Genomic DNA, 144,179 nt, shown 5'->3' on the forward strand with positions numbered 1-144,179 from the left:
ATTGTTCGACCGTTTCTTAATTTTTGTCATTTCCCCCCGCCCGCCCGCCCACCTCTCCTCTCCTCTCCTCCTGCCGCGAACCTGAGAGGGAAACGGGGGGGGGGGACCGGTCCGTCGGAATGTCCAGGATGGAATTCCTTGGCTGAATGGCCATTTGACCTGACTCGCCACTTAGTGGACATATTCAGTGATTAGCTAGTGGAGCATGGTGACCACCGCGCACTAGAATGGCTGTCGTGACCCGGGCCTTATGACTGGCGTGGCCACTTATGGGAACCGGCAGGGGAAGGTCTCAGGGTTTCCAGGTTCTTGGCCATTAGCATTGACCTCTGCACCGCAGCCACGGAGCAGAGAGTGGTTGGGTGGTATTCAGGGGTGTCGCGCCAACTTCTGGGCCCTGGGTACAAGGATTCACTGCGGGGCCCACCATGAATGTTCTTCATAGGGGGAGGGGGTTTAAGCCATTTAGACTGGGAATGCATTATTACGCATTATTTAATGCTTTAACTATTGAAAAATAGCGAGCTTGTTGATCTGCTATTTTTTGGAAAATCGTGAAAATTAAGATTTTTATGTCAGTGGTGCCCAGACTTTTACATGTGAAGGACCCCCAAAATTATATGCATTTGGCCACGGACACCCATCTCAAAATATTTAGTTCCAGGGACCCCCCAGAAGCAAAACTTTAGTTACAAATGTTCGCTTAAAAAAGCAAACATATTTTCACGACTTTTCAAAATTAGCAGCTCTACAAGCTCGCAGCGCGGCACTCTGTGTCGTGCTTGTATATCTGCTATTATATCGTGCTTGTATATCTGCTATTATAGCTGGCTAAATTATAACATAATTAAGGCCCCTCCACCTTGGGCCCCAGTAACTCAGTCCCACTTTTCCCCCCCTTGTGACGCCCCTGGTGGTATTTCTCTCTCTCTCTCGGCTGGCAGATTCATATAAGCCTGTGAGATATAACCATGGAAATAAGCTGTTGAGTGGTTTCTGGTGGCCATTTTGCGGAGGGGGGAGGGGAGGGGAGGGGGGAGGCTCAGACAGAGCACACAAATCTTGAAGATTCCATTATTCTCTCAGAGATTTATTTGTATTCTTTTTTTCTCAGAGGAAATTGCTCTGTGCGATTGGTATGTGTCCTCTTGAAAGATGCCATCATTCAGGTTTGTTTTGGAAAAAACTGCTCAGTTTAATTGGTGTGCGTCCTCTTTTAATATACGCCACAAAAACTCATTCATTTGCCGTCGTGACATTTGTTTTATATCAACTTGATGACTGTGTGTACAGTCGTGTTATTCAAGCTCTTCTCCTCACCACTGCTTTTTTTTTTTTTTATCGTTTATCACTTTCAGGTTCCAGATAGTTTTACTCCATTAAGTTGTCGTTTGTCTCTCATTGTGATGAAAGATGCATCTAAAAAGTCACCCGCAAGTACTTGCTGTATCGGGAGAATGGAAATAAAGCAGAGCTGTAGCAACAAAGTCAACAACAACAACAAACTTTCCAATATAGGCTAAAAATGGAGAAGAAAAAAAAAGAAAAAGAAAAGAAGAAGAAAAACATCCTGGTACGATGGCTTTGATCACTGGTAGCCCCTGGTAACAAATTACAAGTGTTTATTCAGTGTCTAATTACATTGACCACTAAAAGCATTCCACAGGCGGCAAGCCGTATGTCCTAATGTAAATTGCATGACTGGACAATCTTCAGTTGAATAGTTGTGTTGTGACATTTGTGATACTTAATCAGACGATTCCAGTTGGCCTGCACGTACGGGGCCAACGCTGCATGTGAGCTCTGCTCAAAGGTAGAGCTATAGTGCCATGTCATCCTCCCTATACACTCACTTCCTGCTTCCCGCACCACTGTCATACAGTGACAGGCCAATCCTGGTAGTTATGCCCATTAACTAGGCTACTTAAACCAGTGGTTCCCAACCTTTTTAGGCTCTGACCCCCCAAATAATCATATTTTAACTGGGGACCCCCACCCACCTTGACGAGCACTAAGAGTTGAGGCATTACATTTTGTATAACATGGTTCTTTTGTGAAAATAGCAGATCTACATGCTCACAACGCTTCGCGTGAGCATGTAGATTGGCTATTTTCACAATGCCTGCCTCTAATGTTTGACAATTTGGCCAATGTTTAATCTGTCATTTTAGAGGTATTAAATTGTCACTTTAGAAATGTGCAGATACCCTCTATTCACTTAAACTTTACATTGGTTTGTTTACTTTCGAGGGAGAAAACAATGTTGCACATTAAGTTAATCATCTGGGGACCCCTCAAAATAATTTGGGGAACCACTGACTTAAACCAGTGGTCTGGGGACCACGTGTGGTCCTTGAGGGGGTTCCAGGTGCATCCCAAGTACATGATGGAGAGTTGGTAACCAAATGGACCCTTTTGAGGGAGAAAACAATGTTGCACATTAAGTTAATCATCTGGGGACCCCTCAAAATAATTTGGGGACCCCCCTGGGGGAACCACTGACTTAAACCAGTGGTCTGGGGACCACGTGTGGTCCTTGAGGGGGTTCCAGGTGCACCTCAAGTACAGGATGGAGAGTTGGTAACCAAATGGACCCTAATATACATGGGTGTCGCTCTCCATTCTGACATGTCGCCACTCCGAAATTGACCTCTTATTGTCAGAGTGGCGACACTTCCATAGAGGTTAAGTTTAGGGTTAGAGATAGGGTTAGTGTCGGAATGACATGTCGGAGTGGCGGAGTGTTAACTCTTGAGAGTGTTAAAATGAATCCAAATCCATTTCATTTCACTTTTATACTATCAAGAGGTCGATTAATTGTTAAACATCTGCATTACTTAATTTACAAGAAATCTACACATTTAGAGAATGTAGAAGAATTGTTTACAAAATATTCTCCAAGTGGGAGAATATTACATCCCCAAGTCTCATTGTGGGTTCATGCGGTTCGAAGCGTGCCGAACCAAAGAAGAATTGCACTCTTGTGTATTTGTGTGAATGAATAGAACTATTGAATCTTGAATCTCTTGAAGCAGCGCTTTCAACATTGCAACAAATCATAATGCGCTTGCGGATAAACATACACAGCCTACTTTCTGTTGGATTTCAAAAGGGAAATGATCTACTCCCATGCCGAAAGAGAGACACTTCTATTGTCTCCCCCAAAGAGTCATTCCAATGTGTTGATAATGTGTAGAGACAGACAAAGAAATTTGTTAAGGCTAAAAAAAAACAAGCAAACGATGGTGGAAACCGAATCCGGTAGGAGTGCAGCACACGTGCTGTCGGAAGGCAAAAGCGACCGCCGCTGCCAACAATCTGAGGCCTGTATCCCCCCTCATCATCACCACCGCCACCACACATGACTCTCTCTCTCTCTCTCCCTCTCTCTCTCTCTCTCTCTCTCTCTCTCTCTCTCTCTCTCTGTGTCTCTCTGAGTCTCTCTAGCCTCTGGCACGGGCCCATCATCGCTCTACTGCGCGGCTATATCAGTTCTTAACTTCTTCATAATCACGCGCAGGGATGTCGCACCAAATTTCTGGGCCCTGGGTAAAGGATTCACTCACATTTTATGCTTTAACTATTGAAAAATAGCAGATATACAAGCTCGTAGAAGTTTCTATGTCAGTGGTGCTCAAACCTTTTCATGTGAAGGACCCCCAAAATGATATGTATTTGGCCACGGACCCCCGTCTTAAAATATTTAGTTCCAGGGACCCTCCCCCACCAGGAGCCAAATTTGAGTCACAAATGTTCGCTTAAGAAATACATATTCAAAGATTTGCACACATTTTCACGACTTTTCAAAAATAGCAGATCTACAAGCTCGCAGCGCGGCTGTGAGCTTGTATATCTGCTATTTTTCAATAGTTAATATATTACAATTATTTAGGCCCCTCCACCTTGGGCCCTAGTAACTCAGTCCCACTTCCCCCCCCCCTTGTGACGCCCCTGATCATGCGTTTCCATGCCCAGCCACCCCCACCACCACCACCATCCACAAGGGGCTTTATGTGGATTGGGATTGATAGCGGGTTTTTAGTCGTAGACACGAGATTCTTTCCATGAGGGGGCTGCTGCTGCACCTGCTTATCCCAAAGCCCCCCGAGAAGCTGTCAGAGCTGTGGCAGCTTGTGGAAGACGACCATGATGATGATGATGTTGCTCCGTCTTCTTCTCCCCCCTGAGTCACATCGAGTGTCTGCGAGGCTCTGGGACGTCTCATTTGTTGGCCTCGCCAAAATTGCAGAGTGGCGTTCTTTTTTTTGCTCTCCGCACGCAACAACACGCCACGATGGTTTAATTTGATATGCGATCACAGATTATGTTCCCCCTCACACCCCCGCTCGTAATTGGGGAAGTATCTCTTTCGTCGTTTTAGTGCCAGCTATCGTTGAATTATGGTCGGAGGAAACCATCACTGCGATGCTGAAGAAAATATGTCATTTTTGAAAGATTTGACAGGGATTCAGTTTTCAGGGTTCATGTGACAGCGTCAATTAGAAAGAAGCATTCCTTGAGAACTCTTAAGCAGTAACTGTTAAAGGGGCACTTCACCCGTTTTCAGCTGATCTCTTCTACGCGGCCTGTGTTGCAGACAGTTCAGAAACCTGCTAGTGACATCACTGATGGGGAATACAGGCTAATAGAGACACACACAAAAAAGGAAATCTTCTTTGAAATGATCAAACCTGCCTACCAGGTTTCTGAACTGTCCACAGCCCTACTCTGAGACATAGGCCCCTATTTTCTGCCACCCTATAGCCTATCCTAAATCCTCACCCTATACGTGAAATGCGGGCAACTTGTAGATCGGCTATTTTCAAATAGCCAAAGTTTAAATATTTACAGATTCTTCATCTTACCTTTTTGTTTGTTTTCAGTTTAGTTATAATCCACAGGTTATTCTCCCACATTTGTAACGTCCAAACCACACCTAAGTCTCCTCCCAGGCTACCAGTTCCTTGTGTATAGTAATTTGTATTATTCACAATGTTGTATTTTTGCACTGTATCATCATTTTCTTATTATTTTCTTTTTGTGGTCTTTATTCATTCTTTCTATTCTGCTCCGGTAGTTATTCGTTTTAGGCTATACTTATACGTGATTATATTCTGAATTGATAGAGTTCACTGGCTTTAAGGGCTGCAGCCCCCAATTTGGATCCACTTGCAGTGCACACTCTCAAGAGTTACAGAGTTACATTTGGACCCCTTGGTGGTCCCTGGACCCTGCACTGAGAAGCGGTGTGTGTCTCAGGGGTGGAGGTGGGGGTGGTGGGGGGGTGTGAAAGGGCCTGCCAACAGGGGAGAAAGGAGCCTCTCTGGGGCTATTGTGTGAGAGTGCTCGGTTCTCTCTTGGACCTGTCCCTCTGACTCTGGCTCGCAGACTGTCTCCTGCAGCCGTTGTTGTTTGGACGGACAGACACGCCCGTTCTTTCTCACCCCGTCTACCGTCCAGGCAAGGAATGTTTGTGCTTGTTTGCTGTGGCCCCACAGTGTGGCTCTGCTGCTGCTGCACCTCCATTTGTTACGGCCGCGTTCCAATCAGGACAATAGCCGACACCTTCCCACAGGACTGCGTCTTTCTTTAAGGAAAGACCCTCTCTCCACACGCACGCACGCACACACGCACGCACGCACGCACGCACGCACGCACGCACGCACGCACGCACGCACGCACACACACACACACACACACACACACACACACACACACACACACACACACATCTTAATAAGCCATAGAGAGAGCGGGGGTCCTCGACGTTTTTCCAGGCCAAAGACCCCTTCGATGAGAGAGACGAAGCAGGGATCCCCACTAAATATGGTGTAAGCTTGTGTTGCAGATTAAATGTTTTCATAGATTTCACAGAAATAGCTTCATAGACAGCATTAGCGTAAGTGTTTTGTACCTTAAATGTATACTAGTAAGACGTCCTAAGGGCGAGAAGCGCTGAGACCACACGAGACTGACACAAATATGTCCATGGGCTTAATATTGATGACATCAGGGATCTCCATCCATACAGTATATGGGAATAAAAGAGACAAATTACCGTATTGTACCCTCAATATTTAATCAACTTGACCTTTGACTCTGCTCGTGATCTACAAGTTCACAGTGCAGATCGGCTTTTTTCTGCTCCCACCAGAATAGGAATGCTAGCGTTCAAGAGGTAAATGTAAAACAAAAAAGAAAGAACAACATTCTTATCTCACAAAGATTTAGCGAAATTACTCACCAGGTCATCATCGCATCAGTTGCCTGCATGTTCCATGCAGGCAACTGATTTTTTACAGGGCCACCCTTAGTCAAAAAGGTTTGAATATCCCTGCTTTAGTGGACGAAATCAACACTGGTTGCCTGCATGTTCCAAGCAGCCCTCATGTTGAACTCCATGCAGACTCAGCAGGACTGTGCTGGTTAGAGCCTCCGCGATGCCATGTCCTCATATTATGGCCGCCCCCCCTGCTGCCATCGTTGGGCCTTTTAAAGCACCAAGTGTTCGAGCTCACAGTTTGTTTTGCTTACACATCCAGCCTCTAATCGCCGAGATTTATACCTCGTCCTGCCCCTGTAATTAACGGACTTCCTAATAACTCAAACTCGTACATATATAACATTTACTGCCCTCACATATATCGGCACGACTGGGGACCTGTTGGGACGTCAACTTCAGAACGTAAAACACAAGGTCGTTGCCATAGTGACAGTCATCACTCATACGTCTCTCCAATGTTTCAAGCTGTGTAGGCCGTTTCCGCGAGCCAAAAAATAACTGCACATCTTTGCCTGCAGGAAAAACTCAGAGCCCTCAAGGAGAATATTTTAGGAACGAGGAGAAGCCTGGGGCCTCGCAAATCATAGCTTGTTTACAATAGCTGCTCGGGCCAACTAATACCAGATTAATCAAAGAAAGATTAATAAACGTGTGCGAGAGAGAAAATCCCCCCACCCCCCAAAATGCTTCCCGTCAAGGATTATTCACACATACTGCTGAGAGGCGAGCCGAGCACACCCAGGGAGCGCCGACGCGCTCCTCGTCCACGTCCGCCCCGCTCTCCCTGACCGCTGCTGCATGCGCGTCAGTCACAGGGACGTGCAGAGAATTTTAGAGGGGCAGGGGCTCATATTTCTAAAAGGGCCTTTTGGTGAAAATATTGAAAATAGCAGACCTCCAAGCTCCAAGCGACCTCCAAGCTCACAATGCGTTGCGCTGCGACGCGTTGTGAGCTTGGAGGCCTGCTATTGTCAGTGCTTGATACCAGACTCAACTGAGTATAATCAAGGCCGACGTCAGCAAGGGGGAGAAGACGACTGCCACCTCATGGCCTCCCCTAAATAACAAGAAATCTTGTGAAATAAAATGTCGCCAACCAATCATCAAGGACTATGATACACGAAAGAAGACCGGAGATGTGGCGTACAGCATGGATTTCTACACAGAGAGGGCAATTCTTTCAACATATTGGATGCTGCATTCAAGTTCATGAGATTTTGGACAAGGCAATTCTCTTGAATGCTAGCCTTCAGGTATGGCATGGAAAGAGGGCATTTGCATTTCTTTCACCAAGAGTAAAAACAGCATGCATGGTCTGGAGAGGGCACTTTTTACAGGCGGATAAAGGGGCAGGGGCTCAAGCCCCCTTTGATGTCTATGTGTGCACGTGCCTGGTCAGTCAGTCAGCTGCTGAGACTGCAGAGAAGATGGGGCTTGGGATGGGGCCGCCGGGGTCAGCTCTGTTCCCCCCACGCGGACGCGGCCAGGCGAGTGTCTGGTCGCGAAAAAAAAACCCCCACTGGTCAGGGCACCACGCCCTGCCTCACGACCGCCGTCTGACAGCTGTTGTTGCCTCACCATGCAACCAGCTCGACCCTGGTCGGGCTGCATGGGAAAGAATTAGTGCGGAGAGCCAAGCAGACAGTGGGGACCGACATGGGGTTAGACATGGAGGGAGGGCCGCGTCTGCCCGCCCGCCCGCCCGCCCCCATCACTCTGCCTCCACGTGGGGGCACGACGGTAGTCTTTAATGGCCCGGGTGATGAGAGGTGTAGCAGTAGGTCGCGGGCCAGCAAGCCGGGCCAGCGGCGGCGGACTTAAAAATGGATCTTTTACTGCCACTCGCGGAGAGAGACCCAATGGCACTTCCCTGCAACGAGGCCTAATGCGTTTATGTATTTGTGGATTACGTTTTATTGCAATATGGGCTCAATAAAACAGAGAAATGTAAGGGCTGAAGTTTTCTTTGGAAAGATGATACACACATGCAGAAACCATAGAGTTGTACTCAAAATTAGAAACGTATTAATTTTTCCTCTGCCCTCGGCCCAAGCCCCGGCCGCGCTAATTGATAGAACATATCGTCGCTGTCATCGAAGCAGAAAACCTTGTATTTCCACATTTCAAATCCTAAATGAAATGCCCGGTCTTCGCTGTGCAAGAGTGCCGCTCCAAAAATAGCCAATCTACAAGCTCATAACTAGTCAGGATGTGACACGTTTTGTTATGAGTTTTTGATACGAGCTATTTTCGCAGACACGCGGCGTAATGTGTCCGTGTGGGTTTGATAAATATTGAACCAACAAAAAGTACTGACAAAGAGATAATTATTCTTCCATGTCAAATGGCAAAGTTATGCCTTTTGGACATACAAGGTTTCCACCTGATGGAGACGATATCCGACTACATGGTGAGGTGATGGAGCTGCTGCACCGCTCTTCTGTTAAAGTCATGTTGGGTTTCACATCCATCCAGCGCACATGGCTTTTGAATGCACTCATAGGGCCATCGTGCTCAAAGTCAAAATGATTTTATATTTTTTTATTTTGCTAATGGTCCAACACATATAAAATTGATTTGTCGTGTTTACAGAACTCAAAGCTAAGGGGGCAGATTAACACCATTTAATGATAAATTACACCCTTTTATTTCTCCGGATAGATTTACAACACATGTGGCACTTTATAGTCATGTTCTAATCTCACAACCACACAAGTTAATTGGTTAAACAAACCAATGAGTCATTTTAAGAACGGCAGAGGAGCTTTTTTTTCATTCATTTGAACTATGATGAATTTTTAAACGTAAACCTGTCTGACTTCGGTTGGTTTCCATTTATATTGATTAAATGGTCTTATGCGGTGGAATATCCCTCTTTGTGCAACAGATTAAGATCTTCTGTTGTCCCTAGTTTTTGGTTATATATGGTGAGTAACAGGCACGTGCACACATAGACATCAAAGGGGGCTTGAGCCCATGCCCTTTTACCCGTCTGTAAAAAGTGCTCTCTCTAGAGAGTCCAGACCGTGAATGCAGTTTTTACTATGGTGAAAGAAATGCAAATGCCCCCATTTCCATGCCATACCTGAAGGCAGCATTCAAAAGAATTGCCTTGTCCAAACTCTCCTGAACTTGAATGCAGCATCTTATGTTGAAAGAATTGCCCTCTCCATGCTGTAGTGTGTACACCATATTGTCTTTTTTATGCTTAGTTCAGTGTGGTATCAAGTACTGAAAATAGCCGACCTCCAAGCTCACAACGTGCCGCAGTGCGCCGCGTTGTGAGCTTGGAGGTCAGCTATTTTCAATATTTTCACCAAAAGGCCCTTTTAGATATTTCAGCCCCTGCCCCCCCTAACATTCTCTGCTCCTCCATGGTGAGTAACAGGTTGACTTGTGTGGTATAACAATTATTACAATTATTACATATATAACAATTATTCCATAGTATTATTCCATATTATGGAATAATCATTTACAACTTATGACAGAAACTGTCTGAGTTATTTTAATATGAGCTGCTGTAGCAATTATCTATGGTAGTTATACTACATGCTCCCTTGTGCTTTATGTATTCTTAAGTGAAATAAACGATATATAACTGATGTTACTGCAGTCAGACTTTTTTGGCTACAGAATAGGAAAACAGAATAATTTCACTTGCCTACAACTTTTGGAAGAAAGTGTGCAACCTCGGCAAGCTTCTACCAAGGCCATGTGAACATTAACATTTCTGTGACAGCTCAAAGTCCTTTGAAAAATCGTGTAAAGAAATCGACTTTTGTCAAGAAGTCCAACCTGGTCCAAATAATATAATATGAAACCACAATATCGTGAGGACGAGATGGACAACATGGTTGTCGCTGAGGTTGTCATGGTAACCTGCCGTGTCATCACAGAGTAAACACGCATGGAGCCAATAACTGACCCGGAATTGTGTGACACCACCACTCGTATAAATCTATGGCGCCGCCATTTTGTTTTGTGTGTGCCTGAGATCTCCTTCAATGGTGATTTAAGACTAGTTTGTTGAAGTGGTGGATCAGATGTCAGGAAACAGATATTAAACAGGATTATTATTATTTTTTAATTTGTATGTCATCTGTATGGTATAGCTGTCACCACAGACATAAAAAGGTAGACGCCTCTTCCGGCTCTCTGGTACCTGTCTCACATTGATAGGCATTTTTGATTGACAGGCATGGAATTCTTCCGTGTGCGTAACAGACACGGAAGGTCGGTAGGCAAATCAGAGGCAGGTGGGGGCGGGTCTTTTCGTACGCAGCTCTTAAAAACCGCTGCGTCGTACAACAGCTGGGACTGGATTAAACTGGAACTGCCCTCGACACTTCCGCTTTTCTGCCTATCAAGTTGGACGGGTCGCTCCAATCAACTGCAGTGGTGGACGAGGTATCTAGCTTTTATATCTGTGGCTGTCACTGCTTAACACGTTGATTCACGGAACGCACCTCTGTCAGCTGGGGCGCTCCTGTCGCAGTTGGTTAACACGCAGTTCAACGGACCCATGTGTGTCTGTGTGTGTCTGTGTGCGTTGCCACTCGTCTTCTTCTTTCGGGGGAATTGTTGTGTATAACACCCAGTTCAGCACGACCTGGCAGTAGCTTCTCACCCTTACAACTTGTGTTAATACATATAACTAGTCGGCCTACATGTGCAGTGGCTGCAGGTGGCAGTGGTGGAAAATAACTAAGTACATTTACTCAAGTACTGTACTTTACTACAGTTTTGAGAGATCTTTACATGAGTATGTCTGTACTTTTACTTCTACTCCACTACATTTCAGAGGCAAATATTGTACTTTTACTCCACTACAATGATTCGACAACTTACTTGTTACTAGTTATTTTGTTAACGTACATTAACCACTTCAGCCCTATACATTTCGGCCATTTGAAAATAGACGAACTTCACAATGCAAAAGATTTTTATACATTTGATATAATTGAGTATGTACTGTAAGCCAGAGAGGAAAAGAGAGGAGCTTGGCAGAGGGCTGTCGGTACCAGGATTTGCCTTTTAAACAAAGACATGTGTTGCCAAGCCAAGGAGGCCCATGAGACTGCCTGCTCCTCATCACCCCCTCCCCCCTAGTTTCTTGAGAGTAAAGGGTTAAATAAAGCTGATCAAAGGTTTGGTGACAGACCATAAGGATTGTCAGTGTGACCCCTCGGTGCATCCATCAGCCAGCAAGACATCAGGGATGTGGAGGCGAGGAGAGGAGAGTAGAAGAGCAGTATATGGGTCTGTTTGGGCACTGGATGGATGGAAAGGGTGGCTCGTGGGAGGTTTGGATGTCTTGGGCTACTACTGGAGGGCTTCAGTGGCAGCAATGCCTGAGCTATACATGCGCCGGTGTCATGCAACGACAAGCTCACAATGCGCTGTGCAGCTTGTATATCGGCTATTTTTGTTGCATGACACCTCGTGTGCAAAAAGCATACAACTCTGGTATTAATGGTGAAACTGGGGTCTGGTAATTGGGGGAAAATAGGACCCGGCTATATAATAGGGGGGAAAACTGTAGGGGTGTGGGAGGTGGGGGATTATAGCCCCAACCATCCTTTAATTTCTCCCCAAAACCACACTGAGCTGGTGGTGTCCAATGCCCTACATATTCAGAGACGTGTACGGGAGCCCAGTTCTACGCAGTGACACAGATGGAGACAGAAATATACAAGTGTTGGGCAACCGGCGCTCTGTGATGTTGCTTTCCATGCGGTGCGCGCTGCTGACAACACCAGTTAGCCGTCAACCCCTGGGAGGCGGAGATGGACAAGTTTTGCTCGGTTAAAAAAAAAAAACACCTTCTCGTCACAACGCACCACAGCAGGCACAGCTAGATTTGAGAGACGTCTCTGTTATTGGCGAGTCTTTTTAGGTTTAAAACGACTGCGACGGCGGAAATAGGTCAGACTTCTACCTGAAAGAGATCGGAGGTGAAAGGCTAATTGTGTTTGAACAAACAGACCTCAGTGTTTCTCCAAGCGCCCGAAGCGAAGGGGAGCGAGCGAGCCACGTGTTGCTGGCTGGAACGGTCTGCGCGTTGGGCTGGTGTGACCCCACTCTCTCTCCCCAGTCCCCCCCACATGGAAACAGGGGTGTCGCACCCTGGGTACCTGGGTACAAGGATTCACTGCGGGCCCCCCATGAATGTTCTTCATAGGGCGAGGGGGTTTAACCCATTTAGACGCATTATTACGCATTATTTTGTGCTTTAAATATTGAAAAACAGCAGATATACAAGTTCACAGCGCGGCACCGAGTGCTACGTGCGCTGCAAGCTTGAATATCTGCTATTTTTTGGAAAATCATGAAAAAGTCTTGAAAAACCTATGTTTCTATGTCAGTGGTGTTCAAACTTTTTCATGTGAAGGACCCCCAAAATGATATGTATTTGGCCACGGACCCCTATCTCAAAATATTTAGTTCCAGGGACACCCCCCAGAAGCAACATTTGAGTTACAAATGTTTGCTTAAAAAATACATGTATTCAAAGATTTGCCCACATTTTCACGACTTTTCAAAAATAGCAGATCTACAAGCTTGCAGCGCGGCACTCGGTGAGCACTCTGTGTGCTGTGTATTGCTTTGGCAATGTAAACGTATGTTTTCTCATGCCAATAAAGCTCCTTTGAATTGAATTGTGTGCACTCTGTGAGCTTGTATATCTGCTATTTTTCAACAGCTAAATTATTAAGTAGTTAAGGCCCCCTCCACCTTGGGCCCTAGTAACTCAGTCCCACTTTCCCCCCACTTGTGACGCGCTATGCATGGAAAAGCAGAGGGTTTTTGCTGCTAGAACTTTCCGTGTGGAGGGACCCACATCTAGGAGCCCCGATCGTCGCCTCCACCGCCGCTCTGTCCACAGACCAGACCAGACAGGGAGGGATGGTGATGATGCACTGGCTGCTGTCTGTGCACCGGTGCTGTCTATTCCTGGTCCACTCCATGGAATCTGCTCCCTTAAAGGAGCATTTCATAGCAGGAGAGCAGAGAGCGTCGCAGCACAGCTGTTTCATTGTGAACATAATAATATTGCAGTCATCTCCACTCAGTCCATAACCGCTTACAAGAGGAGCACTTTATTGGTCTGGTTGCCACTGCAGGACAACCAGACTATAGTACTGGTCCGGTTTTATTCCATCTTTCCCCTCCTAGATAAACGTTATTTTGCCGCGCGCTACTCCTCCCACAGTTTTGGTGGCACGCACTTGTGCCATATGTCAAATCGACCGGCTTCATCAGGAATCGATTCCTTGCAATTTGCTAAGAGATACCTTATATAGTTTAATTTATCTAAATGTATTCATGAATTCATTTTATCCTTTGACTTTAATGCTTAATCGGGAATCGATTTCTTGCATTTTGCTGAGACAGATATCTCCATTTATGGGCATAAATGGACAGATAAACAGATGGTGAAAACGGATCCTATGACAAAAGGTATAATGGGGTTTGCATTAAAGGGTGGGGCATTCACTCCCTATTTACATCGTTCCCGAGTTGGCCAGGTTGCCAACTAGACGCTGGGCGGCCGAGCTTCTAGTGTAGTTTAATGTATCTAAATGTATTCATGAATTCATTTTCTCCATTGACTTTAATTAAAAATGTAACTTTTCCCAATATGGAGATGGCTGACATAGATGTCTGACATCATAGACCACATGAGACTGACACAGTATTTGTCCATATACTGTATGGGCATTCCAAGATATGGGCTTAATATTGATGACATCAGCTCCATATGGGATGGGAAAGGACAAGGATTTTTAATTCACATCGACTTTGTTAAAGAATGATTACAAAATATCCTTGTATTCATGACATCAATCAAAATGTTAATCATTCTTCAACACATCGACTGGCAGGAGAATTCTGGGCTGACGTCATTTCTGCTGGCATTCTGGGAATTGTAGTCCTTGGATCACTCCTGGGTATATAGGGTAAACCAGCGGAAAAGCTGTTTGACGACCATGGCAGTGATAGGTTAATAGGATTAAATAGGATTAAACCTGACTTAAACCTGAAAATGCCTATTTTGGTCTAAGTCAGTGAATAATTTGGCCCAAGTCAGTGACTTAGGCCAAAGAAATGCCTATTTTGTCACACTAGTATAATGGCTCCATAAAAGGAATAGGAGATTTTACCAGAGGTGGCCAGTGTCATGAAGAGCTGATGTAGGCAAAAATATAATTTTCCTAAAAAAATGACTTAGGCCATTATAGTTTAATATAAGGTGACGAAATGCCAAGCAGACAAGTCCCGATGACTCGGTCGATTTTACATATGGCCCAAGTGCATACCACCAAAACTGTGTGTTTGTGCGTGTAAAGTATTAACAAATTAATGTTAAAAGACAATCGATAACTGCCAAGTGGCGGCAGTCACTTTGAACAACCAGAATGAGTTCAGCTGCAAGTTGTAAAAGGGTAGCATTGTTATTCATAAATACCCATCAATGTTTAATGAAGACAGAATGCACTTGCCCGTCGGGCAATCTAAGCAAACAAAACTTCCCCGAACGTTTTAATTACTTGCCACAGGCAGTCAGGCAACCGCTAGTGTCAAACCCCTGCCAACTGCTCCCCGGGTGCTGTTCAATAGTTGGCCACTGCTCCTAATAGTTAGGATGGGTTAAATAACACATTCCAGGTTTGTGCAAATGCACTTGACGAAACACAGTATTATTCGTTTTTGATTACTTTAACACTTGATATATTACAGTTCAATAGGCTACAGTACAATGCAGCACTTATAGGTGTTGAAAGAACAGAAACATAATCTGCCTTTTCGGTTTTAGCCTGATGCGGATCTCACTTATTTTCCCATGGATCCTCCGTCATGGAATCCCTTGTGAAGCTCAAAAAGCTCTCGTTCAAACACCAGTTGCAATGTTATAAATATCGACTCTTCGGCTCTCTCTGAAACACTTTCAACAATTTTCTTGAAGTTGTTGACAACGTCTCGCGTGCTGCACGACCTAACCAAAACATTTAAAATGCAAATATTTCCCAAATGTCAGCTGTGGAGTATCAAGTTCTGTGGTCTCAGCTGTGGAGCATATTGATGTTTGGTTTATCAATTCACAACAGATCACTCAGAAGTACGGCAGCAGTTGGTTCCTCTCAAAATGTCAATGGTTTGGACGCCGTCAATGTTTTTACTCAGTTCAACTTTTAATGCTGTCATCGAGATGAAACTCAGAATGCACCTGCAATGGAGGGCAGTGGTGGAAAAAGTACTCAAGTTTTTAAGTAAAAAAAAAAGTATCCATAGGCCACTGCGGTAGCACTTTAAACGAAGGTGCTGTTAATAAACATTTATTAACATATAATAAACATTTATTAACAATTAATAAAATCATTTATTAATGTTAATAATTGTATCTATAAGACAGTTATTAATGTTTATAAGGAATTTAATAAACATTTATTAACAGTTAAGAGGATGTTAATAAGACAATTTATAACTGTTAATAAGTGCTTTATAAGACACTTATTATTTCTTTATAAACATTTGTAAGGCATACAATAAAGTTAATAGTAGGTTTATTAGACATTTATTAACTTTTAATTGCTTATTTCTAAGACACTTGAAAAAACGTTTTCATTTTTCTAAAACGTTTTTAAGGAATTAATAAACATTCATAAACTGTTAATAACCTTTAATAAAAGTTATTAAGATATTTACACAGCATTAAGTAACAGTTTAATAGATGTTAATAATATATGTACATAGCATTAATTAACCGTTATGCGTTTACTGAACCGTTGGTAAGGGAACTAATAAACCTTAATAAATTGATAATATATTAAGGTTACTAAAAAAGGGTCTTATAAACGGTAACAAATCCTTATTAGACGCTTGAAAACCAAATTTATTCTTAATAAATGTTTATAAGAACTGTAAAAATCATTAATAATATTTATTAAATGTTAACACATGTTAATAAGATGTTTATAAAGCTTTACTTAACCGTTAACAGGTTACCCTAACCTAACCGTTGGGAAGGGATCTAATGAAAATTAATAAACTGTTTATAATATATTATAAAACTGTTAATGGGGTATGAAATAGTCTTATGCACTTGGGGGGTAAAGAGGAACGGTCATTTACTATAATTAAACAAACCTTTATAATGTGTTTTATTAACTAGAAAAAAGACTTATAAACATCAACAACTTGTTAACAATGTCTTTATTAACACTTAAATAGGCAGGAACAGTCATCTATAAACATTTATAAACAGCTAGTTCGTTTAAAGTGGGAACAGTCATCTATAAACATTTATAAACCTCTTACAACAAATAAACAGTGTCTTATTAACAATAACAAATACTTAACAATGCACTTATTAAAGTGTGAACAGTCATCTATAAACATTTATAAACAGCTAGTTCGTTTAAAGTGGGAACAGTCATCTATAAACATTTATAAACCTCTTACAACAAATAACGGTGTCTTATTAACAATAACAAATACTTAACAATGCACTTATTAAAGTGTGAACAGTCATCTATAAACATTTATAAACAGCTAGTTCGTTTAAAGTGGGAACAGTCATCTATAAACATTTATAAACCTCTTACAACAAATAAACGGTGTCTTATTAACAATAACAAATAAATAACAATGCACTTATTAAAGTGTGAACAGTCATCTATAAACATTTATAAACAGCTAGTTCGTTTAAAGTGGGAACAGTCATCTATAAACATTTATAAACCTCTTACAACAAATAAACAGTGTCTTATTAACAATAACAAATACTTAACAATGCACTTATTAAAGTGTGAACAGTCATCTATAAACATTTATAAACAGGTAGTTCGTTTAAAGTGGGAACAGTCATCTATAAACATTCATAAACCCTTTAACAACAACTAAACAGTGTCTTATTAACATCAACAAATTGTTAACAATGCACTTATTAACGATTAGACATTTCACATCTAACATTGCCAGAATACATTGTTACACAAGTTGATTTACCAATTATCTTACCAGGGAAGGATTATGTGGGGAAACAACAATCAAATGTGAAAGAATGATGGCATATAAAAACAATGTTTTAACCAAGGAAGCACTTACATTATTTGTTTTCCCTATAGAACCTGCCTTACTTTTGTGCAAGTTCTCTACTATAGAATAAACACTACAATATTAAAGGACCACTTCACCGATTTACACCCTTTTTTGTTCATATACTTGGTCCTAACTAATGCTCATTATGTTTTGCTATCATTGGCTGTGAACAGTTCAGACACCGGCCTACTAGTGACATCCTATTCCACGGACAGGACCCTAACGAAGCAATTATGGTCCTAAGGGTCAAATTCGTTCTCCTGCTATACCACTAAAATGTGGAACACCCTACTGAAGGCCTTAAAGGAGTGCAAATCCCTAACGTGCTTTAAAACGGCCCTGAAAAACCACTTACAGGCGGCAGCTGCTCCAAACTGGTAACAACTATCCTGTCCTAACCTTACCCCCCCCCCACCCCCAGACCCTCCTATTGTAAATAACTTTTGCACTGTTTTTGTTTCTTTTGTTTACAAGTGCTTTTCTGATATAGATCTACTGCACAGTACTGTGTTCTATCTGTCTGTCATTCAATGTTATGAGTTAAAGAGAAGGATCTCAACGGAAATAAGCATCGCCTTACCAGAGTTTCCTTTTTGTTGACCTTGTATCAGTGTTATGAAACTGTACCTTTTCCTATGCAAAATTTCTAATACATAACTCAATCAATCAATCATCGATGGGAAAGTTATTGTGGGCATTCTATTCCTGGAAAGATCGCATGATGAAAAAGTAGACATTGTGTTTTAAAAACTATGACAACAATGATGTCACTGGTAGGCAGGTGTCCACAGACATTGACAGAGTAGATAATTTTTTTTTTTTTTTTTTCATTTTGAGCATTTGTGTGTTCCAATTAGGCTATATGAACATGGAGAAAATGTTGCCAGTTGACTAAAAGGTTGTGGGTATTAAAATAAATGCCAATGCATTCCTCCTACTGATGTTCTATCCTACTGGCTCATCTGCCAGTGCAGAGCCTCCATCAGAAGGACATCCTCAAATTCAAGTGGAAATTGAATCATATCATATTTGCTAGTAGTATGAGACAAAACATCAAGATGACCGGAGCTTGGCGTGCAGAAAGTCACTTTCACCATTTATCTTACTTTTTACTGGCACAAACAGAAGTAGTAATATTTTTGGTCTAGTGACTTCCTTTGCAACTAATATAATATCAGTCCAGTTTGTGTACAACTATCGCCGTACACTTCTTCCTCCTGCCATCGCTTGAAGGCGAGGAGCTTGAGGAATTTGAGGCGAAGGTGGCAGAGGTCAAGTAGCTGGACTCGGACGGTGACTTGAAAGAGGTTGGAGACTCATTTCTTGGTGCTTCTAGATGCTGCGACAACAAAATACAAAATGTACATTAATAGAAGGTTCGGAGTCTTTCAGCATTTTAGACATGTTTTGTTCATAAATATGTTACAGTTCAGTATTTCTTTCTTTTCTTTTTTTTTCACCGCCACCATGAAGCTGATTTGAACATTTTAAACTGGCATTTCTTCCTCTGCCTAGGGAATGTGTGTGCAATATTTCACTTGCATTGCACTCTGTGTTCATGATTTGAGGCATTTTGTTCAAAAGGGAGCACACTTGCAAACTTTGGAAGCCAATCTTAGCCAAACAGGATGGAATTTGAAAAATCTGAAAGACCTGTTTCGTTTAATAACACCGATTGGCGTGATTTTTGGACAAAATCGGTAGAAGTACTGTCCAAAAATTTGTTTTGCACACATTAGCCTCCTGGTGGCGCCATAACAGGCCCATGCCGAAAATTGTGCAGAGGTTCTGCTCTGGCACCCAAGGAGTGTGAGTGCTCAGTTTCGGCCTGGCAGAGAAAATGGGTTTGTAAAAATCTGCCTCCTGGTGGCGCTATAACAGCAGAGGTTCAAATAATTCTTTTTATCTTCACCTATTACAGAGGGGACGGAAGTGCAGCAGGACCATTTTAGTAATACATTTATACTGAAAATGTAAATAATGAATAAATAAATATATATATTTTTTGAATCCAGCAAAAATGTCATGGACCCCCTGCAGTACCTCCGGGCACCCTAGGGGTGGTGGACCCCCTGTTGAGGAACTCTGATTTAAGTCTTGAGAGTATAAAATGAAAACAAATTGGCTTGCTCTTGCTCTCAAGGTCCATTGGGTTACCAACTCTCCTTCATTTAGCTGGGGACCACCTGGAACCCCCTCAAGGACCACTGTTGGTCCCCGGACCGCTGGTTGAAAACCACTGCCCTATTAGATGCAATATTATCCTTTTTAATACTGTATTAATTCCCATTATAACGTATGTATTCCCCTTTAAAGGTGATACACTATGAAATTTCACTTTTCCTATTTTAAAACCTTTTTTTGGGGTCCCACTAGCACCTTCTATCCTCACAAAGTCCCATTTCTAACCGTTGTGTCTTGCTCTGGTTTTGAGAAGGCGAAGGTTAAAAGTATCCCACGGGTTCTCAAAACAGGCTATTTTTTTGGGTGGGGGGGGGGGGGGGGGGGGGCGCAGTTCAGGCCAAAGGTGGTACTGCAGCTGAAATGCTCTGAGAGCCATTCAAAAATGAGAGAGGCTCTCTCTTCAGGAGTGGTAATTTAGCCTCAAACCTTTTGAAAAACGTTTTTGGGACATAAAAAATATGACATAAATACTTAAATGCATGGTGTATCACCTTTAACTATGAATTGAACTAGTAATACTTACTCAATAGCAATGTAGTTGTAGCTACTACAGAGCATCACAGTGACTTAATCCATTCAAACCGAGTGGTTTTGATTTAGGGATGTCACCGAATAATCGATTTTCGAATAATCGATCGATTAATCAATAATTGATTTTAATATTTCATAATCGAAAATCGAAAAAATATTAATATTTTTTTCCCCTTTTTTTTAATACTATTTTTTGGCTTAGTTAGTTAGTTTCAACCAAAATATAGGCTAATAATAGTATTAATGATAATAGTAAATGGCCATTGATTTATTATTCACACCAGCACCAACTGTAAACTGTGTAGACTGTAGAGTGAAGGAGCAGAGCAGAGTGGCAGCTGACTGCTACACTCTCCCCTCCCCCCTGTCTCAGACACAGGTGTGATTGATTCAGGCTTGATTGTTTGGTACTTGGTAGCCATCATCAAAGAAAAGGGAAAACAGCGTTCTCTGTATCGTAAGCATCACTGAATCTGTTCTTGAGAGATTACACTGACACACTAAAAAGAAAGATGAAGAGTAGTAGTTAGGCTACCAATTACCTGAAGAGCCATGTTGTACATATGTAAATGTGCATTGAAATCCAGTAAAAAAAAACGAAAAACAGAAGAAAGAAAAACGTTTTTTTTATTTATTTTTTATTTTATTTTTTTATTAAAAAATCATAATAATTAATCATCGATTTTCGATTAATAATCGATTATTGCTATAGAATAATCGATTTTGATAAAGGTCCATTTTTGACATCCCTAGTTTTGATGTAGACACATTATGTAAACTAAACAATAAGTGCTTGGCTAGCCTGCTGCAACACCACATTTGATACAGTTAGCTAGATTTAATAGCTTAAATAGCTTCTCATACATTACCACAATGATACAGAGTGCACCAAAGCATGTTTCAACAATAGACACAAAGGTCTCAAACCCCTCATTGTTTTTAAGAAAGATATCTGGGCATAAATTGGAAGCAAATGAGCTAGCAGCAGGGATAGCAACAGGCCTGAGGCCTGTATGCTAGCTATGTGTTATCAACACAATTACTTTTCCCTTCAGGTTCACAAACTCAAATGAGAAAAGTTCTTGTTAGCTTACCAAGGGAGATGCATCAAAGACCAATGCTGTGCTGCTCTTGCAGTGAATAAAGGTGAAGAAGAAGAAAAAAAAAACGTTTTCACTGAGGTAGTGTGCTAACCAAATAATTAGCAAAAACGATTTTGCTTCTTTCTCTCTAAAAGTATCTTTCTTCATAAACCTTCTAGTTCTGTTCAATCAAAGTCACTTCTCAATCAAACATCTTCACTTCAGAATGAATTGTGTTCACTCAGAAAACCATCTCATGTCCTCTCTCATGCATGCAGCAGAAAAACAAGGAAGCATGTCTACACTTCCTGGTCCAGAAAGTAAAAAACAGGGCGGTCCTTAGCACCTGATTGGCCAACTCAGCCAACTCACAGCAAGCAATGTTCTTATTGGCTCCCCCTGTTAGATTGACTGCTGCTCTCACCAATCACACTCCATGTCATTTTAGCACCAAACATTTAACCCCTGAAATGCCAGTTCAGTTATTGTGCTGAGATGACCTGGTTTTAGATTATTTGTTGGTTTATTTCATCACATACTTAGGTGACTATTAAATATGTTGATGGCCTATTTATTGCGACCGTTAGGTCGCAGTTACTTGCACTCCTATATACTATCCAAACCTCCACCGGCTGTCAGTCCGTCCCTCTGTCAGTCAGTCTGTCAGTCTGTCAGTCACACGTCACACGTCACACTTTTCCCCTGCTCATATCTCCGCAACCGTTGCCCCGATCCATGCCACATTTTGCACACACACTCCTTGCCTGCCAAACCACAACCTCCACCCATCAAATCTCACATGGCCCTCTTCTAGCGCCACCATGAGGCAGATTCTTGCAACACACATTTTTGGACACTGCTCCTACAATTTTTGCCCTAAAATCACGCAAATCGGTACACAGTATATCTACACTCATGTCATCAACATGGATCTTTCCCATGTAGCGCCACCTTCAGGCCGATTTTTTAAAACACATTTTTGGACACTGCTCCTACAGATTTTGCCCTAAAATCACGCAAATCGCTACACAGTATGTCTACACTCATGTCATCAACATGGATCTGTCCCATATAGCGCCACCTTCAGGCCGATTTTTTAAAACACATTTTTGGACACGACTCCTACAGATTTCTCCCTAGAATCACGCAAATCGCTACACAGTATGTCTACACTCATGTCATCAACATGGATCTGTCCCATATAGCGCCACCATCAGGCCGATTTTTTCAAACACATTTTTGGACACTGCTCCTACAATTTTTGCCCTAAAATCACGCAAATCGGTACACAGTATGTTTACACTCCTGTCATCAACATGGATCTGTCCCATTTAGCGCCACCTTCAGGCCGATTTTTTAAAACACATTTTTGGACACTGCTCCTACAGATTTTGGCCTAAAATCACGCAAATCGGTACACGGTATGTCTACACTCATCTCATCAACATGGATCTGTCCCATATAGCACCACCATCAGGCCGATTTTTTCAAACACATTTTTGGACACTGCTTGTAGCCTACAGATTTTGCCCTAAAATCACGCGAATCGGTACACAGTATGTCTACACTCATGTCATCAACATGGATCTGTCCCATCTAGCGCCACCATCAGTACGATTTTGGAAAAACACATTTTTTGCCTATTTGACCAACGGTCGCTTATCTCCCGATTAGGGAGTCTTACTGGTTTGTTACAGAGTAGGAAAATCAGGTCGCAGTTACTATGAAAACCTCCACCGGCTGTCTATCTGTCTGCCTGTCAGTCACGTCACACTTTTCTCCTCTACACTCATGCCATCAACATGTATCTGTCCTATCTAGCACCACCATTAGGCCGATCTTTGCAAAACACATTTTTGGACACTGCTCCTACAGAATTTGCCCTACTTAAAGTCACACAAAGCGGTACACAGTATCTCTACAGTCATGCCCACAACCTCCACCCCTCATTTCTCAAATGACCCTCTTCTAGCGCCATGTGAGGCCCATACTTGCAAAACACTTTTTTTTGGACACTGCTCCTACAGATTTTGCCCTAAAATCACGCAAAGCGGTACACAGTATCTCTACACTCATGCCATCAACACGCATCTGTCCTATCTAGCGCCACCATCAGGCTGATCTTTGAAAAACACATTTTTGGACACTGCTCCTACAGATTCTGCCCTAAAATCACACAAAGCGGTACATGTGATCTGACGGTCGCTTATCTCCCCATTATTCATATGTCATTTAATCCTGGCTTAGCCTACACCGTGGTTTAAGTAAATTAACTAAGTACATTTACCTAAATACTGTAGGCTAAGTACAATGTTGAGATGTGTGTACTTTACAAGAGTATTTCCAACTTCCAACACTTTTATTTTTACTCCACTACTACATCTCGGATTCAAATATAGTACTTTTACTTACATCTATTTGAACACTTTAGTTACTAGTTACTTTGTAGATTTAGATTAGTATTACAAAACTTACATTATGCACTTCAGCTAGGCTGTATATCGGTTTTGGCCATTTGAAAATAGCTGATCTACATGCTTGCGATGCGACCCATTACGAGCTTGTAGATCAGCTATTTTCAAAAGATGTCGAAAGATGAAAACTTGAAATGGGACATTCTGCATAATGAGTACTTTTACCTTTTGTACAATATAGAAATACTGGTACACAGAAATTCACAACCTACTTAGACTAAGCAGGATTTCAGAAAATGTTCTTATTTAAAGTGCTGAAGGCAAATCATGTTAATGGCATAAATGATTAGGGCGTATTAAAGGAGTGGTTCCTATTGATTACTCTTGCTATGGAGACTTGAGTTCAATAAAAAATGTTTGAGTTTTTGTTGCATTCCTAAGACAATAATTTGATAACAATAAATGTACTCCCATTGATTTGGGTCCCCATCCGGAAACTTGACTAAAATTGTTTATTTTTTTTATTTCTTTTGCCATAGCAATGTGCATGTAGATTGCATGACAGTAGAGATACTGTGTACCGCTTTGTGTGATTTTAGGGCAAAATCTGTAGGAGCAGTGTCCAAAAATGTGTTTAAAAAAATCGGCCTGAAGGTGGCGCTATATGGGACAGATCCATGTTGATGACATGAGTGTAGATATACTGTGTACCGATTTGCGTGATTTTAGGGCAAAAATTGTAGGAGCAGTGTCCAAAAATGTGTTTGAAAAAATCGGCCTGATGGTGGCGCAATATGGGACAGATCCATGTTGATGACATGAGTGTAGACATACTGTGTAGCGATTTGCGTGATTTTAGGGCAAAATCTGTAGGAGTCGTGTCCAAAAATGTGTTTTAAAAAATCGGCCTGAAGGTGGCGCTATATGGGACAGATCCATGTTGATGACATGAGTGTAGACATACTGTGTAGCGATTTGCGTGATTTTAGGGCAAAATCTGTAGGAGCAGTGTCCAAAAATGTGTTTTAAAAAATCGGCCTGAAGGTGGCGCTACATGGGAAAGATCCATGTTGATGACATGAGTGTAGATATACTGTGTACCGATTTGCGTGATTTTAGGGCAAAAATTGTAGGAGCAGTGTCCAAAAATGTGTTTTGCAAGAATCTGCCTCATGGTGGCGCTAGAAGAGGGCCATGTGAGATTTGATGGGTGGAGGTTGTGGTTTGGCAGGCAAGGAGTGTGTGTGCAAAATGTGGCATGGATCGGGGCAACGGTTGCGGAGATATGAGCAGGGGAAAAGTGTGACGTGTGACGTGTGACTGACAGACTGACAGACTGACTGACAGAGGGACGGACTGACAGCCGGTGGAGGTTTGGATAGTATATAGGAGTGCAAGTAACTGCGACCTAACGGTCGCAATAAATAGGCCATCAACATATTTAATAGTCACCTAAGTATGTGATGAAATAAACCAACAAATAATCTAAAACCAGGTCATCTCAGCACAATAACTGAACTGGCATTTCAGGGGTTAAATGTTTGGTGCTAAAATGACATGGAGTGTGATTGGTGAGAGCAGCAGTCAATCTAACAGGGGGAGCCAATAAGAACATTGCTTGCTGTGAGTTGGCTGAGTTGGCCAATCAGGTGCTAAGGACCGCCCTGTTTTTTACTTTCTGGACCAGGAAGTGTAGACATGCTTCCTTGTTTTTCTGCTGCATGCATGAGAGAGGACATGAGATGGTTTTCTGAGTGAACACAATTCATTCTGAAGTGAAGATGTTTGATTGAGAAGTGACTTTGATTGAACAGAACTAGAAGGTTTATGAAGAAAGATACTTTTAGAGAGAAAGAAGCAAAATCGTTTTTGCTAATTATTTGGTTAGCACACTACCTCAGTGAAAACGTTTTTTTTTTTTCTTCTTCACCTTTATTCACTGCAAGAGCAGCACAGCATTGGTCTTTGATGCATCTCCCTTGGTAAGCTAACAAGAACTTTTCTCATTTGAGTTTGTGAACCTGAAGGGAAAAGTAATTGTGTTGATAACACATAGCTAGCATACAGGCCTCAGGCCTGTTGCTATCCCTGCTGCTAGCTCATTTGCTTCCTATTTATGCCCAGATATCTTTCTTAAAAACAATGAGGGGTTTGAGACCTTTGTGTCTATTGTTGAAACATGCTTTGGTGCACTCTGTATCATTGTGGTAATGTATGAGAAGCTATTTAAGCTATTAAATCTAGCTAACTGTATCAAATGTGGTGTTGCAGCAGGCTAGCCAAGCACTTATTGTTTAGTTTACATAATGTGTCTACATCAAAACTAGGGATGTCAAAAATGGACCTTTATCAAAATCGATTATTCTATAGCAATAATCGATTATTAATCGAAAATCGATTATTAATTATTATGATTTTTTAATAAAAAAATAAAATAAAAAATAAATAAATAAAACGTTTTTCTTTCTTCTGTTTTTCGTTTTTTTTTTACTGGATTTCAATGCACATTTACATATGTACAACATGGCTCTTCAGGTAATTGGTAGCCTAACTACTACTCTTCATCTTTCTTTTTAGTGTGTCAGTGTAATCTCTCAAGAACAGATTCAGTGATGCTTACGATACAGAGAACGCTGTTTTCCCTTTTCTTTGATGATGGCTACCAAGTACCAAACAATCAAGCCTGAATCAATCACACCTGTGTCTGAGACAGGGGGGAGGGGAGAGTGTAGCAGTCAGCTGCCACTCTGCTCTGCTCCTTCACTCTACAGTCTACACAGTTTACAGTTGGTGCTGGTGTGAATAATAAATCAATGGCCATTTACTATTATCATTAATACTATTATTAGCCTATATTTTGGTTGAAACTAACTAACTAAGCCAAAAAATAGTATTAAAAAAAAAGGGGAAAAAAATATTAATATTTTTTCGATTTTCGATTATGAAATATTAAAATCAATTATTGATTAATCGATCGATTATTCGAAAATCGATTATTCGGTGACATCCCTAAATCAAAACCACTCGGTTTGAATGGATTAAGTCACTGTGATGCTCTGTAGTAGCTACAACTACATTGCTATTGAGTAAGTATTACTAGTTCAATTCATAGTTAAAGGTGATACACCATGCATTTAAGTATTTATGTCATATTTTTTATGTCCCAAAAACGTTTTTCAAAAGGTTTGAGGCTAAATTACCACTCCTGAAGAGAGAGCCTCTCTCATTTTTGAATGGCTCTCAGAGCATTTCAGCTGCAGTACCACCTTTGGCCTGAACTGCGCCCCCCCCCCCCCCCCCCACCCAAAAAAATAGCCTGTTTTGAGAACCCGTGGGATACTTTTAACCTTCGCCTTCTCAAAACCAGAGCAAGACACAACGGTTAGAAATGGGACTTTGTGAGGATAGAAGGTGCTAGTGGGACCCCAAAAAAAGGTTTTAAAATAGGAAAAGTGAAATTTCATAGTGTATCACCTTTAAAGGGGAATACATACGTTATAATGGGAATTAATACAGTATTAAAAAGGATAATATTGCATCTAATAGGGCAGTGGTTTTCAACCAGCGGTCCGGGGACCAACAGTGGTCCTTGAGGGGGTTCCAGGTGGTCCCCAGCTAAATGAAGGAGAGTTGGTAACCCAATGGACCTTGAGAGCAAGAGCAAGCCAATTTGTTTTCATTTTATACTCTCAAGACTTAAATCAGAGTTCCTCAACAGGGGGTCCACCACCCCTAGGGTGCCCGGAGGTACTGCAGGGGGTCCATGACATTTTTGCTGGATTCAAAAAATATATATATTTATTTATTCATTATTTACATTTTCAGTATAAATGTATTACTAAAATGGTCCTGCTGCACTTCCGTCCCCTCTGTAATAGGTGAAGATAAAAAGAATTATTTGAACCTCTGCTGTTATAGCGCCACCAGGAGGCAGATTTTTACAAACCCATTTTCTCTGCCAGGCCGAAACTGAGCACTCACACTCCTTGGGTGCCAGAGCAGAACCTCTGCACAATTTTCGGCATGGGCCTGTTATGGCGCCACCAGGAGGCTAATGTGTGCAAAACAAATTTTTGGACAGTACTTCTACCGATTTTGTCCAAAAATCACGCCAATCGGTGTTATTAAACGAAACAGGTCTTTCAGATTTTTCAAATTCCATCCTGTTTGGCTAAGATTGGCTTCCAAAGTTTGCAAGTGTGCTCCCTTTTGAACAAAATGCCTCAAATCATGAACACAGAGTGCAATGCAAGTGAAATATTGCACACACATTCCCTAGGCAGAGGAAGAAATGCCAGTTTAAAATGTTCAAATCAGCTTCATGGTGGCGGTGAAAAAAAAAGAAAAGAAAGAAATACTGAACTGTAACATATTTATGAACAAAACATGTCTAAAATGCTGAAAGACTCCGAACCTTCTATTAATGTACATTTTGTATTTTGTTGTCGCAGCATCTAGAAGCACCAAGAAATGAGTCTCCAACCTCTTTCAAGTCACCGTCCGAGTCCAGCTACTTGACCTCTGCCACCTTCGCCTCAAATTCCTCAAGCTCCTCGCCTTCAAGCGATGGCAGGAGGAAGAAGTGTACGGCGATAGTTGTACACAAACTGGACTGATATTATATTAGTTGCAAAGGAAGTCACTAGACCAAAAATATTACTACTTCTGTTTGTGCCAGTAAAAAGTAAGATAAATGGTGAAAGTGACTTTCTGCACGCCAAGCTCCGGTCATCTTGATGTTTTGTCTCATACTACTAGCAAATATGATATGATTCAATTTCCACTTGAATTTGAGGATGTCCTTCTGATGGAGGCTCTGCACTGGCAGATGAGCCAGTAGGATAGAACATCAGTAGGAGGAATGCATTGGCATTTATTTTAATACCCAAATTGGACACAACCTTTTAGTCAACTGGCAACATTTTCTCCATGTTCATATAGCCTAATTGGAACACACAAATGCTCAAAATGAAGAAAAAAAAACATTATCTACTCTGTCAATGTCTGTGGACACCTGCCTACCAGTGACATCATTGTTGTCATAGTTTTTAAAACACAATGTCTACTTTTTCATCATGCGATCTTTCCAGGAATAGAATGCCCACAATAACTTTCCCATCGATGATTGATTGATTGAGTTATGTATTAGAAATTTTGCATAGGAAAAGGTACAGTTTCATAACACTGATACAAGGTCAACAAAAAGGAAACTCTGGTAAGGCGATGCTTATTTCCGTTGAGATCCTTCTCTTTAACTCATAACATTGAATGACAGACAGATAGAACACAGTACTGTGCAGTAGATCTATATCAGAAAAGCACTTGTAAACAAAAGAAACAAAAACAGTGCAAAAGTTATTTACAATAGGAGGGTCTGGGGGTGGGGGGGGGGGGTAAGGTTAGGACAGGATAGTTGTTACCAGTTTGGAGCAGCTGCCGCCTGTAAGTGGTTTTTCAGGGCCGTTTTAAAGCACGTTAGGGATTTGCACTCCTTTAAGGCCTTCAGTAGGGTGTTCCACATTTTAGTGGTATAGCAGGAGAACGAATTTGACCCTTAGGACCATAATTGCTTCGTTAGGGTCCTGTCCGTGGAATAGGATGTCACTAGTAGGCCGGTGTCTGAACTGTTCACAGCCAATGATAGCAAAACATAATGAGCATTAGTTAGGACCAAGTATATGAACAAAAAAGGGTGTAAATCGGTGAAGTGGTCCTTTAATATTGTAGTGTTTATTCTATAGTAGAGAACTTGCACAAAAGTAAGGCAGGTTCTATAGGGAAAACAAATAATGTAAGTGCTTCCTTGGTTAAAACATTGTTTTTATATGCCATCATTCTTTCACATTTGATTGTTGTTTCCCCACATAATCCTTCCCTGGTAAGATAATTGGTAAATCAACTTGTGTAACAATGTATTCTGGCAATGTTAGATGTGAAATGTCTAATCGTTAATAAGTGCATTGTTAACAATTTGTTGATGTTAATAAGACACTGTTTAGTTGTTGTTAAAGGGTTTATGAATGTTTATAGATGACTGTTCCCACTTTAAACGAACTACCTGTTTATAAATGTTTATAGATGACTGTTCACACTTTAATAAGTGCATTGTTAAGTATTTGTTATTGTTAATAAGACACTGTTTATTTGTTGTAAGAGGTTTATAAATGTTTATAGATGACTGTTCCCACTTTAAACGAACTAGCTGTTTATAAATGTTTATAGATGACTGTTCACACTTTAATAAGTGCATTGTTATTTATTTGTTATTGTTAATAAGACACCGTTTATTTGTTGTAAGAGGTTTATAAATGTTTATAGATGACTGTTCCCACTTTAAACGAACTAGCTGTTTATAAATGTTTATAGATGACTGTTCACACTTTAATAAGTGCATTGTTAAGTATTTGTTATTGTTAATAAGACACCGTTATTTGTTGTAAGAGGTTTATAAATGTTTATAGATGACTGTTCCCACTTTAAACGAACTAGCTGTTTATAAATGTTTATAGATGACTGTTCACACTTTAATAAGTGCATTGTTAAGTATTTGTTATTGTTAATAAGACACTGTTTATTTGTTGTAAGAGGTTTATAAATGTTTATAGATGACTGTTCCCACTTTAAACGAACTAGCTGTTTATAAATGTTTATAGATGACTGTTCCTGCCTATTTAAGTGTTAATAAAGACATTGTTAACAAGTTGTTGATGTTTATAAGTCTTTTTTCTAGTTAATAAAACACATTATAAAGGTTTGTTTAATTATAGTAAATGACCGTTCCTCTTTACCCCCCAAGTGCATAAGACTATTTCATACCCCATTAACAGTTTTATAATATATTATAAACAGTTTATTAATTTTCATTAGATCCCTTCCCAACGGTTAGGTTAACTTAGGGTAACCTGTTAACGGTTAAGTAAAGCTTTATAAACATCTTATTAACATGTGTTAACATTTAATAAATATTATTAATGATTTTTACAGTTCTTATAAACATTTATTAAGAATAAATTTAGTTTTCAAGCGTCTAATAAGGATTTGTTACCGTTTATAAGACCCTTTTTTAGTAACCTTAATATATTATCAATTTATTAAGGTTTATTAGTTCCCTTACCAACGGTTCAGTAAACTCATAACGGTTAATTAATGCTATGTACATATATTATTAACATCTATTAAACTGTTACTTAATGCTGTGTAAATATCTTAATAACTTTTATTAAAGGTTATTAACAGTTTATGAATGTTTATTAATTCCTTAAAACGTTTTAGAAAAATGAAAACGTTTTTTTCAAGTGTCTTAGAAATAAGCAATTAAAAGTTAATAAATGTCTAATAAACCTACTATTAACTTTATTGAATGCCTTACAAATGTTTATAAAGAAATAATAAGTGTCTTATAAAGCACTTATTAACAGTTATAAATTGTCTTATTAACTCATACCCTGCCAAGCCCGAGGAACCCGAGAATTTTGGGATGTCCCTCCCTGCCACGCCCGAGGAACCCGAGAATGGCCGCCATTTTGAAAAGAAAAAAAAAAAAAAAAAATCTTTTTTTTTTTTTTTTTTTTGGACCCCAAAAACGTTAGTAGGCATGATAGTGATCGCGAAATTGCTTGTTTAACCCCCATACAACCCCCATACAACTCAGGTAGCAGACCTCCAAGCTCACAACAGTGTAAAACATAGTGGCTGCTATCTCATGAATGCCTGAACGGATTTCCATTCGGATTCTTTTGTTTGAAAGCTGTGAGCAATGTGGACACACGTGGTGCATTATCTAGGCATGGGTGTGCATGATCCGTGCACTATGAATTACATGGAAGTCTATGGAGACAGTTTGGCAGGATTGGAGTACGAAGGTATTGTTAAATGGCAGCAAATGAGTTAACATCCTCTTAACTGTTAATAAATGTTTATTAAATTCCTTATAAAAATTAATAACTGTCTTATAGATACAATTATTAACATTAATAAATGATTTTATTAATTGTTAATAAATGTTTATTATATGTTAATAAATGTTTATTAACAGCACCTTCGTTTAAAGTGCTACCAAAGTACCAAATGTAAAAGTACAAATTGTTTGAAAATACAGTAGCCTGTGGCTTGTAAAAGAAAGAGGTTGGGTGACTGCTCGGCCTGAAGGGTCCTTTGTGGGTCGGGGTCCCCTCATGATATTGGGGGGTCCCTACTCCCCACACCCCAGATGACAGTAAAGTGACAATTTAAGGACTTTTAAGACCTTTTGAATACCTCCAAAAAGAAAGAAAAGAAAAAGACAGTTACTGCGTCAAAAGTAATCAACAAACTATGTATAAAAACTGGTCAAACATTGGCCAAACTGTCAACTAATATGAGAAAGAGGCAACAATTGTTATCTGCGAGATCTGCTATTTTCACAATAACTTACATTCCGCAAGTGCTTATCAGGGTGGGGGGTCCCCAGTTCAAAATATGATTATTTCCGGAAGGGGGGGCGGGGGGGAACCACTACCATAGTCCCTCCCTAAATAGGTGGAGTCTGCTTTTAGAACCCTCCAACAACCTGGCTGCTTCTTCTTCGTGCAAACAGGACGTGAGGAGAGAAAATAACCTCAAGGATACGCCGTGGCCTGGGCCCACCACCACCACCACCACCACGAGCAAGAGCGAGCAAGTGGCCTGCCCGGCCCACCGTGCGCTGGACACTGAGTGTGGGCCGCCGTCCTCGAACTCTACCCCACCGAAAAAACCTCTCCGCGAGGAGAGAGAGAGAGAGAGAGAAACCCACTTCCCTAAAGGATCCCTCTGTCTGTCTGCGTAGGCGGGCTAGCGACGTGCAGACGCACACAATCACACAGCATCTGTATGTAAAGCAATAGACCAACACGCGCGCGTGCACACACGCGCGCACGCGCGCGCACAATACGATAATATGGTCTCTGACGGGTGGAAACCTCACGTGTGTTCCAAAAGACTTCAGGATTCAAAGCGGCAAAGAGTATAGCAGATTTACAAGCTCGAAACGCATACACGCACACAGAAAACAATCATATTGCCGTTGTCGGGTGGAAACCTTGTACGTCCAAAACCTTGCTTTTGTGTTATTATTTTGAAAACAATTTAACATAGTGGAAATATTTTCACTACATTTGTGCGTCACTTTTGTATGATGAAATTGAATGAAACTGGGGGCCCTCCTGGCCCCCAAACTGTGGAATAAACTCCCTGTCACACTTAGAACTACAGACTCACTCCTTAGCTTCTGCCGTGGACTGAAGACTCACCTCTTCAGACTCCACCTAAACCCATAGCACTACTGTAACACTCCCCCTTCCCTCAATGACCATACATGAAGCTAGATAGCATTTTTTAGGTTTTAGGGTTAGGGTTAGGGTTTTTACCAATTAGGTGCGTGGTCTACCTTTGTTATTGTTTTTCTAGATTGATATTCCTATGCATTTGTTATATTGTTATATTGTTGTTAATGTACTGACAGATTATCTTGCTTATTATAGTGATGTGTATTACCTGCTTATTGTAAATCGCTTTGGATTAAAAGCGTCTGCTAAATGCCTAAACTGTAAACTGTAAACTCGGAGATACAAGGTTTCGGCCTGACAGTGAGGGGAGTTGAACAGACAAATACAAAATATTGGACAGCAGAATTAAACAAACAGACACACGCACACACGAACACACAGAAGTGCATGGGGTTAGAGCAGAGCCATCCCGTGGCCTGCAGCAGACTGCTGATGCTGTCCTTACTGCTAGCGCGCTGCGCGGTGCGGTGGGCCTGCTATATGCGCGGTGGGCCTTCCTAAACGCGAGGGCGTCACCGCATGAGCATTAACCTCGCTGGTGTTTTACGAGCAGCGCTTTGCCGGCCCGCTCCAACATAAACAGGTGTGAGGGCCAAATTGGGCGTCATTACTTTTACTCCCCAGGCTAATGTCTCGTCTGCCTGCCGTTGTAGCCAGAACTCTCACTTCTGCTATCTCTGAATCAGCACTAATTTACAGTCCTTGTCCTTCGAATGGACTTTTCTTTTTTTTTTTTTTTTTTTTCTTTTCTTTTTTCTTTTACATCCTAATCACAGTCAGAATTAAAAGTGTGCATTACTTGTATCGTGCTGGTTCTTAAACGTTTTTATGTCAAGGACCCCCATGTTGATGTTGATTTTTTTTTAACGGTTCTAGCCTCTCATGAGTGTCTGTATGAGTTTCCGTATGAGCACAAAACTTCATGTATAGAGATAACTAACATCACGGACAGAACGGCCCAAATATTGCGTATCTCCTTGTATATGTGTCGTGTTTGATAACATGCGAAGGGAACACTGCTCACTTTGCACAGGTGCGATTTTAAGTTGCGGACCCCTTTGAGAAGAACATTTTTGTGCATAAGAGTTTTTTCTAAATGTTTTTTTTTAAATAATATATATATATAATATCTGGAAAAGAAAATCTGATAATGCAATGATGCATTGTGAGCCTGTAGACTGGCAATTTCCCCCCTGTACCCCACTTTGAGAACACTGACTTATATCCATACACTGTAGTTTAGTTAGGGAGTTTAACTTGCAGCTCCTGAAGCTGTGTTTGGACTTGGTCAGTGTAAAGAGGCCTTCACTGCAGTGTTTCTTCGTCCTCTGGAGACCACTGAGGGTCCAAATGGACCCTTTTTTAAGGCTCTGTAACTCTCAAGCTGGGTTCAAACCTGGACAGTTCGAGCGGCGCGATTACATACAAAGTGAATGCAAAGACGAGACAACGCACGACCGAGCGCTGTGCGAACGGGCGGCGTGAACGGCGCGAACGGTCGCCTTGTATCAACGCCCCACTTCTCTCTCTAGGTCGTCCTCAGGCGAGCCTTCCATCGTCGCTTCCAGTCATCCCAGTTCTCCATACATCCAGCCTGCTCGTTGGTGCTTTGCGCTCCTGCGTCTTTCTTGAGTACATCCACATATGTTAGTGTGGGACGTCCTCGTGACCGGTGCCCATGTGTTGGTTCCCACAGCACCAGTTTGCTGGCTGGCAGCTCTTGGTGTCTTTGGCAGTGTCCTGCAAGTCTCATTCTCCTGGCTGCTATTTTATCGCTCACCCTTAATATTCCAGCATACAGATTCTTGTTGGTAACATGTGTACCCTTGCTGATGTTGAGCACTACACGTAACATTCTGGTGTAGCACCCATCTAGAGACTTCTGCAGAGTTGGCTTCAGGGTCCAGCATTCACTGCCATATAGGAGAACAGACTCTACCGTCGCATATAAGAAGCTGAGGTTGGTTTGTCGGGGGAGGTTGGAGTTCCATACACTAGCCATGCCATTCAGGGCCCTCCATGCAAGTGCCTTCCTCACTTTAAGATCTTGAAAAAATCCAACTGAAGCGACCTTCGCTTCACCCCCACTCCACCCATCGCGTCCTGACAGCCAATCAGTGTTGATGTTGTCCGGAGACACGGACATGTTTTTGGTGTTTGGAGTTGGGACTCCCTTTTTTCCGTGTGTTTCGCCTTGATTCCAACGGGACATGATTTTTTACCAACGCGAACCTGCGCGACCAAAGTGAAGTGATAGAAGTGACTAGAATAGAAGAAATAGCTTCAGGTTTGGACGCTGCTTTAGAGTTAAACAAACGCTGAGGATATTACAGAATGGCGTCCATGTTTTCACTGGTTTCAAATGGGGGTCTGTGGTTTAATGCATATCAAACTAGGGGTCCCTGAAATAAAATTGAGATTCACTGCATTAGAAACAGTAAAACAATGTAAAAAAAAACCCACTGAGTTCATCTCAGATTCAAACAATTGTCACATTTCACTTTACATGAAACAGGGCCCCGGTCGTTGAAAGGCAAGTGTCAGAGAGGCAGTGATCCAGGTTTGGCTGTGGGTTTTTATCCGGCATGAAGGAACAATGCGACAAGGAGAAGTGGAAGAGAAGAGAAGGCTCTGAGTTCAGGTACAGTGTTTAAGGAGTGGGAAGGCCTCGGGGGCTCGGAGGGGTCTCTGCTTGACGATCCACACTCTCTGCCTTGTGGTCCATGATGTCACACAGGGCCCTGCCTTTGAATGGCCATGTGTTCCCCACCACTAATATCAAACAGATGATGAGAAAAACCTCCAAATGATGGTCTTTCACTGAGACAAGCAGTCAAAACAAAGTCAGAGAGAACACAAGAAACACCACTCCAGCCCATCGTCAGGGAAGAACACAGAGGGACTATACGTTGGTAATTGCTGCAGGCTGTGTTGCGGCCGGTGCTTTAACTGCGTGGTATGCTCTGTTGCTTTGTTTAGAGGGGGGAGGGGGAGGGGGGGGGATGGGACGATTTGAAAATGTCATATCACGATTACTGTGACAAAAGAAATCGCGATTTACGATATTATCACGATAATCAAAAGCCATTAACCTGGGGTGGAACATTTTCCCAAAAACAGCCGATCTACAAGCTCACAACGCATCGCAACGCGTTGTGAGCTTGTAGATCTGCTATTTTTTGGAAAAGACATTTGATAGTGAAAAAAAAGCCTGTATCAAGTGTATATATTATAAGTTCCTTTTACCAATTATAGTGGGTTTAAGTGGTACCGGGCGGATATGCAGCTCGGCAAATAAAAGGTAAATTTATCCCAGTGCATGACAGAGGACGATATCACGATAAATTAAATCTCTACGATACACGATTATCATGAGTGTTTTTTATCACGATAAACGATAATATCACGTATCGTCCCATCCCTAGTGGGGGGGGGGTGTATATAAGGGTTGATACTTTTTTAATCGAACGACATTACCATAGGGAAACTGTTATCGTATACTGTAGGAGCGATTACGGCACGAATTAACACCAAAGGGATTTCGTTTTTTGTTTTGTTTTGTGTTAGCACAGTAGTAGCAGCAGCAGCGCTGCTTCCGTATTTTCGTGTCACCTTTACGAAAGCCGTAATAATAACAACAAACAACGACTTGGATAAGGATAAAAACGGGTCCCCGTGAATAATAATAATGATGCATCAGTCCTTCCGGGGGCCGTTCTCTCACACATGCTCTTGTTTGTGGGTTTTAGCAAGGAGTCTGTTATTGATAAAAGCATGATGTCTGGAGCACACACACATACACACACACACACACACACACACACACACACACACACACACACACACACACACACACAAACAGTCCTCTTCTCCTCACTCTGTGTCTGGCTAAAGTCAACCGTCAGCTCGGAAGACCTCTGACTCCATGATTTTTAATTTCATCCCTCCTTTTTTTTGGTGCGTAATTTATTATTTCTCAGTGCTCTCGCCCTCTCTCTCTCTCTCTCTCTCTCCCCCCCCCCCCCCCCCCCCCCCCCCCCTTGCAGCTGTTGCCTTATCTCTAGCGGAGGGCAGGCCTCCCGCTCAGAAGGTTTCTTGTCTCACTTTGCCAAAGTTACAAATGGCTGTCAGGACGGGGAGTCGCAGCCTCGGAGGCCATGAAGTCAGAGCAATCTGCAGAGCCTTACCAGTCATACCATTATAAATTGGTTAGTTTTGTTTTTGTTATTTGTTTTTCCGTGTCCACCACCAGTGGTGTAAAGTAACTATAAGTAGAGTTTTTAGGTATTTGTACTCTACTTGAGTACCGGTATTTCCAATTTCAAACACTTTTACTTCTACTCCACTATACATCTCGGATCCAAATATTGTACTTTTACTCCACTACATTTATTTGAAAACTTTAGTTACTAGTTACTTTGCAGATATAAATTATAATATTATGAAACATAAACCACTTTAGCCCTATTTTATACCTTGGCTGTTTGAAAATAGACGATCTACAAGCTCACTGATGGAAAGATTATTATATTCCATATGAATAGACAGTTTTCCCCAAAATATTAAAGTACTCGCACACAAGAAATGAGTCCACACAGTGTAAGTCCGTTTTCTGTTAGTTGTAATGAAAGAATAGTTTCTCTGCCCATACAAAACATAACTTCACAGATATATGGAGTTACAGAATACATTAGTCGCATTCTGATTGGACAATTATAACATAACAATGGACATCAGATGTTTTCGTGTCGTTGGGCCCAGTAGTAAGAAGGACAAATGCCAGATATGTCTTTGGCGTTATCCAATGTCCTGGGCAGTCTGACATTTATTGAGATATCATTTCCCTGGTCAACATCTTTGTACAGACCTGGAGTGGAGACATCTCGTCACGTGTAATTAGTTATTAGATCAAAACAAAATAACCTTGACACTTTTAAAACTGAAAGTGTTGTCTAACACTAAAATGTAATTTTATATTGATATCAATCAATCCTTATCCAACACTCACAATGCGTCGTGATTTTTAAAACATTTTGTACCTTCAGTACATTTTTGATGCCAACACTTTCTTACTTTTAATCAAGGACATTTTGAATTCTGGACTTTTACTTGTAACGGAGTACCGGTATTTCTACATTGCAGTATTGATACTTTTACTAAGTAAATAAATGTAACCACTGTCCACCACCAACGTGGTTCTTTATCTCTCTCTCTGCTGGTGACATCAAGGTCTCGCTTGGCTGAGCAAATATTAGCTCAAGAGTCGCATAATTCTTTTGCTGGGTCTTAGAACGACGGTTCTCAAGCATTTTCAGCATGTCGCGGACCCCCCAAATTGACTGGTATTTGGCCCTTGGACGGACCACCCTTCTGAAAAGCTTCTTTTTTTTGCCAGGGATGTGCCATTACAAGATTACTGTTGTTGCAATACGCTTGTAGTTTGATGCATATGGTTAAAGTGGTGAAACAGATTTTTATGCTATAAACACACAAGATCGGCTGTTTTCACTACTTGTGTGCAACGGCCTTGTGCGATGAAGCAGTGCTTTACTTGGTGAAAAGAATTACAAATTTGAAACTTGGAGATACAAGGTTTCTGCCCGACAGTGATGATAAGAACTGTTACTGTAGCTTGAGACCCCCTCGAACCCCCTCAAGGACCCCTGGGGGTTCCCGGACCACACTTTGACAAACACTGCCTTTGGAGTGTCACAGAGATGAGGTGTAAACGTTGACAGTTCAAGAATAACACATAATAATACTGTAGGCAACCATATCGGCCTGCGGAAGGATTTCATTATAGGTCTGACATTATCACTTTTTCAGAGGACAATTACAATTTGCAGAAACTTGTTTAATTTCCTGTCCTTTGTGGTCTGTCACTCTGTGTGTGGGTTTCTAGTTTGAATTTGTCACTCTTTTAAATCACTCATATCCTCTCCGGACTCGAAAATTAAAAGCCTCCGTTAAGTTTAGGGTGGAAAAATAAAATAAAAACGCTGTTGTTTTGTCTGTCTTCCCCCGTGGCCTCCGAATAGCCTGGGATGATACTATACATTTGAAGCTGTTGAGGGGTGTCGCACCAAATTCTGGGCCCTGGGTACAAGGATTCACTGTAGGCGTAGGGCCCTCGTGCTTTAACTATTGAAAAATAGCAGATATACAAGCTCACAGCGCGGCACCGAGTGCCGCCCTGCGGTTTGAATATTTCAAATCCTTCTAAATCCTTCTGTTTCTATGTCAGTGGTGCACACACCTTTTCATGTGAAAAACCCCCAAAATTATGTATTTGGCCACGGAGCCCCATGTCAAAATATTTAGTTCCAGGGACCCCCCAGAAGCAACATCTTAGTTACAAATGTTCGCTTAAAAAATACATATATTCAAAGGTTTGCACACATTTTCACGACTTCAAAAATAGCAGACCTACAAGCTCGCAGCGTGGCACTCGGTGCCTCGCTGTGAGCTTGTATATCTGCTATTTTTCAATAGCTAAAGTATAACATAACGAAGGCCCCTCCACCTTGGGGCTCTAGTAACTCAGTCCCACTCCCCCCCCCCCCCCCCCTCCCACTCCCCCCCCCCTTGTGACGCCCATGGATACTGTACATTTGAAGCTGTTGATGTATGGCACTGGGATGTAGCTCTACTGTAAGCACTGTCCCCTCCCCACTAATGTTGGTTTACATTATTCCGCCCGCAAAACTGGACAGGGGTTGATTTGGATAAAGTGGCGGTTGTCATTGTCGCTCCCATGCGGGGGGGGGGGGGGGGGGGATTAGACCAGAAGCATTAGCTTGCAGAATAAATCCCGACTAACAAACCGTCCTGTCCTGTCTGTCACCCCTAACAAAGGCCAACACAGCTTTGGAAAGAAGGCACACACACACACACATACTGGGCAGTCACGATTATGACATTTTACATGACGATTAATTGTCACTCAAATAATTGCGATTATTGTTATTGTTTTTGTCGTTGACAATTACATTTCTGTCTGGCTTTTAGGCTTTGAAGTTGCATATGGCAGTTATGACACATAACCTAAATATACAAAGAAATTAAAGACATATTTGATAACTTTACGCTTTAAAAAGAACATTGATAGTGGAAATATCTGATCTACAATCTCACAATGTTGTGAGCTTGTAGATCTGCTATTGCTTTTTTTTATGTTTGAAGTTGAACATATATGAACATTTTTCAACATGTAAACGATTATGACGATTATCACAAAATAATTGCGATTATGTCAAATAATTGCGATTAGACGATTATGTAATAATTGTGACAGCCCTACACACACACACACACACACACACACACACACACACATGGGCGGGCTCTGTTTTTTCTATGTCATATTTTTTAATGACAAAATGTTTGTCAGAAACAAATGGATGTATTTGTCTCCATCCAGGGTATAGTAGGGGAGAGCTTATGTTATGTTCCGCTTCCCCAGGGCTTCAGACGGCTAACAAAACACGCCTTACTTCCGCTCCGCCGCCCGCCCGCAATGCTTTTCACACGCAGGCTGGACGAGTGGGGAACGGACGGTCAAGCCAAACGATTGAATGAAAGCTAGAACAGCCCTCATGCTGCGGCCCTCGTTTCACAGCAGCAGTGCCTCTTCTTCACACAGAGAGACAGAGAGAAAACTTTGCGTTCGAAATGCTGTTAGTTTCGTCACCAGTGTTGGACAAACTGCCTCCCCCCCCCCCCCCCCCCCCCCCCCGTATACCTGAGTCAACGCGTGCAAATGTCAGATTTGTGCTTGAGTTAAAGTAGGATATCGTCGTTGTCGGGTGAAAACCTTGTACTGGTATGTCCAATCTACAAGCACACAACGCCTCGCACCGCCTTGTCTGATGAAGCAGGGCTTTACTTAGCGAAAAAAATACGTACAAATTTGAAACTTGGATATACGAGGTTTCTGCCCGACAGTGACCCTATACTAGAGGTTTAAAAAAAAGTTTTCAAAAGAATAGTTTTTAACGCAGATGTATGAAAATGTAGACATTTTCCAAAAAACTTTCCATACATTTTAAGAAAATATCAATAATAGTAAAAAAAACAAAAAAACATGATGATCAGATATTAAGATTATACCAGAAGATATTTTCCAAAAAAACGTGTACAGAAAGTGTTAAAATTCTGTTTTTATCAGGCCACAGCCACCAGTTCATTAAGTATGCCTTTTTGCCAGGTGGGTGGTGACCCAGCTGAAGTTAGCCACACCCACAGTTTTGGGCATATGATGTCATTAAATCAGTGTTTTTCGATCGGGCCTTTTGACTCAAAAGGAAACCAAAAATACAAGGAGGAAGACATATTTGCATATTATAACCACACCTGGGGGTCTATTAGAGTAAATGTTAACTCCATAGACACATACAAAAAAGTACAACACAATGGCACCATCTCTTTAATATTATAAAATGTATTCTAATGGTGCTCCGCAGCCAAATACAAATCGATTTGGGGGTCCTTGCCAAGATTTATTTTAATGTATATTTGGAGGACCACTAACGTCTGAGAACTTGTTGTAACTAGCATTTAAAAGAACGTTAATGATCTTGAGAAGCATCCAAGGACCAGTCAAACCCAGTTCTGTTCTTGGCATGGTTTACCATCCTCTTATAGTGAACCGACTCTCTCACACACAACGGCCCGTCTCAATTAGCTCCTCTCTCCTCAATAAGCACTCTTTCACTGGTGGAAAGTAGCTAAGGACATTTTGAGGTACTTTTACTTTACTTGAGTAATTCCATTTTTCCCACTCCACTCTCTCCATCTCGGAGGCAAATTATTATACTTTGTACTTCATGTGTGTACTTATTTCACAGCTTTAGTTACTACAGATTTGGATGAAATTTTGTCGTGCTATTTTTGAAAGATTTTCAAAACATAAAAACTTTACTTTACTTTACTTTAGGTAGCCTACTTTAAATATCGTCGTTGTCGGGTGGAAACCTTCTAAGTGAAAACTAAACTAGTGAAAACAGCCGATCTACAAGCACACAACGCCTCGCACCGCGAGGCGTTGTGTGCTTGTTGATCTGCTGTTTTCACTACTTTTGTGCAACGGCCTTGTCTGATGAAGCAAGGCTTTACTTCGCGAAAAAACTATTTTGAAACTTGGAGGTTTCTGCCCGACAATAACAATATATTTTGATGGAAATTCTTTTGTACTTTTTGGGAGGGGGGGCGTCATTTTGAATACACAGGGCATTATCTATAACAAGAGTATCTCTAACGTTGTGGTATTGCTATACTTTTACTCAAGTATACACTTCTTCCAGCTCCCTTTTCGCTCTCAATTAGCTCTTCTCCTAAATAACGTCTCTTTTCACTGGCTGCTTCCGGGCTGAACATGTACCTAGTTAGTTGTTTTGGCACCGGGTTTCGCTCGTCCATCTCGAAAACACTCTTCACAAAAGAAACCACACTCTTGTTTGTGTGTCCCAAAGAAAACACAAGAGGCCACACTGAGCCACTTCCTATTCACACCGTGGGGAGCCATTTGCATAAAGGTCCAACTTCCCCTTCTGCTGCTGGTGACTGTCCTCCCCATGCCAAAAACCTGGGGAGAGGATTGAGTGTCGAGGCCATTAACCGTTTCCCAATATAGCAAGACCATTATTATCTGTGGCCTCGGTCCCCCATTCAACCGCTTTCAACCGGGTGGTCCCAGTCAGAGATAAAAGAAAATGGTATCAAATGGTGGCCTAATGAGTGTCAAACTGAGGGGGTCGTTGAAAATGAAAAATCAGTGCCTTGAAAATGAAAAACCAGTGGGTGCCATGACACAAGTAGGGATGGGACGATACGCGATATTATCGTTTATCGTGATAAAAAAATACTTTATCGTGATATCGTCCTCCATGATGCATTAGGATCAATTCACCTTTTATTTGCTGAGCTGCATATCCGGTACCACTTAAACCCTCTATTGGTAAAAGGTACTTAATAATAATATTCGTACTTGATAGTCTTTTTTCACTCTCTATCAAATGTCTTGCCAAAAAAGAGCCCATCTACAAGCTCACAACGCTTTGTGAGCTTGTAGATACATCAATATCAAACATATAATTTTCCAAATGTCTGAGTGTCTGTCTGTCTGAGTGTCTGTCACAGCGTTTCTCCTCAGTGGCTGGAGCAATTGATCTGAAATCGCATCACCATTAGCATATGAACACACCTGACATAACTGTGGAGCCCGGCCCTGTTACAGATGTTGTCCAAAAATCATGCAGATCGGTACACAGTATCTCTGTAGCCATTAAACGAAACGGGTATTTCTTACATTGGTGCTCCTACATATTATCATGCAAGCACCAGTTAAAGTTACTTTCCATCCCTCATATATTGTGTGCACAGTGCACACCCCATAACCCACACACTGGACATCAATTCGGAGCTCATATCTTTGAACGGGTAAGGACTAGTCACTTCAGATTAACCACTTAGAGACCCTTAGTAAAACACACCTGAGTTGCACTGTACTTATTTTTCCATCTACACCAACTCTTTGCTATTTTAAGTGAATGTTCCCCCCAGAATATGGATGCTGGGGTTCAAGTGGTCAAGTATAAAGTTCATTTTCAGTCTGTCCTATAATGGAAACTGTTATTCTCTCAAGGTTTCCTCCGAGGCATACTGTATCTTTGGGGGAAATATTTGCGTGTTTAAGTACCTTAAAATGACATAAGATTACAAATATTATAACAGTGTAATTCAGGGGTGCCGTGGATGAAAAGGTTATTTACAGGGGTGACCTGAATCAAAATAGTAATAGATCCATAGTAGAGGGTAGCAGGGTCTTCCAGGACCTGATTACCCGAGACCCAAACCGAGAACTGAGCCAGTTCGGGTCTAAATATTGACTTGTTCCTCAGGTCAGGTAAGGTCTAATTGCCACGTGTCCGTTCGGGTATCGGATCTCATATTCCCAATAATAGGCGCGTCCATTCGGTTCTGGGTATATTTCTCACGGGTTTCTCACGGGTCCATTTGGGTTCGGGTAGGTCAAATTGGACCCGTGCTTCCCTCTAATCCATAGCCCTAGACGGCTTCTATTGGTTTTGAGCTGGGGGGGGACTCATGTTTTCTTGTTGTCCGTGTTGACCTCCTTGCACCGATCACATCGGAGCATCATGCAGACATGAGAACTCGGGGCTCATCTTTTTCTCCCTAGGAGAGATAATTGACTTCTGTTCTTCGTGCGTGCCACAATCAAGGCAGAAGACCACAGCATATTATGAACATGTGCTGTGTACCAAGAGAATAATGTCAAAGTCAGCACAGCCCGCTTGATTTATTTATTTTTGATTTTTAATGATTTATGCTTTCCCGGCCGGTTGCGTTGTTTGCCAATTGCTACATTTAAGGGGTGGTCGGAACGTTTGAATAAGAAGAGACTTTTCTTCAACATAGATTTTTTTTTCTGGCTTAAAACACTGGACACCACCCACACACGCACGCACGCACGCACGCACGCACGCACGCACGCACGCACGCACGCACGCACGCACACACACACACACACACACAAATAACACACACACACACACACACACACACACACACACACACACACACACAATGACCAGACGTAATATGCATTTTTAGTTTTTTTAGTTTTTTCCATTGAAAGGAATTTATGAAAATAATAGCTTTGGATATTTGCTGGAACAGTTTGACATGTGCATCCAGGGGTGTCACAAGGGGGGCAAAGTGGGACTGGGTTACTAAGGCCCAAGGTGGAGGGGCCCTAGTAACTTTAGCTATTGCAAAATAGCAGATATACAATCTCACAGCGCGGCACAGAGTGCCACGCTGCGAGCTTGTAGATCTGCTATTTTTTAAAAGTCGTGAAAATGTGTGCAAATCTTTGAATATATATTTTTAAGCAAACATTTGTAACTCACATTTTGCTTCTGGGGGGGTCCCTGGAACTAAATATTTTGAGATGGGGGTCCGTGGCCAAATGCATATCATTTTGGGGGTCCTTAACATGAAAAAGTTTGAGCACCACTGACATGGAAACATAGGTTTCTTGCACACATTTTCAAAAATATTCAAAAATAGCAGAGCTTGTATGTCTGCTATTTTTCAATAGTTAACATTCATGGGGGGCCCGCAGCGAATCCTTGTACCCAGGGCCCAGAATTTGGTGTGACGCCCCTGTGTGCATCTGAAGGAGTAACAATGAAACATTCTTGTACCAACACGCGTCGGGCAATAACAGGAAGAATGTGGAATCCATAATACCCAGAAGAGCTCAAGGATAAATGTTCCTGTTTGCTGAGGTTAATACAAATCAACATTAAAACTAAAGACAGATATGCCTTAGCAGCACACATGTGGAAATGTATTTTCTTTTCTTTTTTCTCTCCAATCCATGTGAGAGAGAAAATGTGTGTGTGTGTGCGTGTGTGCGTGTGCGTGCGTGTGTGTGTGCGTGCGTGCGTGCGTGCATGCGTGCGTGTGTGTGTGTGTGTGTTTTTAAGTGCATTTATACATCTCTGGTAGAAGTTGATTGAATGCATACGAGAAATAACATGTCAGATGTATGCTATATGCTGGATATGTTATATTAATAAGTTACCTTTGTTCTATTTCTTTACTGCACAGATAAGTATGTAAAACTATTTACATGTAACTGTTGTATTAGAGCACCGAAGTCTAACGTAATTTACACATCCTACCTGGGTTGCATATTTTTTCCCTCATCCAGAATTCCCATAGACTACTTTTTTTTAATATACAGTAATATCGTCGCTGTCGGGTGGAAACCTTGTACTGTATGTCATTTTTATCATTTAAAAAAACGCCTCGCGAGGCGTTGTGTGCTTGTAGATCTGCTGTTTTCACTACTTTTGTGCGACGGCCTTGTCTGATGAAGCAAGGTTTTACTTCGCGAAACAACGACAAATTTGAAACTTGGAGATACGAGGTTTCTGCCCGACAGACAGTGACGATATATTTGCGTCAAATGAGAAACAGACTATTGTAAACTATATATATACTGTAGCCACTCAATATCGCAGAAGATCTTTGACCACAATGCTTACCGTAAATGCTCTAATAATATCCTATATTTAATAAAGAACCGGACCTGCTTTAATTTCCGGGTGCGCAATTGAATTAAGTAATTAAGAGCCGACGCTCCAATAAGAGCCTCCTTTTTCCTCTTTTTTTTACGTTACGTATCATTCAGGAGTACCTTTCTCCACTCTGTCTGACTGTCACTCACATCCCAAGCCAGCTGTTACGGTGATTTACCGTACACTGTCTACAAACTGCGCAGCGATATTTGGACGCCGCTCATTTCACGTTCCGTTTGGCAAAGACGGATGACTTTGGCAACTTACCGGGGCGCGTGCGTGTGCGTAGTCCTCGCGAACATCGGCGTGGATGACGGCCGCACATGAGATCTTTAGCGTGGAAGTTTAATCCAAACAGTAAATGAAGCTCAATGAAGCTAATGCGGCTATACTAGTATCCATGCTAGTATCCTGTGGTTCCTGTTTACCAGGGAGAGTCGCATCTGAATGACGAAACGAGCCGCTGAGCTTGATGGGAAATGTAGTGTTTTTTATTCCCCAGCAGTATGCTGTGTGGACTGTATTCTATTCTGATACACATTATGAGGAGCTGATTTTCAGTATGAATTGGTTAATGCAATACAATACAGCAGAATGTTATCTCTGTATGAGCCTTTCTAATGATGATTTTCCAATAAAAACGCTTTTCTTTATAAATAACCTAATATATAATATATAATATTTATATTTTTTTCCAAAAATACGGTATCTAATAAAAAAATCTGATCTGAATCATTCTGATATTTTTGAGAAATAGGAATAAAAGCCTTGTCTCTTATACTGTCCTGCTTCCAACAAGAGCCTGGTGCCCGCTACTCTTGAGACGAATAATAGCCCGGGTTCCTATAAGAGAATTTACGGTATATGAGACGATTTCAAGATGACCCAACGTTATTCTCCATAGAGAAAAATCGTTCTGCAACCCATGCAGGGGATGAACAGGTGACGTCAGTACTCTATTGCAGTGCTTCTCAAAATCTTTACATTTCAAGGTCTCCCCTCAACTCTGACAGTGTACAAATGGAACCGGTTCCATTTGTACACTGTCAGAGTTATAGACTTGTATGGGTCAATTTAGACCCCCCTAAAGGAACCCACAGAGTCCCTGGAATCCACTTTTTTGAGAACCATTTCTCTATTGGACTACTGCGTCTGGATCATAGCACCACTACTAAAACTATTGAATCTGTAGCTGTACACAGGGTTGCATTTGCTGGGGGAGGGGTTCCATAAACTTCTGCTTTTGACATCCTCCGCTCTTCTGGTCATTCATTTGTATGTGACGGTGGGGATATTTTTTTGCCTGCTTCTGTCCCGACCAAATTATATACGTACACCTGCATTTAATTCATATCTGACATTTGATATTTATCTTTGCTTATACAGTATGTATTTAATGAAAAACATGTATGTTAACCACGTTAATCATAGTGTTCCTGTTTGGGGCAAATTGTCAACAATTAAAAAATAAAAGATAGCAAAGGGTTTGCATCAGATCTAGAAGCTTATAATGCATTGCTTCACAACGTGTTGTGAGCTTGCATATCGGTATATTGGCCATTTTCACTATATGTCATTGGAAGAAGTATACAGGCTTAAGACAATGCCCCCCCCCCCCCCCTTCTGTTTCTAATACAAATATAACCCTGTGTGTAAAGTTATGGAGTTAACTGACATGCAGACTAATTAGCACCTCAGAGTTAATTCATACCAAGTGCAATCTACAGTAGGTTACAACGGTATTTATCCAAAAAAATAAAAAACATGAGTGGTTATCGTTCGTTGTGCACACACACAACTTATATGAGTACATAATACAAATCTATTCATGAAAATGTTAACCCAAGAAAGAGAAAATAAACTGGCCTCTGCAATGTGTAAAGCTCACCTCGTTTTGTGGAACATAATGGATATCAGAGGCTAAAGCTTTACTGGTCAGAATGGCACAAATCGTCACTGTCAGGTAGAAACCTTGTATCTCAAGTTTCAAAATGTGTATGTTCTTTTTTTTCCGTAAATTAAAGTTATACCATGTAACTTTTTTTATAAAACAAATCTTAAAATTGTCCTAACTGTTAAATCGCTAAAGTTTTAGAACCCCCACTCCGTTATTTTCAGCTTCTAAAGCCTTCTCTTTATATGTTACTAGAAGCTGGGCCGCCCGAGCGTCTAGTCGGCGACCTGGCCAACTCGGAACAATGTAAATAGGGAATGAATGCCCCGCCCTTTAATGCAAACACCATTATACCTGTTTTCATAGGACCCGTTTTGACCATCTGTCTGCCTGTGTCCATTTATGCCCATATATGGAGATATCTGTATCTGTCTGTCTGTCTGTCGGCGTCCATTTTATGTCCATATATGGAGATCACTGCAGTTATAGTTCTGGGTCCATTTTATGCCCATATATGGAGATATCTGTCTATCTGCGTCCATTTTATGCCCATATATGGAGTATCTGTCTGTGCCTCCAACTGTGTTGCAGACACAGTGCCGGTTCCCCCTTTAATGCAAACCTCATTATACCTGTTGTCATAGGACCCGTTTTGAACATCTGTTTGCCTGTGTCCATTTATGCCCATATATGGAGATATCTGTATCTGTCTGTCTGCGTCCATTTTATGCCCATATATGGAGATCTTTGACCATCTGTTTGCCTCTGTCCATTTATGTCCATATATGGAGATATCTGTATCTGTCTGTCTGCAATCCATTTTATGCCCATATATGGGGGCATTCATTTTATGCCCATATATGGAGAACGCGCGTGCCCGTGGGACGAACGGTTCTCGAGATACGCGGATTACATACATACATACACAATCACAGAGATTTTTTGTTGACTCATGTGGCGTACGTGATGTCAGAGCCTTTTATGAAATGATGTCACAATGAGTCAGAGCTTGCGCCGATTTCCTCCGGAACAGCCTGATGTCAACAATCAGCTCCGCATAAGGAGATTCCGAACGTTTTGCGCCGGTTCGGAAAAAACGCGCGTCGGGTCGGGTCGAGGCCGGGCACTGCACTCCGCGCCGCGGCGGAGAACGCGCGTGCCGAATCTGAAGCCGGTGGGACGAACGGTTCTCGAGATACGCGGATTACATACACGCAGACAGACACGCAGAGACTTCTCGCATTTATAGATAGATGATCCCTACCGGGGACCGGTTTTCGCGGCAAAATTGCGTCATCACACTACCGGCCAATCACAGCGAGGGTTATACACTGCCGGCCAATCACAGCGCATCTTGGAGTGGGGTCGCTAGGGCGGCCATATTTGTAGTCTCCCGTGTGTCTCTATACTCGGGTGCACGGTGAAGCATGGGTGAAGGAGTGTATCTCCGGAATGGCTGAACGCACAGCAACCAGGGACCCCTCAAAAGATAGATAAGATAGAAGATAGATAGATAGAAAAACGGCCGAAAGATGCGGATGCGACCGAGGTTTGCTATAGAGCTGCTGACCACAAGTTGAGCAACTTACACAGTATAGCTTTAAAGCCCTGCTTCATCATGCAAGAGTGTTGCACAAAAGTAGTGAAAATAGCAGATCTACAAGCTCGAAATCCTGAAAAGTAACAGTTTTGGTAACACAATGAGGTTTCCACCCGACAAAGACGATAAAGTGCCACCGTTGTAGGTGCATTTATTTATTTATCTTTTGCACCACACATTCTTCGCCCATATGCAGCGTCACTGTGGCCCAGGGTGGCTGTATAAGAGCCACGGCCCGGGGTTTATTTTGCTAATTTTCACATGTCATCACGCTGTCACTTGAATGTTAGTGTTACACCTGAAAGGACCATGGTTTATGTGGTACCACAGCAGAACGCTGCTAGCGCTGCGGGAAATGTCAATTATTAGACCCCTTAAAGCAGGGGTCTTCAACGTTTTTTATTATAGGGATGCTATAGGGTTCAAGTGGTTAATGTAAAAAAATAACAAAAATAACAAAGAATTGGCAGCCCCCCTGTAGTAACTCTGAATACCCCTTATGGGTCCGTACCACCGTTGAAGACCCCTTGACTTAAATGGTAAACTTTGCTGATTTTGAACCAAAGTCCATTATTCTGATGCTAGATGATAATGGGCTAGTGTTTGGGGCGGAGAAAATACCCCCTATTTTCCTCTGCGTGTTTCTCCCGCCAAAAGCAGAAGTGTACATCCGTGACATGTTTATTATGTTCGTGTTCATTAAAGGATCGCCCTTATAGACACACACACATGAATGAGCCTCTAGTCTTTCTGGGGTTCCCTGAACAAAGCAAATACAATGCAGACGTGCAATTAAAAAAGCACAAACTAAAGTCTAATTAAAGCATCAAATGTTTGTCCTTTGATTGCAACCAATAGCGCTCTAACGACTTCCTTTGTGATGTCATGGGTGTACAGTCAGTCGTGGGAGAAATGGTAAAGGGTATTTATTTTCCCACACTATACGATCTCCTCTCTCATCAGAACAACGGGATTTTGGTGCAAAATCGGTTAGGTTTGAGAATGTGCCAGTGTGGAATATTAATAAACAGGGAATAAGGCTGTGTATCCACCAGTGTTTCTTTTCCCTCCCGGTCCCAGCTGAAAATAAGAGGCGTAAAATGTAATTCTCGTCCAAGCAACCATGAAGTTCAACATTTGTCAGCTCACGATGACCAGTTAAAAACTTGAGACGTATCACAGCTCAACGCAAAATAGACCCAGTTCAGGGTTGAAAAGATTATTTTTAGAGCTGCTTTTCTTTTTTGCAAGTTCTTGACAGTGTCTCTTCTTTGTCTGTTCTTTGATTTTATTATCAGAGATCCTTTTTTGAGAGCTGGGGTGCAGAAACAATTAAAAAGAAAAGCGTGTTGCCATATTAAAGGTAAGGTAAGTGATTTCCTTTGGTTAAATTAAGTGCTCTATATTCTGATGGTTCTCATTGCTGTAGAGTGTTTGTTCACTAACAGTAATAACTAGCTCTATATTCTGATAGTTCTCATTGCTATAGAGTGTTTGTTCAGTAACAGGAGTCTCCAAGCATTTTCCGGTCAGGATACCAATTCTAATCCAATCAGGATGGAGAACTCAGTCAGGATACAGAATAACTCAAGTGAAATTGGAAGTTATGACACAAATACATGAGCAGACACAATTGGAACTGGAAAACTATGAAAATGAAGCTGATAAATGGGTACTCTCTCCTGATTGGCTGATATGTTGCCACCCACCGGAACATTTATTTTTTGTTTATTAAAGAGCTGGAGAGAAGACATATGTGGAGAGGATGGGACGATAAGCGATATTATCGTTTATCGTGATAAAAAACACTCATGATAATCGTATCGTGGAGATTTAATTTATCGTGATATCATCCTCCATCATGCGTGGGATCAATTCACCTCTTATTTGCCAAGCTGCATATCCGGTACCACTTAAACCCTCTATAATTGGTAAAAGGTACTTATAATATAGGTACTTGATACCGTTTTTTTTTTTTTCACTCTCTATCAAATGTCTTTGCCAAAAAATAGCCGATCTACAAGCTCACAACGCGTCGCGATGCCACGCGTTGTGAGCTTGTAGATCTGCTTTTTTTTGGCAAATGTTCCACCCCAAATATCGCGATAATATTGTAAATCGTGATTTCTTTTGTCACAATAATCGTGATATGACATTTTCATATCGTCCCATCCCTAGTGGAGACTATATGTGACTGAACAAACGCTCTATAGCAATGACTACTATCAGAATATAGTACTTTAACCTTTTAACAAAACCAAATATCACTTACCTACCTTACCCTACCTTTTAATAAGCATACTATGACTCTTTTTGTGGGATGGTTGGTGGGCCGTATTTCAGTGTGAACGTTTAACATTCAAATGACGTTCCAGCACATGGACATATAATACAATGACAGGCTGTAAAAGGCTTTGCAGTTATTACTGACACATTTAATTTAACCTCTTAGTCCAACTTCCACAAGTCGAATGTCTGGGGGCTATTTTTTAGTTTTTATTTCATGATACAAATCTAGACCTAAAATGAACTGAATCAAATGTGGATTTTTGCATATTTTCCTCAGTGGAAATATGCCTTTTATCCCTTACCATTGGGTGTCACATTACGGCTGTGTGTATATGCAAGTACAGTATGTGTGTGTGTAGTTGTTATTGGCGGGCCGTATCCATTCACTTGTGGGAAAGCGCAGTTTTGCAGATGTTTAAAGAAATAAAATAAAAAAAATTGAATGAATCAATAAAACCAATGGTGGTGGATTCGACTTGAGCAGGGCATTTTAGCACACGGATTTCAGTGAGTCAAATGGGAGTTTTTTATTTCATTTTAATTCTCATACTGTAAGTTGTGTCTGAATAGAAAAAGAAAAAAGAATCAGTGCAGCACTCGACAACACGTCCAGCAACATATCGCTGTTGTCGGGTGGAAACCTTGTATGTCCAAAACCGTTCGTTTTGTATTTTATCATTTTAAAAACGATTTAGGATAGTGAAAATAGCCGATCTACAAGCACACAATGCCTCGCGATGCGAGGCGTTGTGTGCTTGTGGATCTGCTATTTTCACTAGTTTTGCGCGACAGTCTTGTGTGATGAAGCAGGGCTTTACTTTACGAAAAAAAAAGTACACATTTGAAACTTATAGATACGAGGTTTCTGCCCGACAGTGACGATATCAATTTTCAAGGGAGAACCACTTTTCATCCTTGCATCCTTGTTTTGGGGTAAGAAAAAGAAAAAAAGAAATTTTTAATTTTAATTTTCAAATACAATTTCATAAACAAGAAAAATAGCATTCTACGTTCCGGTGTTGTGATGCAACAATAAACTTTCATTTATTATTATTATTATTATTTTATAGGGCTTTAAGTGGATAATGAATAGAGCACTGAAGTCTGACATCATTTACACATCCTACCTGGGTGGCGTTCTTTTCCCCACCCATTCTGAATTCCCATAGACATTCTTTTTTTTAATATCGCCTCAAATAAGAACTGTGCTCCAAAAAGAAACAAATGATCCGGTTTGACTCATATGGATATGAAGAATCAACTGACGGTGAGAATAATGTTACTGCCAGCAAATTACTTACATTTTTGCCCGACAATATCGCCGGGACGGTGATGTGTTTATTTTTTGGACCACGATGCTTATGAGGCGATTTTAAGACCACCCAACGTTATTCTCCATAGAGACCCATGAGGAATGAACAAGTGACGTCATGACTTCGGTACTCTATTGCAGTGTTTCTCAACCACTGTGCCTGGGGACCTTTGGTGTGCCCCTGAGAAGGGTCAAGTGTGCCCATTGAAACTGCTTGAAAGCCATTATTGTATTTATCATTTTAAAAATGATTTAAACTAGTGAAAACAGCCGATCGGTGCGAGGCGTTGTGTGCTTGTAGATCTGCTGTTTTCACTACTGTTGTGCAACAGCCTTGTATGATGAAGCAGGGCTTTACTTTGCAAAGAAACGTACAAATTTGAAACTTGGAGATACAAGGTTTCTTCCCGACAGTGACGATATTTACACCCCCGTATTATGTTGGCGTGTCCATGGATTCTTGGGACATGAAAAGTGTGCCCATGCAGAAAAAAGGTTGAGAAACACTGCTCTATTGAGGAAGGAACCTCTGGTTAAAATGGGAATCCTTGCTACCGTCTTCTATTTACTGAAAATGCCAAATGTGTCCAAACAGATGTGTCTGTTTGGGGGCGTAAAGGACCGCAAACAAAATGCTACCGCTACAGTAAGGCTGAACCAAGATGGTTGAACGTTGAAGTTCATTGTAATGATGATGACTTGACGTCAACACACCAGTAGCAATGAAACCACTACAATGTCTTCTCTATTTTTCTTTCTTTTTCTTTTTTCTAGAAAAGGGGAATTGTTTTGGGGGGCAGCATTTTCTATAACACACACATCTTCAGTCAGTTTCTAAAAAGTATTTTTTAGTTGTTGTTTTTTCTTTACACTTAGTACAAAAAAAAGACATCTCTACCCGTTAGTGCTTTGTTTTTTTTTAAGATACTATAACATAAATAAACAATTTATTTTCAGTGTTCAAACAGACAGTTCCAGTGTGACTGGAAAGCTAACATGCTCCACCATTATTCCAGTTGGCAGCAGAGGGCCTATATAGCGAACAGAACTCTCCACTCAGCTTTTGGTGTGCCCCCCCTCGAGGAGGGACACCGTACAAAGTGTTCTTCATTTCTAACAGACTTCCAAACATATACGAGGGGGGGTCAAACACTCACTGCCATCTCCCGCCCCCTCCCCCCTCCCTCACCATCACCACTTTAGTGGAAATAAGACAAAGCTCTTTAAAGTTTTCACTCTCTCTCTCTCACTCTCTCTCTCCATCGGCCTCTCAACAGTCTGTCATATTGACCACCTCACAGGTCGATGTCTTTTCTTTTTCCAATGCAAAGTCTCTTGCAAACACAAAGAACTACAATTCCCAGAGTGCAAAGCACAGTTCCCCCGTCGAGGGCACCATACGATTTCCTTGTAGTCCCAACTTCCACCACCACGGATGCGTCAGTACGTTGCGAGAGCCGCGCGCCTCTGTGAAGTCCGTAAAGTTCTGGGGTATTCATCTGCTGATATTTAGCCTTTTCTTTTTCTTTTTCTCGTACTTTATCAAAAGAAAATATAGATTCTGCTGTGCAAAACAATGCCACGAAGAGCTGATAGTGTAAATTCCATTCCGTTTGCTTCTCAAAAAAACCCTCTCAACCGTTCCAGGAGGAAGGACTTTTGATCGGCTCTGTCTCGGGGGGTCGTTTGTTCCTCGTTTACTGTCTCGTCCCCTTGGTCCCGCATCCCAAAAGGGTTCCAAGTAGTCAACCTCGCTTTCTGTTTTTTTTTATTTGCAGGTAAACACCTCCGTCCGCTCGCTGCACGTGTTGCACTTGACGAAGCAGCACCACTGGAACTTACAGTTGCACTGCCACACCTTGGTGTACTGGTGCGTGTTGTAGCCGCGGCCGCAGCACATGAGGTCGCAGCCGTCCGTGTGCAGCGAGGTGCGGTTGCACAGGCGCCCCTGGGTGCCCACGCTGCCCGTGGAGGTGTCCTCCTCGCAGTAGTTGGGCGACTTCTCGATGTAGACCAGGTCCGTGTCCATGGGCTTGCGGTAGGTCTGCTTCACCTTGAGGTGGGTGGGCTGCCGCAGGCGGCTGGCGCGCACCACCTCCACGTGCACGGCCTCGTTGTACTTGTCCTTCAGCACGTAGCCGATCTCGCGGAACTTGGGCAGCGTCGTCCAGCAGGTCTTGGTGGTGCAGGAGCCCGAGACGCCGTGGCACTTGCATTCCAGTTTCATCCTCTCCTCCAGGACCTGGGGGAGGAAGAGGAGGACAGAGAGAGAGAGAGAGAGAGAGAGAGAGAGAGAGACGGCATGGCTTTAGAGACGGAACAAATCCACAGACGATAGCTGAGCACTATAACTATACAACAGGGGTCTTCAACGTTTTCAGGCCAAGGACCCCTTAGTTGAGAGCGAGATGAAGCAGGGACCCCCACAACCTTTTCATAGATTCCATATAGTTTCATTGTTTGACAGCACAATCGTCAGTGTATTTTGGATTCATGTCAATTTGTGTTTTCAGATATTTAACCACTTGAGCCGTCATTACTTAATAAAACTTGACGTTTCACTCTGTACTCTGTACTACACCAAACCTCTTTGCCGAAAATAGACAATCTACAAGCTCACAACGCCTCGCAGCGCGAGGCCTTGTGAGCTTGTAGATCGGCTATTTTTGGTTCTTATATGATGCAAACAAGATTTCTCTATGGGGATTTTCAAACCAAAAAATACTTCCGCCCAGGGTTAGCGGGAGTGACGTCAGGACCTCGGTACTCTATGACAATGCCAGTGATGGCAGGTATCGTTGAGGTCACTTTCAGATTCAGATTAACAAAACACTTTAGTTTCTTAGAATTGAATCTATCCAAATTTACAGGACATGTTCAACATGTTTACAGAGGGTTTGTGGACAGTGGACACTCACATCACTATCATTATATAGTAGTAATTGCGGTTATATTTGTCATTCTAGGCGTGTCTAGGCCCTTAAGACAAACTAAAAGAATAAATGGTGACAAGATAACAGTCGTCAACAGAAGGTTGATTAACTGGGGCCCTGCAAATCAAACCACAAGTCAGAAACCACACTGTTTCACCATGTGTGTCATGTCGTTGACATGTTCCTTGAGGGAACAGATGTTGGCATGAGGCTCTGAAGAGCCTTGTGTTCTTTAGAAAGGGTTTAAGGTCAGCATCACACACCAACGCACCCCTGGTTTGTTTTCACTTCAGTACTCCAATATACATGGGCGATGACTATTATTATTATTTATTTTCTGAGCGAAGAGGACATATTTATTTGAATTGAACGTTCGGTTTATTAATGTCTTAACAGCGTTTTCGAGCGCATGGTGACTGAATACCGCCTTTGTTTTTGGGGGGGTTAATATTAAGTGGAAACGGATGTGTAGTAAGTATCACAGGAGACCTTTTTTTTCTTGTTTGAATTCTTTGAGTGCCACGTTAATATTGTGTTAATGGAACGACGTGCACATGCAGTCCGCGTCCAACACTTCTAGGAAGCGATGTTTCCTAAGCCACACCGAGAGCCCTTGTTAGTTCAGCACATTTTTATGCCGCAAATGGCAGCATTTACATTTTGAGGGTCAAACACTCGCAGAGTGCAGAGTGACAGACTTCAGTGAGGTGGACCAAGGCGTGCATACATGAAATTCTAACAGGGTGGCCGATGCCAGCGGCTGTACGTCGGGGGACATGCTATAGGCCAGTGGTTTTCAACCCTTTTCACATCAAGGTCCATTATTTATTCGGCATTTTGAGCCACGGACCACCGTTTGATGACATTTAGCCTCTCAGACCCAAAGAATATTTTGTTATCGTTGGATACGATTTTGTCCACAATTCCATGCTGTATGGATGAGATAACAGACAAGCAAAATAACAATTCTTCTACACATTCCCTAATTCTGTAGACTTCTTGTAAATTAAGTAATGCAGATGTTTAACAGTAATTTGACCAAATGAAGGGTCCACTTGGTTTCATTTTATGTTCTCAAGAGTTAGAGATCTATAAGGGTCCAATTGGTTACCAACTCTCCATCATTTAGCTGGGGACAACCTGGAAAATCTTATTCTGTGATTTTACTCTACAGTACCTTCCAAAAATACACATCAGTGTAAGAGGAAATAATGTGTATCCGTCTCGTATTCAGTAACCATTTACCCAAAACAGTTGATCTGAATGCTGACCATTCTGGTGTACCCTACACCAGTGGTTCTCAGCAGGGACTCCGCAGACCCCCAGGGGGTCGTTGTCGTTGATGGGGTTCCAGGGGGTCCCCAGATTGACAGTTAGGAACCAAAAGGACCCTTAGGGGTCTGTGACTCAGAGAAGAGTGGCATCTCAGACTTAAATTAACACTGGGGGATTCATAGCATAATGCAGTGATACTCAAACTCCGGCCCGCCTGCGCTAAGCCCTAAGCGTCACATCCTGAGCTTGTAGATCTGCTACTTTTGCTAGTTTTGAATTTGAATGAATGCTGAAAAGTAACAGTTTTGGACATACGGTACAGTATGAGGTTTCCACCCGACAGAGACGAACTCAAACTACACTTCATTAAGTCCACCATTAACTATTTACATTTGGACCAGGAGTCTACAAGCAGGGCTTAAAGTTCTCCGTCCTGGGGACGGATTTCCGTCTTGAGGAGTCCCTAGGGGCTATTTAAGAGATCAGAGCAGATTCGCAAAAAAATTAAAAAGTCGAGCCGTCTGCGCTAATTATTTTTATAGCATCAGTTCCACTGTGGTGCGTTACAGAGTGCTGGTGTGTCATGTACTTCTAATTCAGTTCAGTCCAACTACTTCCTGTAAGTAGACTTAAAAATAAAACCAGTAGACGTGACTTGACTGTTGACTTGATCAGATTACGGTAGCTCTTATTTTGAAATCCGCTCGCTGTACTGGGAGGAAATGGATCTGTTTGTTAGCAAGGTTGTTGCAGCTGTACAGGGATTCGGGAAGCTAGTAGCTACGACGATGCACAACAAAACATCACGTGGATTACTCGCAATAGTTAGACTAAAGTTCATATTTATCATAAGAATAGAAAATCATGCTCCTATGGCTTAAACGATGTACACCGTGTGTTAAACCTTTGGGACCTCCGCTCCGCTGCACTGGTGTTATTATGTCATGCTGCAAAGTAATGGCCGATTTGAGACGTCGCTCTCTCTGTATGGATAGCAGTGTCCAAAAGAAATCACAGGAATAATGGAAGTCACTGGAGTTTTACGCCATGTAAACAGCAGGTAGGCTATATTATCTAAAAGTGTGTTTACAGAGAAGGCCGCCGTAATTGACAATACATGTTTGCTTACGTTATCTTGCATTAAAATAGGCAACGGAACACTTGTTATGTTTGCAAATCAGAAATTCGAGGGTATTTATTTGTCACTAACAAAAGTTATCCATACAGATGCTAATGCAATACTTCGGGCCGGGGTGGTGTTTCATTTGGGAACGACGCGACGTCATATCATGATTGGTGTTCATGGCAGTAGGCGGAGGTTTCTCCACTGCGTCGCATTGTTTCTCTCATAACATTACCCACGTGTGGTATTGGTTCAGTCAGCGACAATATGGAGCGGTTAGTTTCGTTGTGAAGGAACTCAAGGAAGGCTGCTCAGCACGGGATGAAAAGGTTGACACGGGCTAGCCATTCGCCATTCAGGTCCTGGTGTCAGAAATCTGTTATAGCCTATGGCATCAACGTTAAAATGACGTTTTTCAAGCGGGAGGGGGGGGAGGGGGGGTTGCAAAATACATTTCCGTCTCGGGATTTTTTTTTTTGCTTTAAGCCCTGGTCTACAAGACTGAAGAGACCTGTTTGATGAATGCCATCATAGCATTTAAAGGACAACTTTGTTTTCTTACAGCAAGGGTTCATAATTTTAGATTGTAATAAGAGAAAAGAATGTTCAAATGTTTTCATTTACTGCTTTCTACCGTTTTAGCGATTTTAATGATTTAGATTTCAGTGGGTGGAGGGCATGCGTGGCATGGCTAAATATGTCTTTTTAGACCCAAGACACACTGCAATCGTTCATGACTTACTGTATGGGGGTTAGTAGGGTTACTGTAAATAGTAATAAAGAAATTGCCGGCTTATTGTGTCTAAAAAGCCATATTTAGCCACTTGTACGCATGCCCCCACCCACTGAAATCAAAATCCCTAAAATCACAAAAACAATAGAAAGCAGTGAATTAAAACATTTTAACACTGGTCTTTTCTTTTCTCTAATTACAAAACCTTCACAACATCCCATAATGAATTCAGGCCTACTGTATAGGCAAGGCACTCATTACGTACACATTTAACTTTCTAAAGAGAGTCCAATCTTATAGTCCAATTAGCTCGTGTGGGTCGTTATTTTTGAACTTTGCGTCTTCCATCTCTCTCCAGTCGCATAGGGCAAACCTCTGCCCTGAGCCGGGCTAAATCCCCCGTGGGGGCATCTGGGAAATATTGCCACAGCGTCCGCAAACATTAAAGTGTCAAGACTTGAGGCTAAATCCTTGTACCGTGGGAGGAAAAACTAGAAAACCTCAAAAAAACTACAACCAGCGATATCCTCCATTTGATGTGTTTTAACTATTTTGGTGGGCAGAGGAACAGAGGAGAGTGGGGGATGGGGCTTTGAATGGGGTACATTAACACCTCTCTTAACCCTCAAATACCGGTAACGCGCCCGAGACGCGTTAGATTTGTACCACCCATTCAGGCCGGGAACACATTTTGCTGTTTGGGAGGGGCTTACAGTACATGTACAGTATGTAGCAACATATTTGTTTTGTAGGCTAATTTCTGATTTAGCCCTATTCTATAGGTTAGGCCTAAATGGGTTAACCATTATTTTATACTTTAGCTATTGAAAAATAGCAGATATACAAGCTCACAGCGTGGCACCGAGTGCCGCGCTGCGAGCTTGTACATCTGCTATTTTTGAAAAAAAACTTGAAAATGTGTGCAAGTCTTTGAATATCTTTGACCCGATCTTTGACCCGACTTCTAAATCCTTCCTCTAAATCAGTGGTTCTCAAACCTTTTCACGTCAAGGACCCCCAAAATTACATGTATTACATATGGCATATGAAATATGGCGTTCCAGGGACCCCTCAGAAGCAGAGATTTGAGTTTCAAAAGTCTGCTTTGAAAAATATATATTGAAAAATGTGCACACATTTTCACGATCTCTTTTTTTTTGCATTAAATAATTCTAGGTCTAAACGGCTTAATGGCCCTGTACATGACTCCTTTAACCCAATTAAAGGAAGCTGGCAGACATGGCTGTGTACTTGTTGCATGATGAAATGTACAGTTTGGTTGGCAGTAACAGGGCATTTTTCCAGTGAAGCTTTCTTTCCTGGCAGCTCGCCTCGTGGTGCAGAGCTTATGCTGCTAGTCATCATTTCTATCAGACAGGAATATACCAAATAAATAAAAATTAAAAAAAAAAAACAATACAAAGTTGCTCATTAGCTGGGTTGGATTCATGTTTTCAGATACGTATTTAACCACTTGAAACGCCAATACTTTAACTTGACATTTCACTGTACTTAGTCTGCTCTTATTCCCCTCTACACCAACCGTCTTCGCTAAAAATAACCGCCTCGCACTGCGAGGCGTTGAGCTTTTAGATATGCTATTTTTGGATAAAGTTCTCAGGATATGGACACTAGGATTCAAGTGGTTGATAAAAAAAAGGAGAACGGTTTTGGAGTACCCGCTGTAGTAACTCTGATGACACCCTAGGGGACCCGGACCCCCTGTTGAAGACCCCTGTAATAAGAAATAGATCTAAACGCTTAGATCTAAAGGCTATTTTCACCATTTGTCTTGGTAAGACCTTAAGTGGTTGAGAAAAATGTTGTACAAAAAGGAACCTTGCATCCATGCATTCTGTGGTCAGGAGGGGTCCTCCATTTGGGGACATTTGATTGAAAAAACATGAGCCCCCCCCCCCCCCCCTCCCTCCTCTAAGTAACATAAAGGCCAGGGTCAACTGACAATCTTACGTCTCGGATGTTGACTCAAAAAGGAAGAACACCCCCCAACCCCCTCAAAAAAAGGAATATGGAGCAAAAAACCGCAACGAATGCCTGGGCAAAGGAACCCGGGCCCGTCTGACGGACGCATGGAAACATTTACTTAAAGCGTGTCCGTCAAAAAGTCTCCGCTCTGTTACCAATTAGTCGGATGTGACCGGATTCCCCTCTTAAAGATCACTTGTCAAGACGCAGGGCCTTCCTCAGATGAAAGGGGGATAAAATGATTCACTGGGTGTTCCTGTTACGCGCACCCCCCCACCCCGCACCCCCCACCCCCCTGAGTTCAGTCACGGAATCCATTTGTGACCGTGTAAGTTAGTGTCTCCCTGTTGTTACTTATTATCAGTGATCTGCAAGTGGGGGTCCGGGCTGGGGACCCCTGTACAGCAGGGGTTCCCAAACCTTTTGGGCTCAAGGCACCCCTATAAATCTATCTTTCATCCGAGGCACCCCTACATTATATTCATAATTTTCACTCCCAACACCTGGGAGTAACATATTTTAGCGATTATGTTGCAAGGAAATCGTTGAGATAATAGACATTTTGGTTAGAACTGATTGAAAATAATGGTGTATTACAAGTCTAAAATGATACTACATATATTTTGTAAGTGTCCAAATAAATTCCAACTATTATCAAATTATCTCGCGGCACCCCTGGGCTGCTGTCACGGCACCCCAGGGTAGAGGACTAGAGGTCTGCGCGGGACTGATTTTTTAATCCCATTACCGCCCGCTCCCGCTTGATTTCTGACCACTCCTACCCGCCGCCGCAATGATTTCATTTTTGACCGCCCGCGCGGCCCCGCAGACAATTCTTGTCCACCCGCTCCCGCCCGCAACAAGCAAATTATGCGCATCCAACAGCCTCCCTCCCATAGAAGACACATTGAGATCCAAAACCATTACCAAACAGAATAAGTGCTGCAGACCTCTACCCCAGGGTGCCCCGTCACCCACTTTGAAAACCCCTGCTGTACAGGGAGGGTTCCAGGGGAGTTACCCAGCAAAAATGATAAACATATTCATTATTTCACAGATTACGATTTACAATTTAGGCCTTTAGCAGACGCTCAGATCATAAACTTCAGATTGTTTGCATTAAAGGAGTAGTTCACCCCAAAAATATAATTATTTTCTATCATTCACCCCGTGAAGCCTTGAATTCAGGGGCGTCACAAGGGAGGGGGGGGGTCGCTGTGAGCCTGTAGATCTGCTATTTTTCAATAGTTAAAGCACACAATAATCCGTAATAATGCGTTCCCAGTCAAAATGGTAATCCCCCTATGATTTTTTGTTTAGAAAATAAGACATTTTCTGGGTGAACTGCTCCATGAATAAATGGCATGGTGCAACAGGGCTACGGAACAGTAACTACACAGTACAAGGGGGAAAGAAACATGGAACTTCTCAATGTTCTCAACGGAGGCTCAAATGCAGTGTCTTCCGTACAAACAACATCCGATCGGCTCAAAAGGAAAACAGATTCAACACTCCTAACATAAGACGTCCGGCTGTCAAACCAGATGTTCTGTACCTCGGTACGGTAACATCATCTCTGACAGGTGGAAACCTGTGTCCAAAAATGTGACTTTTTGGGATTCAAATTCAAAAGCATCAAAAGCAGTGACAAGTTTAAAGCTTGTAGATCTGCTACTTTTGAGTGACGCTGAAGTTATGATCAAGTAGGGCATGAATTAACGAAATAATTAGAATATGAGGATAAAAGGTTTCTGTCCAGACAGCAACAATATATTTTTTTCACGTCTCGAGATGATACTGTCACATCGAATCGATTCGATTCAAAGGAGCTTTATTGGCATGAGAGAATATACGTTTACGTTGCCAAGTGTCAAAATATATTAAAAACAGTTGAAAAAAGGGGAACATGTATACAGTTGGAGGGGGTGTCAGACCTTTGAAAACCTCCTAATCCTCCAGAAAGCGGTGCCAGTTCTGGCTTATTTGGAGCAGGACAACATGGCATGCCAGGCAGCGTTGGCATACAGGCCCCCCCTATCAGCCTGCCTATTGTGGTTCCGCTTTCACACTTTGAATGGACGCAGTCAGATGGCAGCGACGTGTTTTGGTACGGCGGCGCGGGGAGAACTGCAATAATATCCTGTTCCTGGCTTGACACCCTTCATAATAAGTCCATGAAAAGAACCAGAGGGGTCGGGGGTCAGGGTGGGCGGGGGTGGCAAAACGTCCCGTTCGCTGGCAAAAGGCCCCGTTTTCTCCCAGCGCACCATGGGTTATTAAAACCCATTTAGGCCTAGAATTATTGAATGCTTTAACCAGTGAAAAATAGCAGATATACAAGCTCACAGCGCGGCACCGAGTGCCGCGCTGCGAGCTTGTAGATCTACTATTTTGGAAAAAGTTGTAAAAATGTGTGAAAATCTTTGAACATATGTATTTTCAAAGCGAACGTTTGTAACTCAAATTTTGCTTCTGGGGGGGGGGGGGGGGTCCCTGGAACGAAATATTTTGAGATAGGGGTCCGTGGCCAAGTACATATCATTTTGGGGGTCCTTCACATGAAAATGTTTGAGAACCACTGACAAATTAGTCTCTTGAGAACAGACTAACTGAGCTCCAGTTATGTGAAAAGGACCTTTTCTTTGATGATGGCGAGCCAGATTGCTGACACAGAAACATAGGGTTTTTCCAAAAACCTTAGAAGGATTCAAAAGACACTTATAGAATCGGGTCAAAATTCAAATTTTCATGATTTTTCAAAAATAGCAGATCTACAAGCTTGCAGCGCGGCACTCGGTGCCGCGCTGTGAGCTTGTATATCTGCTATTTTTCAATAGTTAAAGCATACAATAATGATACACAATGTGTACCCGTTCTAAATGGGTTTAATTAGATCCATTTGTCACCAAAGGTTCGTCTCTTCTCTTCTCTCGCCTCCCTTATCCTTCGTTGTCAACGGTCATGACATTTCAGCTGACAAGTAATTGTCATGGACTAGTTATTACAGATTAATGATATGACTGTGTTTTTGGGCGTTGAAACAGTGCAACGCATAAATAAAAAAATCACATATTTGCCTTTGGCTTTAGGCTTTGTAAACAAAAAGTGCAGACATGATAATAAATAACTGCCTTTTACAAGGCCTTACTGGAAATATACAAAGAAATGACCGGCAATGACTCGTACCAATAATCGAAATAAATAATGTACTATCACAGGCCATATTTAACAATGTAGAACTTTCAAAATAATACAGGAACATAGTGGAAATAGCCGATCTACACGCTCACACAACACGTAGCATTGCGACACATTGTATGTGTCGTAAAAAATCGACGTTTTCTTTTTTCCTCCCTCTTTGCTGGTCTGCCGACATGCTCACTCAACCCGGTTCTACTGACCCAGAATGCACCTGGTCATCAACCTCCCTAAAGGTTCCTGTCTCCCTCTTCTGCGCTGACGTCACTGGCTTTCGGTTGCTGCCTTTGTTCAATTCAAAAACACTGGTGATGTACAAGACAAACAAGGTCACGAAACCTCCCTTAACCTTCAGGATGTGATCTACAGTAGGACTCACCTTCGCCTGCTCATTATGCTAGGGACGGCACAGCAATTGCAATTTTCCAGATACTCAAGGTACCTGTCAAACTACTTCACTAGAGTGAGAAACGCCCACGGACACAACACCAGAGGGAGCTCCACCGATCTCGTTGCCCCCGAATTTGGCACAAACATGGGGAATGCCCTACCACCAGCCATCAAAAAAGTGTGAGTCCCTACCCTCCTTCAAAACCGCCATAACTGTTTGCAATTTTCAACTGGACCTACTGTACCGTAGATACAAGCCACCAGAAATTCAATCAAGCCCTACAGTAATTCCAAGAGTATTAGTATCAAACTATTAGAGTCAAACTAGCAATAGAACAATAACAATTGCGATTGGTTGTATTTTGTCGATCTGCTCTTCTATTGAGACATTTAGATCGTGTTCAAGTCTCATTCTGAGATGAATTTTGACCTGATGGTCAAGATTCAATTTAGCCCCCGAGCAAGCAGGCAGGCTCTATTTAGCTCAATGGTAAAATATTTCTGAAACCGGGTTCACATCTGGGGTAGAGAAGAGGAAAGTTACAGTCCTATCCTTTCACGCCGTTTCAAAAATAACAGATCGGGAACTGCATGGCCTGCAGAACCCTTTCAGTCATGAGATTTATATTTCGCTCCTAATCGCGGCAGAGATCATCTAACGCAGGGTGCGAGTCCCCTCCAGTACATCATGACACCCTGGCCAACGCTCCCAAGGCGTCTGTTTTTTTTCTTTTCATGTTTGGTGTTTTGTTGACTAGGCTCCATCGCAATTTGCTCTGATGTTAGACATTGTAAGTCACTCTTAGATAAGCGTGTCTGATAAATGTCTACAATGTCTTCTGTCACTAGCATTAATCTTAGGCTCTGGGATTACGAAGAGCAGACAAACACGTCCGCGGTGACGTTGCCAACGCACGCCTTTCAAATAAAAAGGACACCCCGCTAGGATGGAAATAAAATCTGCTCACGCTGTGATCAATCAGGCAGTGATCAAGCCATTAGGACCCTCGGGAGGCCACGTGCTTTCCAGCGCTCATGAAGACAATAGCGTTGCACGTCTTTAATGTCCCCCACAACGGCGAAACACACACACACATGCGCAAGCATGCGCACGCGCACGCACACACGCGCATACACACTAAAGCCCCTATCATAGCTAGGCACCGCGGTGATAAGCTATCCACCACGGTGTAGTCTTTTTAAGTCATAAAACTACAACATTGCGTCATTACTCGCGGTGAAGAGCTATCCACCGCGAACCCCGACACATCTCACTGTTTTTACTATCAGACAGATCAACCCATCACCCTGTTCACTGATTGGTCAATCTAGACCAGTCAGTCACAGTGATAGGACTTCACCGTGACTGACTATGATGGCCTCCACTTATTTTCTCACTTTAGGTGGATAGCTTATCACCTAAAGTTTGCGGTGATAGGCTCTTCACCGCAGACTCTGATAAGGGCTTTAGTGTGACATAGTTGTCACAATACTGGTTATCACAAATGGACTCTGTCGGGGGGGAAACCTCCAAAGCGGTTCTCAGGATCAAATTCCAAAGAATTAGCAGATCGGCAAGCTCGAGAGATGATTAACTTAACTCAATTAGCGCCGATCCCGAGAATACTCGTGAAAAATACTCGAGTAGCACATGCTGCCGATCCCGAGTATACTTGTGAAAAGTACTCTATTACTGTAACGGCGGTACTCTATTACCTGTTGGTGCGCGGAAGGTCCTGACACGATCGCCCTCGCCGATTCATCATCATCACGGATCCACGAGCACAAAATAGTAATCCCATAACATTGAGGCAGACGGGGAATCTCATCTTTAATGTCCATTATCTCAAAACAACACTTTTAAAGGGAAGATGGCAGTAGATTCTCGCTTATATAACACATGTTGAAAAGTACCGATCCGCCATTACACAACCAAATGTTGACGATGAACGCTTCCTGTGAATGACGCGATGACGTCAAACCGGAAGTGTTTACGCTATGGACTTCTGGCCTTCAAAATAAGACAACGGTCGTGGATGCAGCCTGCGGGAGGCACGCTGGACATTTTAATCCGTTAATTTCAGGAGCACTAAATGAGTTAATGTGCAACATTGTTTTCTCACTCAACAGTAAACAAACCAACATAATGTTTAAGTTTATCGAGAGTATCTGCACATTTCTAAAGTTACAATTTAAGGACTCTTTAATACCTCTAAAATGACCAGGAGTGGGGTAGTTGCTTTTTTTTAAATTTTATTAGAATTTCTTTCTCTCTACGCTCATTTGGCTGGCCTTGAGGCTTATGTATCGGGATGTTGTTGTGATGTATGTGCTCTTTGTTTCATGATTGTTCTGTGTTATACGGGTGTTTTGTTTTTTGTGTTTTTTGTTGTTGTTTGTTTTGTCTGAACTTTGATTTTATTGTATTGTATATTATGTTTTTTTGTATGTCTATAAAAAAGAAAATAAAGATATTGTTTAAAAAAAAATGACAAATCAAATATTAGAGGCAGAAATTGTGAAAATAGCCGATCTACATGCTCACAACGCCCGAGGCGTTGTGTAGATCTGCTATTTTCACAATAGAACCGTGTTATACAAAATGTAATGCCTCAACGCTTAGTGTTCGTAGGTCGGGGGGTCCAGAGTTAAAATATGATTATTTTGGGGGTCGCGGCCTGAAAAGGTTGAGAACCACTGCTATACAGAACAGAACCCTGAGGGACACCACCGGTCAAGCGTTATCGGGGTCGTGTGCGTTTGTTTACCTTCCTCCCCGCCTCGTTGTTGTGCAGGTTCATCAGGCGCCGCGGCGTCTTCTTGATCTCGCGGGCGTCCACGAAGCGGCGGGAGAACTCGATGCCGTACTTGATGTCGGCCGAGCAGCCGCCCCACTTCCAGCCCTCCTCCTGGTTGTAGTAGCCCTGCTTCTCGCGGTCGCAGCCGCACTGCGACAGGTTGCCCTGGCTGCACGCCGCCGTGATGGCGTGGGCCACGCCCGCCGCCGTGATGGCATAGGTGAACGCCGCTTCCCGGCTGCCTGGAAGAGAGGGCACAGAGAGGAGGGTTCAGGAACACCGCAGTGTGAGACAAGCAACAGTTCAGAGTTCGTAAGAGTAAAGGGCTTTGTACACAGGAGCGATTTTCAACAATTGCGTTTTTTTTCGTTTGCTGCATGATTAAAACGCATTGGATTTGGTGTGCAAGGCTTTGCGGAATCCACACTACAAAATACGAAATACGAAAAGGAGTCATAAAAGGGTTCAATTAGTTTTTACCGCATGTTGCACAAATCGAACTGTGTTCGATCTGGAAAAGAAACGCACTGCCGCAGCCACCTGCTGCATGGCAAATTCAGAGCTGGTGTGCATGAGGTCATAGAGAATCATTGTTTTCTTTAAAACAAAAAAAAAACTTTTTTTTTTTCGTACAAAAAACATTATTGTCCAAAATGACATCAGTACACAGTAAACAGTATCTTCACTGGGAATGTAATTATTATTTACTTTACTCACATTCACACGTGGCCTGGGAGCTGAACAGTACAACCACAGTCTACCACTGCGCATCAGCTCCACTGGAGCAGATGTATTTAATATTTCATAATTATAAATACATATAAAATAAAACAAAATTGAACTATTTGTGAAGCATCTTTTTACTGCGTTATGTTCTGCAAACAAATGTTTTCATATCGCTGCACATCGGACAAATACAGTACAGTACATGCCAATACTGATATCTTTGACAGAAACGCACGCACACACGCAAACGCATCAAATGCAGTGAGACAGTGCAGGGCTGCATCACTGGGCCCATACGACCACCACACAGTGCAGTGCTGCATCACTGGGCCCTTACGACCACCACACAGTGCAGTGCTGCATCACTGGGCCCTTACGACCACCACACAGTGCAGTGCTGCATCACTGGGCCCTTACGACCACCACACAGTGCAGTGCTGCATCACTGGGCCCTTACGACCACCACACAGTGCAGTGCTGCATCACTGGGCCCTTACGACCACCACACAGTGCGGTGCTGCATCACTGGGCCCATACGGCCACCACACAGTGCGGTGCTGCATCACTGGGCCCATACGGCCACCACACAGTGCGGTGCTGCATCACTGGGCCCATACGGCCACCACACAGTGCGGTGCTGCATCACTGGGCCCATACGACCACCACACAGTGCAGGGCTGCATCACTGGGCCCATACGGCCACCACACAGTGCAGGGCTGCATCACTGGGCCCATACGGCCACCACACAGTGTGGTGCTGCATCACTGGGCCCATACGACCACCACACAGTGCAGGGCTGGGGTTACAGAGCGGGGAGGAGAGCCTGCAAGGTGCTCTGTCCAAAGTGCTGAATTCCTTCACAGGAGCACCTTGGTGCAGCTGGCCATGATCAAAACACAGCTGGGGTCTCTCTCTCTCTCTCTCTCTCTCTCTCTCTCAGTGGGTCTCAAACGTTTACATTTCACGGGTCCATTTGATTCCATTTATATGCTCTCAGAGTGAGTTATAGACCCGTAAGGGTCCATTTGGAACCCCCTCCTCAAGGAACCCTTGGACCCTCACTTAGAGAACAACTGCTGCTCTACTAGGTCTCCTCTGCCTTTAATCATTCTGCTGCAAACACTGCAAAATCCAGACTCACTGAGAGTATAAAAATATACCTGAAAATGGTAGTGATAATTCAGATAATTGTAGTGTAGTATGCCTTTGAGATGTAGTGGAGTAAAGTAAAAATACTTAAAACTGGAAATACCTCAAAATTGTCTGGTCTGGTCTAATCCTATCTGTACCTCCCCTGACCTTTCTATTGTAAATACCATTTATTTTAGCTTTATTTTACGACTGTTTCTCTGATATCTTCTGCATAGTACTGTATCTGTCTGTCATCCAATGTTATATGAGTTAAATATCTATCATAGTACTGTGTTCTATCTGTCTGTCATCCAATGTTATATGAGTTTAAAAAAAAAAGGGATCTCAATTTAAATAAGCCATGTGCTTTCTTGGGCCTATCCTTTTAGTTGACCTTGTACCAGTGAACTGTACTGTCATGAAACTGTATCTTTTCCTGTGCAATCTCTAATAAATTCTTCAATCAATCAATCAATCAATGAAACAGGGAAACCAGCAGAGAGACACAATGCTAATGGCTAAACCGCTGAAGTGTTCTCATGTGCCGTCGAGCTTAGGGGATGGGGGAGACGTTTTGGAACTCAATACTTTAAAGGAATCAGTCTCTTACAGCGTATTAAACAGTTTAAAAGACTTCATACAAGACAAAAAAATATATAGACATTTTGGGAACTCCCTTTGAAGTATTGTACAGTATACTACTAACACTCCCCACGAGCAACTCACAGCTGTGGTTGTTTGAAACAATGTACCCACATTTCAGACGGGTGTCTCTCGCCCACTTGAAGAGCAGCGTTTTACAGAAAATGGTTTCGTCTGACTTGACGTCACGCTGATCTTTGATGCTGTGTTCAAAGCTGTCATCGTCGGCATGTCTTCAGTATGATGCAACGACGACAGCCTGGGAACAATGTTCTCAGGCTGTCGTTGCATGAACTGAAGACAATATGGATGACAGCAGGAAGCTGGTAGATGAAGTCTTCTACACTATGTTCCATATAGCTTACTGCTGGAGTATTATAACGCTGAGCTGTATTGGCAGCCACATGCTGTGTTGTGTTACCTCAGTTTGCATTGGATGTTATAGAGCAGTGTTTCTCAAACTTTCAAATTTCAAGGTCTCCCCTAACTCTGACAGCGTACAGTACACTGTCAGAGTTATAGACTTGTATGGGTCAATTTAGACCCCCATAAAGGAACCCACAGAGTCCCTGGAATCCACTTTGAGAACCACTGTTATAGAGGGTATGCACATGCATGAAGTGAATGGCAAATCGAGTGGCAAAGTCAGTTTAACGTTGTTTAATGCAATCAAGATACAGTAGGACTTTTCTGTTTGGCTGTATGTGCAAATGTCTAGGCAGAAAGTATTTTTTGCCACTCAGTAGGCGTTCGCGCATAACTTCCGGGTATGATGAGGACGCACATACCCTCTATTGTTTTTCTTTTTAATTAGGACAGGATTCAAATACGTTGGCTCAGTGGTTTAATTTCAATGACCCACAGTTTGATTAAGGTCACGGACCCCTGTTTATCTCTCTCTCTCTCTCTCTCTCTCTCTCTCTCTCTCTCTCTCTCTCTCTCTCTCTCTCTCTGTTAGTTTCAGACCCGTAAGTGTCCATTTGGATCCTCCTAACTATGATTTAGCTGGGGACCCCCTGGAATCACCTCATGGACCCCTGGTGATCCATGCACCCCATATTGAGAACAGGTCTCGGTGATAAACGCTATCAGCAATCCCATGGTGAGTCCTTTGTTAAAGGTCTTGTAACTTTGTAGTAAATATAAAAAGATGTAGGCTATATATTACACAGTTTACACCCAAAAACAATTGTTAATCCATGTACCTATCAATCCGGTCACATCATTTTACTTGTCTCGCGCCGACACAAAACCAAGAATAATAATCCCAAAACGAGCAAATTGGAGGAGACTGTTTACTTTTTTTTGTTTCTTCCCCGCAGCAAATTACGACAAATTCAGTGGAAATTATAGGGGAAACAAAAACACTGAACGCCTCAAGACATGGGAGAAGGTATATAGTATAAACCATGTCATTTTGCCCGACCAAACAAACTTTTAACTTTAATTTTCAAAAGTTACTAGACGTAAAATCACTGCTTATTTTACCTTGTTTAACAGGCACCAGCACTGTGGTCAGATAGAGCGAAGGCTGCTGGTTGCGAGCTGGAGCGCCGCCTGGCCATCGCTGCTGTGCTCTAGGCTAGGAAAGTCACTTTTGGTGCGTTTTTATTTTTTCTTCGCCTTCCTTAACCCGTTTAGGCCTAGAATTATTGAATGCTTTAACCAGTGAAAAATAGCAGATATACAAGCTCACAGCGCGGCACTCGGTAGATCTGCTATTTTTTTTAAAAGTCGTGAAAATGGGTTGAATCTTTGAATATATGTATTTTCAAAGCGAACGTTTGTAACTCAAATTTTGCTTCTGGGTGGTCCCTGGAACTAAATATTTTGAGATGGGGGTCCGTGGCCAAATACATATCTTTTTGGGGGTCCTTCACATGAAAAAGTTTGAGAACCACAGACATAGTAGTCTCTCAAGAACAGACTAACTGAGCTCCAGTTAAGTGAAAAGGACCTTTTCTTTGACGATGGCTGGCCAGATTGCTAACATAGAAAGGTTTTTCAAAAATATCTTAGAAGGATTCAAAAGACACTTATAGAATCGGGTCAACATTCTAATTTTCACGATTTAAAAAAAATAGCAGATCTACAAGCTCGCAGCGCGGCACCGAGTGCCGCGCTGTGAGCTTGTATATCTGCTATTTTTCAATAGTTAAAGCATAAAATAATGATATACTATAATGTGTACCCGTTCTGAATGGGTTTAAACTGATTTAGTGGTGTATTTTTCAACATTTACGAGGCAATTTACATTAATGCGATAATTGTGGCTTTCAGCCCGACTCGCAGTAATTTGCGTTTTGTATCCCGGTCGTTCCCCTCTTTTCCAGGCATCTTTTTCTTTTCTTTTTTTTACATGTGTATATATATAAATATCCATAATTTAAATTTCGGGAGAGATTTTTATTAACTTCCACGGGCATTCTTTCTGCCCAGAGAAAGACCCACTTAATTTCCTATCCTGGCAGCGCAGTGGAGCATAGCGTGCGCTTGTCGGATGGAAACCTTGTAGGATTCAAATTCAAAAGCCTTACTTTTCAGGAAATTTTCAATAAAAAAGTAATAAAACACATGTGTTCCAATGGACCCAATGACGATATTATTTAGTCACCTTGCTCTTCTTAATACTTTGCATTGGTTCAATATTGTATAAATAAAAAAAGCACAAACACGCTTAATTTACAAAAGAAAAACTCAAAAAGTTGTGTAAAAATATGGAGATAAGAGGTTTCTGCCCGACAGCGACGGTGACAAAGTAGGGCATTAATTTACTTAAAGAATTATAATATAATAACAAACGAACAAGAGAATACATGTGAAAAGTTTAAATGTGGAGATAGGAGGTTTTGTGTGTGACGACGTCGACGTCACCGTAATGCTCCCTGGCCACGGCGCTCTGCAGCAGGGACTGACTCACCACCGCTCTGGCAGGGGTGTCACACCAAACTGTGCCCTGGGTACAAGGACTCACTCACATTTTGTGCTTTAAACTATTGAAAAAATTGCAGATATACAAGAACACAGCGTGGCACCGAGTGCAGCGCTGCGAGCTTGTAGATCTGCCATTTTTGAAATTTGTGCACCTGGATATTTCAAATCCTTCTGTTTTTTTTTTTGTTTTTTTTAACCTATGTTTCTACATATGTCAGTGGTGCTCAAATATTTTCTTGTGAAGGATCCCCAAAATTATATGTATTTGGCCCCATCTCAAAATATTTAGTTCCAGGGACCCCACAGAAGCTAAATTTTATTTACAAATGTTCGCTTAAAAAGTACATAATTATATTCAAAGATTTGCACACATTTTCACAACTTTTCAAAAAGCTCGCAGCCGCACTGTTAGCTTGTATATCTGCTATTTTTCAATAGCTATAAAGTATAAATAATTAAGGCCCCTCCACCTTGGGCCCTAGTAATTAACTCAGTCCCACTTTTCCCCTCCTTGTGACGCCCCTGCTCTCTGGTTTAGCAACACAGAACCAACCCAGCCCCACCAGCCTGTGGTAGCACTGCAACCACCCACCCCCACCCACCCACTGCATGCACACTTATGAGCACACACATACACACACACACAAACATGTGTATAGCGTACGTACGTGCATACGCCCGCTACACATACGCCCGCTACACATACCGCGCAGCATTACGCGCGAGAGAAAGTATCACGTTAAGTTTAAACACACACACACACACACACGCGCGCACACGCACACGCACACGCACACACACGTTCACACTCATACACAAATAGAGATAGCCGCTGCGGAAACAAAACAAAAAACACATTTGGCGTGCAGCACCCACACCCACAGGCACACACATGCACACGCGCGCGCGCACACACACACACACACACACACACACACACACACACACACACACACACACACACACACACACACACACACACACACACACACACACACACAGACATTTGTTTTAATATAGGCTACTTGTGCGGACGTCAAAATCTACAGGACAGCATTGAAAATGCCAGAAGCTGAACAATTGCCGAAATATAGCAGATCCAAAAGCTCACACCGTGTCGCAGATTGGCAATCTTTCTATGTGTGACATTGCCGCGCAACAACGTATTTAATGGGACAAACTCTCACCTCAACCTGACCCCTAAATGTCTCTCTAAACATCTTATAACCATTTCTCTTGTGGGGACCAGGAAAACTGTCCTCACAATGTCCATTTTCCACAATTTTACTGTACTTGTATAGGGACATCTTGGCCCTCACAAGCATAGTACTGCAAGTACACACACACACACACACACACACACACACACACACACACACACACACACACACACACACATGTGCGCGCGCCTGCACATACACACAGTGTAATGGTAAAAACAGGAACAAGGCAGTTTCCAGAGAAAGGGTGTTTCCCAGTGTGCCATAGATTCATGCCTGTTACTGGAGACCAATGAGCCTGCACTGTTCATGGGGAAAATCATGATGATGATGATGATGATGATGAGGCTTGTATTGGTTGTCACCCCCCGGTGGGTCTTCTTGGCAGTGCCAGGGCTATAGCTCCGCCTGGCACTGCCCATGGCCTGGGCATCATCATAATGAGAGACAATTACACCATCCAGCCAGCCATGGAACTCTGGGCAGCAAGCCCCCCGTTTTCTTTTTCTTCAGTTTTTCTTCTCCCTCCCCCTTTCATGTCACATCAAACAATTCCCCTGAATGTCATTGAATGTCACTGAATGTCACTGAAGCCATCAAGCTTCCGTGACAAGAAGTTGGTGTCGACACGTCGTTTCGCTGAACTCTTTTACTTACTATTGCACTAAAGCGAGGGAAAGCCCACTTCCATAATATCGCCACTGTCCGGTGGATGTTCAAAAAGTGGATCCAGTTATTTTTAGTTTATTCAGTTACAAGCACTTCACTATCTCTAAAAACCTTAAGACTTAACAACTTTTAATGTAAAACTAATTAAAACATTGCAGATCTACAATAGACATACTAAGGTAATACAATCAAGTGTGAACAGGGGTCATCAATATGTCGGTACACGGACAAATGTCACTGACAAAAAAAGACTTGGTCTTGTCCGAGGAAAAATTTCAAATGTATTTTTAACACCTATTTTGAAGATCCTATTACTGAATGTCAAGTCTCCAGATTTTCTTCAGAATATGTATGACACTGAGTTACTACGACACTATGACAAGTTAGGAGTTCAATAGTGTTTTGCAAACGTTTTTATTTGCGAGGATCGCCATAACTCTGAGAGTGTACAAGAAACATGTTATGGTAATTTAGGCTCGATCTTTATGTGTTCACTGGTAATAATTATTGTCCACTCGTGACAAAGCTGACGAAAATCAAGGCTGTGAGCGCATGCAAACTAAGCACCCATACACACCAGAGCAGCTTAAAACCCCTGAAGAGAGGCTGTGTGCATGTCTGTAGGCCCCAGAGCCCTGACAGGCCTCCAGGCCCCTGTAACCACCCTGGGATAGCCTCGCTGTGCTGCCAGTGGAAAACTGGAGTGACCAGAAAAACCTCAATGAACTTGGAGAGGTCCGGACGGAGAAGAATAGGGTGGTTGGGGGAGGGTGGAGGAGGGGAGGGTGGAGGGGAGGGGGGGATTAAACCAGATGTCTAATGGAGTTTTAGTGGCAAGTGTCTGCGACACTGTCCAAGATGGAGGGGGAAAGAAGCCCCCTCGGCTCCCGTCATGGAAGGTGTCTTAAATTAGCACGAGCCAGAGGCAAACCGGACGAAACCTAAACACGCCTATTAGGAGGCCTGAGGTCCCTCCAAGGTGTAAGTAAGATACAAGCAGAGACCTTTTGAAGTTCAAACCGTACAATCCTCAGAGTTACAGAACCAGTAAAGGGTCCATAATATTTGGACCCAACGTTTGGGAACCAGCGATGTGCAAGATGTCAACGTCGACTGGACCGTGTCACTTTGGCCAGCCGGGCCGGGCCGGCCGGCTCCCTCTCTCTCTCTCACTCTCTCTCTCTCTCTCTCTCTCTCTCTCTCTCTCTCTCTCTCTCTCTCTCTCTCTCTCTCTCTCTGTCTCGCTTAAGCGATGGCCTTCGCGTGTTTTCGTGCAAAGCCTTTGGGCCGAACGCAGGAACGCGCGAGGAAACATTTGCGGTGTCCCCAGGGCCACTCGATCTGTGTTTTAGAGCCGGATGAAGGCGGATGTCGTGCCACTAAAACGAACGTCAACATGACGAAGCAACGCGCGGAGATTTACAACCTGAGAGAGTACAGGCAGTGCTGTGCTCGCGCTGGGTGTACACAGAGAGAGAGAGAGAGAGAGAGAGAGAGAGAGAGAGAGAGAGAGAAAGAGAGAGCGCGGTGGAGACCAGCTGTGGTAGCAACACTGGCTCTGACCTCGGCAGGCTCTCTCCGTGTCCTCACAGGCCTTCACCACCGACAGGCCACTGCTGCCGCATGCAGCGGTGGAGGAGAGTATAAACTATAAGTACATTTACTCTTAAGTAACAAAGGGGTTCCACCGCGCCTCCGGCCAAGTTCAGGCTGCATGCATGGGCCGCTTGCATCTCAGGATGAACAGGGAAGGCACTTGAGCGAACTGAGAGACCGTTAATGAAGCCTCGTCAGGTCATCATGACCTGATGAAGATCGACTGACATCGAAACGTTGTCAAGATATTTGCCTGCACCCTGTAATTAAAAACTGTCCGTGTTTGCTCCAATGCCTTCCTCATTCATACATTTACATTCTCAAATGTTATCTCAAATGTTATTGTTCACCCCATGAACCCTTGAATTCATGGAGATTGTTTTGTTTTTGCCACATTCTTGATCCAATATTCCAATATTTGATGAATTGAAGTAAACAGGCAGGCCAAGCTTAACAAGACCAGTGCTATATTTAAAACATTCGCTTACAAGTAGTATGTCGTAGGGACTTACCCCCGATCCAACCCTCGATGCTGAGTACCAAGCAGGGAGGCACTGAGGCCCATTTTCCCCAAGTTCTTTGGTATGACCCGACCAGGGTTCGAACCCCGACCTCCCAGTCTCAGGACGGACACTCTAACCACAAGGCCACTGAGCTGGTCCCTGTGACATACCAGCGTCATGTCCAGGGGTTGTACAGTACTTGTACATCAAGCTGCCTCAGGCTACAGAATCAGGAGATAAAGGCTCCTGGCTCGGCAAGGCGTACTTATTACAAGTAGTAATACTGCATGCCTCCCAAGTGATTACAATGAGAGCATTTTTGGAGTTTAAACAGGTACAGGTGAGGATACACGTATTGCAGATACTGATACACTTGCACATAAACCTGGTGTACTGCTGCCCACTGGGACTGTTCCTGTGATGAAAACATACAGTGCATGGCAAACACCAGATCAACTCATTCTCATTGTATAGAACTCTACTCAACATGGTACAATAAATCACTGGGGATTTAGTGTAAATCACACACGCACGCACGCACGCACGCACGCACGCGCGCACACCATGATTATCTTCATACATTCACTCCCAGATGAATACAAGAACGGTCGCCTCAAAACACGCTCACCCCGGGTCCTAAACACAACCAAGTAAAACTATGCCCAAACCTAACCTTATTCCTAAATGTAACCTCAGTAAAACTATGCTTAAACTAAACCTAACCTTATTCCTAAACTTAAAGGGGAACTAGGCAAGTTTATGTGTATACAAACATATTCCCCCTCCCCTCTATGCCAGGCATCAAACAGGTACAGTAGTTAGTTGTCTTTGATGCTTTCATTGATAAGAGAGATCACCAATGAGCACTTGACACTTTTATGGCCCAATCAATTACCTCAGTGCACAACCCCAGCTCCCCCTGACAAAAACATCCCTCCAAGGGATGAATGTCAACATAAACAGTGGAACAGAACCAAAATACAGCCAGAGGGATGTGTCTTTCTGCAAGGAAACACCCCAGCACAACAATATAGTGGCTGATAAAGGGAAATGACTGCTAAAACATTTTATATATAAAAAAATAGGCTTAAAGTTACCTAGTCTCCCTTTAACCGCAATACAACTATACCTAAACACAACCTTAGTAAAACTATGCCTAATACTAGACTTATTCAATAACCATAACCTCATTAAAACGAATACAAGAGCACAAGAACCGCTGGGGGGCGAGTGTTCCGGTTACCTCCCAGAGGTGCCACAGCGCATTAAGCCCGTATCAGAGTCGGGGCTATCCACCGCGGTGTAGTGCCGTGTAGTCTTTTTGAGTCATAAAACTACAACGTTAACGCTCAAAAAGACTACACGGCACTACACCGCGGACCCGACTCTGATACGGGCTTTACAGTACAGTGTTTATCAATCTTTTTCATTGCCCCAGTCTGATATACATTAGTCCAGGGGTTTTCAAACTTTTTGACTCAGGGCACCTCTGTAAATAACTTTTTCATCCACGGCACCCCTGAATTACACTGTTAATTTTGAGAAACTACCTATTACGTGACGTAATTATGCTTATCTCTCCACCTGAGATACAGTAGAGTAGGCTATGTCACTAAATATCCGTTTCTATCTGAACTGACTGAAAATAACTTCATACTTGACGTTTAACCACTTGAACCCCAGCATCCCTATTCAGGGGGGAAGGTTCACCAAAAATAGCCGATCTACATGCTTGTAGATTGGCTATTTTTGGTGAAGAGAGTTAGCCGTAGATGGAAAAATAACTTGTCAAGTACAGTGTAAATCAGGTCTGTTTTACTAAGCATATTGATGAATAATATTAAAGTATCTTGAGGCACCCCTGGACCCTATAGGGTGGGAAACCCTGCATTTGTCCACAGACCATGTCTGGGACCCCAATCTACACTATAATAATAACACTTTAGACCAAGACAGTTACATCTGTCTAATACAATGTCACGTTAAGAGTTTTGTCCCTCGGTTGATCACAGAGCCATGATGCCAGTGACAAATAAAAGCATCCTCACAGAGAGAACAAAGGGAAAAGTGTCACCTGCTGGTGACAAGCTGTCTCTACAGTTTTGTGGTTAGTATTGCGGTCATTGTGGATTAAACACTCTCTTCCCTGACGATGGCTGGATAGCTGAAACGCTTGTCCTTTCATGTAAAGACGTGGAGAAATGAGAGAAACTAACTCACTCTTGCCATCCTGAGTGTGACCGTTGGTCTCTTCTTGTTTAAGATTAAAGAGTGTTTTGAAGTCAAACCCCTATAATTGATCTCTGATATTTGATAAAAGCAAAGGTAAAAGCTGTCCAACTGGTTGGCTGCAGTGTTGATTTTGTCAACTAAAGCTATGAGGAGAAATGTTTGTCGACTACAATTTTTCACTGACAAACGAAATAAAAACTAAATAGAAGCTAAGCTATAATAACTAAAACTATGACTAAATATATTGTCAATTTTGTCAACAAATAAAAACTAGACTAAAGACTATAGAGGGACTAGTGGAGGAGAGAAGACAAGTCGTTTTATTCTTGGTTGCACGCAGGTGTCATATCCCTGAAATAGCAGATCTACAAGCTCACAACGCGTCTGCTAGCTTGTAGATCTGCTATTTTTGGCATGCAGTACAAATCAGACATTGCGACGCCATCGCGGCCTGCTAAGATACATTGTAGTCCATTAAATTAACTGTCGATTTAGTCAACTAAAATCTTATGTAGTCCACTAAATTAACTGTCGATTTAGTCAACTAAAATCTTATATTTAGTCGACTAAAACTAACACTTAAACATTTTGGATGACTAAAATATGTGCCTAAATGAAAACAAAATGAAAATGTATTCAAAAGACTATGACTAAAACTAAATCAAAATGTCATCACTTGTTGGTTACCAAAACATCGGTTTTACATATTGCGCTAATTGTTGATTATAGAGCAGCTCTAGTTTAGGTCTAGGCTTCTTTCATGCTGTTTAACACAATTTGTCAAACAATAGGACTTGGCCGAACAACAGGTTTCAGTCATGACATTTTGATTTTGTTTTAATCCCTGTGGTTATCGTCACTGTCGGGCAGAAACCTCGTATCTCCAAGTTTCAAATTTGTAAATTTTTTCGCAAAGCAAAGCCCTGCTTCACCATAAAAGGCCGTCGCACAATGTCGTTATATGTGTAGTTCAGTCAGTGCTTCTCAAACTGATTTAGTTTTTTTCTCCCACCATAACTCTGAGAGTGTGCGAATGGAACTGCTTCTATTTGTTCTCTCGCTCAGGGTCCATGTGGAATCCCCTCAATTACGCCCGAGGGTCCCTATAGACTCCATGTTGAAAAACACTTGTGATAATTCCATTATTCCGTTCACGCCATGCCCATACTATTATTATTAGCTTGTCTATGTATATAACCTGAGGGTAAGGAATTAAAGCTGTGATGTCACGCCCCAGAATACAGTAGGTCACGTGTTTTTTCTACAAACAGTCTAAAAACGGGGAGGGACCATATCACAGATTGATTGCGTAGTAGTGAATGTTTACTTCGTCGTACAGGGGCCGCGCACATAGAAATTAGACGATTTACAGGCTCACATCGCGTTGTGTCTGACACGTTGCTCGGCTATTTTCTGTCACCACACACACACACACACACACACACACACACACACACACACACACAGTGTATGAGCGGGGGCTGAACAGTCAACAGTGCTACCGCAGGATCGTGTTCCAGAGCACGGGAGGAGAAAGTTGGACCCTCAATACTAATCTCTGACAGGTTGTTTGTAGAAGACTTGTATTTTTTTGCAGTAAATATGCCATGAAGTTGCAGAATCTTTATAATCTTTACACCTGCAACTGCTAATTAACCGCTAATAAATTTTCGTTATTCGAATTCGTATTTTCACTGCGGTCAGCTGTCTGTTGACTGTTGCGTAGATTCAGAATAATGAAGCATTAGTGAAGTATTAGTACTGCATGCCTCCCAGTGATTACAATGAGAGCATTTTTGGAGTTTAAACAGGTACAGGTGACCATGCACAAATTTGTCAAAGCATGTCAAAATTCGGTGTCAATTGTCTAATGTAATCCTGGGCGCTACGTTCCCTCTGCCAACCTGGGGAGAGCAACAGACTGACCTCATGCTTCCTTCTATGTCAATCAATCAATCAATCAATCAATGTGTTGTATCGCTATTATGACTGGCCTAGCATTGCAGTTAGTTTGTAATCATTGCATTGCATGTGGTTGCCCCTGCAGGAAAACCCCACTATAGTACTTGTCCGACTTTGTTCCATCCATCCATCTTTCCCTTTCTAGATAAACTTTATTTTGCCGCGCGACTCCTCCCACAGTTTTGGTGGCACACACTTGGGCCATGTGTCAAATAGACCGGCTTCATCGGAAATTGATTCCTTGCATTTTGCTAAGAGATATGTTACAGAGTTTAATTTATATAATACCATGAAGGTAGATGTAATATCATGTGTGATGATACAACCATCAACACATGATATTATATCTGCAAACATGAGTTACGGTATGTAAAAAAAAAAGTATATAGAGAGATATAGAGTGTGCAGTTAAATATAAATACATAGTCTCTGTCTCATGGAAAGGTCATACAGTATGTTCCAAAACCTTTACTTTTCAGGATTCAAATTCAAAAGCATCAAAAAAGTAGCAGATCTACAAGCTTGAAACGTGTCACTTTGCGCAGCGTAGCAGTGTGATCAAGTAGGCCATTCATATACAAAAAACTATATGCATATCAAATCAAAAGTGATGATATATACAGTGTGTATGTATATAGTATATCCACCTGTTTCCGGGAGAATTTACTGTAGCATTATCTGCGGTTAACTTCCGGTTAACAGCAGACATACAAGCTCACGTCGCGTCGCAGATGCAACCGTTGGCTGCGATCACACTTGGCTGCGGCGTCGGAAGCTGCCGCACACTTTCTGCACAATGCACGATGGGACGTTGGAAAGTTGTGGATACTGTATAGTTGAACCCTAAGCGGTGCTTGCATTACTGGCGCTGAAACCATGGTAACAGGGCCCCATGTTAGGGGGGGGGGGGGCAGACGGCAGAAGGAAAGCCCCTAGCTTTGTATACCAATCGCTGAACTGAACTAATGCAGCTCCACTACTGTTTTCCGTTCCGCTTTATGTACCGTTGCTATGAACATATGCTCCCAGCAAATTATAGACAAAGTTGTGGTCCGTGAGGTTTGCAAGCTAGAGGAATTAGCGCGGCCGTGTCCCTGTACAATAAAATAATATTGTTTTACCAGAACTAGGGCTCTGTGCATGTGCGCTGTAACTGTACATACTCTCTGCTCCAGTGGTGCTCAACTTGTGGGCCGGGACCCCCGGGGGGATCCCCGCATATTATTTATTTGGGGGGTGGGGGGGCGGGGGTCCCCAGATGACAGCGAAGTGACAGTTTAAGTGTCTTTGAGACCTTTGTATTACCTTAAAAAAAGACCATTATTGCATCCAAAGTAATCAACAAACTATACTATAAAAACTGGTCAAACATCCGCCAAATTGTCAAATATTACAAGAAAGAGGCAAACACTGAGAAAATAGCAGAGCTTGTTGATCTGCTATTTTCACAATATTTATATATATTTCACAATTAACATTAGTCCTCACTCCTTTCCTCCGGTTTTTTTACATTGTATGTATGTATGTATATATATATATACACATGTGAAATGTGTCCTCTGTATTTACCCATTCTATAACAACTAGGAGCAGTGAGCAGCCATTGTGCAGCGCCCTGGGAGCAATTAGGGGTTAAGAGTCTTGCTCAGGGACACTCATCGACACATTGGAATCGTACCTGGGACAACCAGGGGCTCTGACTCCCCAGTCGGGCTCACAACCACTCAGCTATGGCCGCCAAGGGCATATAGTATCCAGCTTGCAAGTTGAGGCGATATAGGAAGAGACTTCAAGAGAAAGTTCATGAATGGCCTCTATTTTAGCTGTTTTCCCACCTGTTGGTACCAAAAAGGATTATGCTCTATTCAAGTGAATGGGTTTTTGCAGAAATTTACACTTTTATGCTTCCAGTCACTAGTTTAAAGTCTTCATTCAATCACTACGATATGCGTTTTGTTAAATTATGGTCACATGTATTTTATAAATTGATGATAAAAGGAGGGTGTGGCTAGCTTGATTGATTGATTGACAAGCTCCCAACCAATAGCATGTATTGAACCACCACCCGCTCTGTCCCAACCAATAGACTCCTGGTACCATTTCCATTTTCAGGACAGGATGTAGAAAGATGGCGGCATGCTTGCTAAATAGGCTTCATTTACTGTCTGTAGAGTATATGGATGTAGTTTTGTCCATATCTTTTTTCCACGTCTATGATGGCTGCCCCCTACAGTTCTAAGTGCTTGTCAAGGTGGAGGGTCCCCAGTTCAGACATGATTATTTTGAGGGGTCACAGCCTGAAAAGGTTGAGAACCACTGATCTTCTCTATCGCTGTGCTGTGGCGGCTAGACGCTGTAAAGCTGCTCTATCCGTTTCACTGTCGCTGTATGGAAACCATGTCCACAAAAAAAGCTCTACTCTTCAGGGGGAAAAAATAACCTTTAACCTGTGTTCCCATGCATGGATCCAATGCAGTTATTATTTAGTCAAAGCTCTTACCCTTGACTATACTTTACATTGGTTTGATATTGCGGGCTCTATTTTTCTTATGCCTTAACTTAAAGGCCTGTCCAGACTGTCTCCGACCACCGAACTTTTCGTCGGAAAGGTCCGGTTCAACTACAAAATGACGTCACTTGCATCTTCTGAAAAGCATTACCTGCATTAGAGTTCGAAAAGCTGCGCGTCAGAAAGTTGAACCTCCCAGACTAAAAGTTTGGTGGTCGGAGACGGTATGGACAGGCCTTTAAGTTAGGGCGTTGATTAGTGTGGTTGCCCTCACAGGGCAACCACACTATATATTACTTGTCCGACTTTATTCCTTGCATCTTTCCATCTTCCCAGATCAACCAAGTTATTTTGCAAACTTTTACTTTTCCCAAATATGGAGATGACTGACAATGACATCATAGATGTCTCGTCTGACGTCATAGACCACACGAGACTGACACGGTATGTCCACATATGGGCATTCCAAGATATGGGCTTAATATTGATGACATCAGGGATCTCATGGGCATAAAAGGGACAAGGACAGAGACAAATATGAACTGACTTGAATGGTGAAAATTCAAAATGGTAAGACGGAATTCATCTGCAAGTGTGACTCGCATCACAGCAACCATACTTAGTTTACAAAAACACAAGTTAAAATATGGAGATAAGAGGTTTCTGCCCTACAACAACGAGATATATAGACAGACACACAGGGGGGAGTTGTTGACACGCTTTGGCAGAGCCGTGGCACCGTAAGTTCCTGAGCTTGATTCCGATAATAAGGAGGGCTTGGAGCGGTAAAGCTAAAAACAATTATGGGGGTATTTAAGACCGTCGGTGGCATTAAGAAACACTGAGAAGCCCATGCACTAAGCTGCCTGCAAGGCATGGCACACACACACGCACACACGCATGCACACGCATGCACACACACACACACACACACCTAAAGAGGCATCGTATTTTCTTGACTGATCTCCCCGGGGTACCAGAAAGAAGATGATGAAGTGTTTTTTTTTAACGAGCAGCGGAAGGCTTGCTAAAACAAGCAGAGAATACTTCCAACCCACACCCACCTTATCCTAATAATAATACTGATACCAGAGCAGGACCTCACCTGCTCCGACCGCAGCCTACAGTAGCTAGCAAACATTTTAGGGTATGTCTGTTTGTGTGCATGACGTGTGTGTGTGTGTGTGTGTGTGTGTGTGTGTGTGTGTGTGTGTGTGTGTGTGTGTGTGTGTGTGTGTGTGTGTGTGTGTGTGTGTGTGTGTGTGTGTGTGTGTGTGTGTGTGTGTGTGTGTGTGTGTGAGAAAGTGTGTGTGCGTATTACTATGCTTGTAAGGACCAAATGTCCCCGCAAGTATATTGTTGAGGAAACATTTTCCTGGTCTTCACAAGAAGAAAGAAAATCACACCTAGTGTGAAGTGAGCGGTGCTATTTATGAGTTAAAGAGGAAGACCACCCATTTTCAATATTGAACTATGTCATTAATATATTTTCTACACAACTCCTCTAAGATATATTAACTCGTTTACCGCTTCGAACGTTAACGCTCGTCCCAATTCTTACGGCGGCGAGTTGCCAAAGCGAACGGCCGTTCTTTTACCTTGTCTGATGACTGTAAGCTGATGAGGGGTTGCGCAGGTGTGTACAGTAAAAAACATCTCCCGTAATGCTGCTTTCAAATCTCCACCACACGTAAACATCAATGATTTCCAATTCACTTCCTGGCTGTTCTCTGTGGACCTGATCTAGATTATGTATTTCTATGCTCTGAACGACAGGAAGAGGGGAGGGCCATTTCACATTCATTATTTGCATAAGGCTGCCCTCTGCCGCCAGCTTGGCTAAAGTATAGGTCCAATAAAAAAAATCGTTTGGAAATAATCAATAGATCTTTTTCTATAACATTGCAAAGGTAAGCTGCTTTTTGCTGGCACCAGCCCCAATAAATAAATAATAAATCTGGCAGTAAAACTGTTAATGACATAGTTCAATATTGAAAATGGGTGGTTTTCCCCTTTAATTTCATCAAGTATCCCACTAGCCAATCACAGCGTGTCCTGCAAAGCTTTGTCAATGGGACCCTGGCGTATTAAACAAACATTGTTTTTTTAACAGTTTTTGACCAGACAACAAACTTTGAGTTGTTTGTACCAAGATGTAGGCCATAGACCCGCCCACTCTCTGAGCAGACTGGTTCTCTTGGACTGGTGATGTCAGTTGACGCTTAACTTGATATGGTATCTTGGCATACCAGCCAATGAAATCAATGCAAGACGGAGGAGGGGGTGGGTCTAACTTTTGAAAATCAACAAACAGTGGAGGGGGGGAGCTCAGCCAAAGCTCTTAATTGCTCCCTTTGAACTTCAAAGGGGGGTTGTGCACACCTCGTTAGCATCAAAGACAACGACCTGGTTGATGCCTGTCATAGAGGGGAGGGGGAGGGGAGAATGTTTTTGTGTACACACAAGTCAAACACAACCCCTCCCACCAGATCTCTTGTGATTGGGAATTTAAAATTTAAAATCCCCTCCCCTTTGAAATTTCTTGTCAATGGGACAATGTCAGACTCAAGCTCAGCGCAGAGTCTGAAATCAGGCTACTGTTAGTGTGCCATCACAGTGATGCCAGAGCGTGATGTCAGAGCGGCAAACCCATAGACCTGTGATGTCACAGTGATGTGTCAGGGGAACCACAGTGTCAGGCGTGACCTACAGACAGATATACACAGACAAGATGTGCCGGTTTCCATAGTTAACTGCGACCTACGGTCGCAACTATAGTGTTTGGTCCATATCTGGACTTCAGCCTTATCTCCCTTCAGACTTCAGTGAGAAGAAAAAAGCAGTTTCAGTTTTGGTGGAGACAGGTTTTCCTCCAATCAGGATAGAGTTGGGCCTTCCTCCAATAATGGTCGCGTCGGGGCGGGCCTTATGCGCACCAAGGCCCGCCTCCACTTGATCATGATTGGAGGAAGGCCCTGCCTGTCACCTACATGAAAACTGAAACTGAAACTTAAATGAAATCACTTAACCTACCTTTAAATTGTCACTTTACTGTAGATCTGCTATTTTGCAGCTTTTGGTTAAAATTAAAATAAGTAATGATAATGATTTATTTATTAGTCAGACACATTGCTGTGATTTGAAATTTGTTCTCCGCCTTTGACCCATCTCTTGGAGCGGTGAGCTGCAGCCGTGCCGCGCTCGGGAATCAGTAATGGTGATCAGCCCCCCAATCCAACCCTTGATGCTGAGTGCCAAGCAGGGAGGCATTGGGTCCCATTTTTACAGTCTTTGGTATGACCCGGCCAAGGAATCGAACCCCCGACCTCCCAGTCTCAGGGCGGACACTCTAACCACAAGTCCACTGAGCTGGTAAGTGTTAAAAACGGCGTCCCAAAAAACGTTGTCCTCCAAAGTATAGTAACAAGGACCTGTGTGTGTCAAAAGCATCACAAAGTTCAAATAAGTTCTGCAGTGCACTTTTAAGGATTTCCCTCGGTCGCAATTGGTTTTCATGGCGGACGGGAAGCCCGCTGCACGCAGCACAGCAGCGATATATATCACATCGCACAGATCTCATCGCCATCATCATCATCATCATGACTATAATCAGGGAGTCCAATAAAGCCACAGATGACATGTTTCCATTCCCGAAACAAAGGAAAACATCCAGAAACCTAGCATTTCCATATTCATTGATATTCATCAAACCTACAATAACACTTAAACCCTCTCAACAACTTCCCCCCTTTCCCCTCCTAAAGTCTCTACACACACACACACACACACGCCTCCACGCACGCACGCACGCACGCACGCACGCACACACAGAAGAATAATGGTCCTTAGATGGTCCTTTAAAAAGGCTACGGTGGTTCAGAGAAGAACAGACAACCTACTAAAGATCCATTCTATTTTGTGAACGGTTCTTGGTGTTCTTTGTAGTGACCGACCGATATACCTTTTTGTGATCCAATACGATACCGATTCTAGAGAGGGGGGCCATCACCGATACGATACCTATCTATCTATCTATCTATCTATCTATCTATCTATCTATATATAAAAAACAGGCCTTTTACTCTTAATATGTGTGTAAAGATTTTGCACCAATATGATTATGAAAAGGTACAGTGAAAGTCATACTACAGATTCAGACAGCTGCTTTCTTAAACCAATGTCTTTATTAAAGAACCACAGACCTCCAATCTGCAGTGCTCTAACTGGACTGGAGTCTCATTTCTCTCCAAAAGCCCTTGAATATGATGGAATATGATTAAGATTACTGTGATGATTATGGTAAGCTCACATTTCATATCGCATTTCATTTCGTATCAGTGGTTCCCAAACCAAACCAAAAGAGAAATTAGACGCTTGCCCGGGACCCAAAACTAGTGAAAACAGCAGATCTACAAGCTCGCAACGCGGTGCAACATGTTGTAGAGCGCGTTGTAGATCAGCTACTCCTTAAACATTTGTGTTCTAATTTATGGAATTTCTTTGATTTTTCTTTGATTTCATAGTCATAGAATTTAGTTTTTTTGGGAATGTCTATTGAAAATGTTTTGAAATAATAATAATTAAAAACAAAACGTAGGAAACAAAAAAATAAAGGGACCCATAAAAATCTGTCCGTGACCCACAAATAGGTCACCGACCCGGTTCAGACATTTAACCACTTGAACCGTCAATACTCACTCTGTTCTTGGTCTGCCAAAAATAGCAGGTCTACAAGCTCTGTAGATTGGCTATTTTTGGCTAAAGTTCCAAGTGGTTAATATAAAAAAGGAGAAAAAAAGGTTTCTATCACACAAAGATTTGGAGGACCCCCTGTAGTGACTCTGAGGACTCCTCGGACCCCCTGCTGAAGACCCTTGTTCTATATGCATGGCATCACTCTGAAAAAGAACCAGTTTGGGGTTCCAGTCGCCACCTTTTATTTTTCTGTGTGCAGCAGCCCCCCCTCCCCCTCCCCCTCAGTGTGGCCAGTAGTAGCGGTAGTGTGATTGTTGGCACATGTACATGTCCAGTGTGGTCTGCCCTCTGCGTGTAGAGAATACAGTGACTGGCCCTGGGATTGAGCGGAACAAAGCGCTCTGTGAGATTACAGTTGATCCTCTCGCATCCTGTTTCCCCCTGGCGTCTAGGGCCACGGGCGGACACAGAACACCCCCACCCCAACACCACCCACCACCCGATCCCACTGATAACAACACACCTCCACACACACACACCCCACAACCCCAGGAGAGAGAGGAGAGGAGAAGAGAAGAGAAGAGAAAAGAAGAGAAGAGAAGAGAAGAGAAGAGAAGAGAAGAGAAGAGAAGAGAAGCACATGGGGGGCTGCAAGATTCCAAATTGTAGGTTAACTTTCTGAGTTAATTCACGCTGTCTGCATCGAATTATCTCGATACTTGAAAACTGTTCCACCCCTTTCAATTGTACATATTTTATTTTGATTGTGTTATATTGATGGATTGTATTGTACTACTGAGTGCACTTCTGCTTTGGCCATGTAACACACACACACACACACACACACACACACACACACACACACACACACACACACACACACACACACACACACACACACACACACACACACACACACACACACACACACACTATACCATGCTGACTGGGTGTCATAGAGGGGCTGCTGAGTGACTCAAGCACATTAGGGGGGCCATAGTGGGGGGGGGGGGGGGTGCACAGATAGGACTGTTTGGTCACCCCACCCCACCCCAGATACAGCAGATACATAGCGTGGGCTGTGTGTGTGTGTGTGTGTGTGTGTGTGTGTGTGTGTGTGTGTGTGTGTGTGTGTGTGTGTGTGTGTGTGTGTGTGTGTGTGTGTGTGTGTGTGTGTGTGTGTGTGTGTGTGTGTGTGTGTGACCTTTACTAAGCCATGGGGACCACGACCCACACACACACACTGCAGAGCTCTGCCAGACGACCCCTATCTGATAAAGTTAGGGAAAAGAGCCCACACGTTTTCCATTTGGGTCACGCACACATTACGTACGTGCGTGCCCGCTACCCAAACATGGACCCAGGGGTGTCACACCAAATTCTGGGCCCTGGGTACAAGGATTCACTCATATTGTGTGCTTTAACTATTGAAAAATAGCAGATATACAAGCTCACAGCGCGGCAAGCTTGTAGATCTGCAATTTCTTTTTAAATCGTGAAAACTTGTGCGGAGTCTGAATATTTCAAATCCTTCTAAGGTTTTTTGAAGAATCTATGTCAGTGGTACTCAAACCTTTTCATGTGAAGGACCCCCAAAATGATATGTATTTGGCCACAGACCCCCATCTCAAAATATTTCGTTCCAAGGACCGCCCAGAAGCAACATTTTAGTTACAAATGATCGCTTATAAAGTACACTGTATTCAAATATTTGCACGCATTTTCACGACTTTTCAAAAAATCACAGTATAAAATAATGAAGGCCCCTCCACCTTGGGCCCTAGTAACTCAGTCCCACTTTTCCCCCCCTTGTGACGCCCCTGCATGAACCATGTGTGTGTGTGTGTGTGTGTGTGTGTGTGTGTGTGTGTGTGTGTGTGTGTGTGTGTGTGTGTGTGTGTGTGTGTGTGTGTGTGTGTGTGTGTGTGTTGTCTCTGGACTGACAGGGAGGAGAGCAGAGGATTAGGAGGTCTGCTACCCACATGATGATGTCTCAAAAAAAAAAGAAGAAAAGACGAGGGCCTTTTATCCGATGCCGTTCCACCGTAGCGCACAATGCAACGCATCGTTTCCATAGCCTTATCCACATGGTATCAACTCCATGGCTGCTTAAGAGGCAAGTCCACAGCTTTGGCAGCTATAGGGCTCTGTCTATGGACTCAGACACGTGCACACATAGTGCACACAAAGGGGGCTTGAGCCCCTGCCCATTTATCCGTCTGTAAAAAGTGCCCTCTCTCCAGATCATAAATGCAGTTTTTACTATGGTGAAAGAAATGCAAATGCCCCTCTTTCCATGCCATACCTGAAGGCAGCATTCAAGAGAATTGCCTTGTCCAAACTGAACTTGAATACAGCAGCTTATGTTGAAAGAATTGCCCTCTCTGTGTAGAAACCTATGTCATTACGCCACATCTCCAGAATTCACTTGATTATGCTTAGTTCAGTGTGGTATCAAGCAGTGAAAATAGCCGACCTCCAAGCTCACAACGCGTCGCACTGTGACGCGTTGTGAGCTTGGAGGTCTGCTATTTTTGATATTTCCACTAAAAGGCCCTTTTAGAAATTTCAGCCCCTGCCTCTCTAACATTCTATGCACATCCCTGTATCCACTGGCTTATGGTACGTCTGTACGTCTGCAGAGAGATCCTACCTCTAACTGAGATAGCGACCTGCAACGTTCAGTTTTGGGTGTAACTGCTTTAAAATTAACGACGTTACCGTAATGGATTAGTTAATAGTTTTGCAATTTAGTAGTTAATTACTTAGTTGCCTTTTTCCATTAAAATAATGGCGTTACTTACATATAAGACCTACTGTATATTTCCTTGTTCTTTCTGTTGCCAAGAAGGAAAAACAATCCATGTGATGCATTTGCGCTGTTTCCTGAATGCATGAGCTCGTGTCTGTCAACAGAGACAGGCATGCACACGGTCCCAATCCAGGGTCTTACATGAAAATTGGTGACCGATCAAAGATGCCTTGCAGTCTGTGGTGATTGCGTAATCATTCTAGCTCACCACTTTTGGTGTGACAACGGGTTACCGTATTACTGGTCTTGTTGACATTGATTTGTCGCACGTGTGTGCGACATGGCAGAGGGAAGACAGAGAGGTTGCCCTTTAGTGTAAGGCATTGGAAGTATTCACACTATGTCCGGATTTATTCAGGGATGTAGTGGGCGGGGGGGGGGGGGGGGGGGGACGCTCGTGTACAACGTTCCCACACTTCTCTCACCCGCCCAAAACAATTTTGAGAGTAAAAATGCTCAGGGCCGCCGTCATAAAGTAGCCTACTGTACCGCACACAAAGTGCGGACAAGGCAGCAAGTACAGAGCAGACCGTCCACCAATTGGTTGTAATATCGCCATGACAACCAACAACCAACCAACAGGCTGACTGCCCCTTCGGGCTATGGGATAATGTAAGACTGACCAACCAACAACACATTCTGTTTAGTGTTTACCTCTTCAAACTTGAAGTGGTTAGTAGCCTACACAGCAGTTTGTTTGCTGTGAAGTTTTGTTACCTTGGATTATCTACCCGTGTATAACTCCGGTCAAACATGCGGACACCACCAGCACTGTCTGTACAACGGCGACACGGTGCATTCTCATCAGCCGACTAACCGTGAGTAAACATAATATGTCTTACTGGTGGGCTGGTGGCTGTGTTAGGTAAGACATCATGCCTATATTAAACTATTAAGCCTAAAACGGTTATGTTATGCCGCCGTGCATTAACCGTGTGAAATGTCTCTAGGAAATGTTGATATTATATTACAGGTCGTTCTGACCCAGCAATTGGTTGAAATAGGCTCGCCAGCCGTGCTGAAATGAGCATGACAGGCAGCAGATGGTAATAGAAGATTTGAGAATGGATTAATTAATTGGAAATATCAGTTGTGCAGCTATTTTGCATGGGAAGTTCACAGACGTATAATATAAGCCTGGCTGATGATCCGGTCATCCAATTATTGGTTGAGAACCACTGGTCTATATCAAGGCTATTTCTGCCGCCGCGCAGACCCGTTTTAACCCACCGAAAACTTCAGGTGCACGCTCATTGTTGAAAGGATAAGATCAATGTCAATGCAAATTAGCCATGGTGAAGCCCAGAACAGCTCCACAACACTCTGATAGGCTGCACTCTGGATTTTATGTTTACCAAACTGGTGTTTTTGTTTTACATTTCGAATATTTTTGAAACATTTTAACATTTTAACAAACCCCCATCTTGTTCAGATGTGGGTCTGCGGCCCAGATTCATGACAAAGTCTGAGAAGGACTTCTCTAAACATGTTCATTGATTGATGGGATTCTGGGAGAGAGTTCACCGCTGTCAAAATATCCACTTGTGTGTTTTGAAGAATGACTTTTTGACTGCCTTTATTAAACGAAACGTACGCATTCACACACTCAAGGGAGTGGACCTCGCAAGGTGCAATGAAAGAGCAACTTGCACAAGCTTGGGGGTTGGGGGGGGGGGGGGGGGGCGGGGGCGCAGGGGTATGTATTTTCTCTTCTTTTTTTCTATACTGTATATCGTCGTTGTCGGGTGAGAACCTTGTATGTCCAAAACCGTTCATTTTACATTTTTATTTAAGAAAATATTTAAACTAGTGAAAACAGCCGATCTACAAGCACACAACGCCTTGCACCGCGAGGTGTTCTGTGCTTGTAGATCTGCTGTTCTCACTACTTTTGTGCGACAGGGCTTTACTTTGCGAAAGAACGTACAGTACACATTTGAAACTTGGAGATACGAGGTTTCCACCCGACAACGACAATATCTTTCTTTTTTTTTGCAAGATTTTCATTTGCGAGCTTCACTCCCCAGTCAAGTTAGCAGTAAAATAAAATATGAGAAAGGGAGCAAGTCCAGTGAGCATGTAGGTTTATAAAATTACTTTTATTTTTACACATTACTTTAAGCCCTCGCTTTCTTTCTTCACTCATTCATGGCCCTTTCTCTTTATGGGGGGAAGGGGGGGGGGGGGCTGCTATTATTTAGCGCCTTGATGGATTTGCCTTCAAGGAAGGAATGTTTGTCCTGTAGTTGATATTTAACGGAAACGTTCTCTTTTTTTCACTCTGGACTCTGATGTCTATTTTTACGACTACATCAACCAGATTTAAAAGGGCCATTGTTAAAACTGTCCGGCCGGTAGAAAAAAAAAAAACAGAAAAGAAAAAAAAGAAGAAGCAATTTCTCAAACGTGCTTTTCTTTCACTTTGTCAGAAATGCACATCAAGATGAAGGAAAGCCGCGTTGCTATTTGAACGGCTCGCTCTAGGTTCAAACGAGCAGCCAGTTCATGTATTAGTCCTATAACCAGAGGCGTCACACCAAATTCTGGGCCCCGGGTACAAGGATTCGCTCACATTTTGTGCTTTAACTATTGAAAAATAGCAGATTTACAAGCTCACGGTGCCGCGCTGCGAGCTTGTAGATCTGCCATTTTTTGAAAAATCCTGAAAGCTTGTGCAAGTCTTGAATATTTCAAATCCTTCTGAGGTTTTTGGAAAAAAAAACTATGTTTCTATCTCAGTGGTGCTCAAACTTTTTCATGTGAAGGACCCCCAAAATTATATGTATTTGGCCATGGACCCCCATCTGAGTTACAAATAACATATCTTCAAGCTTGCAGCACAGCACTCGGTGCCGAGCTGTGAGCTTAGATCTGCTATTTTTCAAAAGCTAAAGTATGAAATAATTACCACCTTGGGCCCTAGTGAGTAACTCAGTCCCACTTTTCTCCCCCCCCTTGTGACACCCCTGGTCCAGACGTTGACGGTGATGTTGTGTTCGGGGGATTGGACAGGGATACAGTTTCACCACAAACGACCATCGGGAGATTCCGAGGAAGGGCGCTCCACCCGTTGTAGTTCAGCACAATATCCATGTCCTATATAGTGAGTGATTTAAGTGCAGCGCTTGTCAAGCGGGCCGTGCAAGCTAAATGTGAGGAAAGTGCGTGCTGAACTACTCAACAAGACAACGGTATAGATCAGGGGTCTTCAACGTTTTCAGGCCAAGGACTTAGTTGAGAGAGAGATGAACCAGGGACCCCTGCACAACCTTTCCATAGATTCCATATTGTTTCATTGTTTGACAGCATAATCATCAGCGTATTTTGGATTCATGTATATTTGTGTTTTCAGATATTTAACCACTTGAACCGTCAATACTTAATAAACTTGACCTTTTACTCTGTACTTAGTCTGCTCTTATTCCCCTCTACACCAAACCTCTTTGCCGAAAATAGCCGATCGACAAAATCACAACACCTTGTGCTGCGAGGTGTTGTGAGCTTGTAGATCTGCTATCTCTGGCTAAAGTTCTCAGAATATGGATGCTAGGGTTCAAGTGGAAAAAAGTTTAAGATTTGGAGGACCCCCTGTAGAAACTCTGAGGACCCCCTATGGGTCCCAGACCCCCCTGTTGAAGACCCCTGGTATAGATGTTCTGAACCAGATTAATGGTCTGCGACAGGGGTGTCCAAACTTATTTAAAAGGGGGTCACATTAGAAAATATTAAAGGGCCGACTACATCTCTTGACATAATGTAGCCTACTTTTGAGTTTCGGACCATAACAAAGCATTGCATTTAAACAATTTTATTTAACTATCATCATCAATATTTAATATCAATAGTCTTTTGTCAGGTGTGTGCTTTGAACAAAACACAAATAACTTGGCCACATTACCAAATGTAACCAAACGTGCAAAGTATGTCTGGTAGGGCTGTCACGATATGACATTTTACATGACAATTAATTGTCACTCAAATAATTGGCGATTAACGATTTAATTGTGTTTTTGTCGTTGATAATTACATTTCTGTTTGGCTTTTAGGCTTTGAAGTTGCATAATGGAAGAAATGAAATGACACATAACCTAAATATACAAATACATTACTGACACATTTGACAACTTACTACTTCAAAAATAACATTGATAGTGGAAATAGCCGATCTACAGTTGTGAGCTTGTAGATCTGCTATTTCCACTATTTCTGTCATTTTTCAACATTCATGATTATGACGATTATGACAAAATAATTGCGATAATGTCAAATAATCACGATTAGACGATTATGTAATAATTGTGACAGCCCTAATGTCTGGTGACCGCTTCAGAACCCCTTCAGAATGAGACAACAGGGAAACAAGGAGTCCTGACAAATTATACTCTGGGAAAATATTGCTGTTTGACGGTAATGGTGGGCCGTTAACCCATTTAGGTCCTAGGATTATTGACCGCTTTAACAATTGAAAAATAGCAGATATACAAGCTCACAGCGCGGCACCGAGTGCCGCGCTGCGAGCTTGTAGATCTGCTATTTTTGAAAAAGTCATGAAAACGTGTGCAAATCTTTGAATATATGTATTTTCAAAGCGAACATTTGTAACTCAAATTTTGCTTCTGGGTGGTCCCTGGAACTAGATATTTTGAAATGGGGGTCCGTGGCCAAATAAATATAATTTTGGGGGTCCTTCACATGAAAAAGCCACTGACATAGTAGTCTCTCAAGAACAGACCAACTGAGCTCCAGTCAAGGGAAAAGGACCTTTTCTTTGACAATGGCTGGCCAGATTGCTGACATAGAAACATAGGTTTTTTCCAAAAATCTTAGAAGGATTCAAAGACACTTATAGAAGCGCGTCAAAATTCAAATTTTCATGATTTTTCAAAAATAGCAGATCTACAAGCTCGCAGCGCGGCACTCGGTGCCGCGCTGTGAGCTTGTATATCTGCTATTTTTTATATTTAAAGCATAAAATATTGCGTCATAATGTGTTCAGGCCTAAATGGGTTGTTAATAATACAATTTGGGAATGAAGCCGCGGGGCGTATAAAATTCGTCCTCGGGCCGCAAATGTCCCCCGGGCCGCACTTTGGACACCCCTGGTCTACGAGTAATGTAGATTTGTCGTATGTCAAAGAATACATAGATTAACACTATAGTCAAGTGGTTGATGTGGATGCAATTAATTGATAGACTGACTTCTCCTCATTGCAGTTACTGTGAACCTTGTTGCTTGATTGACATCCAGATATGTGAAATTGAGCACTTTAGCGTGAGACAAGGCTATGGCCAATAAACATCATTGATTTATTCCAGAACTACACGACGTGCGGTGCTGCATGCGTGGCATCTGTCTTTTCTTAACAATGACATCCACAATTTGTGATTTGTGCTGATAGCTGATAGCTCGCGCTGCTCCAGCCAGTAATTGTCGGCGATAATTACAGTGCCCATGAAAAGACACCAGATTTCAGGGGGAAAACACAAAGCAAGCGTTGCAATGCTTCTGGAATGAGGCTGAAAACCACAATCATCACAGATCTGATCAATTTAGGGCTGTGAGATTATATTTTCTGCGCTATGTAGTTAGTGGTGTGCTTGTGTCTGCGTGCGCGCGCGAGTGTGCATGCGTGCGTGCGTTCTTGCGCGTGTGCGCACAGGGGCGTCACAAGGGGTAGGAAAGTGGGACTGAGTTACTAGGGCCCAAGGTGGTGGAGGAGCCCTAATTATTTTATACTTTAGTTATTGAAAAATAGCAGATATACAAGCTCACAGCGCGGCACCGAGTGCCGCGCTGCGAGCTTGTAGATCTGCTATTTTTGAAAAGTTGTAAAAATGTGTGCAAATCTTTGAATATGTGTTTTTTAAGCGAACATTTGTAACTAAAATGTTGCTTCTGGGGGGTCCCTGGAACTAAATATTTTGAGATGGGGTTACGTGGCCAAATACATACCATTTTGGGGGTCCTTCACATGAAAAGGTTAGAGCTCCACTGACATAGAAACATAGGTTTTTCAAAAAACCTCAGAAGGATTTGAAGATTTTCATGATTTTTAAAAAATAGCAGATCTACAAGCTCGCAGCGCGGCACTCGGTGCCGCGCTGTGAGCTTGTATATCTGCTATTTTTCAATAGTTAAAGCAAAGGGGGCCCGCAGTGAATCCTTGTACCCAGGGCCCAGAAACTGGTGTGACGCCCTTGTGTGCGCACATCAAAACACATGCAAGGGCAACTACACAGCACATTGACAGTCACTGACGTATGGCAACTGAATATACTGTAAATGGAGGCCAACTGAATGTACTGTAAATGGAGGCCAACTGAATATACTGTAAATGGAGGCCAACTGAATGTACTGTAAATGGAGGCCAACTGAATATACTGTAAATGGAGGCCAGCTCACAGCTCTCACACAGCTCTCTGCTTTTGAGTGACATGTCCGAACCCAAAACCCTGCGCCGTATTAGGAAAACACGCGACACGTTATGCGATAACGTTGCTGAATTTTGCCACGACGATATGACTCACGATATAAGTAAACAAATAGTGAAGTATAGGCCTACAGTTTGAATGTCATTGCTGTCGGCGGTAGAAACCTCTTATCTCCATCCTCGAACTTTTTGTGTTTTTTTGGGCTCGTCGATCTGTTACTTCTGCCATTTTTGTCTCTCTGCCTTAGTTTTGCTGCTTTTGCATTTATCATTTTAAAAATGATTTAAACTAGTGAAAACAGCCGATCTACAAGCACACAACGCCTCGCACCGCGAGGCGTTGTGTGCTTGTAGATCTGCTGTTTTCACTACTTTTGTGCGACAGCCTTTGCGAAAGAACGTATTTGAAACTTGGAGATACGAGGTTTCCACCCGACAACGACGATATAACTGATAACTAAGCTCAAAGCCTGCTCTCTGCACAAACTGGCAAAAAGTAGGTGAAATAACTTGACTGCCGTACATTTCCATCCAAGACATTGCACCTGACTACAGCTGCTATTGACAATGAATGTATGCCAAGTCCAAAGACAAAACCTCCTTTATACCCGGATTGTTTAAAAGCGATATGTAGGCTATGACACGTTCTGAGAGAAGAACGTCTGCACACTGTGCGTCGCCGCTCCCATGGAGTCCATTTCATTAGGGACAGCGCTTAGACCGCAACCGGGTCTCCTTCAGATCATTGCCACCCTCCAGGTGTCATGTTTTCATCCTCCAGGTGTCATGTGTTCATGCTAGGGCATTAACAAACTTGTGATTTTTGCAAGTCGACTCAACTCAGTAAAAAGTTGAGTTGAAGTCGACTTGACCGTTTGATGACGTCATCAAATCACGCACAACCCCCCGATTATTTTGGGGGGGTCCCCAGATGATTAACTTAATGTGCAACATTGTTTTCTCACTCAACTGTAAACAAACCAACATAAAGTTTAAGTATATAGAGGTTATCTTCACATTTCTAAAGTGCCAATTTAAGGACTTTTTAATACCTCTAAAATTACAAATTAAACATTGTCCAAATCGTCAAATATATAGAGGCAGAAATTGTGAAAATAGCCGATCTACATGCTCACAACGCCTCGCATCTGCTATTTTCACAATAGAACCATGATATACCAAATGTAATGTAGCACTGTAATATTGGATCATTCCGTCCTTGACAATAAGCAATCCTACTGTTTGAATGCTGTACAGACGCACACATGGAACAAAAATGATAGAAAGAAATACAACAGATTTCTTTTTCAACTTCGACTTTCTCTGGTGGGAGTCGACTTGTGTAATGAAGTCGACTTGTCAACTTTTTTGTTAATGCCCTAGCCTAGTTCATGCTACATCAACGTGTATGTTGGCGTTCCATGGAGGAAGACCAAGGTTCGACTCTCCGTGACGTTTCACATATTGTATACAAACATGACATCTGACCTCTTCACACATTATCTTCACGTTTCCTTATCTCTCCCTGTAAAGTCCCCAGGTTTGATATGAGGGCAATTCACACCTGGCAAATCTACTGTACAAGCTCACGACGCACTGCGATGCGACACGTTGTGAGCTTGTAGATCTGCCTTTGTCACTTATTTTTGCATGACATGGTTGTGCGATAAAGTATAAAATAATGCTTCAAGGGATATTTCAAATAAACATAAATAAAAGACATAAAAAATGTATGAAAAAGGTCATGGAAAAATCACAGCCCCCTCACGCATTAGAAGGACATTCTAATGCGTGAGGGGGCCGTGATTTCTTTTTAAATATATTTGAAAGTGAAATATCCCTTTAATTAGTCAATAGATTCATAGATATTAATTCAAATACATTTAGAAGCACGCTTCTCGATTATTCGATTAATCGGAGCGGTAATCCATAGAATAATCACTAATAAAAAAATCACACCCGTGTGAAGTGGAGCTGTGTGTGTGTGTGTGTGTGTGTGTGTGTGTGTGTGTGTGTGTGTGTACCGATTTGTGTGACATTTGAAGAAAATATGTAGGAAAAGGAGCAAAAAGTGTGTTTTGGAGAAAATTCAAGATGGCGGAAAATCTATCATGGCGCAAATGGGCGTGGCCTATATGGGGAGATGCGACCCAAGGAATCCAGGGAAAAAATATTTTTAATTTTCCGACCTACGGTTCAAGAGTTACAGGCCAAAACGTAAAGTGGGGTGTTATGGCGCCACCATGCGGCCAAATGACACAATTATTTTTTATTTAATCCTTGAAACCATTATGAACCTCCTCTCCAAGTCTTGAAACTCTAGCCCCTATGGTTTGCGAGAGACAAATAATTGAATGTGAGTTTTTGCGATTGCCATTATAAGTCAATGGGGAAAATTAATTCACTAATAAATTAATATCAATTAAACTATTGAACCTTTCTCTTAGCAAGTTACTAGCCCACTATTCCCGAGTAAGCCGGTCGATTTGACATATGGCGCGAGTGTGTGGTGGCAAAACTGTGGGACTAGTAGCGTGCCGAAGTCAGGCTACATACAGACAGACACACAGACAGACAGACACACAGACAGACAGACCCACAAAGCTACGTATAGGGAGCCTGTGTTTCACACAGCTCCAAAAACAATTGATAGTTGCAGTACCTAAACTCCCAAGTATTTTTGGGGAGGGGGACTGTGGCTGAAACGGTAAACATAACAGCATTCCTTCAGTGGCAACAAGCTCACCTGCCCCCCCTCCCCCCAGTCCCCTAGAGGCTGCGTCCATTCTTGTGCAATGAGCCACGGGGGCAGCAGCCATTGAACTTGTGCAATATTTCACCGCCGGCACAACAAGAAACCTCTTTCAGACGAAAAAGCATGAATCAGGACGGTGACAAACTGGCTGGAAAGTCAAACAGAGAGTAACCAGAGCAGGCCAGCCTGTGATGAGGGGGAGGCATCAGCCCCTGGCTTTTTGATGCTTTGAGTGTAGCTGTTGAAAGGTGTCCATTTTCCCGAGCGCTAATCGCTAACGTCAAGTGCAACTGCCTATTTGAACTTGTGTGCCTGTGTGCTGCTTTGCCTCGCAGCCAGTGGGGTTCTTATAGCGCTGTAAGGGGTTGAGGGGGCGGGAGGGGGCATCTCTGTTACAGGTGGTTCGCCAAAAGAATGTGCGATTGTGGCACGAGATAAGGCTTTTCCCCCCCCAAGTCAAAACATGTCATTGAGAAAAAATGCTAAGTGACTTGGAAATATAGGGATCATAGATACTCGAACAATAGACGGATTCATCACAAAAAGCCGTTTAGGTCATATATTAGCGGCAGTGAGTCAAGTTAAATAAACGTGAAGACAGAGCGAATTTATAACGTGCAAAACGTGAGGTACACAGGCCGTAATCGCTTGTTTGGTCTAAGACTGTGATCCTCAACCTTTTTGATTTCATGGACCCCCAGTTTTGGTGTGCATTATTAGGCCAAAGCCCCCTATTTGATAAAAGATTGTTCTCTCTGGGACCCCCAATTAGGGATTATACGATTATTGTCACAAAATAAATCCCGATTTACAATATTATCACGATAATCAAAATCCATTATCCTGGGGTGGAAAACATTTGCCAAAAAATAGCCGATCTAGAGCTTGTAGATCTGCTATTTTTTTGGCAAAGACATCTGATAGAGAGTGAAAAAAAGATGAAGTATCAAGTTATACGTGCCTTTTTTTACCATTTATAGAGGGTTTAAGTGGTACCAGATATACAACTAAAAGGTGAATTGATCCCAGTGCATGACAGAGGACGATATCACGATAAATTACATTTTTGATCACGATAAACGATAAAATCGCTTATCGTCCCATCCCTACCCCATATACACTGTAAAATCATCTGTGTTAATTTGAGCGGGTACAAATGGAACCAAACGATGTACACTCTGTGTGTAACAGACCTATAGAGGGTTCATCTGGAACCCTTTATGAGCCAGCGCTCTAAAAAAAGTCTTCCACAAACTCCTAGACTACACCGACTCTATAGACCAAGAGACGTGGGCGCTTTTGAAAGCATTGACTCAACACTCTGTTCGAATGCACACAAAGTATGCATAATAAAATACCATCAAACATAACATGGTTATTATGAGAGATGTTTAACCCATTGAGACATGAAGATTTTCTGTATAGAAAAACATATGTTTCTATGTCAGTGGTGCTCAAACCTTTTCATGTCAAGGACCCCCAAAATTATATGTACTATCTGGCCACGGACCCACATCTCAAAATATTTAGTTCCAGGGACCCCCCAGAAGCAAGGATTTTTTTTGTAAAAAACAATGTTGCACATTAAGTTAATAATCTGGGGACCCCACAGAATAATTTCCCGACCCACGGGTTGAGAACCACAGGTTTAAGGTAGCCAATGGCAGACACGCTTTCCGCTATGTGTCGAGTTACAGTGGCCTACCGGTGGCCGAGGTGCGGTTCCACTAAGAATATTTCTGTAGCATCCAATCAGCGTCAGAAACGAGCGAACGGGCGTCATCCAATCCCGTCCGTCCCGCCTGTTTCTATATCAGTGGTGCTTTTTCATGTCAAGGACCCCCAAAATTATATGTATTTGGCCACGGACCCACATCTCAAAAAACTATTTTGTTCCAGGGACCCCCCAGAAGCAAGGATTTGAGTAAAAAAAATGCTTGTATATATTCAAAGATTTGCGCATATTTTCATGATTCTTCCAAAAAAATAGATCTGCTTTTTTCGAATAGCCAAAGTATAAAATAATGCTTTTTTTTTAGCTCAAATCGAATTAGAATTATTGAATGATTTAACCACAAAAAAATAGCAGATCTACAAGCTCAAAGCGCGGCACCGAGTGCCACGCTGCGAGCTTGTAGATCTGCTATTTTTGAAAAATTGTGATGTGCACATTTTTCAATATATATTTTTCAAAGCAAACTTTTGTAACTCAAATATCTGCTCCTGGGGGGTCCCTGGAACAAGTACAACATATTTTGAGATGGGGGTCCGCGGCCAAATAAATGTAATTTTGGGGGTCCTTGACATGAAAAGGTTTGAGAACCACTGATTCGGAGGAAGGATTTAGAAGTCGGTTCAATACAGTACTGAATACAGGAGGATGACTCATACTCGTACCAGGCCAGAGGATTACATATTTGAGAGTCCATGTTTGCCATGCCGATCCGCCTTGCAACCAACCTTCCTCCCTACACCGCCGACGCGATGATGGATCTGACTCTAATTCTATTATTACGGTCTTAATAGGCTGCAACATGCCACTTCATAACACACATCTCCGTTAGCGCTGGATAATTCGCTCCACATTTCATGGACTTATATGTGCTCAAGGCGCCCATGCGTGCCAGCTAGGGCTCGCTTGCAGTCGCAGTGCAAACAGCAGGGCACACGCACAAAGAAAGGGAAAAGGTTGCTAAATCTTGCTTTTTTTTGTAGAGGAAACACAAAACACGCTCAAATTGCCAGTTTCGAATCTCCGGGCCTTGTTTATGGAGTTGTTCTCCAATTTGTCCGTTGGAGGAGGCATAACGGGGCAGCCAACACACTCCTCTGCACAACGAGAGGAGCGGTTGAGGGACGGAGGCCTCGATTCGAAACGGGGGCCGTATCCATTAATTTTTCCATCAATCCGTCCACCCTTAGAGTCTCATGTTCAGTCTCTGAAAGTGTCAAGGCAACGCGGCGTTCGCCAAAAGCGGCCATCTTATAAAGGGAATGTGCATATTTTCTTATTTACCGTGTGGACTAGAGAAATAAAATACAACCTTTTCAGAAACACGATCCCCTCCCCCCATTGAATGAAGATATTTGGGGGTTCTGTAATTCTCAATAACCTGCCTATTAATGCGTGTGCTCTCTTGGAAAGCAAACGTAATACCACGGCGGAGTGGCTCCAGAACAGGCTAGGCGGCCTCCAAAAAGCAGGCGGCGCGGAGAGAATGCATTAGGCCTGCGGTCGCCTGATCTTTAGCTCTTGAAAAAACGATGGCATCTCCACTCCCGCCAATCCAAGAACGTTTCGACTGGATCACCGTGCAGGGGGAAAGGTTTAGTGTTCATAATTTGGGGGGGATTTGAATGAAAAACTTCAATGGGAGAGCGGAACACGGACAACTTTTCCTTCCCCTGCGCTTGATTATGATGATGATGTGGGCATTTTGCAAAGATTGGGGAGAAGGGATTGGAACATTTCGTCGTAGAAGGAAGGGGGCGTGTTCCATGATTTCATATGCCGTGCCTCGGCGGCTCCGTAATGCGCGCGGAACGCAGTCGGGGAGGAAGAACACGGTTGCGTCTTCAATCAAACCCCTGCGACAAAACTCGCCACGAACGCTGGGCGAGCATCAAAGAAGCTCGGAGAGCACGCTGTGAGCTCGCCGCTGCTGCCTGCGTGCCGGTGGCACTTTGACAATAAGGTGTTGAGTGAGCACAGTTAAAATGGCCCACTTTTCCACATTCCCCCTCACGATTGGCAGAGGGAGCAGCAGCAGCCAGTAGCGTTGTGGTGTGTCTGTGGTCTTCCGTGATGACTGAGTGGGGACACCAGCTCTGCAACTGAACCAGCTCGCTGATCACCTCCTGCACAGCAGCGGAGGAAGCCTGACCTCGCGCTAAACTGGATCACAGATGCCTCTCTAAAAGCAGTGACTCAAACTCTTAACCTTTTCATTTTCAAGGACCAACGGTTTCTCAAACTTTGTACGTTTGAAGGACCTCCACTTAACTCTGACAGTGTACAAAATGGAACCAAATGGACCCCGTTTGTATACTGTCAGAGTTACAGACTTGTAATGGGTCAATTTAGACCCTGGAGGAACCCTGAGAGTCCCTGGACAACACTTTAAAGGCCCCGTTTCCACCGTGGGTTGAACCGGTTCCATTATTTTCCAGACTAATTTGTAGAGTTTCCACTGAAAAGGAAGTGGTTCAGGACCCTAAAAGTTGGTTCAGAACTGGAACCAAAAGATACCTGTTTTATTTTTTTGCCCTGAACTGGAAACCAAAGTGTGTGTGTCACTATTCTACAGGCTGGAAGATGGCAGATGAGATATAAACAATAGCAAAAGAAAATGGAAATTGTAACTGGAAAATTCAAATTGACAATTGAATTTACCCTGTGAAATGGACATATATATTTTTTTTAAAACCTATGTTTCTATGTCAGCAATCTGGCTATAGCCATCGTCAAAGAAAAGGTCCTTTTCACTTAACTGGAGCTCAGTTAGTCTGTTCTTGAGAGACTACTATGTCAGTGGTTCTCAAACCTTTTCATGTGAAGGACCCCCAAAATGATATGTATTTGGTCCACGGACCCCCATCTCAAAATATTTAGTTCCAGGGACCCCCCCAGAAGCAAAATTTGATTTACAAACGTTCACTTTGAAAATACATATATTCAAAGATTTGCACACATATTCACCACTTTTTCAAAAATAGCAGATCTACAAGCTCGCAGCACGGCACTCGGTGCCGCGCTGTGAGCTTGTATATCTGCTATTTTTCACTGGTTAAAGCATTCAATAATTCTAGGCCTAAATGGGTTAAAACTGGTGGAAACGTAAGTCGGTTCGCAGCGCCGGTTCCATGAAAGCACCAAAGGTTCCAAGAATCTAGGAATCAGTTCTAGAAAAGGGTCCTCTGAGAAGCACTACATTACAGTTTAGGCCAATTGTATCTCCGGGGACCCCCAATCCACACTATAAAATGGTAAAATGCTGCGTAGCATTCGTACACCTTCCGGGTTACAGACCCATAAGGGTCCGTTTGGGACTCCTTGGTGGTCCCCCGGAATCCACTCTGAGAACCATCGGTTTAAGGCGGTGGTTCTACAGAATCTACACCTTTTCAGGCTGTGACCCCCCAAAATAATCATATTTTAACTGGGGACCCCCCTACCCTGACAAGCACTAAGAGTTGAGGCCTTTTGTATAGCACGGTTTTATTGTGAAAATAGCAGATCTACATGCTCACATGCTTGTGAGCATGTAGATCGGCTATTTTCACAATGTCTGCCTCTAATATTTGGCAATTTGTCAAATGTTTAATTTGTCATTTTAGAGGCATTTAAAAGTCCTTAAAGTGTCACTTTAGAAATGTGTATATACCCTCTAGTCTATACACTTTATGTTGGTTTGTTTACTGTTGAGTGAGAAAACAATGTTGCACATAAAGTTAATCATCTGGGGACCCCACAGAATAATTTGGGGACCCCCTCCCGACCCCCCCCCGACCCACAGGTTGAGAACCACTGGTTTAAGGTATAGCCAATGGCATGGCAGACACGCTTTCTGCTATGTGTCGAGTTACAGTGGCCTACTGGTTGGCCGAGGTGCGGTTCGACTAAGAATATTTCTGTAGCATCCAATCAGCGTCAGAAACGAGCGAACGGGCGTCATACCCGTCCCGTCCAAAACAAGAGATCCCTTTGCATAATTGAGAGAACAAGCCTAGAAGAAAATAAGAAAATGTGGGCTCCCTCTGTCTTTAACTTCAAATTATTATGTAAATTACTAAAACCAACCAACATCGATTTGCAAAACAACAAACATGTTATTGAAACAACATAGTTATAGAGAGAAGAGGCGATCCTTTCACGCAGTTCCTCCGTCTACAATGATTTCTAAAACGTACGAGAAAGACACAAGAAAGACAGAGAATATATAGGGTGTGTGTGTGTGTGTGTGTGTGTGTGTGTGTGTGTGTGTGTGTGTGTGTGTGTGTGTGTGGCAAAGGAAATCAGATGGATTCCATCACAAAAAGACAGTGCCACAATTACAACAAAGAAAATGCCTTTTTTGTGGGGGGGGGGGGGGGGGGGGTGGAAGGGGAGGAGGGGGGGGGCAGGGGGGATGACTGGAGCAAAATCAGTCACTCCTAAAGAGCAGTGATTGTTCACAGAGCCACCGGATTAAATGCACAGCCCGACCGCAACTGTAACGGCAACAACACAGTTCCTAAATGAAAGGAAATTTATAAAAATCCCTGTAAAACAAAAAGCCGTGCAAAATAGCTCTGTGGGATGCCGAGTTCCTCAAACAAGAAAAAAAAAAGAATAAAAGGAGAAAAATGAAAAGAGAAAATAAAGGAAAGCACTGTAAATGTTTGTCCAGTCATAGGACTGTTATTGTGTACATATACTGTACATGTATGTACTACACAATAACATGAACCCGGGCCAGGGCTTATGGACACAACAAATCGAGACCGATTAACAACAGATGTGTCCATCTATTTTCAGTTCGACCCCCACCAAAAAAAAAGAAAAAGCATTCTCTCCAATAATACCATTAGTTGTCTCCTCATTTGCTAGATCATTTTTCAAACCCATACGTTTTCCCCATTAGAGGCTTGAGTGCCTTTCGGTAGCTTTTCCATAACTTTGGCGCGGCCCAGCGATGGTCGGCATGCTCCTCTAAACCGAGAAAGGTTTCGACGCGGGTTCCTACATCAACAGAAACCAGAGAGAGAGAGAGAGAGAGTGCTCTTGCCGCAGCACGGCGCACGCCGCCTGGGGAACTGTGCAACAGTGTCAACTTAAACAGGGGCGGCGACGAGGAGAGAGAGAGAGCGAGAAAGAGAGAGAGAGAGAAAGAGAGAGAGAGAGAGAGGATGGGTCTCTGAACAATCAATGGCAACGGCATTGGAGCCGCGTCTTCTTTCTTGAGCAATGCCAGCGAAAACGGTTATACAATAGAGTCAAAGGGAGTGTGCGACGCTGGTTTGAGTTTTCACTGTGTGATGTGTGCAGCTCGGCTTTGGCTTTGTGGAGAGCCATATTTTACATGGGCTCAAAGAGGGGTGTAGCGTAGGGGGGCTGGTACCGTTATTGTTGATGCGTACTCTCTGTCTGGTACTGTCTGTATTGGGAGAGAGAATGTGATGATGATGCTGCTGCTTCTCGCCTTGTTATGTAACCCTCTTTTTCTGTCTTCGAGAACAGAAAATCGACTATCAGACAAGTGGATAAATGTGTCATTTTACACAGAATAAGCCCATTCCCAAGATACAATGCAACCTTTCATGGTTGGATTTGGGGTTTCTTGTTTACAAACATTGAGACTAAATGCACAGCTGACTGTATCATGTAATCAATTCCGTCCAATCCCCAAACCTGTTGTTTTGGGGAGCACTGGTTTCATTGGCTCATTTGGTACCGACCCTGCGCACGCATCTAGGTTTTATCAGTGTAACGTGGACCAGAAACCTGTCTATGGGGGCTAGAAGTGTTACTATAAACAGTAATAAAGAAACTGCTGGCTTATTGTGTCTAAAAAGACATATTTAGCCACTATCTGATGTGTCCACAAGCCACACGGCGGGCCTCCAAAGAAACGTTCTTCACGGGCGATTCACCTTGCACGCCAATGCGCGAGAAATCCTATATCTCACATACGCCGTATGCATTCTATGTCCCATTGTATTTTTCTGTTTTCAAACAGTCAGACAATAATCCAGGACGGTCCTAAATGCTTAAAGCATCCCATATGACCTCCCCACCACCAGCAACAAGGCAAACGCATAATATCCACACACACATAAGCACAAACACATGCCATACACTCACACACAAATACACACACAGTAGGCACTGCCCTCCTCGAGAGAAGCCTAATATATCGTCACTGTCGGGGAGAAACCTCATATCTCCAAGTTTCTTATTTGTATGTTTTTCCTTAAAGTAAAGCCGTGCTTCATCATACAAGACTGTCGCACAAAACTAGTGAAAATAGCAGATCTTCAAGCACGCAAAGCCTCACGATGCGACACAAAGATCAGCTATTTTCACTAGTTTAAACCATTTTTAAACTGATAAATACAAAACCAACGGTTTTGGACATACAAGGTTTCCACCCGACCACAACGGTATGCTCTGTCGTACAATGTACGATGCTGTGTGCCGGACATTGCAGATCTGCAGGTTCAAAACGCTCTCTTCCGTCTCTCTTTCCTGACGCCTTTTGAGCTTGCAGATCTGCAGATATTGCGCGAGTCGTGACGCGTAGCGTGTAGCGGCGTACGACGGTATGCCCAGACTGACCTACTCGCAGCTCCTGACCGAAGACGGTCCTCTCGCCGAGGGCCGAGCAGTTCCAGCGGCCGTAGCGGAACTGGTACTGGCACTCATTGATGCCCAGCTGGGCGCCCTCGCCCACCACGATGATGGCGTCCGGGCGGCTCTGGCATATGGCGCGCTGGCGCGGCGCCAGCCCGGGGATCTTGTTGCAGATGATGTTGGCACCCAACGCCACCACGGAGGACAAGGCCCTGCCAAATTAAAGAGACACCACACACACGCACATACACGCGTGCGCACACACACCGCACCACACACAGACAGACACACAGACAAAAACAGCGAGTTAGAATTTCGCCATGAACGGTCAGACTGACTCACTTGTTTGAAACTCTCCAGAGTGGGATTCAATTCAGCCAGTGATTGATGAATCCGCGGTCCAACGCAGCACCGTATTGCATGAAGTATGGCTATTTATTGGATTAGGGGTAAATCAAAAAGAATATCTGAGAATATTATCCAACATCAAAGGGCAATGCGGAGTATCGTGCAGCACGCTATGGCTGCCCGGAGGGGGGAAAACGACATGGTGCTTATTTGCTTACTGACAATGCCATTCCACATTGGTTTGGCCGCCGACGGAACACCACGTTGGGGTTTCGTGTTAATTGTCACTGTAGGTAACTGCGGGCTCCACGCACAGATACAATGCATACCCCACATTTGTAACCGAGCACTCTCAAATTTATAGGCAAGGTTCGACGTCCTGACCAGAAAGTCACACAGAATGTTATGCACGATGATTTGTAGAATTATGCGTCTGAAACACATTCTCGGCGTAAAGGCACTGTCTATAAATTTCTTGCTTTCCTCAAGCCACATCCTAGCACTGGGAATGCACGGAGAACATGTACGGATATTGACACAAGTCAAGTTGTAATCGCAGGGTGTTATTACCCCATTATAAATTGCAGTACTTGTCCTTAATGTTCCTCTGCGCGTGTGTGTGTGTGTGTGTGTGTGTGTGTGTGTGTGTGTGTGTGTGTGTGTGTGTGTGTGTGTGTGTGTGTGTGTGTGTGTGTGTGTGTGTGTGTGTGTGTGTGTGTGTGTGTGTGTGTGTGTGTGTGTGTGTGTGGTGGGGGGACGGAGGGAAGGGGAGGGGGCTTGATCTTGATTATTGGCTTGATGTGATAATATCACAACACATGCTGGAAGATGGGTTTCGCGAACCGCAAGCGAGAGCCCATGCAAAAAAAAAAACGAAACACGGCTAAACAAAAAAACCCTGGGCTTTCACCAGCAAAACGTTGTTTATAACCAGTCAGAACCCTGCAGATACATACTTTTCAAACATGTCAGGGACGAAGGAGACATAAACGAGTTGCGGAGGCGAATGCCAGCTTTGAAGTATGACGTCGGCCTCCAAGGGTTTCACCACAAGCGAGGCTAGGCAGGCCGACGCAAGCTAAGTTGTGTGTCAGCGAAAAAGAGGCAACGAGAGAAAAGAGAGAGAGAGAGAGGGAGAGAGAGAGAGAGAGAGAGAGAGAAACGTATAAAAGACCAGGGGTTTTGATAGAAGGGAAAGATAGTGGAAAGAAGAGAGACAGGCTCAATTCTGTGGATCCCCCTTCAGAAGAATCGCTCGTAGGAGACCTCTCTATCCCAGACAATCGTACATATCGTCACTGTCGGGCAGAAACCTCGTATCTCCAAGTTTCAAATTTGTATGTTTTTCTGTAAAGTAAAGCCCTGGTTCATCACACAAGACTATTGCACAAAACTAGTGAAAATAGCTGATCTACAAGCACACAACGCCTCGCGGTGCGAGCTTGTAGATCGTCTATTTTCACTAGTTTAGATAATTTTTAAAACGATATATACAAAACGAACGGTTTTGGACATACAAGTTTTCCATCCGACAACAACGATATTTCTGTTCGATCACAAGAAGATAATAATTCCAAAATGTTGCCCCCCCCCCCCCCCCCACAACCACTCAGAACAAAAGATGTGAATGAATTCGCTCACTCAGCCAACCACCACCGCTCCTCCCCAGTCCGGTGGATTGACTGTGTCTCCGCAAAGAGACAGAAAAAAATAAATCTCCGAATTCAAAGCCACATGTTCAAAATGAAACCATAACTGCAACAAGGCATGTATCTCTCTTACAAGACTGGAGGTTTCACATTCACACAGTCTCATGGTCTGCTCTGTAAGGGGAAAGAAGCTATCAAACTCCTAGTGATGGTTGCTGCGTTCATTTATAATCTCTGAGAACAGTTCGTGTAGTAATTGAAATAACTCATCTGGCTGAGTTGCACCACAACAAGAGACTTCCACAACTTTACCTGTCAACTTCTATAAGCAAAATGATAAATGATACGTAGCCTGCGAAGTTAGTTCAGGCAGGTATACTCGAGAGCGTACATTGCATTGCAGTTGTATAAGGACACTAATACACACTATTATGCCAGACCCTACGTCATTGGCCGACGTGGCTGTGAGCTGATCATTTGCCAACTACGCCCAGTCTGTCATTCTCCCTGCTGTTCTTGCCCGGACTGTTGCTTGTGTTTACTTGCCCCCACCGCCTCCCCAGCAGCACCAGTAGGCTCTGCTAATTCTGTTCCCCATGCGGGGGTTGTTTATATATATCTATATATCTCCCTGCTCATTATGGTTAATGATGTGCTTCTTCTGTGCTGCTTGCTGCTGAGCAGGGAGAAAATTTAGCAGAGCCAACCCCCAAATTAAATGTGACATTCACACTTGGATAATCATTAATAATAAACATTGTTCAATATATCGTGAGTTACCTGACTGAAATGATAATAATACATTGAAATAGTCATGGCAAAGTGGCACAGATCACAGGTGTGTCTTGCTTTAACATCCAGGCCCTTCGGTGTTTTGACACGTCACCATGTGGTGGTACACGTCACTCATAACACACTGACCTTCAGGGGCGTCACAAGGGGGGGCGGGGAGTGGGACTGAGTGACCAGGGCCCAAGGTTGAGAGGCCTTAATTATTTTATATACTTTGGCTATTGAAAAATAGCAGATATACAAGCTCACAGTGTGAAAAGTTGGGAAAATGTGTGGAAGAAATCTTTGAACATTATTTTAACCAAACATTTGTAACTCAAATTTGGCTTCTGGGGGGTCCCTGGAACTAAATATTTTGAGCTGGGGGTCTTGTGGCCAAATGCATGTCATTTTGGGGGTCCTTCACATGAAAATGTTTGAGCACCACTGACAGAAACATATTTTTTTTATTTTTCAAAACACCTTAGAAGGATTTGAAATATTCAAAGACTTTCACAAATTTTCAAGATTTTTCAAAAATAGCAGATTGTGCTGTGAGCTTGTATATCTGCTATTTTTCAATAGTTAAAGCACAAAATGTGAGTGAATCCATGTACCCAGGGCCCAGAATTTGGTGTGACACCCCTGCTGACCTTCCCTGACCCTCCCTTGCCATAGCCTATATCAGTGGTTCCCAAACGTTGTCAAATTAGTATGAATCTGGCCACGGGCCCCATACAAGATTTGTGTTGTTAAGATTATTCAAAAAATATATATCTTCAAGACAAGATAACTCTAGCAGATTGACAAGCTCAAAGTCCATCCATCACAGCACGCTGTGTGCTTGGACATCTGCTATTTTAAAATAGCCAATGTATATATGGTTAAAGTGGTTAAACTGATGACGCTTATATGAACTCATTTAGCTGGGGACCCCCCTGGAACCCCCTCAACAAGGAGCCCTGGGGGTCCCCGGACGCCACTTTAAGAACAACTGCCCAACACATGCATCGACGTTTAACGTCTCATTATTCCTGTGTATGAGGTCAGGTCTGTGCGGTCGGTCACGCGCATGCCGTTCATTTGGGAGAAATTCAGTGTGGGACGAATGACACAAGTTGAACAGAGCTGGCAGGCCGATGACAACGCTATAGATCAAGGGTTCTTCAACAGGGGGTCCAGGACCCCTAGGGGGTCCTCAGAGTTACTACAGGTGGGCCACCAAAATGTTGTTATAGGATCATTCTTTTAAATTAACAACTTGAAACCTCGCATCCCTATTCTGAGGGGAGCGTGTCGCTGTTACTACATGTAATCTTTTCGACACCCGACTCTATAACCCTCACCCTAACCTTAAAGCTATACTGTGTAAGTTGCTCAACTAGTGGTCAGTAGCGGTATTGCTTTTTTCGTCCGTTTTTCGGCCGGAGTCGTCGCGGACCACCGCCGCGGACCACCGCCGCGGACCACCGGAGCGGCGCCAGCAAACCACCGCGACCGATAGTAATCCGTGGAGGGGTAGAACGCATGGTAGAACGTAATTTTCTGGCCAGGATTTGTGGATTAAGAGGTTAAAATCCTTCACCATGGTAAACACTGTAGCCAAGCGGAGGCGCTTCCTGGAGACCAGAGCAGATAAGCTGTGATTGGCCGGTAGTGTACCATGTGTGCATGATCGGCGATGTGATTGGGCAACGTATACACAACGTATACAGATGATGCAGATTACGTCATTTTGGCGCGAAATCCCGCCCCTGTCACTGCTAAGAAGAAAACATATAAAGAGAAGGCTTCAGAAGCTGAAAATAACAGAGTGGGTGTTCTAAAACTTTAGCGATTTAACAGTTAGGACAATTTTAAGATTTGTTTTATAAAAAAAGTTACATGGTACAACTTTAACCTCCGTGGAATGAGTCACTAACCCTCCTGTCGAAATGATGGGTGTTCGCAAAAGCGAGATTTCCCCATTCTGAGGAGAACTTTAGCCAAAAATAGCAGATCTACCAGCTCTCGCGCTGCGAGGCGTTGAAACACTGGGTAGATGGGCTATTTTCGGCAAGTAGGTTTGGTGTAGAGGTAAAAAAAGAGCAGACCAAGTACAGAGTGAAAGGTCAAGTTAACCAAAAACACGAATCCAACATAAACTGACGACTAGTGCTCTCAAACATGACATGTCTATGAATCAATCAATGAAATCGATGAAAATCTGCATCACACATTTATACAATATGTAGAGGGGGTCCCTGCTTCATCTCACTCTCAGCTAAGGGGTCCCTGGTCAGGAAACGTTGAAGACCACTGCTATAGATACCACGTTGATCTCCTCAACCGCTCCGTTGTGACCATGTAGTACATCATAGATCTCACAGTTGTAACTAAGTACAATTACTCAAGTACACTTTTATCTCTGGTCCATTACACTCAAAGGCAAATGTTGTACCTTTACTCCACTACAAATATTTGAAAGATAAGATACAGATTTTGATTGTTATTACAAAACATGCATTAACCACTTCAGCCCTATACATTTCGGCCATTTGAAAATAGCCCATCTGCAAGCTCACAATGCGTCGTATAAACATCTGAAAACGTGTGAAATCGGACACTCTGCATAATGCAATACTTTGTACTTTTGGAACTTTAAGTACATTTTGATACCAATATACTTTTGCACTTTTACTGAAGTACATTTTTAATTCCAGACTTTTACCTGTAACGGAGTACTTCTACATTGCAGTATTGATACTTTTACCTACCTATAAGTAAAACAATTGAGTATTTTTTCCCCCCACTGTGTTGCTGTCTGTCTGTAAGCGCTGTGCTGTCTGTTGTCAAGTGCATCAGTGTGCTGCTGTCTCATTGTGTGTTCTGCAGTGTCTGTGTGAGTCCAGTAGTTTGTGTGTCATCTGTTGGCAGTGCTGTGTTAATCGTTTAATGCCATGTGTCAAAGCCAACTGCCTGTGTGAGCCTGATGCAGTGCAGTCACAATGTTTCTCATTCTCATGCCGATCAAATTACTTTAACTGCTTGAGCGCTATTCAAACTATTTAAACAAATTGCAGATTTACAAGTTCACAACGTGTCGCATTTCGAAATTGTAGATGGTGTTTTTCTTTATTTTTTTACATTTTTGCCTATAATAACATGCCCAAAAATAGGAACATGAGGGTCAAAAAGGTTTTAATAGTTTTTTATCTGCTGATATTTTCAAGACTCCAGGACAGAGTATATAGTGTGATGTTTTATTTGACGTGTGATAAGCGGTCACCCATGCAGTGGCCCTTATAGTCATCCCTCCCTGTCACTTGGTTTTTTTGTACACCTGCTAATTCACAGAAGCAGCAGCGTTCTGTTCGACCAGCCAGCGACCCCAGACCATCACACAATGCAAAACAGAAAATTCCACAGCTAAGCTTTTAAATCACTGCATCATCAAAGAGCACAAATGCGATTCTGTTTGCTTAGCGATGACTGTGCGTGCGTGCATGTGCATGCGCGCGTGTGTGTGGGTGTGTGTGTGTGTGTGTGTGTGTGTGTGTGTCTACAGCTTGGGGACTGATATAGCCACAAATATAGAAGCTGTTTGTTCAAACAATGAATATTCACACATGCAGCAGTTGACCCGTTGGCCTAATGTTACACCAACTGTTTACCTGGTGTAACAAGTGATGCAAAGAAAAATACACTCTTTATAGGACCAGTATACCATCACTGAATGAAATAAAGCAAAGTTCAAATTACAATGCTGCGAATTCCTCAAACTATTAGTCAGCAATGAATCCTCTAAATAGAAATAGACATAAAAATTTTAAATAAACGTTTTCAAAAGACTTCAGCCATGCAAGTGAGAAGAGAAGTTACAAGTTCAAATCCATAGACCTAGAAGCACACCCATTGAACTCCAATAGCTGCATATTATGCTCCAGTCCAGACTGAGGAGCATATCTGGAGTCCACTCCAGAATGAAATGTAGTCCAATTCCAGATTTCCCCTGGTCAATATAATTTGATTTTCTTTTTGAACTGTTATTCATAATTCCATTTTAAATTTTCCTGCACGTTGTATTTTGGGAAAAAATGAATATGGGCCTAAGGAGACTAGACTGTTGGCTTCAAGGTGCTTATAACTCTTTTGCTACTATTCATTGTTACAAGTGATTCCCATTATTCCCAGTCTCCTGCATGGGTGCTCTGCGTGATATGAGGTAAGGCCCGGCGCCATGGGGGTGCCAGAGGGGGCCTTTCACCCTCAGTTGCAAATCCTTCCCCCTCAGTTTAAGTTTTATATCGTCACTGTCGGGCAGAAACCTTGTATCTCCGAGTTTCAAATTTCTAAATTTTATCGTAAAGTAAAGCCCTGCTTTATCTTCCAAGACTATAGCACAAAACTAGAGAAAAAAATAGCCGATCTACAAGCACACAAAGGCTCGCATCGCGAGGCGTTGTGCTTGTAGATCGGCTATTTTCACTAGTTTAAATCATATTTACAATGAAAAATACAAAAACCAACGGTATTGGACATAGAAGGTTTCCACTCGACAACAACAAAATATATATTGTTTTAATATATAAAAATGAGATGTGCCCCCCTCACCATTTTCAACTGCCTCCTCAATCATTTCATCCTGCAGCCGAGCCTGTATGAGGTGAGGTGTTGAGACCTCTATCTATACAGAGCCCATGTTGATGTTCTGCCACCCATGCAGGCATGCACACAACACTGTGAGTTTAACACGCCTAAACATTAGCTGCGGATCTGTAATGAGAGACTGCAGAATACTTTTGTGAGGATGGGGGGTGGGGGGGATATATTATATCGCATTCCTTTTTATTTTCCTTAATCCACGGTTAAAGTTTCTCCTTCAAACATATCATTTTTTTACCGACTGAACATAAAGCATATTTTACAAAAATTATCAAAACAAACAATGGTATGTAGTTTTTAATGTGCAAACCCAACACTAAACTTAGCCTCGTAGCCCCACTTTTAACTGAAACCAAAAACCACATCTATTTCAGCATCAGGTTTAGGGTCTCCTCTCAGTCAACGGGAGGAAGAAAGAAAGAGAGAAAGAAAGAAAAGGCAGCATGGTTGAGAAATTCCTTTTTGGAACGACTTTAAGAAAAAAAGCCTCCCCCTCTGCAAGAGTATTTCTCGTTTAATTCAAAGCCGCAACATATTATGGTGTCAATCACGTGCACAGCGTCGCAAAAAGGAAGATGTTTTTTTTATTCCGCTTGTTTAAGATGTGGCTTGAAATTATAAGTTAGCAATACTGAGAATTAGACGGCGGTGATGTAATGCCATAAACGTAATCCTTCCACAAGTTGTGACAGGTAAGAGAGGGCTCGGCCGTGCGTCAAAAGCTGCCCATGTTTCTCCTCTTCTCCTCTCCTCTCTCTACAATCAATGACACCATCATCATCTCAGACATGATGTGATTGTCCTGAACATCTCTGCCACTCCGTGGCCAGAGGACACCATGGCGCAAAAGAGGAGAATGCTTTCAACCCCACAGACAGCTATTTTAACATAACCTTGTTCGATTCTCCACTATTTCGCATTGGATCAGACTTTTTGTCTATGCTTCCAGTGGTGTAAAGTAACTAAGTACATTTACTTAAGTAGGCCTACAATTTTGAGGTATTTCACACATAGGCCTATTTCCCATTTCCAACACTTTAACTTCTAGTCCACTACATCTCGGATTCAGATAATATACTCCATTACATTTATTTGACAACTTTAGTTGCTTTTGGGCCTATATTACAAAACATATGTTAATCACTTCAACCCTATATACATTTCGGCCATTTGAAAATAGCGATCTACAAGCTCACAATGCATCACATAGTGACGCATTGTGAGCTTGTAGATCGGCTATTTTCGAAATATCTTTTACACATGCATAATTGAAATGGGACATGCACAACGAGTAGCCTACTTTCGTCTATTTTGGTTAGGCCTACTTTATGTACATTTTGATGCTTTTGTACTTTTATTAGAGTAAATGTTGAATTCCGGACTTTTACTTCTAACAGAGTATTTCTACATTGCAGTATTGATACTTTTACTTAAATAAGAAGAAATTGGAAAACTTTCCCACCACTGCGCGTTTTTATCCACCTGTAGGAAGCATGTCGGTAATAACGCTCAGGAACTAATCGTGGGTTCTTATACACAGGCTATAGGCCTATAGCTCAAATAACATCTAAAATGTCCACTTTTAAAACCAATAGGCCTATTTCCAAATTGCGCACTGATCATATAGGATATCACAAGAGAGCGATGGTGAATATGCTACTTAACTTAAAATATGAACCACGCTTAGGCTATCTATAACGGCACAATGATCTCAACAAATAGCCTATAATATAACCTATCCCACCTGCGTTTTATCTCTTAAGGAGCAATCTAAAGCAAACCAGGATATCTAAAATCCCAAATCGCGCACACACACACACACACGCACACACGCACGCACACACACACACGCACGCACGAGCAGGCTAGAGTTAATTATGCGACCGGCTAATTGCGCCAACATACAGGTCTGTGTCTCTCAGTCACGGAGGGTGCACGGCTGAACGGAATCAGTTGGTATAGGCTAATATATAACACTCTCAGAGTTAAATAAAGTCGGGGAGATTCGGGGTCCCACTGACCCACTCCACTCCCACCTTGAAATGAAATGAAAACGCATCAACAGGTTGAGGAATGAATGAGACTTACAGGTAGCTGCCACTGGTGAGGATGAGGAAGATCTGAGGGTAATACACTGACAGCAGTACACTGCGCGACGAGAAGATGATCATGATGACATTGAACAAAATGACACTCTTCTTTTTTCAGATTCAGAAGTGAGAAAAAGCAGAAAGAATAAGAAAAAAAATCAGAACGGATCAGATATAAACTCCTTAATAATCCCCCCTCTGGGGCCGCCGGGCTGTGCGGCGCGGTGCGTAAAAGGTTCCTCTTATTAGCTCCACAAACCAACACCAAAAAAAAAAAGAACAAGCGGCGTGTGCGTCTCCCTCCTGTCCGCTTGGAGCGACGCGTCAGGCGGCCAACTGGCCAGCGGCGTGTCGGTGTGTGTAGTGTGTATGTGGTGCTATGCGGCTCCCAGCTCCCAGCGGGGCCGTGGCGAGTAGTGAACAGCGGCGGCGGACACGGACAGCGCGCGGATCGGCTGGTCTTCTGTCATGTCTCTACGTATGGAGACTGTTACGGAATGCGGTTCCCCAGCCGGAGCGGTGATGGTTTTTAGGGATTTCTGGATGGCAGAGGAGAGAGTGCAGTGCCTTTCTGCTGCTCTCCTCTCATGAGAGCTGCCATTGGGCAGCAGGGGAGGGAGAGACACGCTGCTGCGATCCATCCGCCCACTTTGCAGCCACAGACAGGACAATGCAGTGACACTGATCCACTGATCCGCTGGACGGACAGGCGGTTCATTCATCACGGGGCCGCAGCCAAAAGTAAACAAACAAAAGACAAACTGCGCTGTGCGTGGATGGACGGGGCTGCAGGCAGCCTGAGCCTCAAACCCGCCGGCTCGCAACTATTCACAGAATTTCACACACCAAAACGCGCAAAAAAATCTACATTCCAATCTCCTTTTGTTGTTGTATTTGTTGCTGGACTGGACCGCTGCCCTTTGGCACGTGACAAACAGTTAACTTACAAAACGACTCTAACTGTGCGCAATAACCGCAATACTGCCATAAGCGCGGTTGTGTAATGCATATGGCCTATACCGGTGTTGAGTTCATTACCGCGATGTTTTTATTTTATTTTTTAAATATTTTTAGATATATTTTCATCATTTTTAATATTGCATTTTTTTTTTTTTTAATGTATTTTTTTTTTCATTCGAAACAACTTTTTTTGGGGAGCTACCACGATACTGTCATATGATGTAGGCCTAGTACCGCGATAACAAAACATCCATAGGCCTACCGAGATGGCAGCTACTGTTAGTTGTTGGAGAGATAATAGTTATATTCCTGGCACTCTTTTGATACTTGGAAAGAAATCTGTCACGTGTTTTTTTTGTTTTTGAAGGAATGGAAGGCTTGTGCATATGGCTGCAGCCCAAGCTTGTCACTCGTCACCTCCAGAGAGGCTCCAGTCACTGTGTAAATGAAGAGGGTATCATGACAGACACGTCCCTGGGTGATACGGGAATGATCTAACCCGTTTAGCTTGATAAATAGTAAGATAGGCCAATGTGTGAACGCCTCGATCCCCCCCAGCTCTCTCCCCCCATTATTTGAGCTACATGTCATTTGATATGATCATTAGTGGAACTTGAACTTGAAAGATCTTTTTTTTTAGATGCACGGTTCGCCAATTGCTGCGACTAGAGAGGAGAGGAGGCTGAGGAGCTAATCACGTGTAATATATGGACAACCTTGTATATTGAGTTCAAATAATGCAAACAATCCTAGCTTTCTTGTGGTCTTTATCCTTTTAGTTGACCTTGTATCAGTGAACTGTACTGCTGTCCTGTACTTTTTTCTAATTTAACTTAAATTTAACTTAACTTCTAATACATCAATCAATCTAATCAATCTAACCTCGACTGACTGAGATTTTAGCCTATATGGCTTTGTAGTCCCTTATAGGGGGTGGGTGGATGGATGGATGGATGGATGGATAGATAGATAGATTAGATAGATTAGATATATAGATAAGATATCAAACAGGAGAACATGGCCTTATTCATATCAAACTGGGGGTCCTTGAAACTATATAATTCTGCTCAAAACTGGTCAGTTGCGCATTTTGCGCAAAAGGCGCAATTGCCGGGCTGCTTGCTCCTTTTGCGCACTGTGCAGAGCGGGCCCAGTGAGCCCACTCCTCCCAGCAGCAGGCCTGTATAATGTCCAGGCTTCACAACAGCAGCCAGTGTGCTACAGTGTAATAACAGCCTAGCTAGTATGTGCTACAGTCTAAGCTGGAGGGGGCAGTGCTGCATGCAGAGGAGGAACAGAAACACAGGGATAGAATTCCTGGGTGTTTATGCATCCAGGTGAGCCAGGTATTGCAAAACAGGTAAAAGACTCCGTCTGGCCAATGGAATGTGGAAATACAACTCAGTGGCGGTGCACTGCACTGCACTGCCGCTATTAATGAAGGTATGCAGTCAGGAGCGAGAGAGAGAGAGAGAGAGAGAGAGAGAGAGAGAGAGAGAGAGAGAGAGGCTCAAATGATCTGCTCTGCGGCTGGTGAGGAGAACACAAACACTGACGTATCTGGGCTACTTACTGACAATACAAGTGAATATTAAAGAGTTGTGGAATAGCTTACAGGAAAGCTATCGTCTGGCCTCGTGCATTATATCATAGGCCCTGCACGACGCTTCAATATATAGGCTAGGCACTTTGGAGAGGAAATGTTTAATTGTCGTTAAACTGCAAACACCTGCTGATAATGAATGTGTAACCATGCGTTATAGTCGATAAGGAAACATAATAGGGGTTTGATCTGGTGCCCATGCACTTATGATTTCTTGTGTTGTGTGTATAGCTGATTATAATTGGCACAGTGCCACACTGCGTTTGATAATCATGTTTTACGCAACAACATGCAAACACAGACAGACAGACAGACAGACAGACAGACAGACAGACAGACAGACAGACAGACAGACAGACAGACAGACAGAAAGACAGAGACTCACCCAATTCTCAGGTATATGATGCCAAAACACAGGAACACGTATAAAGTCCAGTACTTTCGGAGGGGTCTGTGCATGATCATTCCCACTCCGGGCAGACAGAGGCCATCCACTAGCTATTACACTACACACACTCTCTCTGCTGTTCACAACATTGGCAGCCTTTTCTCAGTCAGACTCCTGTCCTGTTGTTAACCTTTCCACATGCACGTATCATATCGGCCGTCGTTTCCCGCGACGCGGTGAAATAATGCCTTGTTGTTTGTAATCTTCTTTACGCGTCTGAAATCCATGATCCCAAAAAAAGAGAGCTCAGGTGAGGTGATGATGATGACGAACCTGGAAAGGTAGGTTTTTTAGTTGAGGTGTTCCAAAATGAAACTCGAGAGAGAGAGGGAGAGGGAGAGAGGGAGAGAGATAGGGAGAGGGAGAGAGAGAAGCTTGGAAAGGTGAATGAGTTCTCTAGTCTCTCGCATGGATCTTGGCTTTTGGGAAAAGGCTGGATTCCTCCTTTTTGTTGTTGATGTTGTTGTTTTTGCAGCTGAAAGAAAATCACTTTAGTTCCTTTTTGTCTCACTCACAGCTTCTTTAAATTGTCCCCCTTATAATAATACAGTAACAACAGCACCGATGATCGTGTGGATTGGCTCGGATCTGGAGCTCTGGTGATGGCTGCTGCGGCTGAACGCCGCTCTCTGTGTGTGCAGGCTGCCTCCAGACGACATGTTAGACCCGGCTCCCATGCAACCATGAAGTGCAGCCCAGGTAGGGCTAGACTGTGTACAGGTAACACAAGCTCTATACAGGTACACGCCTCCTGCGGCTGCATGGAGGAGATGCGGGGATGGGGAAGGGAAGGGCTGCCTTCCAAGCCGTGCTCTCTCTCAACAACTGAACACGTGTAGTTGTGTGTTGTACAGAAAAACTAAAGAAGGCAATGATCTGAAACGGCCTTTTTATAGGCCTATAGTCTAGGGCTGTTGTAGGTTGCAACACTGTGGCATGCAACCAGGCTGTCTGTGGTGGGAAAAGTACTCACATTCCTTACTTGCTAATGTAGAAAATGTAGAAATACTCTGTTAAGTAAAAGGCAGGAATTCAACATTGACTTGAGTAAGTAGGCCAAGTCATATTGGTATCAAAATGTACTTAAATTAGCCTACGAAATTAGAGAGTAGTACTCATTGTGCAGAATGTCCCATTCAAGTTTTCGAAATGTATGCAGATCTTTTGAAAATAGCAGATCTACAAGCTCACAATGTGTCACTGCATGTGATCAATTAAGTATAGGGCCTACTATATTTGGATCCAAGAGTTGAAGTAAAAGTATTGGAAATTGGAAATACAGTAGGCTACTTAAGTAAATGTACTTAGTTACTGCATGCAGTACATATGGCTTCTAGTCTCCTCGGCTGTGACTAGACCACAACAGTAATGGTCATAAAATAAAGGGCTAATTGGAAAAGAATGAGGCCCGCTGACAAGCACTCCAAACTATTTATCAATGTTTCAGTGTTCTTGAGTGAATAATGTTTTTTCTTTTTACATTTTTTGTTTAGTTTTTTAGAATGCTGAATTACCTGATGATTCATATAATGACTAATATTATAGGTTTCATAATTGCGTGACTTTGCAATTTCAGGGCAAATCAAATTAACACGGCAGCCTCCTCTTCCTCGTCATATAGAGAGAGCCACAGTGAAAGACTGCTGTGGTTTTTATACAGAGTTTGACCTGAGCAGCAATATGTGTTCCCATTCACAATGAATGCAGAATGAGTCAAGTTCAGCTCCCCAGGGAACCCTTGTTTGCAATGGAAGACTCCCTCTAGTGGTCAAACCTTGCGGTTGCTTTCGTGTTTTATTGCAGAGGAGGTGCTGTAACATTGTCAATGTCGAGGAGGACCCCTAAAGTAATATATCTTTGGCCGCGTGGACCCCTCCCCCCATATGAAAATATTTTGTGCCAGGGACCCCCATAAAAGATTTGTGTGGATTAAAAAAGAAAATCTAAACAATTCATATTTTAATTTTGCCTGAATCATTAGTGAAGATTTGCTGACAGAAATCTGACAAATGCATCAATTCACAACACACTCACTCCCCTTTTCACATATTAAACTCTAAATTCATTATTTTGAAGGCTATATGGGTGCAAACCAAAAATCAACACCAATTAAAAATAATAAGGAGAACCTTTAATTAGGATCATAGTTGCTTGTCATGCTAGTAATTAAAAATTGATTCAGTGTGTTTTTCACAAACTGTAAAAGAAAAAGAAGGAGTCGAGGATTCTCCCTAAGGCCCTTAACCCTGAGAGAGTGTAAAAAGCACCCATAACGTTCCATCTCTTACACATCATTTGACGACACAGACGATTTGTTGTTTTTTGCTATGTGAGTAAATTTGGGGTTCATGTAAAAGACATGAACCCAAATCAACTTATTTAGAGCTTACGCTTCAAACGCAAATTAACTCATGAAAAATGACTGAACAAGCTTTTAATAATTACAGCATCAACTGAAATTACAGACGTGCGCGAGCCGGGTCTGCAGTCTGCTGTTATTGACGACCAGCAGCCGAGACAGACTCTAGTTTTTTCTAGACGTCACCCCCACCTCCCCCCCCCCACCCCTCCTTCAAAAAACACTGATTTACACTCTGCCCGCTCGTCCGCGTCAAGAGATCTACAAGGCCGTCGTGACCTTGTAGATCTTCTGTCTTCGGTTGCGCGACACCACAGAGCGTATATAAATCAGGCTTTAAATTCCAGATGGATGTTTTTTTTTCTTTTTCTTTTTATTCCGTGGAAAATAATGAAAGTCGACATGCAGACATGCAGCAGTGACATAAAAACGACACGTATTTGATGTCTAACCCCGTAAAAGATGGCCTTGTTTGTCTTGTTCATGAACATGTACGGTACATAGCTCATCGCAGCGCAGCGCGGCATATGGGCGGAATGAGCAGGGCCTTCATTAAAATGTTCAAAGGAGAGACACTGTCTTTTATTATTGCCCAGATCAAGACCAGGGGACGATGACGTGCGTCACACTGCTATTTGTCACCCAAGACCATTGTCATGGCAAACATGGTCACACACACTCATTCACTCCCGCACACACAGACACACACACAAAGACACATGCACTCTCTCACACATAAGCTCACGCACGCATGCACACACAACCGCACACTCGCTCGTGCACGCACACATATATAAGCACACATAGGCACACAAGCGCGTGTTGGAACACATGCACACACTCATACTGTAGCTGGGGAATGCGTATGCATGCACACGTCTCTTTCCACATGCACACACTCACACACACGCAGGCACACACACACAGAAAGATGTTAATTTGTGTGTATAAAAAATGACCCATAACCGTGTTTTTACACTGTCACAGTCAAATGAAGACTAAGGATTTTACTGTGTACATGTGACTACACACACGCACGCACGCACGCACACACACACACACACACACACACACACACACACACACACACACACACACACACACACACACACACACACACACACACACGCACATAACTCACAAACAAAACTAACCATAGACATAAAGACCACAGGCACGCACGCACACACACAGACAGACCGACCGACAGACACTCTCACATGCACACACATACTGTACAGACAGACACTCGCGCGCAGACACACAGCCGCACACATCCTGCAGAGCTTGGGTGGCATGGTGAGGATCCTGTGACATGGTGTTTATTTAACTTCAAAAAGCCCAGGCGGAGATGACAGCATGCGGGCCTTGAGGACATATCAATCTGCTGCAGTCATACTGTATGACTGTATGAATGCCACATCACTAGTGCTAATATATATTACATATCAATCTGCTACATGCAGTCATACTTTACTGAATATGTATGCCACATCACTACTTACTATATCAATCTGCTACAGTCATACTGTATGACATGTATGCCACATTACTAATATAGCGTATACTCTATTACATAGCAGTAAGATGCCTAAGGGGCGAAAAGCGCCCTCGCCCTAAAGGGTGATATGGGCATTTTGGGCATTGGTTGGATCATATTGGTTGGTTCTACAAAATTTGTTTCATACAACTGTACATTGTGCAAGTACAGTAACGGCAGGGGAAGCAGCTAAGAACATAGGCAAAGATCTGAGCTATCTGTGTGCAAAGGTTGGAGTCTGTAAAACCACCTGTGTGCTGTGAGACCCCAGACATGCTTACTCGGTTACTCGTTCTGTATGATGTCTACGGCTGACATCATACATTCCATCCCTTTTATGCCCATATATGGAGATCCCTGTCTGTAGAACCAAGCGTGTGCTGTGAGACCCCAGACATGCGCCGGTGCGTGTCAGTATCTGTCTCTCAGTCCTTGTCCCCTTTTATGGGCATTAAAGGAATTCTATGAGTGTGGTTGAAGGCATCTGGGAATCAGATGTAGAGGTCTGCTCCATATATGGAGATCTAGGTGATGATCTAGTCGTCTCTATGGCTCTAGTATGGATATCCAGTGTTTGATCTTTGACGAGGGGATTTCACACGATGTCACAATGTCAACAAAATTAAGCCGTTACGACTCTACGGACAAGATGTACTGTACTGAATGTGTATGCCACAACTTACTAACTAATATACTCTATTACATGCTAGTAAGACGCCTCACGGCGACATGCGGTCGCGCCATGTCTTGGCTGTTTGTCCAGTGATGTATATCGGACCAGTTACCCATATATGGAGATCCATGTACTGTATATGGAGATATGCTGTGCACTCTGAGCTAACGCAGACAGTTTGTGTAGGCAGATGGGCGGGCGTGGCGAATCTCTCCGCGAGTCTCCAGCCAATAGCATGTGTTCTCCTCCCCCCACCCCCCTCTGCTCCTCTGCTCAGCGCAGAGAACGCTGCTGCGTCATGACGTCAACACATTCGGTGCGACGCTCTCTGCTTGGTTAGGGAAACTCTACACTTCCTCCAACAGTGATCATAACGCGATCGCCCAGGCTTCTTTTTCTTTCCGATCGCCAAAAGAAGCCTGGGTTTCCGAGGCTATATGCTGTGAGACCCCAAACATGCTTACTCAGTTATTCGTTATGTGAAAATCGTATAACGTCTATCACATCTGACATCATACGTTCAATCCCTTTCAAGTCCATACATGGAGATCCCTGTATGAACCAGCCACACGGATATGGGCTGTCTTCCTCCATATATGGGCATTCCCATATGAAGTCCTGTTAGATATGGGCTTAATATTGATGACATCAGGGATCTCCATATGGACATAAAAGAGATTCTGTTAGAGTGGTTCCCATGACATCACAACATACAATACATTTTATGCCCATACATGGAGATCCCTGTCTGAACCAGCCATACCACTGTGATGTCACAGTGATGGGTCAGGGGAACCACAGTATCAGGCATTATGTGGATGTATGTTTGTTTTTGCCTCTAGGCGCACTACTGTCTTTATTGTGTAAAACAGGAACTAATCTTTGGCTCCTCTCCTTTCTTAGTCCACTTCCTCCTGGGTGCTTCTGTGTTTATTCCTAGACTATAAATAACATTAAATGTTTAAGGCATTGGTGCCGAGAGATTACTCTTTCTGTATGTACTCTGTCCCTGGCACAAAATATTTTTGAAATGGGAGGGTAAATACTACAATTTGGGGGTCCTTGATATGAAAACGTTTGAGAACCATTACTCTATCCTACTTTATATTGTATTACAGGGAATTATATGGAAAAAAGATGTCCTTTTGGAGTACACAGTATAGCACAGAGTCCATGCTCCCCTTGTGTCTGTACCTACGCTCATCTGTGCTTTTCTGTCATTTTAATAACTTACTATTCGTCGTTGTCGGGTGAAAACCTTGTATGTCCAAAACCGTTCGTTTTGCATTTATCATTTTAAAAATGATTCAAACTAGTGAAAACAGCCGATCCACAAGCACACAATGCCTCGCGGTGCGAGGCATTGTGTGCTTGTAGATCTTCTGTTTTCACTACTTTTGTGCGACTGCCTCGTATGATGAAGCAGGGCTTTACTTTACAAAAAAAACATACAAATTTGAAACTTGGATACAAGGTTTCTGCCTGACAGTGACGTATTATTGTATTAAATCGGATCCTTTTCATCGGTGCGTCTTCCCTCCTAAAAAAAAAAGAAAGAAAAAGGAACGTCCAAGGGTGAAATTGTCAGAGAAGTGGTACGGGGGAGTGTAGAGAGAGGAATTAAACATATTTTTTGGCAAGCGCGGGATGATATGTCGCTCTGTCTTTTTGAATATTATTAAGTGCTTTTGACCGACAACTAAATAAGAGAAGCCTGCCGGTTAGCCATGTGTTTGCATGGGAGCCACTTCAAGCTGGAAACAGTGAGAGGGCTGCAGCCGTCGGTCCCTGCCAAACCATGGAGCGGAGTGGCGTCTGGGGCCGGGGCCACCGCATCTACACCGGGCCCCAAGGCAGGAGGGGAGGGGGAGGGGGAGGGGGAGGGGGAGGGGGTGCGTGGTTGGGGACCGCTATTATGCACACCCCATATTATTCCATATTCTATTGATAGAATAGTATAATCACTGTTATTCTAACGATTTACTTTTCGATTAATTGAATAATCAAGCTTAAGACCTACTTTATACTGACGAAGAATAGCGAGGGCTACAACTATACAGTATGTGCTATTTTCACTATTTGGGAAAATCACATTTTTTATTCAAATCAATACGTTTGATTAGCGGCCGCACCTGCAACGTCTGATGTAGCTGTTGCATCAGAACAGTGGTGTAAAGTAACTAAGTACATTTAGTCAAGTACTGTACTTAAAGGAGGATGAAACCCCGCCTCTAATTTGTTTTATCAGACTTGAGAATATGAAAAGATTTCTAAAATGTAGGCGTGGTTATCTGCCGTTGTGGGGGGAGGGGGCGGAGTAATGCGTCTTCTATCAGAGAGAGACAGAGCGAAGCTGTCAGCAGTGGGCTGTCTGCAGTGCTTTTCCATTTCGGAAACATTTTTTAAAACCAGCCATTGGAGGTGTAAAAAGTATAAAGATTCGGCAACTCCATGTTCTATAACCAATTATAATGGGGAAGTATTTTACAAACAAGCTGTCTGGACAAACTTTCTCCAGCTCTGGACCACGGAACCAGTGAAGAATGGACCCTAGGCTAGCGCTATAGCTATTTGCTGTGTAGTGTGTGTGTGTGTGTGTGTGTGTGTGTGTGTGTGTGTGTGTGTGTGTGTGTGTGTGTGTGTGTGTGTGTGTGTGTGTGTGTGTGTGTGTGTGTGTGTGTGTGTGTGTGTGTGCGTGTGTGTGTGTGTGTGTCGTGACAGTGCGCGCACACACACATCGTCCACACACGAAAACTAGCAGATCTACAAGCTCGTTGTGAGCTTGTATATTAGCTATGTAGCTATGTAGCCTAGCTAACAGCCGTAGCAGCATTAGCTTCTCATGTAAACACGTTGGTTTCGGCTCTACAGGCCAACAGCTGCAGCACTTTATTTTTATACACAGTATATATTTTTTTTCCCTAAAAATATACTGTATTACCAGAGATCACACTAGTATTTTAAACTGCCGGTCAGCGTGACATGGCACGATTAAAATCTACCAGACATCTAATAAAAAGACCTTTCATAGATATCTGTATGCATTAATGACAACCAGGTCCGTATAAAAGCAGCCTAACACAACCATAAGCATTATGTTTTGGATTGAACTGTTTGAACATAATGCATAGGCTATCCACAATTGTAGGGCCAACTTGCACAAATACTGTACATTAATTACTGTACCCACATTACCATTTGCGCATTGGCGTGACATGTTAAGTAATAAATTAGGATACTCACAAGTTATATTGTGGATACAAGCAGTGGATGCTGTCCCAGCGTCTGGTTTAATAGGACAGGACAGCCTTTTGGGGAAGTTGACAACATAATTGCTCCTCAGATATATATTCCATTCAAGGTAACGTTTTAACGTGTCCAGCTGTCCACATGACATGATTAACACCGTGTTTCATCTGACTGGATACGACCATAGGATGCGACAGACAGACCAGTGTTACGTCCATGTTTGTTGTTGCCATCTTAAAATGAGCGTGCATTGTTGTTAATTAGTGGTTGAACAATCTTGCCAACTTTACTCACAAGTGCCCTCTCGTTTGAAAGGCTCTGTGATGTATTCTAACTAATAACAACTTGTTTTGATAGTCCATCCAACAACTAAACCGCGCGCCTAGCTCGTATTACAAAGTCAAGCCGATCGGTGTGCACTGCAGCGTCACAGGCACAGCGACAGCGTGATAGAGGGGGGCCCATTGAGGGGGGCTTCCGATGGAGGGTCATTCGCATTGAGCGTCATTTATTTGGACTGAGATTTACCGGCAGTCGGAGTCCCCCCTGGCAACAGGACATAGGCAGAACTAGCACGTTAAAGGGGGCCCAAATGTGAGAGGGGGTTTTCGATGGACGATCATTTGCATTGACCATCATTTGGACTTAGACTGACGGGCAGTCGGAGGCCCCCCTGACGGCCGAGGCCCGTTTCAATTGAAACCAATGAAACATAGTTAAGGCCGCCAATGTGTACAGTATAATCGATCATATTTGCGGCTTTTTCTTGGACCTGAACACTGGAGGGGATATCCCCCCCACCCAAAAAAAGTGGAGGTGTTAATCCCCCCCGTCCCCCCCTACCCCCTGCGCGCATGACAGGCACCACACAGTGTAACTGTCTGTTGACAGAGCCTGCTCTTCTCTCTGGCAGAAACAAGCATACAGTGAAACCACGCCCCCCCTTGATACAACTCTATATTAAACAAACGTTAATATTAATTAGATATGCCTACGTCACGTTACACCACAGAACAGTGATAGCTAATATTTAATGGGTGGCGCGAAAGATTTCTTTTGGACCTAGAAACTGGAAGTACACAGAAATAGCTACAGAGACAGCAGAAAGCTCTGAATCCCCAAGCCTATGGGCAAATTGAACCATATCACTGCTCCCTATCACAAGTGACTCATTGATATAATATATATTTATAGAAAAAGTGATTTTGTATTTCATGCTCCTTTAACTATGATTTTGAGGTATTTTGACTTTACTGGACTATTTCCAATTTTTAATACTTTATGCCTCTACTCCACTACATCTCAGAGTAAAATATTGTACATTTTACACCACTACAATTTTTAGAAAATGTAAGTTACTAAGTTATTTTGTAGATTTCGATTATTATTACAAAACACACATTAACCATGCACTTCAGCCCTATATACATTTCGGCAGTTTGAAAATAGCCGCTCTACAAGCTCATGTTGCGTTGCGATGCGATGCATTGTGAGCTTGTAGATCGACTATTTTCAAAATATCTTTATACATTTTATTAATTTGAAAACTTGAATAAACGCATAACGCGTACTTTCTACTTTTGGTACTTTAAGTACATTTGATACCAATAGACTACTTTTGCACATTTAGAATTCCAGACTTTTACTTGTAACAGAGTATTTCTACATTGCAGTATTGATACTCTTACTCATGATGATGTGTGTCATCCACACATCATGAGGACGAGCAGCAGCCACAGTTTCCACTGGAGGGTCAGGGGTTAAAACTCCCAGGCCTGACCAATGGGATTGACCTTTGACCTGGGCCCTCCTGCAGAGCCTCAGCGAGGAGCAGAGGGAGAGAGAGAGGGGGGCGTGGCTGGATTAATGCCCCAGCATGAGAGAGAGAGAGAGAGAGAGAGAGAGAGAGAGAGAGAGAGAGAGAGAGAGAGAGGCCCCTGGAGGGGTGTGTGTGTGTGTGTGTGTGTGTGTGTGTGTGTGTGTGTGTGTGTGTGTGTGTGTGTGTGTGTGTGTGTGTGTGTGTGTGTGTGTGTGTGTGTGCGTGCGCGTGCGCACGCGTTCATGCATGCGTGTGTGTGTGTTCAGCAGAGTGTGTGGACATGTCCCACCCTCCTCCCACTCTGACTGATTAGCTGGGTTGAAATGCTGCTCCATGCCCACGTGCGCGTGTGTGTGTGTGTGCGTGCGTGCGTGCGTGCGTGCGTGTGCATGCTCCGTGCATGCCCTTTCAATGGAAAGCAGGTTTTCCTGAGGGCTAACTGTGTTTGCCAGAGCCCGATGCCACATCGGGAATTTGGGTAAAAGTGGTGGAAGAAGTACTCTTGATTCTTAGCTCACAGTAAGTAAAAGTATAGCAATACCACAATGCAGACATACGTCTTATGCCTCATTCACACTACAGATATATAGTTGAACGTTTAGCTTGGTAATTCAATGTAATCTCAATGGAAACCAGCTTTAAAGCTTTCAAAGCTTTGTTCTGAGCACCTCCTGCATCTTTAAAGCTGGTTTCCATTGAGATTACATTGAATTACCAAGCAAAACGTTCAACTATATATCTGTAGTGTGCACGAGGCATTCGGCAGTGTTTCTCAACCTTTTTTCTGCATGGGCACACTTTTCATGTCCCAAGAATCCATGGGCACACAAACATAAGGGGTGTAAATATCATCACTGTCGGGAAGAAACCTTGTATCTCCAAGTTTCAAATTTGTACGTTTCTTCGCAAAGTAAAGCCCTGCTTCATCATACAAGGCTGTCGCACAACAGTAGTGAAAACAGCCGATCTACAAGCACACAACGCCTCGCGGTGCGAGGCGTTGTGTGTTTAAATGTTTAAATGTGTACAGTATTTTCTGGACTATAAGGCGCACCTGACTATAAGGCGCACTGTCAATGAATGGTCTATTTTCAAACTGTTTTCATATATAAGGCGCACCTGACTATAAGGCGCACATAATAGACGCTACCGTTGCGTTATGCATCCAACAGATGGAGCTGTGCTAAAGGGAATGTCAATGTCAATGAATGATCCATATATAAGGCGCACTGGACTATAAGGCGCACTGTAGTTTTTTGAGAAAATTAAAGGCTTTTAAGTGCGCCTTATAGTCCGGAAAATACGGTAGTTTAAATCATTTTTAAAATGACTAGAAGTTTGCGGCTAAAGTCTAGAGTTCAGGCTGCTGCGCGGCCCTCACCGCCATGTTGCGGCAGTGTGGTGTGTGTAATGGCCAAATATGTTTTTTTTGAGAAAAAAAAGTTTTTTGAGAAAAAAAAGTTTTTTGAGAAAAAAAACGTTTTTTGAGGAAAAAAAAACGTTTTTGAGAAAAAAAAATTGAGAAAATTTAAAAAAAATTTTTTGAGAAAAAACAAATTTGAAAAAAAAAATTGGAAAAAAAAAGTTTTGAAAAAAAAATGGTGATGCGATGACGTGGTGTATACGGATGTTACTGCGATTGAGGAAAGTGGAAAGTTGTGAGCTAACTATTAGCTATTTTTGTGTGTGTGTGTGTGTGTGTGTGTGTGTGTGTGTGTGTGTGTGTGTGTGTGTGTGTGTGTGTGTGTGTGTGTGTGTGTGTGTGTGTTCTGGCTACGCCCCCCTCGGTTGAAATTGGATCCGCCGGTCCCATAGCTGGGAATACGAGCCAATGGACGGCGGTCACCGGTCACCATGGCAACGGGGGGCCAATGATAGAGTTAGGGCGGTATTCCGTGAGTTCTACCGACCTACTACCGACCTACATCTGATCTAGCTATGAGTTGAGGTGGATGTGAAGTGGGCGTGAATGGGCTTGGAAGTGGGATGCGGCTCTTAGAGGAATGTAAGTATAGATAAATACAATACTGGCTTTCAAGCAGTTTCAAGGGGCACACTTGACCCTTCTCAGGGGCACACCAAAGGTCCCCAGGCACAGTGGTTGAGAAACACTGGTCTAAGGCAGGGTTTCTCAGAGTGGATACCTTGACACAAGTACAGGGGTGCCCCCGAATGCTGTGATCATATTTGGAATTGATCACTATCACTTATACTTAGTAAAACGGACCTTAGTTGTACTGTACTTGGTGTGTTCTTTTTCAGCCCACACCAAATCTCTTCAAAAATAGACGATCTACAGTACAAGCTTACACTGTTGTACGTTGTAAGCTTGTAGATCTGCTACAAGCTTACAACGAATAGGAATGCCCCAGCATGGGAATACTGGGGTTCAAGTGGTTAAAGTTATTTTCAAACTGCTAGGAAAATGCTCCTAGAAAATGTCCTAGTTTACTGTATCGTAGGGGAAAGTTTTATATATTTACATACCGTAATATGACATAAATGTAAGGTCCTGTAAGTAACAATAATTATTCAGGGGTGCTTTGGATGAAAAAGTTATTTTGAGGTGACCTGAGGCAAAAGTCTACAAACCTTGAGGTTTTAGACTGGAAAGCTTTAAAAAGCCAAATATAAAATAGGGGCTTAAGTGGTTAATATCTGTTTTGTATAAATAATCCAAATCTGTAACTAGTAACTAAAGCTGTCAAATAATTGTGGTGGAAAAGTATAAAACATTTAAATACTCAAGTAAAGTAAAATTACCTCAGAACTTACTTATTAAGTAGAGTACTTATAAATACTAAATAGTTACTTTCCACCACTGAAAGAGGTCGACTCCAAACTCAAACGGAAAGCAGGATTTTCTGTTTTGATGTTAAAACCATCGCACTAATTTGTGGATGTTTCTATTTTAAATAGAGCTCACGTCTCTTCTTTTAAGAAGGCCGCCAGCCAAACTGTCACAGGCCTTTTCCTGATCAGACCGGGTTCTCCGACAGAGAAGGGAGGGGGGGAGGCGAGATCGATTTACACAAATCTGACAGTCTGGGACGCCACGCCAAAGCACTGGCTCTGTTGAAGAGCACACTTAGAAAGATGAATGAAACAGCCTCATGGAGGGAAGTGGAAAGGAGTTCAGTTTCAAGTTGGAGAGGACCGAGATTGACTTAGATTAAGGATGCCTTGCTACTGTGCCATGTGTCTGCTTATGGAACATGATGATGGGGACCTGTGTGTGTGTGTGTGTGTGTGTGTGTGTGTGTGCGCGCGCGTGCGTGCGTGTATTTGTTATCTCCACCTGGCCTTGTGCATTGCAGCTGACAAGAGGAAGCTGTGGGGATATATAGATTTTGTATGACAATTTCTTTCGCATTTGTGGTTTTGGAGGTGCGCTCTAGAGGCCTGCGATCATCCGTTCTTGAGTTATATTAGGGTCCATTGGATATGGCTTGTTTTGAACAAAAAGTGTATCTGGGAAAAGAATCCAAGACAAATAGGTTTTTATAAATCTGATAACATGGAGGCGGGGCGGATCCATGCCTTGGTTATTTGAAAATAGCCGATCTACAAGCTCACTACAAGCTCACAAGCTTGTAGATCTGCTATTGTCAAACATTTCGTACTTTTACTTTTGGTACTTTAAGTACTTTTTGATGCCAATACTTTCGTACTTTTACTCAAGTACATTTTAAAATCTGGACTTTTACTTGTAACAAAGTATTTCTACAATGCAGTATTGATACTTTTACTCAAGTAAAAAAATGTGAGAACTTTTCCCACCACTGGACATGGAGAGCAGCCCTGCCTGTAGCCCATGCACCAGCCTATAAACGCCTCCCTTCATTCAGCCATCAGCCAGGGGATTCCCCTTTGGCTGAGCGGTTTTATACTGTAGCTGTTTGGTTTGTGGTTTGGTTTCCAGCGTTTGGATCCAGATGGTTACACATGTAGGCACAACAACAACACGTCTGTATGCAAATATCCTGGCGGTGTCGGGCAGAGGGCATGCGCATGCATAAAGTGAAGGGCAAATGGAGTGGCAAAGTAAGTGGCAAAGTGAGTTTAATGTCGTTTAGTCAGATGGGACTTTTCTGTTTGGATACATGGGCTGTCATTAAGGCCAGAAAGTCGTTTTTTGTCACTCAGTAGTTGTTCCCGCCAGGGACGTGCTGGTCATTGGGAAAAGCGGGACAACTCCCGAACGGCCGGTTCATTCCCGGCCGGTCCAGGCCGGCCATTAGGAAAAAAATCTAAATAAAATGTTCCATTTTGGGGGCTGGGCGGCCAACAAAGTAAATCGTCACTGTCGGGCAGAAACCTCGTATCTCTTTCACAAAGCAAAGCCCTGCTTCACCATACAAGGCAGTTGCACAAAAGTAGTGAAAACAGCAGATCTACAAGCACACAACGCCTCGCACCGCGAGGCGTTGTGTGCTTGTAGATCGGCTGTTTTCACTAGTTTAAATCATTTTTAAAATGATAAATACAAAACAAACGGTTACAAGGTTTCCACCTGACAACAACGAAATATAACTCATGTACAGTAATTGGCCCACTGGCTTGTCACTTGTCATGATCTGTAACGGCAAATCTTTGAGTAGCAGCAGCAGCGCTATAGAGAGATCTCTCTCTATGGTGCGCAATGAGGGCCTCTCCAACTATTTTTCCCGGGCTGAATCAGGGGCCCAGCCCGTCCCTGGTTCCCGCACAATTTCCAGGTTTGATGATGATGTCACACGAATACCTTTAAACCTCTTCTCTCCTTATTCAACTTTTTGTAAATTAACTGCCTTTCTTGATCATACAGTGTCACACAAAAGCATCAAAAGTAGCAGATCAAAAGTAGCAGATCCACAACGTGTTTCGAGCTTGTAGATCTGCTACTTTTCGTTATTTTGAATTTGAATCCTGGAGAGTAACCGTTTTGGACATAATAATTAGGTTTCCACCAGACGCATACGATATATTTCTTCTTCTTCTTTCTTCCTATTATTACATAAATATTATTCTCATTATTCAGTCCTGGCACATCATCAAATTGAAAAAGAAAGAAAGTATAACCACATTAATTATGCATACAGTAAGCATACATTTTAGATGACATTTCCCTCATTGAGAACGAGCATTGCCAAGAGAAATCTCTTACAATAGTGCCACTGTGTAAGTTCAGAGTTATACTCTTTCCTGGCAGGCTCTCAGTGCACAAGCCTATACTCACTGTTGTGATTGTATTGTCATATAATCTCATGTGGGAAGGGCTATTTGGCAAGGGGGGAAAAAAAGAAAACCACATTCATTCATTGATTCAGATTCATCCATTCATTCATATGAGTCATCAATGGTAGACGCTTGGCCGTTGACTCAAACTGCTTGGTATCGGGCTGTCATTTACTGACCACGGCCAAGTTGTGTAAAAAGTGTTATCTATCATAATATGCAATATATCGTCTTAGGCAGAAACCTGTCAACTGTCAGGCAGAAACCTCGTATCTCCAAGTTTCAAATGTATATGTTTTTTCATAAAGTAAAGCCCTGCTTCATCATAAAAAGACTGTCGCACAAGACTAGTGAAAACAGCAGATCTATGCTTGTAGATCGGCTGTTTTCACTAGTTTGAATCATTTTTAAAATGATAAATGCAAAACGAACGGTTTTGGACATACAAGGTTTTCACCCGACAGCGACGATACAGTGTATTATACTGTCATGATTTGATTCGTGACTCGTGTAAATGACATTATGATATGGTCTGTTGTTCGAGACAATAAAACATACATTGATAATACAATCTTTTGTTTGGTTTGTTCACCTCATTAAACGCTGCATAAACACTGCCTGTAAGTTCATGGTTGAAGTGACTATGTATAGCGTAGCTTGTCCTAACAAATGTCAATACTGTTGAATGCATTCACAAGTGATTCACAAATGATTCTTAGTGATTCTGAAATGATACACAGTATTACACACACATTTTTAAGTGGTGAAACATTCAGTATTTCAGTTTATTATAACCTGGGGTAAAGTTGTTTGGCTCATTGTTTGTCATATAGGCCTAAAGTTAGAAGAGTTAAAAGTTGGAGATTTCTGCTCGACGACAGCAATGACAGCAAACAATACTTTGTGACTCATTTCTCTGTGACCAGTAGCGGCATGAAAACGAAACACAGACATTATCGATGGGGGCTGAATGAATGAATGAATGAATGAATGAATGAATGAATGAATGAATGAATGAATGAACGAACGGGGGGGAAACCACGGGGAAAATGTATCAGGTACATAGCTGGGATTCTGCTTGGATTTTTCTCAATGAACTTAGCCCTTGTTTTTGAGTGTGCTGTGAGGCCAAGCCTTTCCCCTCTGCGTGTGCGTGCGTGTGTGTGTGTGTGTGTGTGTGTGTGTGTGTGTGTGTGTGTGTGTGTGTGTGTGTGTGTGTGTGTGTGCGTGCGTGTGTGTGTGTATGCGTGCGTCCTCACACAAAAGCTGGGCCCTTGCGGAGTGTGTGTGTGTGTGGTTGGTTGAGTGACTCTGGGACGGAAACACGGCCTGTTTGAGCTGGGCGCAGTGCAAACACAGACAGTGCATGGGTCATTGTGTGGGAGAGAGAGGAGAAAACCGACCGACGACGACCCACTCTCTGCTGCCTCACACTGCAAACACTCCCAGCTGTTCCACTGGGAGCTGTGTGTGTGTGACTGTGTGTGTGTGTGTGTGTGTGTGTGTGTGTGTGTGTGTGTGTGTGTGTGTGTGTGTGTGTGTGTGTGTGTGTGTGTGTGTGTGTGTGTGTGTGTGTGTGTGCGCGTGCATGCGTGTGTGTATTGTGTACAGTATATTCTACACTAGTAAGACGCCTCAGGGCGACCACAGTGATGTGGACATCAGGGATGTGGACATCAGGAATCTCCATATATGGGCATAAAAGGGATTCTGTTAGTGTGACATCACAGTGAAGCCAGTGTGATATCAGAGCGGCAACCCCATTCTGTTAAGAGTGGTTCCCCTGACATCACAGTGACATCAGAGCATGATGTCAGAGCGGCAAACCCATAGACTGTAAAAATGTGTACACGTCTACACGGACGGTCGCGGATAAGCTGTGACATTTCTCATAGTAAACTGCGACCTTCGGTCGCAAAAAATGAAATATATATGAATTATGTGAAAGACAACTGACTGACTTCTATCATGTAAACCATACTATTTGGACAGTTTGTTCTGCATGTTGCTTTCTGCTGGTAAGCATCTTCAGCCTCACAAAAAACCCTATCCTGTCACCTACAGTCCACAGATTTGGAGCTGGCATCTGCCAATGATCTGGTCTGTTCAGTTATCCATACCCTAAGCGAGAGAATCGCTTTTGGCGTATTAGTATTATTCATTATTGTATGTTGCCTAAATTCATTAGCCCCCGGCCCCCCGTCCCCCCGCTCTAAAAAAGCCAGCCTCCCCATAGCCACCCCCAGTCACAATTCTCTGGAGCTGTTGCTGATAATTAGTCATTTTGGTCAATCTGGATGGTCAGGTATGTTAATTCAGTTGAACTTATAACATTGGGGGTGGTTGTATTTTGTCTCTCTGCTCTTCAAACCCATAGACACGTGTACATGTGTCATCACACGTGTACACGTATCATTGCAACGATACGTACAAAGCATAATATCCTTTATATGTCGTTGCCGTCAGCCGGTGGAAACATACATTCCAAAACCCTGACTTTTTCGGCGACCTGGCCAACTCGGAACAATGTAAATAGGGAATGAATGCCCCGCCCTTTAATGCAAACCCCATTATACCTGTTTTCATAGGACCTGTTTTGACCATCTGTCTGCCTGTGTCCATTTATGCCCATATATGGAGATATCTGTATCTGTCTGTCTGTCTGTCGGCGTCCATTTTATGTCCATATAGAGATCACTGCAGTTATAGTTCTGGGTCCATTATATGCCCATATATGGAGATATCTGTCTATCTGCGTCCATTTTATGCCCATATATGGAGATCTCTGTATCTGTCTGTCTGTGTCCCTTTTATGCCCGTATATGGAGAACTTTGTGATTCTGCGTCCATTGTATGCCCATATATGCCATATATGGAGATATCTGTTTATCTGCGTCCATTTTATGCCCATATATGAGATCTCTGTCGCTTTTTCAAACAGATGGTCAAAACGGGTCCTATGACAATAGGTATAATGGGGTTTGCATTAAAGGGGGAACCGGCACTGTGTCTGCAACACAGTCGGAGGCACAGACAGATACAGAGATCTCCATAATGGGAATAAAGGGACACAGACAAACAGATGGAGGAGGAGACAAACTTAATGCAAACCCCATTATACCTGTTGTCATAGGACCCGTTTTGACCATCTGTTTGCCTGTGTCCATTTATGCCATATATGGAGATATCTGTATCTGTCTGTCTGCGTCCACTTTATGCCCATATATGGAGATCTTTGACCATCTGTTTGCCTGTGTCCATTTATGCCCATTTATGGAGATATCTGTATCTGTCTGTCTGCATCCATTTTATGCCCATATATGGAGATCTATGCAGACACAGTGTCAGTTCCGGAAAATCCTGATGTCAGACATCAGAATCCGAACCTTTCGTGCTGGTTACAGAAAATCATGTATCGGGTCGGGTCGAGGCCGAGCACTGCACTACCTGCTGCGGTGGGGAACGCGCGTGCCGAATTTGAAATAGGGAATGAATGCCCCACCCTTTAATGCAAACCCCATGAATGCCCCACCCTTTAATGCAAACCCCAATATACCTGTTGTCATAGGACCCGTTTTGACCATCTGTTTGTCTTTGTCCACTTATGCCCATATATGAAGATCTCTGGACACACAGTACCGGTTGTGGAAAACTCTGATGTCAGACATCAGCTCCGCATACGGGCATTCATTTTATCCCATATATGGAGAACGCGCGTGCCGGTGGGACGAACGGTTCTCGAGATACGCGGATACATACATACATACACACTCACAGAGATTTTTTGTTGACTCATGTGGCGTACGTGATGTCAGAGCCTTTTATGAGGTGATGTCACAAATCTCACAATGAGTCAGCGCTTGCACCGATTTCAGTTCTCAGTCTTATGCCCATATACGGAGATATCTGTCGGGTCGAGGCAAGATGCACATATATGGAGTTCTCAGTATACGGAGATATCTGTCGGGTCTAGGGTCTGTGTCCCTTTTATGCCTATATACAGAGATATCTGTCTATGTATGCCCATATACTGTATGGAGATCTCTGTATCTGCCCATATGCCCATATATGGAGTTCTCAGTCTTATGCCCATATACGGAGATATCTGTCGGGTCGAGGCAAGGCCCGGCACTGCAGTGATGTCACAATGAGTCAGCGCTTGCGCCCGGCACTGCAGTGATGTCACAATGACCGATTTTGCGCCGATTTCAACAATCAGCCCCGCATAAGGAGATTCCGAACGTTTCGCGCCGGTTAGGGAAAACCGCGCGTCGGGACGGGTCGAGGCCCGGCACTGCACTCCGTGCCGCGGCGGGGAGCGCGCATGCCGAATCTGAAGCCGGTGGGACGAACGGTTCTCGAGATACACGGATTACAAACACACACGCAGAGACTTCTCGCATTTATAGATAGATGTATATAGTGAAAACAGCCGATCTACAAGCTCGAAGATCGGCTATGTTCTCTACTTTTTCCTGTATGATGTAGATATAGGGTAACTAGGCGATTTCTGCCTGAGAGCAACGATACATGCATGCGCGCGTGCACGTGCGTGTGTGTGTGTGTGTGTGTGTGTGGTGTGTGTGTGTGTGTGTGTGTGTGTGTGTGTGTGTGTGTGTGTGTGTGTGTGTGTGTGTGTGTGTGTGTGTGTGTGTGTGTGTGTGTGTGTGTGTGTGTGTGTGTGTGTGTGTGTGTGTGTGCGTGCGTGTATTTGTGTGTGTGCGTGTCTCCACGCATGTGCGTTGTCCATGGCTGCGGTCGGATACAAATACAAGCGGCCGCGCCTTAAGTCAATGCTCTGTGTTTAGCTTCCACAGGTATGTAAACTCTTAGGCCAAGAAGGTACGCATTTGATGTCGTCCGACGGAGGTTTGCCCAGAAGGGGGAAAGTAGTTAATGTCTAATTCCAAGCGCTGCAGCGTTATCTCATCCATAAATCAGTGGTGGACTGAAGTATAGCTTGCTCAAGTATATACTCAAGTATTCAAAAGTACAAATAACAAAGTTCATTTTCAGACATTGTCAGAAACTTTGAGAATCTTTCAGGAATAGTGGAAATAGCAGATCGACAACGCTTACGACAACGCTTATCGACAACGCTATACGGTTCATTATATTTGAGATAGGGTGTTGATTCAGTGGTTAATTTATAATATATTTTATGTATTTATTTCAGTGGTTCTCAAAGTGTGGTCGGGGGGGGGGGGGGGGGGGGTTCCAGGGGGTCCCCAGCAAAAGTAGTTAATGATGGCGTCACAATTACGCATTTATACTGTACGTTGGCTATTCAAAAATAGCAGATGTACAAGCTCAGCTGCAAGCTAGTACATCTGCTATTTTTGAATATTAATTTGGCACATTTATCCCAGTATCCAAGTTTCAATGTACTGATTGGTATTTTGATAGTATATAATTTAGATGGATGCCATAGGTTCTTGGTTTGGATCCAGTTTCTTGAGGCACACTTTACTGTAGGAGTGTCTTACAATAACCAAGGTAATACATCAATATAATAAGCAAGGTTAAGATCAATACAGCAAATCCATAGAAATAGTAGTCTAAGAAAAACATAGGTAGATCAAGTACCTCTTCAGTATAAACCTTATAAAACAAAAACATAAAATATGCTATCTAAATGACGTGTAATGTATGGTCATTGAGGGTAGGCAAGTACTACGCTTAGCCATAGGCTAAGGTGGAGTCTGAAGAGGTGAGTCTTCAGACCACGGCGGAAGCTAGGGAGTGAGTCTGCAGTTATAAGTGTAACAGGGAGTTTATTCCACAGTGCGGGGGCCAGAAGGGCAAAGATTCTAGGACAAGTGGATATTTGTCCTGGGGTTTTTAGCGATGGTTCTGTCAGCTTCCCTGGTTTAGCTGACCTGAGTGAACGGATGGGGTTGTAGGGTTCAATCAGGTGTTTGGAGGTATGGAGGTGCCATACCTATGGCTGCTTTGAAGGCCAGCATCAGTGTTTTGTACTCTGTGCTAGCAGCAACCGGGAGCCAGTGGAGGGAGTTTTGATATGACTGATGTCTGGATGAGGAGCTGGGCTGACTTCTAGGTGAGGAAGGGTCTGATCTTACGGATGTTAAAGAGTGTGAACCTACAATGGCACTACAGTCTCTCTGCATTCTACAGTATTTGCTTATTTGGATATAGTAGCGTCTGCAAAATGCCTACATTGTGAATCCATTTTACTAAGTCTCTAGGGTTTATGTGATTAACAGTAGAAGACATGGACTGGAGTGGTCTTAACACTAACCTTTACCCAACCCTTGCAGACACCCTAACTCTCCCCTGTGTCCCTACCATAAAGTCCAGTGAGAACAGAGCACATTTCGGCACCCTTACATCCAAGTAATTTTCATATTATTATCGAGCTTCGAGACTGAATGGGGATCCTTGAAATAACTCTGCGTCTTCCTAGCCACATGCCAGAGACAATAGGTTTTTAATACGCACAGCCCATGTGAATTGGCTCCGTGTTTAGGGATTATACAAAAACAAGGTTGTGTCTAGAGCTTTATGAAGATGATCATTATTACAGACATAATAATAATGGCACATTATGGTCTTATTGTGAGCACAGCCACATCCGGACAGAGACATGTCAAACATGCTTATTTATTGTGTGTTTGCGTGCATATACTGCACGTATATGCACACACAGACACACACTGCACGCACACACAAAGACGTGCGTATGCACACACAAACGCACATGCATGCACACACACACACACAGACATATTCATCCTCTCCTGTGTGTGAACCCTTCTGAGAATCTATCATAAGGAAATCAGTCATAAAGGAACAATGTTCCCTAATTCTTTCCCCCTCTAAACTAGACTATGTCTGGGCCCCGACCAACCGACCGCTCGGAAGAAACAATTTGTATGCAGATGCAGGGAATTGAAATCAGATGGACAGGAGGAACTTCCCGCCATAGTTTGCGGACCGCGCTGTCAGTGGGAATGAGCGGGGGAGACGTCCGCTGAAGGAGCATGTGTGTTGTGTTTTTTAAGGGTTGTGCAGTGAGACGGAGACCATAGTGCATTAAGGTTTCGTTATAGTGCTGTTTTCATAGGGCTTCACGTGGACGCCGTCCAGTTCTACTTAATGGCGGACGCACCAAAGATTAAAAAAAAAAAAAGCTAAACTATAAGGCCAGGGAGTGGCTTAAAGAAAAAACAGACACACAAGTGAGTTCATCACCCAAAAAACATAACATAAAACAATAAAACATAAATAAATAAATAAAAAAGGGGCCCTCACAGCTAGATTGCCTGATCCCAGCTTTAAACCGCCTTCAATCTCCTCGGTCAGAGACTGGGAACCCAGAGCATTTTACATTCACAATAAAATCTGAAAAGATTTTATTATATATTATATGGCTTGTGTCTGTATAGCGTTGAGGCCGGCTGGGGCCGCAGACCCTTTTGTTGCAGCAGGATGTGAATATAAGCAATCCTCTCTCTCTCTCTCTCTCTCTCTCTCTCTCTCTCTCTCTCTCTGTTGGTACTTTTAATAACGCAGAGGATATGAGAAAGCCAACAGAGAGGGTGTTCTGGCTTTCTGGGACCAGCTTTCATCCGTAATATTATTAATATCATAACGTTGTTCCCCCAATGCAAGTCCAGGAGCAACAAGTCATCTGTTTTGTTTTGCAGAAATTGCGGTGTAACTAGGAACAAAAGATATTAATAATGAAACATAAGGGTTAGAAAACAGTATGTTTTTTGAACAGCAGCCTAAGAAGAAGTAACTAAACATAGCAATACCACAATGTGAAATACGCCGTAACAAGTAAAAGTCCTCTTTTGCTTGATCACAAAAGTATTGGCATCAATTTGTATATAAAGTACAAAACGTTTGCAAATTCCTAATCCAATAATTTGATAATCAGCAGTGGTTTCCTATGGAGACACGAAGAGTCTATTATTGGTCTCAATCTATTCTTATCTGACTGAATTATCTGACTGAAAAAAAGCAGAATCCAAGTTGCTTGATGGTGTCAGGGGTGCCGTGTCATCTGACCTGACACCCACAGAGAATCTGCGTTGTGTTGTCAAGAGGAAGATGAGAGACACCAGACCTAACCACACATATGAGCT

The 144,179-nt window shown here is 42.9% G+C and overlaps 1 protein-coding gene across 2 annotated transcripts; it reads right to left on the reverse strand.

Annotated features, from left to right (window-relative positions):
* Nucleotides 1-54,877: 54,877 nt before the first annotated feature.
* wnt7bb (wingless-type MMTV integration site family, member 7Bb) lies at nucleotides 54,878-121,225 on the reverse strand (the record flags this gene model as incomplete). Of its 2 annotated transcripts, none has more annotated exons than XM_080736658.1 (4): nucleotides 54,878-55,351; nucleotides 67,516-67,783; nucleotides 108,677-108,907; nucleotides 121,146-121,225. In XM_080736658.1, the coding sequence occupies 4 exons, from the start codon at nucleotides 121,223-121,225 to the stop codon at nucleotides 54,878-54,880; spliced, it is 1,053 nt and encodes a 350-aa protein (XP_080592784.1). The 2 variants fall into 2 exon arrangements, with proteins under 2 accessions (XP_080592784.1, XP_080592783.1); XM_080736657.1 differs by lacking the exon at nucleotides 121,146-121,225 and adding an exon at nucleotides 118,196-118,278.
* Nucleotides 121,226-144,179: the final 22,954 nt, after the last annotated feature.

The sequence above is a fragment of the Nannobrachium achirus genome (assembly GCF_963921795.1).
Source record: "Nannobrachium achirus genome assembly, chromosome: 11".
In the NCBI taxonomy this organism is placed as follows: Eukaryota; Metazoa; Chordata; class Actinopteri; order Myctophiformes; family Myctophidae; genus Nannobrachium; species Nannobrachium achirus.